Here is a 144,179-nt window from a genome sequence, read left to right on the forward strand (position 1 = left end):
CGTCCCTGTTCACTAATATGCCTCAACATTTTGGGTGATTTTATTAGGATAGGTTCCTAGAAGTGGAATTATCAAGTTAAGAGCTTAAACACATTACATATTTTAGATTTTTGCTATATTTTTCATTGCTTCCTAGAATATTTTCTTTAGTGAGTGAAAAAAATTATAAGCTACCTTAAATGAGTGAATTAGTAACATATTGTTTTGAGTTTGGTTTCAGTTGTTGGGATTTTAATTTATTGTGTTCAGTTTTCTAATGTTAATAGTACTAAAGTCAGTGGATTGTTCATAAAGTGATAATTTAAGTACACAAAAGCAATATGTTTAATTTTGTGTTATATTAATTATTACTTATAAATAACATTTCAAATTTATTGATATAACATTGATTGGAGTCAGTAGTATCTAGAGAGTAAACTGCAAAATTTAACCATTATCTGTCATGACCAGCTTGTTCTAGTGTATTTGCATCCTCCCTAGAAACCTAAATATTTTATTTACCAGATTACTTTATTACTTCATGGTCATTTTACTAACAGTAAACCTGAGTAAAATAATGAAACCAGGAAAGCACTAACATTGAATATCATCAAATGGATGTTCTCGATAAATTTCTAAGAATATAATGTTTACTTTCAGATAATAATTGTAAACAATAAAATGAATAGAAATTTTTTGCAACAATTGTTTAAAATTATTAATTTAATTCAAGACACTTATGGAGTGCCTATGATGCTCAGAAGGTGTTGCTGTATTAAAGGGAAAATTGCTCTCTTGTGTAAATTTTTCTTTATTACAATGAATAAGAATGTTCTCATTCTGAGAACATAGATTTTATATTGAAATAAACATCTGCCAATCTTTAACTCATTCTTGTCAGTAAGAAGAATAAATTATATAAAATTAAAGCATCAGCAGGGAGAACTTCTTTAATATTCAATATTAACTTTACATCTTTAATGTTTATTATGAATATTCCTCACCGCAACTTACCACCTCTTTGGGTGAAGGAAAATTCCATTTTCCATTGTTATAGATTGAGATTACAAAGTCAGCATTCTCATTTTTCTTTGACAGCAGAAGATGGGACTTCAGTCCTAGGTTGAGAAAAATATCTCTGTTCCCTAGCCTCAGTGTCACAAGAGACCAAAAGAAATGGTGATTTTCCAGGCCAGTATCCTCGCTGACTCTTATTAGTGTTTGTAATAAAACCTATTCTGCTTGGAGCTCAGCTGCTTTACAGTCTTACCAACCTAGGACCCAGTTGAGAGTTAAGAAGTAGATATAATTGTCATCTGCACAGCAGAAGTGGAGTAATGTCTTTGGATCTCATACTAAAACTCTTATCCCCATAGTGGAAGGGTGAGGAAAAGAGGTGATGAGCAAGGAGAGCAGAGAAACTGGCAGGCAACTTCCTTGGGGATTAGGTGTGATGGAGGGGTAGGTACTCACGATTTCAGTATTTTTCTGGTCCAATAATGTTAGCCAGGGTCACAACGACACACAGCTATGATATTGGCCTCCTCTGATTTTTGCCAGAGAGCTTGCTATTCTTTTTGACAGTGCCTGTGGGCATGGTGCTTTCCCACACTTTTCTCCAAATCAGGTGAGTTCCCTGAAGCAGCAGAAGTGCTGCCTTTCATGCCTTGCCCAGCCCAGGTAGAACAGCTGCACGGATGGAAGTGGAGGGTGATGGGGTATGGGGACGGCTCCAAGCTCAAATGCCGCTTCCACTGTTCTTACCCCGAGTTCAGTAGTTCTTGTTGAATGAAGCTTTCTTGTAAGCCTTTGGGCATTTTCCAGGGTCCTGAAAAGGGTTTTGACAATTCTGGCGGTTTTATCATTGTTTTGGGAGAGAAGAATTGCTGAGCTCCTCACTCCGCTGTTTTGGAAGTTCTGCCTTCTGGGTCCATTAATCAGAATGTTAGAAGTTATATTTTGAGTGAGGCCTGAGTAGAAAACCTTTACAGATCATGAGTGCCCTAAATTAGACTTTTTTTTTTCTTTTTTTGTGGCCAAAGATTTTAGAATTTTAGAGCTAGAGGGGGTCTTAATTCCAGTTTCTCTTTTTTCAGATTAATAATTGGAAATGTTAGTGCCTTGTGCAGTTATGACACAGATTGTTGGTGTCAGAATTGGGTTTGGAAATGGATCACTCACAAGGCAGTCATTGCTTCCCCTTTTCCTGTGCAGGGGCAGGTACTGACGTCCTTTCTCTGCAGACTCAACTCTTTGCCCCTGAGCTCATCCTGCCCAAATCAAAGAGTACATGAAGATTCTCAGCCCTGCTGTTGAGTGACGTCTTATATGAGTTGTGCTGCCTTGAACCACAAGCTCGGAGTTGGGGCCTAGCAATCTTTAAGCTCTCCAGGAGATTCTGATGCACATTTAATTTTGAGAACTGCTGGTATAGAGTAAAGGCCCACCATGTCTTTGAAGTTATCATTAGTTCTGCACACTAGAAATTCTGATAGCCAGTACACTGCTATTTTTCATCACAGTTAAGATAATTTTCATTGAAGACACATTGTTCTTTTATTTACTTGGAAAAAAAAAAACCCTCTACAATTTCAATTATGGAACAGCCCTTTCTTAGTATAATTGTATACATGTTGGAAGAACCTTTTGAAAGGTAATTTTAAAAATGTCATTACTTGGGGCGCCTGGGTGGCTCAGATGGTTAAGCGTCTGTCTTCAGCTCAAGTCATGATCCCAGGGTCCTGGGATCGAGTCCCGCATCGGGCTCCCTCCTCCTTGGGAGCCTGCTTCTCCCTCTGCCTCTCTCTCTCTCTCTCTCTCATGAATAAATAAATAAAATCTTAAAAAAATAAAGAAAATGTCATCACTTTATGCATACAAAAAAGGAAAACGTAAGTAAATTGATCAAAGCATTCCTTAAACTTCTTCTAGTTCAAAGACAGATTTGAATCTCTTCTTCATTCACTGTGCATGTTTTCCAGACAACATCATCCTCTGTGTCATGGAGAGTTGGTGTTGCAACATTTCTTAAAAGAGTGTTTCCATTATTATTATATATCTGAGTTTTTCTCTCAGCCCCTGGCATGGATTCTGCAAATTTTGATGTGTATGCACAGGCATATGATAACTATTCAGGACTGCCACCTGGCTGAGAGTGATTATAATGTGCATCACAATTTTAGATGTTTTCAAGTGTTAAAAAACCAAATGATATGGCTTAGAATCAAAGAAATATGGTGGTAATTATGGAGTAGTCTATATTATCTACTCATTTCCTCACTTCTATTCTAGTGATAAATCCCATAGGTTGTTCTTTATACAATTGTACAATTCATTCTTTTTATAATAATGTACCATCTTTAGTTTAGGGCTTGGCTATATTTAAGCTGGTATATATTTTTCTCCAGAAACTTCTTGCCTTAAAGAGTATTTTAAAATAGATTTTTAGTCTCATGAAATGTAGCTGACCCCATGGAATAATGAATATATTAGTCAGGGTTCCCTATAGAAATGAACCAATAATACACACGCGCGCGCGCACTCACACACATATGTGAAGAGAGGTAGGAAGGGATGAAAGTGGGGAGAGAGAGAGAAAGAGAGAGAATGAATGAGTATGAATTGGGTTATGTGATTGTGGAGGTTGACAGGTCCAAAATCTGCTGGGTAGGTTGTCAAGCTGGGGACCCAGGGAAGAGTTGATGTTGCAGCTCAAGTCCAAAGATAGTCTGAGGCTGAATTGCCTCTTTTCCTGGGGGACTTCAGTGTGCTTTCTCTTAAGGCCTTTAACTGATTGAATGAGGCCCACCCACACATTGAAGATGTACTGTGGAGAATGCAGCATATATACACTGCACAGAAACTTATATTAGAGTTGTTTAAGGAAGACATTCAGGTGAATGTTTAATCAATTAACAGCAGAGGCAATAATGTAGGTAGAGAAAATATTTAAAATTGCATACCAAGTATATATTGTTATTGTAACATTTATCTTCTTCATATTCTTAATGAAAGCACACCTGTTTTTGTCAATAGATTGATTGGGAAAATATAAATGAAGCTTTTTAAAAATATTCTGTTTGTATAAGGTCCAGCAATATAACAGTCACCAAAGCCAGTTCAGGATGGAAATAGATAATAATTCTGCAATACGTTGATTAAAGTTGTTCTAAAGAATGCACATTTTTTTCCTAGTCAGGCTTGTATATATGGATAATTTTGAATACAAGGTAAGATTTAAAAACAGTAAACCCAAATCCTATGAGGCACAACTGAAAATCAGCTTTGTTATTTAGTATAATATTTAGCTTATAACACTGAGACACATGTTACAGATATATGGTTACATACATAATTTTATAGATATTTTGGGTCAACTTTCATTCTTGAGTGTATTTATGTTGATATAGTTGTATATCATATATGTTTTGGATGAATTCTTTTGGGTAGTTTGAGATTTACTAAGTAACTTGGCTAAAAGAAAATGTATATAGTGAAGGCTGGGTGCATTTTTTTCCCTCACAAGAGCACTTAATAAAATGATTAGCATTAAAAAATGTTTATTGCCTTAATTAGAAATGTAATGAAATAATGAAGAGATAAGTAAACTTTTAAACAGATTCACAATATACCTTAATAGTACTTACTTACTCCATGTAAAAAGGAAAGGTAGAGGCCAAGAAAGAAAGGACAATTAGAAAATAAATTCATACTATTTGAGAGTATAGCATCTGTGGATATAATATTACTGCTCTCTGGTTAACTTCAGGCACTGCTTCTATTCTGTGTTCCATTATTGTTCATTAGAATAAAGGACAAAAATAGTTCTTACCTTTGCATTGCCATAAAAGGACTAGTTTTTCACATCAAAGATTATAGCGCCAGATAGACAGTGTTTTAAAATGCCTGGAATGACTTTTGGGAAATATTCTTATTTTAAAATAGGCTAAACTTATTGAAATATAGTTAAGTTTAATTAGTTTTCTTAATAGTGGGCCTGTTAGATAAAGGCTATTAGTATTTTATTTCTTTACAAAGATTGATCTTATAGATTCACTTTGCACCTAGAAACAAAATAGTTGTATTATTCTTTCCTTCCTTAAGATCTAACAGTTATACACATCTTGGTTTAGCTGATGGAGGCATGCAGAGCATTATATGAACTCAGCCTGTACATTTTCTTTTTTCTGTATGGATTTTCTAAACTTTGACGGCATGAATCTCAGACCATGGCGTAATTTTATTGGGATTTAATTTAATTTACAGGGATTTGAAAACTGTGTCAAATTTACCTGATTCTGGAAGTTAATACAATTGAAAATTTCTTATTTTAAGTTCAAAACCCCCTAACAAATAGTATCCCTCTGATATGGTAGCTCAGTAGTTTAGCTCCGATGTTTCAGGCTCTGTGTTTGAGATTGAAGAATATGTAATTTAAAAGACATTTTTTAAAGCTGCTGCCTGGGAGCCAGTTGTCTTATGGAGGAAACGTACAATGAAGCTTCCTTTTATTTCATTTGAGTTGTGGCATTTTATGGAAGGTCATTTTGTGGTAATTCTCTTTATTTAAAAAACAAAATTAAAAATGGAACCTAAGTTCATTATTATTTGTAGTGGTTAGGAACCTGGTTTAAGCAAAAAAGAAATTTTTTAGTTTGGGAATATGTTATCTATCTTTCTCTCTGCCTTCTTTATGTGACTTCATCCTTAGGTTCTGTGTAGGTGTGAGATGGGGACCAGCAATGCAGGTAGGTACCCTCTCAGATTCAAATCCAGCTCAAAAGAGAAGCTATATTCTTTAAGAATCTGAAAATGAGTTCTGGGCTTGACTCTAGCTGGTCTTAGTTGGATCCTGTGTTCGTCTCTGAACCAGTTCCATGGCCATGAAGATGGGATTCCACAGTTATTTTAGATCTAAGTCATTTGGCCGGTCTTGGAGCCAGGATAGGCATCAACACCATCTAAAGCACATGGATCAAGGGGGAATAGTGCTTTACCAGCAGATATCCAGATTACTGCTCACAGAAAATAGGTAAGTGTAGGCTGTGGCAAAAATGATATGTCCAAAGGCATTGTGCTTATGACTTTGCATTTAGGCTGGTATATCTACTTCAGAAACCAAAACAATAATTTCTATAGGAATAGCACATCCATTACAAGGTGCATTTGGATGTTAGTAACAGAAACTTAAAGTAATAATGAGTTAACAAGATGGAGGTTTATTTTCTCTGGATGTAGGCAGTCCAAGACTTATGTAGCATTTCCATGATAAAACCAATGTCTCTTACATTCCAGGTGGAAGGGGAAAAAAAAAAGCAAATGAATGAGTGTCCACCAATTGTCTCCCTTCCTGCTCAACAACTTCCACTTCTATCTCATTAACTAGGATTTGGTCACATGGCCATATACACTTGTAAGGAGGTCTGGGAAATGTGGTTATTCATGCTGGCACAAGGCCACCCTTAAAACCCAGTGTTTTGTTAGTACAGAAGAACTAGTGGTTGGCTATTAGGCACGTAGCTAGTGGTCTTTTGACATGTGTTAACTTATTAACTGATATGGATGACGTAGGAGGCTTATTTAACAGTGCAATGAATTTTATATATTTAAGATTTAAAACTCATTTTAGAAGTAGATAGACATCAAATAATAAATAACAAATAATAAAACTAATCATACCCTAAAATTGGTAATGAGGTGTGCACTGAATTGCTATCAAATAAGAAGGTCAAAGGAAGAATTAAAGATGGTTCTAATCCGGGCACCTGGTGCCTCAGTCAGCTGAGTGTTTGCCTTCTGCTCAGGTCATGATCACAGGGTCCTGGGACCAAGCCGAGCAGGGTCAGGCTCCCTGCTCTGCTGGGGGTCTTTGTCTCCCTTCCTCTCTGCCCTGCCACCCGCTCATTCTCTCTGTCTCTCTCTCTCAAATAAATAAAAAAATCTTTAAAAAAAAGATGATTCTAATTTATCTGTCTCTTGGATGGTTGGCTATAGTGATGTCCTCTGCCAAGATAAGGGACATAAGAGGAAGTGCCAGGTTTTCAGGGGAAGTTAAAGAGTTAAGTTCTGGACATTTAAAACTATAAATGTTGGTATCAGATGACATTCGGGTGATGTCATTTGTTCACCAGCTAAGCAGCTGCACATTTTGATATCTATTGTGCATTTTCTGGCAGAGAACAGATAACTGGATATTTTAGAAATTTTCCGCTTCTCCTAGTCCCTCTCTTTCACCTTGTGATCTAGGTTCCTGAACATGAGGGAGAGCTGGGTCCACAGGACCACACTTCCAACTCCATAGCTTAGAACAAGAAGAGTCTTGGTGTAGTGAAGCATAGGTTGGGTGTTTTGAGGATGTGAGGTTCAACTGTCTTAGATTTGGTACTGTTCTTTGCAGGGTAAGGGAATGAGAGGAGGCAAAAATGGATTCACAGAAGTGAGTGATATATGCAAAAATTAACTGATAACATCACATGTTATTCCTAAGGAGCAAGTGAGACTTTTTTTAAGCTACTGGAGAATTAGGTAGAACTGCAGTATTATATTCTAAAGGAAATGCACCCATAGAGGCTTTTGACCCTACTTAAGCATTTTATGAAATCACCTTGTCTTTTGTCACTTTATTAACTGAATTATAGATGTTACCTTTTTGAACTTTATTTAGTTCAACATTTACTGAATAAGATTTTTGCCCTTTTCATTATTCTAAGTACTGAAAATAAAACAACTATTAATATGGGAAAAATGCCTTCAAGGTATGCTGTATTATCATTACCTGTTTATCAGTTTCTGTTTTTTTTGTGTGTCATACTAGGCTAAATTTCAAAGATAAGACATTCTACAAAGCTTAGGGGACATTTTGTATGGATGCTGTAATTTAACGAAAAACATCAAACAAATAATAAGCAGGCTAAGGCAATTTGGAAAACAAGCAGTACATTAGTGGGAGCTACTGTTGCTCAAAATCAATATTAATTGTAACTAGAATGAATAAATAGTTCTTCTGTTTATTCTTATATAATGTCACACTTGGCCTCTTTCGGGTTTTTGGAAGTGGTTGATCAAATGGTTTTTTTTTTTTCAGGTCTAAAACACTACAGATCTAGATTTTGGGAATATACCCAGTCTGAGAAAGAGATACAAAAGTTTCTATGTTCAGGGAGTAAGTAGCTTCTCTGAAAACCTTTTTAATTTGTGCACACACTGAGTGGTGCCAATGTATTATTGTTAGGACTGTTGTTTGGGTGATGTCATTTGTTCACCAGTCAGGCAGCTGGGCATTTTGAAAATCTATTGTAATTTCTTGGCAGAGAGCACAGAAATGGGAGCAGTTAGCTTTGGAATGGACCTTTCTGTGTTTAATTAAAACTATTTTATATATAAAAGTAGAGGTTTTCCTTATCTACAGTCAATCACTAATTCTGTTGTGTTATTTTCTATTTTTTTCTATGCTTTTCTGCAAATATAAAACTGAAATCATCTTACCCCTCAAAATGACTCTTCTTTCTGCAGGCATTTTCTTGATGAATGACACCATCTTCTACCCAGTTCCTCTAAACCAGAAATCTGCAAGTCATCTGAGATTACTTTTCCTTTACTGATCACCACCTTCTGTTCCTATTCTGTAGTAGCAGTATTCTTTTGCCCTCTGTTGCTTCTATCTGTGATCAAGCTTGTACCATCTCTCTTCTGGACTTTCGTAACACCCTCTTAGGACCCTGTGTCCATTCTTGCCCCTCTCCCATCCAATGCCCATGATTACTGTCAGCGTAATCTATTAAAGAGAAAGTTGGATTGTGTTACTCCTCTTTAAGTCCTTCCATGACTCCACATTACTTGTGAGTCAGGATCAGACCTAAGTTTCCAACAGTGTGACTGACTTAGAACACAATTCTTCCAAGGAAACATATGATGGTTCAAACAAAAGAATATTGGCTATTTTATTTTTACCTATTATTTCAGAAGGCTAAACCATGATAAGGGTATATTCATTCTTTACAATAGGAATGACATCTTTGGTGCCCTTTCTCTGTAGAACAGGACTGGCTATTGCATCCTTCCTCTTCCTCTCAAGAGGTATCAGAATTGGTCTTTATCATCCCCATGTAGTTCTTTACACTTTTATTTCATATGTATTAATTCCTAAGTGATCTTTCTCTCTCTCTCAGTGTATACCATATGTTACTATTTTATGTAATTTTAAACTTTATATTAATAATATACTACTGTTTGTATTCCTCAACTTTTTTTCATCTGCATTTGTGTGATTCATCATGTAGTTCTAGTTCATTTATTTTTACTTGTGTATAGTTCTCTCACTGTATGTATGCACCAACAGTATATACAATGTTGTCCATCTGCAACCACTCTCCCCCCAACCCACCACTTCTCATTTCTGAAAAGGTCAAGTTACTATGTTCCTGGCTCATTGCTTCAGAGGAGACGGTATATTATTGATCTTTGTGGTTGCTGTTAATCGCCTCAGATGTTTAATGATTTTTGGTAAATTATCTTTAAAATCAATGTCTTGGTTGGTCAGCATTGGTAGCTGGTTTGGGCTCAAATAAGGAATGTAAACTGTTTTTTTTAGATTAACAAAACCTTACCTCACTTAGCAGGGCTGTCTCCAGTAGTAAATAAAATCCTTTGTAGCAAATATCTTCCTTTCTAACTGCTTAGAGTCCTGCTTGGCAAACGCTTTCTCTTGCACTTCTTGCTTGGCCAGGTGATTTCTAAGTCATCCATGTGGTTCTCCTTTAGAAGACCAATGGGGAGGGAATGGACTCCAGTAGTAGTGTCCTCCGCTTTCCTGGAGTTTGCCCATGCTACCAGCTGTTGGCCCTCTAGTCCAGTGGTTCTCAAACTTTAGCCTACATCAGAATCACCTAGAGGGCTTGTCAGTTGTTGGGCCTCATTTCCAGAATTTGATTAAAAAATTCTGGGGTTGAGCCCAAGAATATGCATTTCTAATAAGTTTGCAGGTGGTGCTGATACTGCTGTTCCTGGACCATATTTTGAGAATCACTGCTCTAGGCCAACATTTCCTAATCTGTATTTTGTTTTATTTTTTTGACTCCTAGGGCCCTTTAACATTAATGTGTAATTTCATATCACTTATATGAATTTTAAAATTGCTTCATAATTTTATAATTTTCACATGTTGTACAGAAAGACTTTAAGTTAAAAAAAAAATTACATCAGCCTGGTCTTAAACATTGTGGTCATCTAGAGCCTTGCTACTCAAAGTGTGAGCTGTGGACTAGCATACCTGGGGACTTGTTAGAAATGTAGACTCAGGCCCCACTGCAGAACTAATGAATCAGAGTCTGAGCTTCAACAATATTACCACATGATTGGCATGCACATTAAGTTTGAGAAGCCCCTGGTCTAGAGCTCACATTAAATCCAATCCTGATAATATCAAATAAGAAACATTTCAGATTTTAATGTTTAAACATTGGCACATGTTTCACTTACTTTCATTTTCTTACTTGTACTTAAGGAAAATCACTATCTCTTTGAAAATAAAAATAATATATAAAATTTGGTTTGGGAACCAAGTGCTGAAATTTAATGATGTGTTACAGCGCAACAATAGGCAAAATTGTATTCATGATCTGATGTCTGGAAATATTACCTTCTTTACACATAAAAAAATAACTGCCTCATTTTGATAATTTTCATGAAGTAATAGATTTCTGACCACAACTTGCAATAACCTCTCTCCAGTAAATACACTATATGTGTGGAGAGTGTTTTTTCCCCAAAGTAAAAGCTTAATTGTATATAATTTTTGCTATATTTATTATTTTTCAGTTATTTTGGAGCAATAGTAGAAACATCTTTCATCAAAAATTAGAGTTTAGAAATGCAGAGAGGATTATTCCGAGGCAGATTTGCAGAATTAACATTTAAAAATTTTCTTACACCTTGTGTTTCAATGTCATTGTTCATTATACCTCTTTTCTTTAGACAACTATCTATGTGGATAATAATAACAGGGCACATTTTAGGGTTGTGAAGATCAGAGTTTTATATGGAAAAACCTAGAAGAGTGCCTGGGCACATGGTATGTTTTATATTAAGTGACTGCATCAACCCCATCCTTCCCCTTTACTTACTTGTGTTCTTCCTTTTCCTCATCAGTGTTATTACAGTCCATAGCAGCTAAGGATAGAGAAATTTAATTATCCATTGTATAAAATCAAGGGGCAGACTGGGCTCAGTACCAGTCTCAGCACTTTTTTTTTTTTTCCTCCAGTCAGAGGAGAATACTATAAAGTGGAGCTATGGAGAACTAGAAAATAGTGTCCAGGGGTAGGTGGCAAGGTTCAAATAGGGAGTGATTAATTGGTTGGAGTCTGTGATGGGTAATAGTTGTTCATGTTACTTACTGGCTTTCATTCCTTTATGGGGGGGGCAGGGGCAAAGGGAGAGGGAGAGAGAGAATCTTAAGCAGGCTCTATGCCCAGAATGGAGCCTCACACGGGGCTCAATCTCACGACCCTGAATCATGACCTGAGCCAAAATCAAGAGTTGGATGCTTAACCAACTGAGCTACCCAGGCACCTCCTAGCTTTTATTCCTATTGGTCATATGGTAATGATTCTTGTTGGCAGGGGTCATGTGACTTATTTAGGTCATTGACTTGTGAGTAGAAATTTTGTGTGTCATTAGTTGCCTATACAAGATCCTCCAAAACTCTTTCCCTCTGGCGCAGTGACTGGTTTTAGGGTGATGGCTGCTCTAACAGCTTGGGTTCCTGTGGGACTGAAATGCAGAGCACCCCTGGTTGATATGTAGCATGAGTAAGAAATAGACCTTAGGTATTTTAAGCTCCTGAGATTTGGGGGATGTTTATTATTGCCGTGAAATGTAGCTTGTCCTAAAACAGATTCTTCTTGATGGATTTTGAGAACTGAAAAGTCATACAATAGGATAGCAAGTATGGAAGGGGGAAGGGAGATGCCAAAAACTCTGATGCTAGGAGACAAGAACTAAAGAGAGTCATCAGCAGTGTGTGAAAATTTAATATCAGTACTGGGGACACAAAGTGAAGGGAGGGGTTGGGATCTCTCTCTGCCCCTCCTCTTTCCCTGTCCATCAAAAGAGTGATACACTATAAAAAGTATCTAAAACTAGTTGTATACACTGTGAAACGTGTTTGTTCTCCTTGTCAGTGTGAAAATAGTAATTTAAAAATCAATGTAAAAAATAAATACCTAGGAACACCAGGATTTAGGAAAAAGAACCATATTGGAGGGCTTTAAGAGTGTTCGCTACCACAGAAATAATGTTTCCCCATTCCCTCCCCATCGCACATGTTCACATCCCCACCATGCTTTCATGCCCATATGTACACATACGCATCAGATTTTTATCAACTCCACTGTGACAACAGGTCATTACTCCCCTTGAAATATCACCTTCCCAATGAGGACTATCTGGATTCTGTATTTAAAATTGCAACCCTTCTCCTTCCTTTCCCCCCAACTCTTGATCTCCTAACCAGTTGTGCTCCCTTCCTCCATAGTACTTAGCATTTTCTATAGTTTACTTAATATGTTTGCTGTTATTGTCTGTCTCTGCTGCACTAGAATGCAAGCACCACAAAGAAAGAAAATTGTTGTCTCTTTCATTCACTGAGAATAGACAGTGATATATAAGAGTATTTGTTGAATTGTAGTATCTTCATGAAGGAAAAAACAGGAAAACAGTCTGAATATGGATAGCTGCCTTGGTGTTCTGAGAAGAGAGATTAAATCTGATGCAACTTTATGATCTCAACTACATTTTAAACCACAGCTTGTTTCTCTTGCTCTCATTCCCTAGCTTTTAAAATAGCTCCAGTCAAGCAGAATTAAGCTTCTTTGTGAAATTTTCAATGTCATATTTAAAGACTGAATTTAGAAGGTAGCATACAGAGTGGGAAATGTCATGGAATTTAGAGACAAGCCACTTCATTGTCACCTATTAGGTGTGACTTTGGGCAAGTTACTTAGCCATGAAGTCTACATTTTCCTATATGTAAAATTAGAATAAAACATACTGGGGCATTTATTGGGTGGGCTAAATACACACAAAGTTATGTGAAAATACTTAGTACGCAGTAGGTACTGGTTTATATCTATTTCTGTCTCCTTCCCTCTCCTTACCATAAAATAACTTTTATTAAATTTTTATTTAATGTTATTTAATGTATTTTCAACTTAACACTAATTTTGGTTTCCATTGGCCCTTGATGAAGATTATTTTAGTAATCTATGGTAAGCTAAACTTCCACCAATATGTATGAAGAACCCATTTTATATAGCATTCACTGGGGCATGGATTTTGGGGGATTGTTGGGAAGGTCTGAGTTTCTCTTGTGTAATTTACACGAAAGATGTTTTGTGTTCATCTTGTTGTTTCAAAGATACCACCAATGCTATCTTCATTGGTTGGCATTTTAGGCTGTAAGGCTGGGAAAAATCAATTTCTTCCTTTTTCGCATTAAGAAATTAAGTCATCTGTCTGGTAAGTGTCAGAGTAAAGGATAAGAATGTAAATTGACCTCTTGTCCAGTGTTCTTTCTACCATATTGTACTTTCATCTAAATAAAATACAAAGTTTAGGGTGTCGGGTGTCAGTCGGTTGAGTGTCCAGCTCTTGATTTCAGCTCAGGTCATGATCTCAGTGTCGTGACATCGAATGTGCGCTTTGTGCTCAGTGGGGAGTCTGCTTCTCCCTGTCCTTCCGCTACCCCACCCCAGCTCAGGCTTACGTGCATGCATGCTCTATCTCTCTCAAATAAATAAATCTTTAAGGAAAACAAATGAAATACAAAGTTTGATGGGTTTTGTTATTAATATGGTATTGTTGTAACAAACTTTTATCGCGTTTTTTACTTTTAAATAGGTAATACATGCACAAGATAGTAAAGGTTGTACATAAAAGTAAATCTCCATGAGCTCTGCCCCCAGCCACAACAGGCCTCCACTACTCAATGCATATATTCCACATATTCTTCTGTTATTTTACCCAAATGTAAACTTTTATGTACTTTGCTTTTTTCACTTAAAAATGTGAAAATAATGTTTGTAAATGATACGTATTTGCTTCTCATAGCTCCATGACCACCTCTGGTTACTCCCAGCTGACATCATGAACAAGTGCTTATTTAGCATTATGTCAGGCAATATTCTAAGCTCTGGGAGCAGAGGAGTGAACAAGATATAAGAAAACCACTTGTCTTCACAGAGTTTACCTTCCTAGTTTGTGGTTAGCGATATGATAGGGGTACAAATAATGGCCTCTGTGATAGACCCAAAGAGGGAGAAATGAATTTCTTCAAACATAATCAGAGGAAGTTTTAAGAGAAAAGTGGAAATTTTTCTGGATTTTAAGTGATGGATTGCAATTCAATGGGAAGAACTGGGAAGAAAGAGCACTCCAACACAAATGTATTGGAATTACAATTTTTTGGTTTTCATCTTATGTATCTATTGTTTTGCATGGTAGCACTTGAGCTTCTACATTTAAGGTTCCCATTTGCTTGACATTTTGAGAAATTGATTTTTTTTTTGGAAATGGCTTATTTGCCAAATAAAATTGCTTATTTGTCTTAGAAATCAATTTCTGCTCATCGTCTAATTCTTTTTTTTCCGAATTTGTTTACTTGAACTTCTATAGAAATGAGGATTTTAATGGATGATTTTTATCTAAATATTTGGACTTTTTTTATATAGGTTCCAAAGTTTTTGCTTTGTTTTACTTTTTTCTGATATGTGTATGTTATATTATTTGATTCAGTGTCACTATGTGCTTAGAGCAGAGGCTCTCAATCTTGGCTGCATGATACAGTCATGTATCATGAGAGAGAGCTTAAAACATGCTGATACTTGGGCCCCACCGGGGTTTAGGGTGTGGCCTGAGTACTAGGATTTTCAGAAGTTCCTCAAGTGATTCTACTTTGCAGCCAAGCTGAAGAAACCCTTGGCTAAAGTATTTCGGAGGTAACTGAAACATGCTGTGTGCTTCTGAAAAGTAGGTAACCATGGCTCATTTGAGTGGTGTGATCAGTCTGTCCTCTCATGTCTCTCACTAAGAATAGAGTGAAATGATTAGAATTGGGATGGTAGAAATTAAATAAGGCATATAAATGGATAGACTAAATTTAAGGCCTTTAAATTCCTGTGTGGTGGGGGAAGAGTTAACAGTTCTCATTTTGAGCTTTATACTAATCAGAGTAGTTTGGCTCATTAGTTAAGTCAGAAATTAACAATCTGCTTTTAGAGCCTGTAGCAATTACTAACTTATTGTCAGTATAGTTAGGCAGACATTGTCTCACACTCTTGTTGACTTTGTCACCTACTTTAAATGTAATACGTACTGTGTTACCATAAGAGGATCTTTGTTTACTCCAGTAACAAGATGTTGGACAAGGACTTGTAAACCCAAATAGGTACCTCCCTGAGGTATCAGAAAGCTTTCAGAAAGAAATCACACTGAACTTTAGACCACTCCTCTCTTTTATTCTGTAAAGTAATCCAGTCTATTTCCAGCTTGGAACTGGGAGCTGAGATCAGGCTAGGGATGTTTACTGTGATTTCTCTGTTTGGTTTGAAGTATTGTGATTTCCCACAATACGCCCATATCTTGCAGCTTGTACTGCAGATGGGTTGCCAATTTTTTTTTTTTAACATCTATATAGCATATTAGCAGAGTGTCTGAAAAGAGTGGGGCTTTGTGAATAGTATGAACAACTGGACAGAATGGGGTTCAAAGCCTAGGTTTTCTATTTTATAGACTGTTACCTTGGCTTATTTAACTTATTTAGCCTTAATTTCTACATCTGGAAAATTGCAGAAATGATATCTAAATTCCAGGTTTGTTAATGAGCTAAGATATTTTAGATTCTTAACAGTGCCTGCCCACAGTTGGTCTGTAATAAATAATAGTTTCCTATCTTTCAGATTGAATTATTCTAGATAATTATTCTACTAAAAATGGTACCTGAGAACAAACTAAGTTCTAAATTTTCTTTAATAATGAATCTTATTATTAATAATGACTATTGGATGTGATGTATATAAGAGTCATATTTTATGTAGCTGAATTTCTGATAAACCTAATAATCTTCTGGTAAAGGTATTGATACCATACCTTTGTTTATCATAATAGGTTTTATAATTTTTCATTGTGTTTAGATACATTTTACAAGAACTCAAAGATTCTTACATTGTGAATGGAGAAATTAGAAAACTGATAATATAGACTGGGAAGTATAGTATAGGCAGGGCATGAATACCTAGGTTCATACATACACAGTGAAAATACAGGTGTAATATAGGCCATGCTGCGGTGTAGCCAAATCAAATTAGTTCATTAAAAAATGTTTATAGCATTCCTCTGTGTGCCCAAATAAGCTCGTTGTAATAACAAAATTTTTTCATTTTTTAAGGCACAATTCAAATGTGGTCTGCTTTATGAGGTCGTCACCTTCCTCCCCGCCGACTGCTGCCCCCCTCCTTAATGAGAAATCCCTTTTCTCTGTATTCCTCTGGTATGTGATCTCTGTCCTGGCACCTACTTCACTGTTTCATAAGAAAAGTAATGCTGCACCTACGTGTCAGACATTGGGTTGAAGGTTGTGTGGAGTCCTAGTTAAGGGCACTGACTTTGACATCAGAGAGATGTTAATTTTAATTTGTCACTTGTTGTGTAAAGATTTGTCCTTTCTGAGATCAGTTTACTTAACAGTAAGACAAGGATAAAAGCTTCTACCTCATGGTTTTGTTGAAAGATTAAGTGGCTTAAGTGGCCCACTATAGTAAGTGTTCAATAGATGGTTATTGGTGTATGGCATGTTATTTGTTGTGTGTAAATATGATATATGACTGAAATAAAATCTCCTACACTGTGCACTTTTTAGGACAGGGAACTATCACTTGGCATTTTGCGTAAGGTTTAATAAGTTAGCAAATATTTGTTGATAGAATACATTAACTTTCACCTTCACTTGACTTTTAAAAAGAACAGAAATATTTCATAGAAGTTGTCTTCTAAATGAGTTTGTTTTAAAAATCCCTACAGGTACTTTCTCATCCTATAACTTCAGTGTCCTGAAATCTGAGGATTCCACCAAGATAATATGATAGGAACTTTCAGTGACTTGGAGCCATATCCTACTTAGACTAATGCAGTCCTTCCAGATTTCCTGAGAGCTTGGTACAACAGCACTCGCTGTAACAGGCACAGGCAATAATGCCATCTTTGCCTCAAGAAAGAGGTAAGCGGATTGACGTAGTCACATCATTATAGATCATCACTGAGAATTTTTTCTAAGAATCAAAGATCAGTTGAGGAGTCTTAAAGAACCAGAATTTATAGTTTTACTTTTTTTTTGTGGTGGGGGGGCATCTGTGTTCTCTGCTATGGAATTTTTGTTATTTTAGTGATATTTGATTGGTGTACATTTCTTTTAAAGTCATTCAGGGACCCTCTCCCCTGGATCTGAGTACAGAATTGCCTTATCAAAGCACAATGAAAAGGAAAGTCCGAAAGAAGAAAAAGAAGGGAACCATTACAGCAAATGTTGCCGGGACAAAGTTTGAAATTGGTGGGTCTCCTCAGAATCATGAGGTTTTCCTCACTGTTGGAAAGACTAAATTCAGGGAGATATCTTTTGTGTAATTGATTTTTAAATGCCTTCTATAAATTGTTCTTTTTTATGAGATATTTAACATGTTAATAAACAAAAACATCAATGTAAACTAAAAGCTTTAGCTACTAATGGGATGGTATTATATATATGTGCTTTTGGTTAATACTTATTTTTTAAATCAAGTATGAAGTAAACATTAAACAGATTAAAATGTTAGATGTAAAATTAAAAAAGTACAAAATTTGAGATTTTTATTAAACAATGACTGACTTCAGGAAGAGAGTAGAAACACATTTCTCTCTGTGTTTTAAAAAATTGTTTTGATGATGCTGTTGCTTTTTATTAATGAAATTCCAGTTTTTATGTATAAGTAGTATCTGTGGTATAGCGAATAGATAAGAAGAATAATTGTTTTAAATTAAGATGCACTTGCCCAGTATTGCAGAACTCTTAACAAATACCAGAAGTACTCAACTGATCTTCCTCTTAGCCATTTTGCTTTAAGAGAGTTAGGGAAAATCAGATGAACTTCAAGGATGTTAATTATTCTTACCCTTATTCATCTTTGAGAGTCTTATTTCCATTTACAGTAATTCACCAAAGTTCTTGAGCAATCAGTGGAATACTTCACTGGAATTGAGGTGCCCTGATACTCTGTTCCAGCAAGTGGTCCTCAGAGGCGGGGACTTGAACAAGTTAGCATGGGAGGGTGAGATGTGAAAGATTCAGGGTTTATTTGCAGCATGTTTTCTAGAAACAAGAGTAAGGTGACCATTGTTAAAGTGATTGATGGTTGGTGTTACCTTATCCTCTTACTTACTTTTAAGGTTCTGGTGGGGTTCATAAGGAACCTTGATCTATAGGAGAGTGTTTCAGTTCACTTCCCTCTCACTTTCCCAGGAAGTTTTCCCAGGGCTGAAGTTGCCTTAGCATTCTTTATACTGATTCCTACCTCCTTGCTGAACCTGCGCCGTGGTGTTTAACAGAATTCCTGGCTCAGTCCTTGGATCAGGGACTGTTGGGAGAATACAGAGCCAAGTACAGGGAAGAGAAAGAGAGAATTGGCCATGTGTCAAGGAGAAAGTGCTACCTTGCTTTTCCCTTATTTAAGCAAGTGATATGCAACAGCTTACTTCTTATAATTTAATTCCTGCTCTCTTGGCAGTTTGAATTACATAATGAAAATACACTTAAGCCATAGTCAGCACACCTGTGTTTTTGCCCTGGTGTTGCCTGTTTCTTGTAGAATACTTTGCTGTAGTTTTAATAGTAATATTTTTATAACCATTGACCAAACATTTCCGCAGGCAGTACCTCATTTAATCTTCCAAATAACCCTGTAAAATAGGCTGCATTACCCCCTTCCTCTCTTTTCCCTGCCTTTCCTCACTCTAATAGTGAGGTGAATTTGAAGTGGCATATAGCCATAAGAAAATAAACATGGAAAAATAAAGATAGTAAAATAAGATGAATCTTGTGGCTGACAAGAATCCAAAATACATACCATGAGACCCTCTATAGTTAGAGATGGACACGAATTTGACTCAGAGCTTCCTAGCAACCAAAGCAAACATTAAATCATAATGAGGTATAGGATGCACAGTGCCCAGAAGATAAAATTGTACTCGTTATTCAAAGGACATATGACTTCTGTATTCCTGAGTCTTGAGAGAAATTTCTCTAATAGTTTCTTATGAAGACATGTTGTGGAATAATGAAGTACATTCTCTCAGTAGTTTTATAATTATTACATTATGAAATTCCACATTATTTTTTATACATCCTTTATAGCAAAGTTGAAGAAACAAGTCCAGAGTTAGCAACTTATCCAAGTTCACACAGATGGCAAAAGTGGAACTTGAACCTGAATTCATTTGTTTTCAAATTCAGTTTTCTTTTTACTATATCATATTGCCCAAATAAAATGTGAATTGGAATTTAAAATGAGAAACACAAATGTTTCTTCTGTATCTAAAATTCAGAGAGTTGCATGGATTCCTATTTTTAAAACTCCTGAACAGCCTCTGAAAGCTCTGTGGGTCAAGGCAAAAGATCATAGGACAAATTGTGAGGAATGTATTTTTGATAATTTTTATTAAATGCCGACGAGAAAGATCAGAGAGGGGGGTATGTAAGTATGCAAAGGGAAACGTGAGGAAATGGTTCATATGGTTATCTCTATTTTACCAATGAGGCATTTGGTTTGGTAGAAATTCAGTATGGAGGCAAGTATTTCACCCCCTTTTTAAAAGAGAGCTCCTAAAATATCAGCATTTAAAGGCGTGGAGTTAGGCTTTAGCTGTCAACAACTTTCTATTTGGAACTGACGCATTAAACGGATTTCTTTTCTGTGCAGTGGAGGATGATATCCTTAAAAGATTCCAATTGATTTCTAAAATTTCAGTTCAAATAAAAATTTGATTAAATAGCTTACCTGAAAAAAGTGACATTTTAATACCCGGCATTGTATTTTCTTTGAAGTTCAACTTTGTCAGCCCTTCAAGCTTTGAATTTCATAATAAAAGAGATTTATATATGACTGACCTTACAGATTTGCTTTTGTGAATCTAAGGAAAGAATGGATCTTTTCCACTATTGTTATATAACCCGAATGTTCCCAGCCTCACTGGTTCATGCACACATTCATAACCACATTGTAGTCGCTCATTATACTCCCTCCCTCTGTAACTGCCACCGGTTCCCTTTCTCTCTTTAAGGTCTTCTCGGTTATTTCTGAGCAGCCCCAGACAACATCTCTCCTGAACTCAGGAACAGGTCTGTCTTGAGCTGCTATTCTGGCCTCATTATTTTTTTTCTGCTTATGAGTGAGGTAAAGCAGTCTTCCAGGCTGGGTGGCTATGGCCGTTGTCCTTCCTGTGAGCCCTTTCTAGGTGGCACGGCAGGTCCCGAGCCCTCAGATCACCAAAGCTGCATGGTGGTCTGGGGCAGACAAGAGAATAGCCCTTCCCCCAACTCTTGCTTTGTACATTGTCACCTGGACCTTCAGAACAGCCCCAAGTTTTCCCAAGCCTCTCACGGAAAATGGCAACTTCAGCTCAGCATTCCTCCCCAACCCCAGCATCACACACCTCCAATTACTGTTCTCTTCTTTTATGCCTGTGTTCTAGGAACCATTGCATAGAAAGTCCTTTCTTTCTCCTCAGCCAAAAAGCCATCAAGAGTCTCTAGGACTTGAGACTGACAAGTGTCTGCTCATCACTTTTATACTTGAGCCAAGTAAATTCAGACAGTTGAATCCCCTCTTACCATTTCTCCTCATATATAGGGTACACAGTAAAAGGAAAACATTTAAAAATAAAACATTGAAGTGCTGCTATATAGTTACACCTTTCTATTAAGACTCATATGATCTCACTGATCTGAGGAATTCTTAATCTCAGGAAACAAACTGAGGGTTGCTGGAGTGGTGGGGGGGTGGGAGGTGGGAGGGATGGGGTGGCTGGGTGATAGACATTGGGGAGGGTACATGCTACTGTGAGCGCTGTGAATTGTGTCAGACTGTTGAATCACAGACCTGTACCTCTGAAACAAATAATACATCATATGTTAAAAAAAAAAAAAAGAAGATAGGAAGGGAAAAATGAAGGGGGGAAATCGGAGGGGGAGACGAACCATGAGAGATTATGGACTCTGAGAAACAAACTGAGGGTTCTAGAGGGGAGGCGGGTGGGGGGATGGGTTAGCCTTGTGATGGGTATTAAAGAGGGCACGTTCTGCATGGAGCACTGGGTCTGATACGCAAACCATGAATCATGGAACACATCAAAAAATAATGGTGATTAACATAACGTAATAATAAAAACATAAAAAAATACTAATGATGTAATGTATGGTGATTAACATAACACAATAAAATAAAATAAATATTTTATAAAAAAAAGACTCAGAATTCTGTTGGAAACCAAAATTTATCCTAAATATTTTGCTTATCTTTATTCCAAACTTGAAATTCATTGGAAGACAAATGTTAGTATGTTAATCAGAGGGGAGCATATAAATAGTTTGTACTGAAAAACAAGCTTTCTTCCAAGCATAAATTTTTTCAATAGAATTAAAGGGTTAGGAGCAGATAGGAGGGCCAGTTTCCAGATCTCTATTGTGAATTCTGCTTCATTATTTCATTTCCTGAGTCAACATAGCTGACTTGGTTTTAACTGCTAAAAATAATTTGAACTGGGGAGGTGGAAAGTATAGGATAGGTCTAATGATCAGGAACTATTTTTCCCTTTTCCCTTTTAGCCCAAGGTCACAAAAAAAGCCATGAAGTACATTTTCCTGAGTAGAGGTGTTGTCTCAGCTGTGTGTATGTTTTCAATGTGCCATGAATAATCACTGAACTCTTTAGCAGTGTTGTGTACCTGCTAAATCTCAGAGGGTTGAATCCAAGGATTTTGAGTGCAACTTAAAAACAGTTCTCAGTTACTGTGAGTATAATTGGCCCTAGATAAATTGTTGTAACTAAAAATAAGGGTATGCTGTAACTAATGGATATTTTGCAAATGAAATACTGTGAGATAAAATTTAAATATATCAAAAATGTTTCCACAACGAATATATTTCAGTAGTATTTTAATTTTCATTTCACTTAATCATTTATTTGCAGTTCGTTTAGTAATAGATGAAATGGGATTTATGAAAACTCCAGATGAGGATGAAACAAGTAACCTTATATGGTGTGATTCTGCGGTTCAGCAGGAGAAGATTGCAGAGCTGCAAAATTACCAGGTGGGGATTAATCATGACCAATTATTGGTTTTAGGAGAGTTATATGAATTCCATTGTAATTTTACTTAGATAGGGTTCTTAATGCGTGGACATATTAAATTTCAGTTCTAACTTACCTAAATAGTGTGTTTTGTTGCTGTCCAGTTGTGCTTTGCATAAAAGCCTGAATTCCTTCCAATCTAACTTTTAACCTCTTTCCATCTTTAAGGAAGAATTAACAGGAGAAAACGCTTCCTACATGGGTGCTTTGCATTATGCTTAAAGACGAGTGACATGGAGTAGATTGCACAGAGAGATCAGGAAGTGGAAATACCTTGCAATGTCTGCTATGTGTAATCTGGCTTCATTTATTTTTAGAATGTCAAACAAACATATTAAAAAAGAGACGTCAAACTAAAAAGCCAAATACACAGAATTTTAGACAGTCGACATTTTGTATAGTTTGTCAGTGTAGAACGTAATACAAAATTGACTATAGGAAACAAACAAGGCCATTTTCGCCAGTATTTCTACAATGCTTATCTGTATGAATATAGTAAATATAGAATACTAGAAATAATTTGGACATTGAATCACCAGTTATTCAACACAGAAAATTGTAACTTTAATATCTGTGTAAACGCCATTTTTTAATTTCTTAAAAAATTTGCAATTTTATTCTTTGATTATTGTAGATTCTTTAATTCTATAAAGTCATTATAAGTCATTTAATTTTAAATGTTTTACATTAATAGTTTTTTTAAAACATTAAACTCAGAGGATGGATGTAACTCTATTATAGTATAAATGAATATATTCATTAAGTCCATGAGAATATTAATATTTACCTTTATATTTTCCAGAGGATCAACCATTTTCCAGGAATGGGGGAGATCTGTCGAAAGGATTTCTTAGCAAGAAATATGACCAAGTAATCTTCATTTTCTTATAATAGAGAAGACCTTCTCAAAGTTTGTTTTGAATATTATAGTGTATCCTTCACCAGGTTACATTGATTTGAAATGATATTTTGATGGAAGAGATAGAATTTTAGAGCTAGCAGGTCTTAGAAGTTTCCTGGTTCTTCCTTCATTTTTCAGAGGAGGTAACTTGAATCAGAGAAATGAGTATCTTGCACAAGTCAAACAAATAGTTAATAGCAGAGCTGGAGCAGAATCCTGGTCTCCAGAATCTCAGGCTTCTTTTTTACTGCAATTTAGCAATATAATACACTGTGTGTGTATGTGTAGTTCATATCCTGGTTATTGAGCATCTGTATGTTATTGAGCATCTAATGTGTGCCAGACACTATAGTAGGTGCATTTGTGCACTTACTTACACATAGACACGTGTGTCTGTCCCTACCCAGGGATATACATGTATATATATTTATCTCTGAGACCAGTATTTGGAGTAACAATCTGCTTTTATGGGAAAAACTGTTCACAGTTTCTCAAGTGTTATACCAAATGAACTGCAGAAATTTTATGCAATTTATATTTCTGTGGATTAGGTTTTTTTTTTTTAGTTTAAGGAAGTTGAGTGATAATTTGAGAAAGTTTTTAAAAAAGAAAACTCAAACAGAGAAAGGTTAGTAAACTTGGTATGCAACTGACTATTTATAGGCATCATGTGAAAGTTTATACACCCACTCACTCAACGAATATTTTTTGTGTGTCTACTATAGACTAGAGACTGCTAACAAGCAAACAAGACAAAGAAGGCCTGGTCCCTGACTAGAACTCAAATTTTAGTAAGGGAGAAAGAGTGATACATATAATACAGTTTGATGGTACCACATTAGGGGAGAGTCATTGTATGGCTGTGACAAGGATGATGACAGAGGTCGTTTCTAGGAGGGCCCAGATGGTTTTCTGGAGAATTCGAATGCAAAATGGATATCGAAAAGTGTATAGGAGTTCACCCTTTGAGAAGAAGGCAACGAGACTATAGGCAAAGACAACAGTGGGAGAAACTATATGGAGACTTAAACCAATATGATATGTTTGGGGAACTACTAAGCAGTTTCTGTGGTTTTATAGGGCGCCAGGAGGCTCAGTGTAAGATGATGCTGCAGATAAATGTGAAGGCCAGGCTGGGTACACCGTGTTACTATGTTTTATTCAATCATTTAATCATTGATTCTTTAATCTCTTTAACTATGCAGCAAATATTTCTGTTTATCCTGAGAGAAATGAGAACTTTTTTAATGGGTTTAAGCAGAGAAATGTTGTTTTTGATACTCTTGGTGGGCCTGTAGATAATGGATTCAAAGAAGGTAGAAAGGAAGGAGGAAGCCCTGAAGGAGGTGATTGTCAACATCTGATAAACCAAAGGAGAGGTAGTGGGAATGGGGTAGAGAAAATACATCTGGAAAATAGGGAAGAGATAGAATTGACAGGACTGGGAAGCTGCTGTGATGTGAGACTCAAAGGGGAGGCGGAGAGCAGTGTCCCAAGATCGTGTAGGTGGGGCAATTTAGTAACACAGGGTTATAGGAAGAACAGCCTTCAGAGGAAAGGGAATTCCCTCTGTAAAGTTTTGGACATGTGTTTCGTTGAAGTCATTTACTTTCATCTAACATATTTATTAAATATCTATTATATGCTGCGCAGTGCACTAGGCTTTGGGCACATAAGGTGATCAAAATCAGATTTTTGGCTTTTACAACTTTGGGTTGCAGCTGTGATAAGTGCAGTGAAGTAGAGGTACATAGTTGTAAATCAGTGCACAGTGAAGGACTTCTGGCTGAGGGAGGCATTGGAGAGTTTCCCTGAGGATGTGATGTGGAAGCCTAAATATGAATGCTGAGTAGGAGTTTATCGATGAAAATGGTAGAGAACAGCTTTCTGGGCAGGAAGAATAGTATGGTCTGAGGTCATAATGCTGGAAGACAGCAGGAATAGTCAGGATACTGAAACAAAGCCGGGTGTAGCTGGAGCAGAGACATTGATGGGCATGGGAGAGATTAGCTGAATGATGATGGTTGGGATCATAGTCCTTATCCTAAATTCCACGGGAGAGGAGGGGTGGGGGTGAAGCTGGTAAAATGGCCATATTTGCATTTTGAAAAGATCATTCTACCTGCTTTGTAGAGAACAGAAGTCGGTATGGCTGGGAGAGGCAAGAGGGTTAAATGTAGACCCATTAGTAGCTATTACAAATAGGCAATTTCTCATTTTTATAGAATCCTTGGAATTTTCCTTAAGGAAAAAGGAATCTTCTATTAGATGGAAAGTTATGACCTATTTATATAAAAACAGAATTAACTAAATTACGTGTTTAATATCATTTAGTAAATCCATGACAGTTATGAGCAGAAATTATTCCATATTTCCAAATTCCTAAGACTGCATGTCTGTTTTGAAGCTATACACTTTTACATCAAATGATTTGTGCTAGATTGCTAAATGGAATAAAGTATTTCTCTTGAATATATGCGTGCTTGGATTTTTTTCCAAATATATATGTGAAAGAATGGTATCATTCACAAATACTCTATGTGGTTAGTTTAAAATATATTATTTTAATTAAAACTTTAAATTGATCTAATTTCATATCATTGTTAAAAATATAATAAATACATTTAAAGGTATTGGACACAAAAACAAGGACATTAGCATTGTTACTGTGTTTCCTTTAGCTCTGTGTATATGTGTGTATGTGTGTTTTCCAAACCAGTCAATGTTATCCTATTTTGTATTGAGATTATTTAGCTTATTGGCTTATTCTGGATTTGACAGGTAGAGTTGGTAATTGCTTCCCTTCTCATGGGGTAGAGAAGAAATATAACTTTCTTATAGGTGGAAAGATAACTTTCTTACAGGGTTTTCTTGAAAGAGCACTTGAAATATGATATATTTGGTGGAAATATAACTTTCTTACAGGGTTTTCTTGAAAGAGCACTTGAAATATGATAACCATAGGAACCTACAGTTGTGGAGGCCAGGTGGCTTATATATTCCATACCCTAGTTTTAGAATTTAGGCCCTACCTCTGTGCATCCCATGTACTGTGGTCCCATTTTAGATTTTACCAATCTCATCTGGAGACAATATCTCCTTATCTATAAAAGACTTGCATACGTTTATTAAAAGGACCTTTTTTTGAAATAATCAGATTTTCTTTAATAGATAATATTTTAAAATATTTCTTCTAATTTCTTCATTTTTATTGGGAATCAATATGTACAAAATGGTTAATATTTGGGATTAATCAAAAGTAAACATTTTATGCCTAGTTTTATCCTTAAGTTATGTATCAAATAGGCAGCCTGATTAGTAGCAAACATAAAAATATCAGGACATACATTGTAGCCATAAAACCACACGTATAGGGATATGTAGCTCATGTTAAAACAAAACAAAACAAAATTTCTAGTATACTCAGAGGCTCACATCGTTTTCTCAGAAAAGTAGTTAAACTTCAAAAACAGTGTAGTAAAAGTTGATCAAAACTGCTCCTTATGGGTGCCTCAGAGGACTTAAAATTATAAAGAAGCAGCATGAATGGTACCTGGCAGTGAACAATTTCCTGCTACCCACCCTCTCATCCCAGAGGCAGAGTTAATGACTATTTCCATATGTTACCTTGCCATGTATGTCTTTATTGCACTTACTACATTGTATTTAATAGCCTATATGTAAATTCCTTAGGGTAGAGACCATATTAATTTATATTAATATCTCTAGTGCCTAGCATATAGTATATACTTGAATGATCTATCAGTATATTAATTAGTACATAGAACAGAGAATCTTGTCTGTATTTTTCACTGATATATCCCCTGTGTCCAGAATAATGCCTAGCACATAGGAGGTACTTTATAGACCTTTGTTGAATGAATCAGTAAATGAAGAACTGGTGGGAATTTAAATCCTTGTGATGTCAGTACCACAAAGAAAATTTGGAAAAGTTTGAATAGAAATTACTTTTCATATTATCTCTAATTTACAGAATGATCAAGTCCCGGCCTCTGGATTATACCTTTGTTCCTCGAACATGGATCTTTCCTGCTGAATATACGCAATTCCAGAACTACATGAAAGAATTGAAGAAAAAAAGAAAGCAGAAAACTTTTATAGTAAAACCAGCTAATGGTGCAATGGGTCATGGGTAGGTATTTTTCACCCAGAACATATAAAAGTTTTAAAAAAAATTGGGCAAAAAGAATAAATGTGAGCATTCACTCATGGTTGAATACGAAAAAAATAATAAAATGGGTCTCTATTGCTTTTTTGGAACTAAATATTTATTGAGCCATTTTACCCTGTCCCACAGGCTTCAGTTATTGAATTTAAAGATTAAATCAGTTGAAAGACTTTAGTAGGAGACAACAAAACAGAAAAAAAAAGATGTTTCCTAATTTTTTCTTAAATATAAAATTTGTATTTATAATAATTTTAGAGTAAGCTTGGAGGGTAAAATTAAGTTGATATGGTAGAGCTAAATTGACTTGGAGAAAAAAAATGGTAAGGTAGTTACTCTTTCAATAGCTAGAAATTTAAAGCAAGGTAAGTATATCCCCTTTGCTTTACATATAAGTTTTTTTTCTTTATGGAGCCATGGTGATTGAATTGAGAATGAGTAAAACACATTTTAAGCTAAAGTACCACAAACTAGTCTAGTGTTAGCTGAACATAGATTACACAACTTAGTATTCCTGTGTCCTTTTGCTTTCTAATGTTCATTTTCTGCAATGTACGTTTTCAGAGAAAATGTGGCTGAGGCTGCTTTTATTTTTTTATTTTTAAAGATTTTATTTATATATTTGTCAGAGAGAGAGAGAGAGAGGGCGTACAAGCAGGGGAAGTGGCAGGCAGATGGAGGAGCAGGTCCCTGCTGAGTAAGGGCCTGATGCGGGACTTGATCCCAGGACCCCAGGATCATGACCTGAGCCAAAGGCAGACACTTAACTGACTGAGCAACCCAGACGTCCCGAGACTGCTTTTAATAAAAACACGTATGTTATTTTAATCTTTTGATTTATCATTTTATCATTACATATTGTCCTTGTCTCATAACAATTTTTCTCTTAAAGTCTATTTTGTGTAATACTAGTTTACCACTCCAGTTCTCTTTTTGTTACTTTTGGCATGGAATATCTTTTCCATTTGTTCACTTTCAGGTTATTTGAATCTTTGAATCTAAAGTGAATCTCTTGTAGACAATGTGTGATTGGACCATGGTTTGTTTTTTTTTTTTCATTCTGCCAGTGCTTGTCTTAGTTGGAGAGTTAATCCATTTGTAATTATTGATAAGGAAAGACTTACTTCAGCCATTTTGCTATTTGTTTTCCATGTCTTAATATAGTTTTCATTCCTCAATTCCTCCTTTTCTACTCTCTTGTATTTAGATATTAGATATTTCTTGTATTTAGATATTAGATAAAATTAGATATTTTCTTATGTGCCAATTTTCTTTTACTATATATTTGAGTTTTTAAAAAATTTTATTAATTATTATTTTTTTCAGGAATAGAATTTATTGACTCGTCACTTACATACAACACCCAGTGCTCATCATAACAAGTGCCGTCCTTAATACCCATCATCCGTTTAGCTCATCCCCCACCCACCTCCCTCCATCAACCCTCAGTTTGTCCTCTATTGTTAAGAGTCTCTTATGGTTTGCCTCCCCCTCTCTTCTTCTCTCTTTCTTTTCTACTTCACACATGTTCATCTCTTTTGTTTCCTAAATTCCCATATGAGTGAAATCATAAGGTATTTGTCTTTCTCTGACTGACTTATTTCATTTAACGTAATACACTCTAGCTCTATTCACTTCCCTGCAAATGGCAAGATTTCATTCTTTTTGATGGCTGAGTAATTTTCCATCGCATATATATACACCACATCTTCTTTATCCATTCATCAGTCGGTGGACACTTGGGCTCTTTCCACAGTTTGCTATTGTTGATGATCCTGCTATAAAAAATCAGGGTGCATGTACCCCTTTGAATCTGTATAGGAGTTTTTTTTATTTTTAATGGTTTCCCTGGGATTATAATGAACACCTCAATTTATAATAATCTTGTTTAGATTAATATCAACTTAGTTTCAATAGTAAAACAAAAACAAAAACCTCACCTTGCTTCTATATAGCTCTGTCCCTCTTCATATTATTATTGTTACAAATTACATTTTCATACATTGTGTACCCATCAACATAGATTTATAATTATTGTTTAATGCAGTTGTATTTTAAATAATATAGGAAAAAAGCATAGTTACAAATCTAAACTACATTAATAGTGACTTTCATATTTATTTATGTAGTCACCTTTACCTGGTGTTTTTTATTTCTTTGTGTGGATTTGAGTTACTCTCTAGTGTCCTTTCATTTCAGTCAGAAGAATACTCTTTAGCATTTCTTATAGGCCAACTATACTAGCAACAAACTATCAGTTTTTAACTGGGAATATCTTAATTTCTCCTTCAGTTTTGAATACTTTTGCCAGATATACAATTATGGGCTAGCAGGTTTTGTTTTGTTTTTTTCCTCTGTCTTTCTGTCAACACTTTGAATATACCATCTCACTGCCTTTGGTCTCCATTGTTTCTGATGAGAAATCAGCTATTTATCTTATTGAGGATCCATAGGGTGTGATAGTAGCTTTCAAGATTGTCTTGGCTCTTGACAGTTTTAGCATATTATGTCAGTGTGGATCTCTTTGAATTTATCCTACTTGGAGTTCATTGAGTTCTTTGGATATATAGTTAATGTTTTTCATCAAATTGGAAAGTTTTCAGCCATTAATTCTTCAAATATTCTTTCTGTCCCTTTCTCTCTCTCCTCTCCTTTTGAGATTCCCATTATGTGTATGTTGGTATTCTTAATGGTGTCCCACAGGACTCTTAAGCTCTGTTCATTTTTCTTCATTCTTTTTTCTTTCTGTTCCTCAGACTAGTCATTCTCAATTGACCTACCTTCAAGTTCATTAATTTTTTTTCTGACTTCTTAAATCTTCTGTTTAGCCTCTCTAATGAATTTTTTGTTGCAGTTATTGTATTTTTAACTCCAGAATTTCAGTTTGGGTCCCTCCACTCTTCTTAAAAACAACAACAACAACAACAATAACAAAAACTTCTATCTCTATTGATGTTCTCTATTTGGGGAGACATCATTTTCATGGTTTCCTTCAGTTCTCTCCATATGGTTTCCTCTAACTCTTTGAACAGATTTAAAACAGTTGATCTAAATAATTGATTGTGTAGTAAGCCCAATGTCTGTCTTTCAATTAATTGGTAAGTTTCCTGTGTATGTGTCATACTTTCTTTTTTCTTTGCATGACTCATAATTTTTTGTTGAAAGCCAGACATTTTGAATGTTATAATGTAGCAACTCTGGAAATCAGATTCTCCCCCTCTACAAGGTTTTTTTGTTGCTGCTTGCTATGGTTGCTCTTTATTTGTTTAGTGATCTTTCTGAAATAATTTTGTGAAGTCTGTATTTTTTGTTGCGTGTGGCACTCAAGTTCCTGTTCTGTTGGGTCAGTGCTCAGCTAGTAAGTGGACAGAGATTTGCAACCAACAAAACAAAACAAAATAAAACAAGAAAACCTCCCTCAAACCCAAACTCCCAGTCCTTGCAGAAGGGGTGTATGTGTGGGTTGGAACGTGCCTTGAACACTCAACTAGGCAGTTTATTTTTTTATTTAATTTAATTTTACTATGTTATGTTAGTCACCATACAATACATCATTAGTTTTTGATATTGTGTTCCATGATTCATTGTTTTCGTATAACACCCAGTGCTCCATGCAATACATGCCCTCCTTAATACCCATCACCAGTCTAACCCATCCCCTCACCCCCCTCCCTTCTAAAACCTTCAGTTTGTTTCTCGGAGTCCATAGTCTTTCATGGTTCATCTCCCCCTCTGATTTCGCCCCCTTCATTTTTCCCTTCCTTCTCCTAATGTCCTCCATGATATTCCTTATGTTCCACAAATAAGTGAAACCATATGATAATTGACTTTCTCTGCTTGACTTTTTTCGGTTAGCATAATCTCCTCCAGTCGCTACGGGCAGTTTAAGACTCTGCCCTACTCTTCATTTCCTGCTTGTGCAGAACCTGATGGTTAGTCAGAGGTAAGAGCTTAGGTAGGGCCTTTCAAGTCTTTCCTGAGCATGCACTTAGCCTTGGGCATGCACATGGCATTCTAGATTTCCAGAAATATGTCTGATTTTTCAAAGCTTTTATTTCCCAAAGATTCTCATACTTCAGTTTTTCTTCCCAATATTTTTGGTTAGTATATTGTTTTCCCCAACCTTTATTGGTTGTCATAGGCAGTGGGAACTAATGCATTCGCTTTAAATGTTTTCAACAAGCCCCTTCCCCCTGCCCCCCCCCCCCCCCCCCGCCCAAGTAGTTGCCTCAACACTAGCAGAGTTCCTAATTAGGCAAGATAAGAGCAGTCCTTGAGTTCCTTCAGGGAGCCACCAGACAGGTAAAACAACAACAATAACAACAACAAAACTACCACAAGAATAAGGTCTATTCTGCTCCCTCCAGAACCAGGACCTGTACTGGGAACATGGGCTGTTGTCCAAGGCCATTGATAAGTTGAGGTTGGGGGATGGGACCAGAGTAAGTTAAAATGCCACAAAGCTCTTTTACATAGATTAGACTTTTTTTTTTTTTTTTGATTAAGTGTTCTCTGGTTGTTACAAGCTTTTGGTTAGTTTCTAGGTTTCCAAAAAAGTTGATTCTCGCAATTTTTTGGCTGTTTATTGCATTTGTGGAGGGACAGACTTTGGAGTTCCCTACTACACCATTTTCCTGTTGAGTATTATGTGTAACTTTGTAAACATCTTGACCCCATTTCAGATTAGTCATTTAATTCTTTTTTTTTAAAGGAAGTTACCTTTTTTTTAAAAGATTTTATTTATTTATTTGATAGAGAGAGACACAGTGAGAGAGGGAACACTAGCAGAAGGAGTGGGAGAGGGAGAAGCAGGCTTCCCGCTGAGCAGGGAGCCTGATGTGGGCCTCGATCCCAGGACTCTGGGACCATGACCTGAGCCGAAGGCAGACGCTTAACGACTGAGCCACCCAGGTGCCCTAATTCTTTTTTTTTTAACTTAGGATTTCCTTGATAAGAAATGGTGACAAACTTCCATCTCAGGATCATTTGATTGTTCAAGAATACATCGAAAAGCCTTTCCTAATGGAAGGTTACAAGTTTGATTTACGAATTTATATTCTGGTGACATCGTGTGATCCACTGAAAATATTTCTCTACCATGATGGACTTGTGCGAATGGGAACAGAGAAATACATTCCACCTAATGAGTCTAATTTGGTAAGTGATACCAGACAGAATCTATGGTTTTATTCATTTGTTCAGCTTGTACTTTTTAGAGCATGCATTGTGTGTAAAGATTATATGAATCACAGTACCTCTTTATCAGGTTTTTATAGTCAGGAATTGTGTACAAGACTGCTTCTAATTTATAGACAGATTTGTGAAAATTAGAAAAAAAAAAGGTGTCTCCTCCAGCAGGCTAATTAGGAGAAGGCACTCCCTTTGGGTGCTGTGAGCACAAGGATGGCTTTCAAAGCACGTGTGTATGTAGTGGCCTTGCATAGAAATGACATGTACACATGTGTATACAGTGGCCCTATATAGAAATGGATTTCAAAGCACATGTGTATATTCTTTGGCCCTGGATGGAAATGATTTATTTAGAAATGTAAATAAAAATAATATCTCATTGAGAAGTACAGAGTGTCATAGAGTTGAGTGTAGGGATAGTTTATGTTTAGCTTCTCATGGAGGAGGTGGTATTTGAGCAAGCTTTATATGACAGGTATGGTTTAACATGTAGGATGTGGGAGAAAGTATTTGAAACAGAGAAAGTGAGAGTTATCAGAAAGTAGAGTTATTAATTTGTTACTTTGCACAAAAGAAAAGATGGTAAGTTTACATTGACCAAATGTAAAGTAGAGACATAAATTGGTAGTTTCAGTGTGTATTTTAAAATCTATTAAATGGAGCTTTCTGTAGATATTTTTCCATTAAGATTTCCTTTATGCAGCCATAACTCATTGCTGAAAGTCATAACTGCAGTTTATGGTTTATGAAGGTCAAACTGTAATTTATTATCATAATTTATCATGAGAGTCACAAACTTTATTATCCATACTTAAAAGTTTAGTTAACCTCTACCCTATTTTTGGACCTACTAATTATAGTAAAAATTATAATTAATTATTATTTCCCATTTTGTCAAAAGCCTGGTTATTGTTCTCCTCCAGTGTTATGCACACAATTATCTGCACTAAAAGCGGTCATATTTTAAAAATTACATAATGACTGTTCATAAATGTTACTATGTTCAATTAATGAAAAATATTGTAAACCTGACAAAGGAAGAAAAAGGGAACTGTAAAAGTTTTCACTGGAAAGGAAGATAAAGGAAAGAATCATCTCTTTGAAGGTCATAAGGTGTGAATATATCCAATCACCAAGTAATATTTGAACTCTACTGCATTCTATGCATTGTGCTGGTTTTGGAAAAACAGTGACCAAGACAGCTACAGTGTTTGACCTCTCAAAAGCAACAGTCTAGTGGGGAGGCAGAAAATAAAATAAGCAATTATAATACCTGATGGTAAGTGTAATGGTCTAAGACACTGAGAGTGCTATGGCAGTGCATAGCAAGGGCATCTAACCCAGCTGGAGATAAAGTTTAGAGAGGGAGTTTGTAAAGTGAAATATGAATAATGGAGGGTTAGCCAGGTTGGGGGCAGGGCGGGGTGGGGTGGAAATCTATAGAGAAAAATGGCCCAGAGTTACCGTGTGTCTGGAGAAAGCACTCATAAAATTAATATGGCTAAATACAGACCATGAAGGGGTGGGTATTCAGAGATAAGGATGAAAAGCCTAGAGGACAGATGCTTCAGGGCTTTTTAGGCCATGTCTAGGATTTTGGAATTTAACCTAAGAAGAAGGGAAGCATTGAAAGATTTTAAAGAAGGAATGAGATTTTTGTCTTAAAAAAGTCACCTGGTCTGTATGTGGGGAATGTGAGAGATGGCTGTAGTTGTAGATGAATGGGAAAAGTGAGGGTAAGGGAGAAGCTGTTTTCTAGTCTAACCACATGTGAGAGGAAAGATGGCCTTATCTAAAGTAGTAGCAATAGGACTATACTAAGAATAAGAACATAGATTTAAGATATATTTATGGTAACGTGGATAACATTGATATACTGACAGGTTGGATTTATAGAACGAGGGAAAAGGAGAGAGAAATTGAGGATAAAACTCAAGAATTTTGGCATTGGCCAGTTGGGTGGATGATGTATTATTCACCGTGATAGGAAATATAGGGGCTGTTAAAGGTCTTGCAGGAAGCTGGTGTGTTTGGTTTGACATACCTGTGCAGCCTCCAAATGGATCTATGCTATAAGCATTTGGATGTATAGCATAGGTCTGGAGTTCAGATGAGAGAACCAAGCTACAGACCTAATTTGAGACTTGTCAGCTCTTAGATTATAATTAAAATAATTGGTGTGGATAAGAATGGGTTATAATACATTATAAGGCAGATAGTCATGTTTTGAGAGAAAAGAGGGAAGACATAGGAAAGGATAAGACTTGTAAGCTCATTTAAGTGATTTATTTTAATATCTTAAATTATATGTATGTGATATTTGCTTAAATATACTGGATTAAGAAATCATAAGGGAAGTTTGGGAGTCAGGCAACGTAACCTCTAGGTCTCACTTTGCCAAGTGCTTTTGAATCACGTAATCTTGTGTCTTTGGTTCACATGTACAAAGAATGATCTTCTATATAAGTGTCAGTGTTCCTTACATATCTCTAAAATTTAAAAGTTCACCTTTTTCAACTCCACGATCAAATTCCTAGATTAAGATATGAAAGAGTAAAAAAAATATATATATATATATATACATATATATGTATATAAAATTTTATCTGAAGTGAGATCACAGTTATGTAAAAGGTAAGCTTAAGAAAAAAAGGCTGGAAAAAAAAATCAAAATGCTCTCACTGGTTGGTTTTGGATGGCATACTATTGCATATTTGTTTCTTTCTTCCTATTTCCAATTTTTAAAATAGTGAGCATGTATTTTGTGAAAAGCTGGTATTGGTAAGCTACATATAAGAAGATCATAAGACAGAGAATTTCAGGCATTGAGATATAATAGCCATTTATTTTTTGCTACCAGTGTAGCAGCTGACCAGTTCTTGAAAAGTTTTATATAACCCAATTCATTGTATTGAGCTTATATGCTAAAAAATAGGGTGGAGAATAGTTATATACTTTTCATTCCTTGAAGGTTGCTGTTTGGTTTATAGCTGTCTTCACTGCTTATGGCCAATGTCCAGCTGGCAATGAACTGCTTAGAAGGGGGTTTTGTTGAGGTAGATGTGAAACTGGAATTTCCAGTCCTACTTGCAAAGATACTGTTTTAAGAAAAATGAACAGTTCCATTTTTTACTCACTTTTTCACTAGGATAGCTAGGGTTTTTATTACTGCTATTATTATTTATTTTTAGAAATTCTTGCCAAATGGAGAGCTCCTCAATAAATTATTTTCCAACTCTTTTTAAATTGAAAAATTTATATTTTGGAAACTAGGAAATGCTATAGTTTGATTAATTTCCTTTTTCTTCAGATCAAGCACTTAGAATTAGACAAGCATAAGATTTATGCTCTTTCTTTTAAATATCACTTAATTTAAAGCTTTTTCTAAGTTTCATTAGGGTAGGGACTCTATCTTGTTTATCTATGTATCCACAGTGCCCAGTACCAGTTCTGCAGATAGTAAGTAGGTGCGCCTTAAATATTGTTTAATGAATGAAAAAATAAATTCTTAATTAGTGATGGGCACATGGGTTTGTAAACAACATGTAACTCAAATGATCACTTCTGCACATTTACTTCAAAGATTTTATACTGTAGACCTAAGTAACTGCAGTGAAAATAAAATATGATACAGATGTACTTGGTTATTAACAAACATCAATAGTAATCATGTACATGAAGTACATGTTCATTGGGATGCAACATTGCTCTCTAATTTCTGGGAATAGGATCTGAGGGTAGGATATATAGGTTTGATGAATGTTTATGCTAGATTGGTAAGGAATCATTAGCTGTATATTAGTTGACAATTACGAGAGGATTAAAATTTTGGATTCTGTTTCAAGTTATTTGAGGATAACAGTATCAACAAATGTAAAAGTGTAAAGAGACTAAGGCATAACAGCTCCAATAAGGAGTACTGTAAATTTCCTGTTAATCATTTAGACTCTGTACAGCATGTGTGGTGCTTCTGTCTGCCGATTCGAACTGCGCTCTGTCTTGTGAATGACTTCAAGTGGCCTCCCAGTCCCTATCAGAGGCAGAGGTTGTGTTTGGTAGTCCTGCCTTTTGATTTATGCTACTTACTTGAGATACCATTTTTTACTTTTCTTTGAAAAAACATAGAATGCTCTCTCAGAAAATTCTCTTCCCAAAACAAATTTGGGTGAGAACTGTCGCTAAAAACATTAAAAACAAATTAACAAAAACAAGCAGTGTTTTTCTTGCTTAGCAGTGTGTAATTTCACAGTTTCATGCAATTATTTTAATGCTTTCTATAGTAGATATATTTTGAATAATATATAAAGTAACTTTGTAGATGACTACATTTGTAATCCTTTTATTGGAAATGTGCCATTCCATTTAATTTGAAAATTATCTAAATCATGATGAAATTGTCGATCTGTATATTTTAAACTTTAAAATTATCTTTCATCTTTGGTTGCTTTATGATCTGTGAAACCTCATCGTTCTAGAGTCTCATAGATGATAACTTTCGTTCTTACTTGTTACAGACCCAGTTATACATGCATCTAACTAACTACTCTGTGAACAAGCACAATGAGCGTTTTGAAAGGGATGAGACTGAAAACAAAGGGAGCAAACGTTCCATCAAGTGGTTTACAGAATTCCTACAAGCAAATCAACATGATGTTGCTAAGTTTTGGAGTGATATTTCAGTAAGATTATACCATTTTCACAATTATAACTGTCTTTCCTCAGATTAATTTAAAGGATCATCAGCATTTTAAATAAAGAGCAGATTACATTAGATTGAGCAAATAAACTATTTTCATGAAGGAACTGGGAACTGTGACAGACCTTGATAGCAGTATTTTTACTGCTAGGGATGGGAGAGAGGGAGTTCTAGGTGCAAACAAAAGCATAAGTAAAGGCATAGATGTATGAAAATAGTGATAAGTGGCCCAGGTTGGCACATATGGTATTTTTGAGAATTTTTGGGGGACTTATGGCTGAAAAGATATGTGGAGGCAAAATTTTAGGTCTGAAAATCAAGGCTTAGCTTGATAGGCAGTAAGGATTCAGTCCTTCCAGATTTTAAAGGAGGAAAGTAATAAGGCCAAAGACTATGAATTTAAAAGATAAATCGGAAAGTGGGTATAGTACAGACCAAGACTAGGTAGAGGAAGGCACCTAGAGGTAGTTTAAGTGAAAAGAATGGCCTGAAATGAACCACAGTAGAAGAGGTGACAGTGAGGTCAGCATTGAAGTTAACTGAATGTCCAAAATCAGGGAGAAGTATTCAGACATTCCTCTGCAGTTTTAAGGAGGAATTATAGGGAGAATTGGGTTTGGCTTTATCTGAAATAGAGTAGAAAGGAATTTATTTTGAGAAGATCTAGAGTCTGGTTTTATAGGTGAGGGTAAAGAGTTCTATTCATTCATTTCATTCAGTCATTCAGTAAACATTTAATGAACCCATAATATATGCTTGTTTCTGGATGATAATCTGAAGATTTTTATAAGATACAGCTCCAATCCTCAAAAAACTTAGAGTTTGGTAGGTAAGACCCACACAGAAGTTGTTAATAAAATGTAAGTTAGCACATACAACAACAGAGCCATGCCCTGGATTCTGTGGGAATGTAGAGGAAGACCACATATAGTAGCTTTCTATGGGTGGAGATTGGAGGAGGGCTTTCTGGAGGCATTGACACCTGAACTAAATTGTTAAAAGGTCATGAGGCTATGATAATGAGTTCTACTAGAGATTTATTGAACTTAAAATGTTTTCTCAGGTAGAAAGATCAAGCAGGCAGTTAAAAGTATATGTTTGGGGTGTGATTGATGATTAAAGCCATGTCAGTGGATGGCATGGCAAATGATAAGGGTAAAGAGAGAAAAGGAAGCAGATCTGAGAAGCTAACCTCAGTGAAACCGACCCTTTATTAATCTTAGCAGAAGTATCACAATGGTATTCAAAGTTAGAAGAGGATTTAATATGATAAGACTATGCAATATGATTTATCTTTCCTTTCGGGACAAATACTATTTAATTTAAATAAATCTACCTTGGAAAATGGACATGAAAGTTCATAGTTGAATTTGATTCTCTTGAGAAAATCAGAAAAATCAGCATCATTATATTTATCCTTTTGTTGTTTTGTTGGTTGGTATTTTTTACACATTATTTTCTATATCACAGAATGTAAATCCAGAGACCCTTGGGTGTTACACAAGTAAAAAGGAGTGAAATTGTCTGGATAGATGTAAATAGGGTGTGCTGGGAACTGTGGTAGTTTGAAAAGCATAAGACATTTGAAGAGGTGGACACTACTCAGCACCAGTCTTTTGGTGCCCCATGGTATTTTGGGTCCAGTATGGCTCATTCTTCTAATTTGTCAGTGGAAGCTCTAAGTCTCTTGATTTATAAATATTGGCAACACATTCAAAACTTTTTAGAAATTCAGGGGCTCCAGCAAAAATGTTTGTCAACTGGACTTTGTAAGAGGCCCACCAACTTGTTAACTTTCTAATCTATCTTCCTGATAGCCTAAATACATCCAAACAAGAACTTTGATTACAATAATGCTGTGTTTATTTATCTACTTATTTATTCTACCAATGCCAATTTTACAGAAATTCAAAAAAATATTTTAATAATGATAGTTTATTATCATAGCAGGTTAGATGCATTGAAGGGGTGAAAATTTGTTATTTTGGGGCAATAGCTCATTGATGGAAGATCATTCATGATGATACCTGGGTGATTTAATGAATGGATCATTTGATGAGTAGCTCAGTGAGAACAAGAAAGTTTTCAATGCCCTGTGATATTCCTTTTTCTTTACCAAATTTTTCACTTCCATCTGGTTTTTCACTTATTCAGAGAAGTCGTGGAAAGGTGGAACTTCTTGGACTGCCTTGGTGAAGAATGTGTAGAGAGACTCAATTAGAGAGAAAAATTGGCTTTAAGTGGTCCTTTCCCTATATAATTAAATTAGGAGAAGGCATAGAAGTAAGACTAATGTTAATAAGAAGGTCTGGAAATGAACCTTTCTGTTAGAGTCAAAAATATAATTCTCATATGTAACTTTAATATGGGCAAGTGTGCACCTATTAAGCTCTGAAACATTTATGATCCCTTCTATAAATGGGTAAATTTTGCATCATTCTTGCCTACGTAAGTTAAAATGTATAATAACAATCTACAAATAAGTAAACAATGAGTTAATATTTAATAAGTTATTAACTTTTCCAAGCACATATTTTATAATTATATTTATCTTTATTAAGAATTGCATATAAAGATATCTGTTTAAGATGAGTTAATGAAATAATGTATTATAAAAACAGGAGGAGGTACAGAAGGTGGTCAATCAGTAAATTTTTATCTTAATGTCATAGTTTGCAAATTTCATGAATTTAACTTAGGACTTCTTTCCTAATGACTTTTTTTGGAGGAGTAATTTCTCTAAAAAGTGACTGTCTCTTTATGAAAACTAACATACAGTAGTATGCCCTATATAGCACAGAGATGCATACTTTTGTGGAGGTCAAGAATAAATAAGAAATTAATAGAAAATCAAGACACAGAGATTACAACCTTTGTAATCACTCATAAAATCATCCTTACTGAATGTTTTTTTTAAATTTTATTTATTTATTTGACAGAGAGAGAGAGACATAGTGAGAGAGAGAACACAAGCAGGGGGAGTGGGAAAGGGAGAAGCAGGCTTCCCGCTGAGCAGGGAGCCCAATGTTGAGCTCCATCCCAGGACCCTGGGATCATGACCTGAGCCGAAGACAGACGCTTAATGACTGAGCCACCCAGGCGCCCCTGAATGCTTTTTATATACTTACATATATGTTCAAATCTACAAATCATATTTCAAAGCAATGACACTAGGTTGGAAATTCTCAAAAGCATTAGTGGAATTAGATTCGTGTTTGGTTATAGCACTCCTGATTTTCACGTATACCTGCAGTCTTGCCTTTGCATTCCTTACAGACGTGTGTTTTATGTAGAAAAAACACAGATTCGTAATTCAGGGTTTATTAATATTCACTCTGCCCATCCTGCCTGAGTTGTTTCATGCAAACACTTACTAGCCAAGGTTTTAACCTTTTTTCTCCTATTCTCCTGTGGCTTCACTGATATATCCAAAGACTCATATGAAGTGGTTTTTTGGCTTTTATCTTTATATCCTTTAGTGTTACTGTCAATTTTTTATTTTGATTAAGATTTTGTGGAACAACCTCTCATGGCATCTCTGATACTTACCCCAAATATGATCTGGGTTAGGATTCTGGGTAACAGCAAGGTTAATTTCTGTCTCTCATTTTTTTCTCCCATATTGTGAATATTGCTCCCACCAGGTAGTGGAATGTTTGTTTCTGATCTGACATAGGAGCTGGGGTTCTGGAGGAACGATAGAATGACTATAACAATAGTAGTAGTTAACACTTATTGAAGGTTTACTCTGTTCTAGGCACTATGCTGAGAGTTTCACATTGGAGTCTCATTTTGTCCTTATATCAGTCTTTTGCAGTAGGTGTTACTGTTTCCCCTTTACCTTTGGGGAAAGTGAGACTCACGAAGTTTAAGCAAGGTAACTGAGGTTATATATCTGGCAAGTAGCAAAACCAGGAATAAACTCAGAAAGCCTGATGGTAGAGCCAGCTTCTTAACTGCCATGCTATATTGCCTATACTGGTAGAGAGGGACTTAAAAAGACAATATAGTCTAAGCAAAAAAAACCTTGCAAGACAGCTTTTCCACAATCCGTAACTTGTTCTTCGACTTTAGTAAACCAACTTTTTGTTTTATGAGCGTTAGTAACTCACTCTAGTAGTATTGTGTGTCCTCACAGAAAGCGTTGACAGCTATTTATGTAATCGGCAGGACTCGTCTCAGGTAAACCTTATGAAAAGCCAAATCACCACCACACGAAGAAGCCCACCTGTCCTAGATTCCAGCTTTCGTCTAAGTGGAAGTTCTATGCTGTTTGTGAAATAGTTCCCTCTCCTTGGAATTTTTCTTCCCTGTCACTCCTAAACCCTTCTGTATGGTTTCTGAGAAGGCTAGCATATGACCTTATGATGGATAGAAGCCACATTTATCAACTTTTATTTTACTTATTCACAGATATTTTTGAGCGTCTCCTAAATGGCAGGCGCTAGTGTAGGCACGAGGACACGGCCCTCACAAAAGGGAAAGATGAGCCGATTCTACGTTGTACGAAGTGCTCAGTAGGGGGTGGTGGCAGCTACACTTGACTGCAGTGTCAGGAAAGGCCTCTCTGAATATCAAGGCCGGGCACAGGAGTATTGGGAAGAGTGTTCCAGAAGGAGGGAACAGTTACCGCCAGGGGCCCTAAGCCGGCAAGCATGGCCGGAGTGTAATGAGCAGGGCAGGAGTGGCGTGCAGTGGAATCAGAGTAGTGGCCGGGCCCGCATGCCGTAGAGCTTTGGGAACTTGGCCAGCATGCTGTTTGTAAGTACAGGCCTTATTTCCATATATGTAAACTTGTTTTGTAAGGCATCTTCACTTTTTTTTTTTTTTTTTTAAATCACTGTATGTGCAGGAGTTGGTTGTAAAGACTTTGATTGTAGCAGAGCCTCATGTCCTGCATGCGTATCGAATGTGCAGACCTGGTCAACCTCCAGGAAGTGAAAGTGTCTGTTTCGAAGTCCTGGGATTTGATATCTTGTTGGACAGAAAACTAAAGCCATGGCTTCTGGAGGTAAGGCATTTCTTTTAAGAAGAAAGAGAAGTTACTACTGTTCTTGTGCATGAAAACAAATGTTTTTTAAAGTGTACTTGGCACAGTTGGCTCATTAACTGAGCAGAAAGAGGCCTGAATGAAGCATGTGGGAGGAAGAGAACAAAAAATTCAGAGAATAGAACAGTTCCAGGAATGGACCAATATATGTTTGATATTACTTTCCCCAAACTAATGTCGGGTGACTTTCTAGGCCAGGAATTTCAAATATATGCATGCATCTGCTTTTATTGATGTGTTATCTACTTCCTCCACTATTTTCCCAGCCTCAAGGCCTCTACCACTTCATGACTTCTGGATGTTGTCTTTCCTCTGTGTGGGTGCCTGGGCTTCAGGACCACAGCCTCCTTGTCTTCACTGGGTTCCCATTCAGACTCTCCAAGGAGAGGCTCCGATTGGTTCACTAATCACTAATCAGTATTCAGGACCTCATACCCCAGCTGGCATGGATTCTCCCTGAAGGCCATATAATACGCCTGGGGCTCCCCTCATGTCCAGCCTGTTAACTGTGTGCCTTTGGGTGTGCTGCCAGTCCCTGGTATGGTCAGAGTCATCATTATTTTTCTGTCATTATAACAGATCACTTAATATTAGGAAAAGATGAAATGATATAAGGGAAAAATAGAAATAGTCTCTGTTTAAGATTTTTGTACCTTTCCTTCCAGTCATGTTTGTTTTACATCCAGAAGAAAACTTAGATGTCATGTGGTCCTATACTACCCCATTCAGCAATTCCCTCTCAGACCCCTGATCTGGAGTCATAGAGCGCATGGGCACAGAACACTGTGTTTAGGAAACTTTATCAGGAAAATAGCACATACCTAAACACCATTGTTTACTAGATTAATTACATTTTGGAACATATTGCTATAGAAGGTACAATCAACAAGTACCTTTCATTTTAAGTTGATCGTCTCTTTTTTTGTTAATGATTTTGAAGTTGGAAGTTCCATCTGTAACTTGAAAAAGCAAATTGAATGAGGATAGATAATCAAGACATTCAAAGTATATTTTCAGGAAAGAATACTTTTCCAATTTGAGGGCTAATGGTGTGTGTGTGTGTGTGTGTGTGTGTGTGTGTGTGTGTGTGTGTGTGTTCATTCTCCTATGTGCCAGGAATGTATATTATATTTCCAATCAAATATAGATGTCAGATGTTCAAATTTTGCTCTTGCCTGGGTCCTAGAAATAAGATAAATGTGAGGAATTTTGCTTATCTTTTTGCTTCCTTCATTACATGTATATGAAAGCATTTGACTCTGCATCTTACTAGGGCCTGACATTTTCTTCCTTAGGTTTCCTACTTTGTCTGCAATTATCCTTTCCTATTCTTAACTGTATTTTTTTTCCTACTCCTGCTGCTTGTCTTTTATCTTTGATGGGGTTGGGAAGAAGTGAAGGCACATGCCTGAGGTGGAACTGAAAGTAGAGCAGGGAATAAGGACTATAGATAATTACCTGTTTTTAAGAGCATTTGTCTAATGAGCTTTGTATGATCTTGGTAAATCAGAATTGACTGGTTGAATTCTGTATTTTCTTAAAGGCTCAAAACACCATTGTTTGCATTAATGTTTCTTCATAGTTTATTCTCTTCTTCATCATGTCCAGATCAATAACCATTAAAAACCTCGACAATAATCAACAGCTAAATAACATTATTTGCATTAACATATTTTCATTTTCAATTCATTTCTCCATCATTTCCAGATCAGTCAGAACCATTCTAAAAACTTTAGAGTAACCAACAGCTATGGGTAATGAACATTTATTATATTAAAACAATTAAAAGAATCTTATTTAGATCTTGCTTCTTTGTGTTTTCTCCCAGCTGCAATTGTAGTGGTTCTAACATATGTTGGTTAAAAACCTTTTGGCACCATCAAGTGGAATAAGATAGAAGGTGCATCTGAGAATATGATAACTTTTAGTTAACTGGAATAATTGCAGGTACTGATTCATAGTGGCAAAATTGCAGAAATTTTCAAGCACAGAAACCTTTTTCGTGAAAAATATGGAAATTGGGTAGGATATGAATTTGCTGCTAATAATTTAATTACCCTTGGATTAATTTCAACAAGTCATTGTATCAGGGGATGGAGATCCAAGAAGACAGAATACTTACCGTGGTTGAGTGCGGACTCAGATATGTGTCTTATGGTAATAGTTAAAAGTATAAGTAGGGAACAGGGTTACCAGCACAAGCAATAGAGTGATTAATCTCTCTGTGTACATGTGTGTATTTGACAGTTAAAAAAATCTTTGCAGAGGAGGGAACACCTGAGCAGAGTGTTTAAGCCTGTGGAAGGTGTGGTGGGGACTGGGGGTTTGGAAAGATGGGGTTTAGGTGGGGAGAAGTTACTGGGCCAAGGGAACAGCACTAATTTGGGAGCCTAGAATCTATTATGGATACTTTGATATGTGCATGAAATGATTGTGCTTGTTTTGATAGTAAAATTATGATTTGGTTGGTTAATAAATGGTATTTATTAATTTAATTTGCTTTCTAGTAGTTTTCATTTTTGCATGCATTTACAAGCTACTGAACTTTAAGACTCTAACATTTGCTGAGCTTTGTTTGTTCTAGAATTGGGGTAGGAAATGAGAACCAAAGAAGCCATCAACATCACAGAGTATATATTTTTTTAAAGAGTTATTTATTTCTGAGAGAGAGGCAGTGGGGAGGGGCAAAGGAGGAAGGGAAGAGAGAGTACAACCTGAGCCAAAGCCAAGAGTTGAACACTTAACCAATTGTGCCACCCAGGTGTCCCAGAGTAGAATTTTGACTGAATGGAACCTGAATTTTCAGAGTCTCTTCTGTCTTTATCATAAAACTTTTGAAAAATCCAAAATGTGAATTGAAAAAAAATTTTTTCTACCTTTTCACTTATTAGTTTATCTTGTGTGGGTACATTTCTCCATAGACCCAATTTCTTTTTTATGGTAGTAGAGGGAATACTCTGACATAGGTAAGAGAGGGTCTGAGGTTACTTCCATCCTAGAGGACGGATATGTCTGGTAGAATTCCAGATGGCAATTTTGGAATGGAACACCTAAGGAACTCTATAAAGATAGATAACATTTCAGTGAACCACTTAGTCATTGGTTCCTAAATGTCTGATTCATTTTATAATCCTGTCCCATGTAGCAGAACAATTGTTAATTGTATTACAAATTGCAGAGATTTGAATCAGTATGGAATGGTTAAAATTTTTTAATATAAAATATATTACTGTACCCTTTCTTCGCACTTGTAAGAGGACATACTTAGAGTTTTGAAGTAGCAGATTAATAAACTCCCTTTCTTCAAATTTGCCCGGAATAAATGGATGTTCTTGCAGTTACCAAATTGTTCCCTTCCCCTTGAGACCACATCACATAGGCAGAAATATGTCTATCACCTTCTAAATCAGAGATCAGCAAAAGCATAATATACTTTGGCATATCTCTATAAATGGAGTACCATGCATCAAAATGATGACATGAAAGATTTTCATGATATATCGTTAAAAGAAAAACTTGGATTATAGAATAATATTGTTAGTATAGGTATGTATTTGGAAGACAAAATAAATATTATAAATATGTATGCATAGCAAATATCATTTATCAAATGATTAGCAATACACCATTTATCAAATGGATAACAGTATACTGGGTAATGGGAATACCGGTGATCTTTTTGTTGTCTGTTTAGCTTCTATGTACATACTTCTACTTATTTATATTTCTTAAAGCTGCCAGGTGTGAAATGCATACTGTCAGTTATTTTGTCTCTTGTGGAACGGGATTGTATAAGACAACCCTCTTCTATGACAGTGGCATCATATTTTTTTGAGATAAGCTGTGAGGTTAGGTGGTGGTCATGAAGCTAAGCTGTAGTTTTGAACTCATCAGTGTTCTAGCCAACTGAATTAATTAACTTTCTTAAACACTTGCTGTTCCAGTTACATTTTCATGGCAACAAAGACAAAAACAAAAACTCCAGCTCTTGAGGTGGTCGTAGATTGTGTAATGGATTTCAGGGCATATACAGTTACTGTTACTTTAATTTTTCCTCTTAATGAAATCCTGAAAATGATGTTGGAAAGAAGAATACCCACAAATGGCTCCTTTATTCCCCTGAGTCCTAATGCAATTAGAGAAACTCATAGAGGTTAGTCTGCAGCTACCTTTAACGGTATCTTCTGAGTTATATAGTCAGTGTCTTTGGAAATGAAAATTGATGATTTATTGTTTGATCCAGGTAGAAAGAAAATAATTTATTTTTTAGGCAGCAATAGATGAATCCATCCAGAAGATCTGAAGCAGTGAAAAGAGGGTATAGTTTCTATATGCCAAATAAATGCATTTAATTATTACTGTATTGGTAACATGCATATTATTTTTGTTACATCATTCTTGTTATGGTTAATACTGGTCTTCTAACCTTTTTGTCAGGATGAGTCACTTTTAACTTCCCTAAACTTCAAACCTAGAGTGTGCAGGGTGTTGGGTTAGAGAGGGTGCAGAGGAGGGAGAGGGCACAAAGGCTTACCAGAGATCCTGAGCTAAGGCAGCAGGGAGAAGGGGGCAGTGACAGCAGTCAGTTCCTTGCAACTCCTTGACTTAGGGTGGTGGGGAAGGGAGGTGTGGCAGTGGTAACTGGGCCATCTATCATGTAGAGCTTTGAGATTTATTGTAGAGTTTCTCTCTTGGTTGGGGATCTTGCATTAGTTTAACAAATATGTATTGAATGTTTATTAACCTACCGATATTTAGCTATTCTCATTGTTTTCTTTGTAAATTTCAGATTAATCGTGCTCCAAGCTTTGGAACTGATCAGAAAATAGACTATGATGTAAAAAGGGGAGTGCTGCTAAATGCACTAAAGCTACTAAACATCAGGTAAAGTATTTCCTCCCTCATTTAGAAGGTTTTCACCACCTTTGGCATAGAACAATCACTTGTACATGAGATTGGCTTATAATTTTTTCATATTTTATATTTTGAATTTCTTGATTCCATTCTTCAAATTCTTTTAGTGTTTTCTTTTTAAATATCTTTTCCTCTCTACAAACTGCTTTTCCTTCTCTCCATATCATGCTCTGAATCTACAGTAAATAGTTAAGAGTGTTGGTATAATTATTCAATATAGAGTGTAAGGTTGAATTGGAGAATACTTGAGGAAAATCTCTAGATTATCTTCCTCACCTTACAAGAAGAAACTAAAGCAGATGTTCATTCAGGAAGTTAAAAAAAGCAACAACCCTCAAACACATGGATTTCCTACCTTTCTGTTCAGAGGTCTTCCCAGTGTCATGCTGCCTGGGTAAACAGAAAAAAGAGGTAGTTGTTAAGGCAGGGTTAACAGGGCAGGGTAGTTGTTAAGGCAGAGTTAAAAAAGGAATTTTTTTTTTTTTAAGGCTGGATAATATTCCATTGTATGTATATACCACATTTTCTTTATCATTCATCTGTTGATGAACATTTAGTTTTCTTCTATGGCTTGGCTATTGTGAATAATGCTGTAATGAGCATGGGAGTGCAGATATATCTTTGCATCCTGATTTCAACTCCTTTGAATATATACTCGGAAAGGGGATTGCTGCATCAACAGAATATTATTAGGCTGGTTACAGTGTACGTGATCATGGATCTCAAATATTTGAAATGCTGTTTTGTAGGGAAGCTTTTGGCTCATTATGAAAGAAATTTGTTAGAAGTTTAATTGAACTGCTTAATGAAGTAGTGAGTCATCTACCATTGTTAAATGTTCAAACAGTGTTTAGGGTGTTGGATTAAAGGACCTCTGAGGTCATTTAAGCCCAGGGATTTTATGATTTCAATTGATTCTAATCATCATTTAAAGAACTCTAAAAGAGTTGGAGGATGCTTCCAAGCAATTTATTTATTTTAAATGGTTCCACGCATTTAGCAGTTGCCTGCTTGAGAAGTAGCTTTATATGGAAAGCATTATTAAAAAAAGAGATCGATACATGAATTTGTTTTTTTCCTATTTTTTTGATAGATAAATTTGTTAAGAAATTTTCATATGGCCCCTTCTTTTGCTTGATCAGAGAACGATTTGCCTCAATTTAACTGACATTTCAATTATCCTAAAAGAAATGAATAGAAGAGATATAGAAAGTGAAATTTTTGTTTATTTAGCTTACACAAGTGCATAAGATATTTTAGATTATTCAAACAGTATACCTATACATTTTTTTTGCATTTACTGTTATTATGTAAATAGGCCTTATGTTTTTTCATGTCTTTGCCAGCCAATTCAGGATAAAATCTATGGGTGTTTTTGTCTTCTTAAAAGTTCAAATAGTGAGAAATTTCTAGTCTTAAAAATAAAGGAAAGTTGGAATTCATTTTCCTTATTTTTCTTAGTGTTGTTCCAGTAAGAGAATTTAATACAATTCTTAACATTTTAAACTTATGCTAATGAAGTTTACATTATAGATGTGGCTTTTCTCTCCATCAAGATGGAGTGCTCCATGGGCATATATGTGTTAGACTTGTCTTTCAAGTCTGCACAATTATTGATACAATGTTTTACTTATAGTATGGCTCCATATATACCCCAAAGTTCATTTTGTAGGCATATACTTTTAATCTCAAGAAAATCCAAAAGAGTGTAGATTGCTCAGAGTATTCCATCACAACCCCTGGGAATAAGGAACCTCCAGTTTACTATATGGAGACCCATATTTGATGGATGATTAGATGAATTTGATGTATGTGAATATATATATACATATATATATAAAACATTGATTCATATCCCCACTGTGTCTCCTCTTCTGCTAATTCTCCTCACGGGGATAAGATCAGGGCTTATTTGAATTCCTGTGTTTTATATTTCAGGACCAGTGATAAAAGGAGAAACTTGGCCAAACAAAAAGCTGAAGCTCAAAGGAGGCTTTATGGTCAAAATTCAATAAAAAGGCTCTTACCAGGTTCCTCAGACTGGGAACAGCAGAGACATCAGTTAGAGAGGCGGAAAGAAGAGTTGGTATGAAAATTTTAACAATATACCTACAATTTGAATTGCATAATTCATTGGTCAGATTTTATTTGTAAAATTTCTTCATTTCTAGAAAGAGAGACTTGCTCAATTACGAAAGCAGATTTTAAAAGAAGAACATGAAAATCGGCATATGGGGAATTATAGGTAACTGTGCTTCCATTTTCTTATAGATTGAAGAAGTGTCAAAACAACTATTCTACATTTTTAACCTTTTAGACTTATTTTGAGCACTGTTTATTTCATTCCTGCTAGCCAGCTTCATGGGTGGTTGTATGAGATCTTTTAAATCTGAAACTATTCCTGTGACCTTATTTACTTTTAATGTAGTATTTTGAGAAAGTCAGGCTTTAGGTCTCCTAGTTTTCTTTCTGTCAGTTCAGAGTGGTTGCTCTACTTTGTTTAAACTCAGATATATCAGGAACCAGGCAGATAATGAAAATGTTTGAAGGAGGCAGATATGAGGCAATACAGAGGGGTGTGGACTGTGTTGAACTAGAACCCCTCCACAGAATCCTTTGACAGGATAAAAGAGGACACCCCCTCTAAATTCCTTGTGTTCTTGGAAAGACTGCTCCTCTTCCTAAGCTTGACGTTAACTTAACAGAATTAGGAGGATTGAGGGCCACAGAGCTTCTCACACCCCTGGTAAAACATTCTTTTCTGCCTTAACATCATCAACAGCAACTCTGAGAACACATTCTTCTCATTCTACCTCTACCCTCTTCTCTTCTTTGGAGAGGCATATTCCACCACCCCAAAAGAGAATATCAAGATGAACGCCTGTATTCTTGTATATGTCAGTAACCACACCATAATTGCACACTTCCAGCTTATCCCTCATCACCTGCTCTCTCCCATGAAGATATTTCTTCAATATGCCCGATTGCAATTCTCCAACCGCCGCTCCACAACCAAACCCTTATACTATGATTTATGGAGCCTCATTGTTTAATGCCCATTCTCTAGATAAACTTTAATTTGTGTAGGTAACTGATGAAAATTTGCGTGAATTTCTTATAACTGCATTCATCTTTATTTCTAGCACCTAGTAAAGTAACTGGCCAGTTACTTTAGGACCATACTCCTTGAGTAGACCATACTTCTTGAGTAGATGGTCAAGGAGTATCTATGTAATTGAACTTAACTCTTGCACTGCAATAGCTTCTTTTAAACTAGTTGGTTTATCTGATTTATTGTAGACGAATTTATCCTCCTGAAGATAAAACTCTGCTTGAAAAGTACGAAAATTTGTTGGCTGTTGCCTTTCAGACCTTCCTTTCAGGGAGAGCAGCTTCATTCCAGCGAGAGCTGAATAATCCTTTGAAAAGGATGAAGGTAAAGGAATGAATGTTTATAAAGAGAAAAATGAATGAAGCCAAATGATATGTCTTTAAAAACAACCCACCTTAGTCCCACATACAAAAACATTTGTTTTAAGATGCACTTTCCTTCTATTTTAACAGTTGGTAGCATTTCATAACCAACCGTGATTTCATAAATAAGATGTCTAACAGGACAAATTATTCTGTAGAGAATGTTGTTATTATGTTGTAATATCAATCTATCATCATAACATGTCTTTTTACAGAGGTGTGTATATGTAACTCGAATAAAAAAAATCCATTGAATTAACCTAGTGTTTTGCAATGCTCTCATAATTTGGATTGTAACTAATATTATACAGTATTTTTCCCCTGATATCCTGCATAGACCTGTCATATGAGAAATAATTAAAACACACACACACACACACACACACACACACAGTAAGCTCTTTATCGAAATGTCTACCAGTTGTCTTTTGTAGCATAATAAACCATTTACTTGCTCATATTCTGTAATCTTGGCTGAGCTCAGCTGAGTAGTTCTTCAGCTTGGCCTGCTTGGAGTGAATCATAGTTACATTTATCTGGAAGCTCAACTGGGGCTGGAAATCCAGGAAGTCTTCACTCACATGTCTGGTGTCTCAGTTAAGATAGCTGGAATGTCTGGGGAGCTGGCTCAATGTCTCTTTCTCTTTACATGATTTTTTTTTTAAAGATTTTATTTATTTATTTGAGAGAAAGAATGAGATAGAGAGCATGAGAGGGGAGAGGGTCAGAGGGAGAAGCAGACTCCCCGCTGAGCAGGGAGCCCGATGTGGGACTTGATCCCGGGACTCCAGGATCATGACCTGAGCCTAAGGCAGTCGTCCAACCAACTGAGCCACCCAGGTGCCCTCTTTACATGATTTCTTAGCAAGGTAGCCAGATCTCATAACATGGTAGCTTGGAGTTTCAGAAGGAAGCATTGCAAGAGGACAAACCCAGTGTGCAAGTGCTAATCAAGCCTGTGCTTGCACTGTGCTTCCTAAAGTCCCATTGGACAAGTAAGTTTATGTGGACTCATTAAATTGTACTTTATATTACTGGACATTTCACTACAGTGATAACCTCTCATTTCTTGTATACACTGTTATATTGAGTGATTCAAAAATGATAAATTTCATTATAGATAGATTTTGCTATGGTCTCATTTCACTTAAATTCTGCAACAAGATATAGAGCCACTTTTGAACTGGCTACACCTAAGAGACAGAAGCAGAAGGAATAATGTATACCTCAATGTTCTTTTCCCCCAAAAGTCTTTCTTTTGACATACACAAACGTTTCCACCAGTAGAGTTATATTCTGTGGACCTTTCGTTTTTCTTGATCAAGACAGTAGGAGACCTTTGTTCATTTTCCATCACCTGTTCTGTACTGTTATTTGTCTCTCCAGTGGATACCACATCAGTTTCATCTTCTCCCCTAATCGTACTTTTTCTGCTAGAAAACCTAGGCATTTTGGAGCCAGATAGACCTACATTCAAATTCCAGGTCCCCCATGTGTTAATTATGTAACCTTAGACTAAACTATTTGATCAACAGTTTGCTCATTACTAATACAATAGTATTAAAACTCTACTTGACAAGTTGGTGGTTAAAATAAAATTGAGGGGCGCCTGGGTGGCTCAGTCGTTAAACGTCTGCCTTTGGCTCAGGTCACGATCCCAGGGTCCTGGGATCCAGCCCTGCATTGGTCTCCCTGCTCCATGGGGAGCCTGCTTCTCCCTCTCCCACTCCCCCTGCTTGTGTTCCCTCTCTCGCTGTGTCTCCCTCTGTCAAATAAACAAATAAAATCTTTAAAAAAATAAAAATAAAATTGAGGTTAATTAAAATAGTCTACTTAAAGTACTTGTCACATAATAGGCTTCGAATCTTAATTCCCTTCTTCCTTATCTTCTTCAAAATCTAGTTTAAATGTCACAACTTTGCCTGCCCTGGTCCATTGGTTTGTGAGCCTCTTCTTATACAAATAACACACTATCTTCAGTACTGTTGTTTTTGGCCTTTTTAGGTCCTTTATGCTTCAATACACATTTTAGAATTGACTTGATTTTAAATTTTGATTAATTTTTGTATTACAAAGTAGCTGCTGGATTTTAATTGGGACTGTGAGGAATCTATATTAACAGTAATATTAACAGTACTGAGGAATTAACAGTTCTGAGTTTTCTGATCCATAAATATGGCATATCTCTCCATCTACTTGAGTCTTTAATTACTCTGCTGTGTTTATAGCTTTTGGTGTATAGTTTTTGCACATCTGTAATTAAATTTATTGCTAAGTATTGGATGTTTTTGCTACTATTGCCAGTAATACAGTTTTAAAAATTTTTCATTTTTAAATTTGTTTTCAGGATGTAAACATCTGATTTTTTTGTATATTGCCCTTGTATCTAGCAATTTTTACATATTATATTTTTATTAACTACCATTCTAAATTAATTTCTGGTTTTTATTTGGTTATTTAGAAGTTTTTTGCTTAATTTCCATACATTAAAACTTTCTTGCTTTATTTTTGTTAAAAATTTCTAGTTTAGAAAACATTCTGATTTTAATATTGTAAAATGAATTGATGCTTGCTTTAACTCAATAGAGTACTTATTTTGTGAATGTTCCAAGTGTTTGTGAAAATAATGTGCTACTACTACAGGTGTTGGTTATAGAGTTTTATACATGTCATAAGTAAATTTGGCTATTAGTGTTGTTCAAATATTCTATATCCTTTCTGATTTTTTTGGCCAACTAGTTCTAGCAATTACTGAGAGAGACTGTTAAAAACTTCCAACTGTGATTGTGGATTTAGTTCTGTCGATTTTTGTTTCATATACTTTGAAGTTATGAAGGTGTCTTTCTAATGAATTCATCCTTTCTATTTTATCATTATGAAATATTTACCTTTCCCTTCAATAATATCCCGTGTCATAAGTTTACTTTTTGCGACTAATGTAGCCAACTAGTTTCTTTCTTATGGCTACTGTTTCAATGACATATCTTGACATTTATCAACTCATCTGTGTTCTTATATTTAAAATATCTCTGGTAAATACCATTGTAGTTGGGTGATATTTGTTTTAAAATTCAGTCTGACACTATCTGTCTCTTAATCATTTCACACATTTACTGGTATAGGTGGGTTTATGTCTTCCCTTTTGCTCTTTGTTCTCTATTCCATTTGTTCATTATTTTTTCATTGCTCCCTTTATTCTTTTGGAAAAACAAATTATTTTTTGTTATACTATTTTATCTTCTCTTTTGGTTTTTAGTTATATTGCAGCATAATATTTTTTAAAAGAAATTACAATATACATCCTTAAATGATAATAACCTTGAATTAAGGATCCTTGAATTAAGGATCATAAGTTTAGTTTCATTTAGTCCCTCCCTCTGACTTTGTGTTGTTAACATATATTTTACTTTTACTTATGTTAAAAACCTCAGAATACATTGTTAGTATTGTCTAAGCAATCAGTGGTCTTTAATAGTTTTCTAACTAACCTTTCCTATTTACTCACATATATACCCTTTCTTGTGTTCTTCATTTTGTCATACAGATTTATGCTTCTAACAAGGGTTATCTTTCTTCAGTTTGAAGAAACTTTCTTTAGTACTTCATATTCCTTGTAGCATAAATGTTTTGATTAATTTTCAGTCTCTCTTGTTTTTTGGTCAGAAATTCTTTCATTTTGTCTTTTTTAAGTGGAGTTTAACTGGGTATAGAATTCTATCTTGGCAGGCTTTTTTTTTTTTTTTTTTTCCTTTCAGCACTTTTGTAGATATCACTTATTTTTCTTCTGGTTCTTATTGTTCCTATTCAGAATTCAACCATCATTATTTTTGTTTTCCTTCTAAATGTAATATGTCTTTTTCCCTGGCTGCTTTTTTTTCCCCTAGCATTTTGACTTTGATGTGTTTATGTGTGACTTTCTTTGTATTAATCCTGCTTGTAATTTTCTCAGTTTCTTGAAGCTCTGGCTTAATTTAGTATTTCATTGGTTTTGGAAAATTCTCCTCCATTATTTCTTCAGATATTGCTGCTGCATTATTTTGGTTTTGTCTCTTTATGGGACTCTAACTACACGTATATTAGGTCATTGGACAGCATCCTGTGTTTCCTTGATACTCTGTTCTATTTTTCCTTTCTTTATCCTTTCTTTGTGCTTCAGTTTGGATAATTTCCACTGACATATCTTTGCTCTGCCCAGTCTGTCATAATATCTTCTTAATTTTTTATTATATTTTTCAACTCAAGAATGTCCATTTTTTTTAAGACTTTATTTATTTATTTGACAGAGAGAGACAGCAAGAGAGGGAACACAAGCAGGGGGAGTGGGAGAGGGAGAAGCAGACTTCCTGCTGAGCAAGGAGCCCGATGCAGGGCTCGATCCCAGGACCCTGGGATCATGACCTCAGCCGAAAGCAGACGCCTAACCGACTGAGCCACCCAGGTGCCCCTATCCATTTGGTTTTTTAAAATCTCATTTCTCTTTTGAAATTCTGCATCTTTCATTCCTTTTTTTCATTTTTCATCAGTTTCCTTTAATACGTATGTTAGTAGTTATTTTAAAATCCTTGTTTGTTAATTTTAACATCTGGATCATAAGGACCTGCTCTTTAAAATATTTTTTTCCTTTTTATCATGGGTCACATTTTCTTATTTTGGATATCCTACAATTTTTATTTGACAGTTTCTATAAAAGAATTATTAAAATTGAACTGATATTATTTTCTCCAAAAAAAGGTATATCTTTCTTCTTTCAGGGTGCTAAGGTAAGGGGCTAATCACTTTCAGCCAAAGAAAAGTTGAACAAAAGCAAAAATCAAGAAGTGGAACTACATCAAACTTAAAAGCTTCTGCACAGCAAAAGAAATAATCAACAACATGAAAAGGCAACCTGCAGAACAGGAGAACATTTTTGCAAACCATATATATGATAAGGGGTTAATATCCAAAATATTTAAAGAACTCATGCAACTGTATACCAACGATAACATAAAAGAATCTAAAAAATGGGCAGAGGAGCTAAACGGACATTTTTTTCCAAAGAAGACCTCCAAATGTCCAACTGGTACATGGGAAAATGCTCAGCATCACTAATCGTCAGGGAAATACAAATCAAAACCACAATGAAGTGCCATCTCACACCTGTTAGAGTGGCTATCATCAAGAAGACAAGAGATAGCAAGTGTTGGTGAGGATGTGGAGAAAAGGGAACCCTTGTATACTGTTAGTTTGGGAATATAAGTTGACTCAGCCACTATAGAAAGCAATATGGAGGTTTCTCAAAAAGTTAAAAATAGATCTAACATATGATCCAGCAATTCCACTTCTGGGTTATACCCAAAGGAAATGAAAACAGGATATCAAAGCGATAAATTCACTCCCATGTTTATTGCAGCATTATTCACAGTAGCCAAGATTTGGAAACAATGTAAGCGCCTGTCAATGGATGAATGGATAAAGATGATGTGGTATATATGTACAATGGAGTATTTTCAGCCATGAGGAAGAAGGAAGTCCTGCCATTGTGACAACATTGATGGACCTTGAGAACATTAGGCTAATTGAGATAAGTCAGACAGAAAAAGACAAATACTATAGGATTTCACTTTTATGTGGAATCCAGAAAAGCCAAACTCATTAAAATAGTGAAATGGTGGTTACCAGGGTTCAGGTGTGGGGGGATAGGAGATTGTTTAAGGATACATTCTTGCAACTAGTAGTAAATAAGTCTTAGAGATAAAATGTACAGTATAGTGTATATAGACAACATTGCCTTCTAATCACCAAACTTGCTAAGAGAACGGATATTTATTATTCCAGTCACAGAAATGATAATTATGCGATGTATTGGAGAAGCTAACTATTACTACACTGACAATCATATTAAATATATAAATGTGTCTTTGCACAATGTTATATGTCAAATTTATTTCTATTAAAAAAGAAAGAAGAAAGAAAAAAAGAAAGAAAAAAGAAAGAAAAAGAAAGAAAGAAAAAAGAAAAAGAAAGAAAGAAAGAAAAAAAAAGAAAAAGAAAAAGAAAGAAAGAAAAAAAAGAAAGAAAGAAAAGTTGAACTGGGTCCAGTATGGGCTGTGGTAGTTTTAGTGTACTGTCTTGTTTCAAGTGTCCAAAGGATGAAATTTATTCAGTGTTTATTACAGACCTCATTTTCTATTGGTATCTAAAAACTGTAAGACTACAAAGGAGTATTACTAGCTTTCACATTCCTCTCTGTCTTCCTACTCCTCTACATGCTCACTAAAATTGCTGTCAAAGAGACCCAGCAGGTGAAGAGAACAAGCTCTGTGGGGCGGTTCTAGATGTAACACTAGCCTACATGACCATGGAAAACTCTATTAGATTCTCTTTATCCCAGCCTATTATAGACGTGGTCTCTGCCCATCTGTGTGCAGACTTGACAAATGATTCCAAAGTAGAAAATGGCTACTCATATCTGCTTACCTAGAACTTTTCCCCCTCTGGTATTTAGTTTATTTTACATTACTTTTTATCTACAGTTTTCTGATGTCTTAAAAAAAATGATTATTTAGTTTATCTTTTTCTAGCTCCTATAATGAAAGTATTATCTATTATGATCTTTCTCCTCAGCAGAAACAGAACTCTTTGAGTTTCTTTTTAACTATCTTGTGTTGCTGTCACAGGAATTCATTGTAGAATTATTATTTAATCAAAACATTATAGCAAAAGTATTTTGGTATTTTAATAGCTAAGCTTTGTTGGATTGGGATGGAGAGTAACTTATTTTACCAATTTCCATTGCACAGTAAGATTTCTAGTTTCTTCAAAAATCTTTTTATAAGAGACTGAAATATGTCATAAATATATAAATGGAGATGCGGTATTTTTATAGGTTGAATAAATAACTCAAGGAAGCTATTGATTATACCTCTTTCAGAGTAGCTATTATACTCTATTTGCTCTGGTTTGCTCAAAATCTATTTCAGTATATGTTTTTATAACTTTCCCCTTGACATCACGGTGACTCTAGAAGAGCAAGTATTATGCCCATAGAATGAAAATCTTTCATAAAGTTCTAAAGATACTCTTGCACAATAGTTAAAATTTTGAAAGAGTTACCTTAAATTGTACCATTTACCAAATACTAACATTAGATTGTTCCAAATGAAACTATTAGGCCAATCATCAATTTTCTTCTGAAGTCATAATATTATTTTGCACTAATTAATATAGCAATGATTGATGAAATTGTGCTCTGGAAAACTAGAGTGAACTTTTGGAAATTTTAAAATGTTCAATAGGCTAATTTATTGAAGTATTGTACTCTAAGATTTTAATAGTGTACTAGAACATAAGGATACATTTGTTTATGATATTAATGCATAATAGATTTCAGCTATGTATTGTTTAAAATGCCAGATTTTAGTGAAGGTTTCTTCAAGAGATTTTTCCATAACTCTTTATTTTTCATTTGATCTGAGCAATCTTCATTAAATAGTTCCAGGACTCCTTATTGCACACTAATTTATGGAGATTAATGATCTTGGAAAAATTCTAGAGTCCATTAGTGATCACAGTTTTAATATTTTTTTTTAAGGAAGAAGATATTTTGGATCTTCTGGAACAATGTGAAATTGACGATGAAAAATTGATGGGCAAAACTGCCAAGCCTCGAGGACCAAAGGTGCTGTTCCTGTACATTCTTTACTATCAAAGTAGATGCTACTAAGTACAGTTGATTTTACCTTTTCTTACTGTAAGAATGACTGATGCCACTTTCAAGGAACTGTATGGACTATGTGTCCAGTGCAGATAGAATTAGGAGATACACTCAGGAGAAGTTTTATTATGTTAGTTTCTCTCATTTTTAATTTTTTTTAAAAGGTTTTATTTATTTATTTGACAGAGAGCGAGAGCTAGCACAAGTAGGCAGAGTGGCAGGCAGAGGGAGAGGGAGAAGCAGGCTCCCTGCTGAGCAGAGGCAGAGAGCCCGATCTGGGGCTCAGTCTCAGGACCCTGGGATCATGACTTGAGCCAAAGGCAGATGTTTAACTGACCGAGCCCACCCAGGCACTCCAAGTTTTCCTCATTTTTTAATTCTTTCCCTAATGCTCGTGAAAACCCTATGAGTTAGGACTAAGAGGGACTTAAAACTAGTACCCTTATTCTATACTCAGTATTACATTTTTCTCATATTTCTAGACATACAATTATCAGAGATGTGTAGCATTACAGTTAGGCAAATCATGACTCTGGAAATCCTTATGGGGGGGCCACTTATTGTTGACCCAGTAACATTGAAATTGTGTTAGTTAAAATAGGTATGGTTTCTAGGAATAAACAGAAAGCTCTCATGCAAGCAAAAATGTGCAGGTGTTTGCTTTACCTTCACCCTCTCTTTAGTGATGATCTACATGTTCCTTTTTTTATATGTTAAAGGCTTTGGTAGTACAGTAGGAAAATGGTGAATTTGCAAAATCTTGGCTATTTTAAAAAAAAATTATCCATTCATTGCTTGATTACAGATCGCCTTCTAATCCAGCTGAACCATTGCTGCCTTTGTGAAATCTTCCCTCACTCCCCTAGTTAGACTTAGCTCTTCCTTCTTCTGCTTATTCTGCTGTGCTACAAATAACACTTTAAGAGCATTCGTGACAATTGTGTGCATGTTTGCTTTAGAATGAACTTGTAAGTACTTTGAGGGTAGGAAGCATATTGTCATCTCTAGCACCTTGCACAGTGTTTAGTACTTAGCAGGTTATCAAAAGCCATTAGTTAAATTTGTTGAATGTGTCCACAAGGACCTCATTTGCTAGTGGAAGAACAGATAGGTGAACCAAAGTCCAGGGTATATTGTGGCAAGTGCTGTAATAAAGGGAGTGGAAAGTGCTACAACAACATAGAGAAAAAAGGGATTGGTAGACTGTGGATGGCCACAAAAGGAAGTGACATTGGAATTGGGTCTTAAAAAAAAAATGACTAGTGCTCTAAATATTTAGGAGCCGGGGAAGGATATTCAGGGTAGAGGGAATACTTAAGGCAAGCACATGGAGGTGTGACATTGCATAGAGTATTGGAGAAACAAGAAAGAATTTGGTATCACTCATATGGAAGGTTCCTGGGAGTAAAATAGTACAAGATGAACCTGGCGAAAGATATGTATCTGGTGGAGATCAGAGACCTTGGATGTCAGGCACCGTTCTTCTGAAATATGTGCTTTATACTGAAGAATTGTGGACAGTGCAGTTAATGCCTCTAATATATTTTAGAGTATCTGTAAAAGTGAATAGGTTCTAAGCTTTGTGTATTAATTATTGCAATTTGGCAAACCAGTTGTGAGACAACTTAGGGGCACAATATTTATGGCAGAATGGCAAATGCAAAGGCCCTGAAACAGCTGTCTATCATACTTTGCTTCATTAAATAAGGCTTATCATCCAAATAAAAATATAAGCTCCTGGAAGGCAGAATTCACATTGTATATTTTTTTCAACCCTTCTTATTCTAGGCAAGAGTAGAAACTATCTGTATTTGTTGAAATGAAATGAATTGACTAGTTTCTGTAGGTATTAATGCTGGTAATATTTCAAAATTGTTGAAAGCTGTATAATCAGTCTGAAGTAAAAGCATTTTTATAACTTTTAACTTAATTTGCACTAATTAATATAGAAATGATTGATGAAGTTGTGCTCTGGAAAACTAGAGTGAACTTTTGGAAATTTTAAAATGTTCAATAGGCTAATTTATTGAAGTATTGTACTCTAAGATTTTAATAGTGTACTAGAACATAAGGATACATTTGTTTATGATATTAATGCATAATAGATTTCAGCTATGTATTGTTTAAATTGCCAGATTTTAGTGAAGGTTTCTTCACTTTCACACTGAGGATCTGGGGTGAGCCAAACTTCAAAGCAGCCTTTCATTTTTAGAGGGATGATATCATATGGTAAACATTAATTTCCAGTGTATTTATGGTAGAAGAATAATTGAAGATAGTGACGACTAAATGAAGCTTGTACTAGGAGAAATAATAACTTTTCACTTATTTGAGAAACTAAGAAATATTAATTAGCTATATAAATAATAAATACCACATAAAGTATTATCTATTAGCATTGTTCTTTTTTTTCAGCTAGGTGGTAGGGACATACTAATCTTTATGCTATTTACATATTTATTATGTATGGCCCAGTTCATAATAAAATTGGACATAAAATTAGTAGTATGGCTTGTGTCCTAACTCAATGCCAATTTACAAATTCCATTTTGTAGTTAAGGTACTGTTTGAAGTTCACACTGCTATCACTTCTTATTAATTATTGCTTGAACAGTTTGTTGGTCAAAAAGTCCCAAATGCGTATATGACACAAAGGTTCAGCTATCTGTTTCCCTTAGTGATTCTTTATAGGATCAAATAACTCATTATGTAGTCAAGTTCTTTAAGAACCCCTGAAGCTGTTTGCCTACGTGTAAGAGGACACTACTAGCAAGCCTGGTTGTGCCACTGTTTCTTTGGGGTCTGCGAGACTTCTGAAGAAACATGCCTCCTCTAGAATTCATATTCCCCAAGACTATCAAACTCTTCCATGATTGTGTACTAGTCAGTGTTTTTATGCATATCTCTTTGAACAGTGTTAGGGCTCAGTAAATATTAGACTATCAAAAGGAAAACATACTTTGAAATACAAGTTGGTACCGTAGTGCATTAAATTTCTTTTCCTGCTTTCTTTGGTTATTTTTCACCCTTTGCAAAGGCGGTGACTTTAAGAGGATCATGGTTTGGCTTACTGTGTCTTCCAGGCACTTCATGAAATGCTGTTTCTCTCTTTATCTTTCATCCTACACCGATACATGAGAAGATATACCTTATTTCTGTGAAATGCCATGGTAACCAAGGGTTTCATGATGGTGTATGCTAGCATCAAAGCACTTTTGTTTAACAGAGAACAAGGATCTAGTGTATAGCTACAGGAGCCTTTTCCAGCAGGAGTAAGAGGCGTATGGTTTGTATAATAAATAGTCTCTTAAAATGACTACGTTATAAAAATGTCTTGTTCTTGGTTGTGCACATTCTTTCTGAAGTGAAGCTGGCCTACTTCCCTTATCTTTTATTCCCTGGGCTGGCATCCTTGGAAACACATTGATTGGGAGGTTTGGAGACAAGTAATTCTAATGGAAATATTGGAACATAACAGCAGGGCATTTTGAATCATTACAGATTTACCCTTCTACATGGCACCTAGCCTCCAAAAATTCTTGCCATGCTGACTTTTACATGATACCACTTATTTTATGTAGCATGGGCAATGAAGAGCAGCGTTCCTCCATTATGGCCAGACCTATATGTCAGATTTAGAAATCCTATGAGAAGAGGCACGTGCTGTTCAGAACCAATTTGGAAAGTAGACAATTAACTAAAAATTTTTATTTGGAAAAATATCCACAGCAAATTAGACATGCGAGGAATACCTTGCTTTGGGTTACACATTATCGGAGTGGATAGGCTCATAGGCTGTGTTTAATGATGTGGCCTTACTATACTTACAGTAATTCATCTTATTTTATTTACAGTGGGTTTTTTTTTAAGATTTTATTTATTTATTTATTTATTTGAGAGAGAGAGAGAGAACAAGCAGGGGGATGGACAGAGGGAGAAGCAGGCTCTCTGCTGAGCAGGGAGCCCGATGCGAGGCTCGATCCCAGGACCCTGGGATCACAACCCAAGTGGAAGGCAGCCGCTTAACCGACTGAGCCACCAGGCGCTCCTTTACTGGCCGTGGTTTAACTGGCTGCTGCTTTCTTACTCTTTCTGCCTTTCTTCTCCCCGCCCCCACCCTTCTCTCTTCTTCTCTCTCTCACAAGCTACACACACACACACACACACACACACACACACACAGTGACTGCACATCAGTGATACAACAAAAGTACACCTCTGCGTTTTGATGAGTAATGAGTAATCTCTCTGTATGGAATGAAGAAAAGCTGATTACGTCTCTGATTTTTATATTTTCATTTTCATCTCAAATACTTTATTTTGTTATTCTTTGTGGGTACTCTGGTCATTTCCTCAAATCACGCAGAAACAGCATTTTCCTCATCACGACTGAGCTCTGTAGCATTGAAGAAGGACCATTTGGCCGAAGCAGAACCATCAGTGGCTAGCACGGCAGGCCAAAGGCAGCCTGGTAGCAGTCATGCTTTGGGGGGTTTTCAGGCTTTGGTGAAAAGCAGCAAGCATAAGCGGGAAATTAAGGATAGTAACTCCTCATGCTAATAATTTATTAGGAGCGTTGTGAATTCTGACAGGAGAACCCATTTCCCTCTCGTTTAGCCTCTATCCTCCATGCCTGAGAGCTCTGAGGTAATGAAAAGACCGAAATACTACAGCAGTGACAGCAGTTACGACAGCAGCCGCAGCGCTTCAGAACCCGAGGATGAGAACGAAGAGTACCAAAATAAGAACAGAGAAAAGCAAGTTACATATAACCTTAAACAGTCCAACAACTACAAATTAATTCAACAATCCAGTAAGTTAATTTCTTCTAATTTCGTTGTTATGTGAAGAATTATGGAATGGAAATTACTGAACTCAATAAAAAACCTTGGGCCACAAGAACCCTTGCCGTGTGTGAGGGGAGCTGGACTCCATCCCACTTCCTTCCCTCACCTGACCTGGGCACACTGCACAATCCCTTCCAGGGGCTGCACATGGAAAACAAACAGGCTGAATGAAGGATCTCTGCGAGTCCTTTCTTCTCTATTTCATAGTTTTTGTGATGTCCTGGATTGTTGCATGGATTTTGTGAAATGGGCCTCATGGCTGCTGATCTGCGGGCTGCATTCTCTCTTAAGACAGTTATGTTCCCTCATTCCTTCTCCCCCCGCTTTCCCTCCCTTTTGGTCACCAGTTTTATTTTATATGCTCACCTCTTCTTAAAAAATGTGTGTATCTCTCCAGGCATTTGACTTGAACCTCTCTGTGAGCTGCGCAATTGTGAAATAGTTGAAGTTTTGTTCCCTCCTGTTTTCATCAGGGCTAAGCGCTTAAGTGAGGACTTTTGGGATACCTACAGCAAGTATTCCGGACAGTAACCAGCCAGCTGCTCTGTTGGCTTCCCTTCTGCCTTCTTCTTTTCTCTTTCTTCCTTTCTTTTCACATTTTCTCTCTCCTCCATTCTGTCACTCATTCCTTCTTTGATTTCACATGTGTCCACGATTCTTTCATCCCCCGAAGTCCAGTGTGGTACTGCTGTTTTCTCAGGCTCATTTGGATCCCTCTTTCCCCATGCTGCCTCCAAGGCAAGGCTTTTCTTAACCCCTCTCCTGTCTCTGCCTCGTCCTCCATTGTCCCAGGGCTCCACGAGAGGGACCAGTTCAGTCACGCAATAAACACAACTGTGATCCTTCGTTGATCTCCAGCACTGGTTTACTTAATACATTAGTTCTCTGGTAATGAGAGTGCTTCAAACCTGGCATTCCATACTTATGGCAAAATGCCACAAGGAATGCAGCACAAACAGATGAAGACTTTTAATTATCTCTTCCCAAATTATCATGAAGACTTTTAATATTCTTTCTTTTCCTTTTCCTTTACTTTCTTTTACTGAATTGTTTTATAAAGATACATGCTAATGTTCCTGTCTTTGAGAGTTCATGTGTTTGGAGGGGAAATAATGTATTATATTGCATTTCATTTATTTATTTACTCATTTAAGATGTCTATTGTGAGCACCTGTTCTAGAGTTTGCAAGCTATTTTATCAATTACTTCCTTTGTTCCTTAAAGATGCCTTAAGTACTTTCAGCATGTCTCTGAAAGTATGGCTCAGTTTCTCTTTTGGAAGCTGACATTGTCTTGTCCAGATCTCATCGGTTGTTTAACCCCTTGTGTAAGGTGTGCATCCCTAAGAGCACAAGCCAACAGAGGATGAGGGTAGGGTTGCGAAAATGTTGCCAAGATTTCTATAGCTCTGACATTGTTCTTTGTTCTCAGACCAAAAATAAATTGAGATCAGAAAAATAGTGCACTAAAAATGTTTTTAAGTGTGAATTCACATTTTAAAGCTAACTTAGCTCAGTTATATAGCTTCTTCCTTATTAGTTATATTTTATTTTTATAGTCATTAGGAATTACCACAAAGGTTTCCATTTGTTTTATATTCTCTCTTTAATATTACACTGAGGAATACCATAGCCATAAACCCTCCTTGAGCTTTCTCTCCAAAGTGATGCTAATGATGGGACAAAATCCAGATTATGTGTAACATTTTCTGGTGTAGAGAGCTAACTTAGGAAACTTACACTTGTTATAGTTTCAAAGATATATTTTGGGTTGATATAAGGTGTTCATATATAAAACTATATGAAATATTTTTCTCGCATAACTTGTATATGCAGATTACAACCATTTTTTGCTCGTCTGCCTAAATATTATTGGCGTATCTAGTGACTTAATTATTCTGTCTGAATTTCCAGTGTATGCAGGGGAAAAATGGGAATCTGTCGTGATTCAAGAGAAAGGATATTTTCCTTCTGCACCTGTGATCAGGTTATACATGTCCAAACTATCACCTTAAGCCCTTAAAGAGAGCAGAACCAAGGTGTAGGTAGTAGCACATGCTTTTGTGTTTTCCTAGTAGCATATTGACTAGTGATATGTTCCTCACACAGCTCTTTTCTAGAAGTATAGTCCTTTAAAAAAATTGGATGTGACTTTTAGGTTCAGGAGAAAGTTGATAATTGGAACAAGTGGAAGGTTTTTTTTTTAAACATCTTTTATAGCTTTAATGAGTATATTTTTTATACTCACCAGAACCAAATGGTATTAGGCTTATCATCGACTCAAAATATCCTATAGAAATACATCCCTAAATATAAAGGCAATGTCCATTGCCTTTATAAAGGTTTAAATTTTTTTCAACAGCTAATGAAGAGAAATATTTGGGCATTCAACCTGCCTTCATGTGAGTTTTATTAATTTATTTAATTAATGAAGATTGATGTATTCCCCAAGCAGAGAGAGAATATAGAACAGAGGGTATTTACAAAATGAACTGAAAAGGATATAACTGTTGAAGATATTGAGTGATATTCCTATGCCAGGAATCAAAATTTACCTGGAACAGTTGGTTCTCTTTTTTAAATGGTCTCACTATTCATTGGGGAAGATATTCTTTGGTTTTCCCTAGTTTGTTCTGATAACAACCCTCTAGACCTAGACATTTTTTTCTTGACTTAAATCTTCTACTATGGGAATTTAAATCTAGGTTTTTTTTTTTTTCATTCTTGTCTCCTGTGAATAAGAAGACTACCTGTCTACTACTACTCTTGTAATAGCAATTATATATTTAAACTCCATTAGGATAATCTTTATGTCTTTCTTCTGTTTTACTGTTTTTTTTTTCCTTACGTGCCCTAAATTCTATAACATCCATTTATTCTGGCCACTCTCTAGACTCCTTTCCATCCCTCCCTATGAATCTTGCTATAAAATATTCTATTTTTAACCTATACATGGATTCTAATCAATGATCAGTCTAATGCAAAGATAGTAGGTGGCATCATGCTTTAGAAAGAAAGGGAGGATACTGACATTATATAGGTCAGGACTTAAACCTGAGCTTGGCCATTTTCTCGTCATGTGATCTTGAGAAAGTTCTTCTTCTGAGCCTCCAGACAATGCAGATTCCTACTTCAGAGGGTTTCTGTGAGGATTAAGATGAAAGTGTAGCACCTAGCAAGGTGCCTGGCTTATAGAAGGTGCTCTGTAAATGTTAGTTTTCCTTTCTTCTGGTTCCTTTATGTCATGTTTCAAGAACAGAACTGTTTAAAAAATTGTTCTCATGGTAACCATCCTTAATACATGATAGGGGTTCTGCACCAAATTTACTGTTTAAGCTGAAGAATTAACTTCAAACTCATATTCTTGTGATGATGTCTGCGCTTTCACATTTATTGCTGTTTTGCTACCATGTGGTCTAATTGTTAGTTTAAATCTGATGCAGTAGGAAACTTACTAACTCTGCTACTGTACTGTCCCTCCTCTCCATTATCATAGGCTCCATTAGGCGCTCAGTCAGTTGCCCTCGGTCCATCTCTTCTCAGTCACCTTCCAGCGCGGACAGCCGCCCCTTTTCTGCGCAACAAGTGATACCAGCATCCCGGCCAACTTCAGGGTCCCGGTCACATTCTTTAAACCGTGCCTCCTCCTACATGAGGCATCTGCCTCACACTAATGATGCCAGCTCTCCTAACTCTCAGATGGTAAGTCACTGATCTTGCTCCTCTGAGATTACAGGAAGCACTATCCTCAGGATTTAGACGGCAAGGGATTGGCTGGGAGGATGGGAGGAGGACAGATTGCACCCCAGGTCCTTTCTGTAACTCAGCTCATGGTCTTCTGGAATTTGGATGATTCATCTATCTTAACCTGTAACTTAAAAAGCAGACCCCACTATATCATAGAACTTGAGGATGGACACAGAATAGCATTTTATTTTCCATTTGCTGATGGTGTAGGATAATTTTGTTGAATTTTATCTGAGTAGGTATATAATCTTGCAGTGTATTGTGCAGTACAGCTGTAAATTTGGGGGAATTTGTTGGACGGTAAATTTTCCTTAATGGGACTCCTGATTAATAGATTAAAAAAACAAACCATTGATAAATTAGCTTTAGAGCACTGAAGTATTAACATTGTTGATAATGTTTTCTTTATATTTAAATTAACATATATCATTCTCTCCTTAGCATGAATCCCAGAGATTCGTGTTGAAGAAGTCAGCGAGTTTATTTTGCAACCAGGCTTACTTGTAGATGCTCAAATAGATATCTCCTTGTACCCTCACATAGGCCAGGGATTTATTTAATTTGTTTATTTAATGTGAATGATGTTCCCAAATAGAAGAGTTTAGAAAATATAAATGAATGAATTTCACTTGGTAACAATCAATAATTATTTTTTCTAATCAAGAATTGCCTAGGGTATATGTAACAAATGAACTGACCAGGAAGTCTTTTTTTAAACACTTATATTTTTATTTTAGTATTTTGAGCTAAATAAACTATAACTGTGTGGAAGTGAAAGACACTCTTGGGAAATCATATCCAGTTAACCCTAAGAGTAAATGTAAAAGAAATTATTTTCTTTTTCATTGTTTTTTTTTTAATTAAAAGTACATCATTTTTACCTAGAAATATCTTTCAGATTATAGTGGCACAATGAAATAAGACCCCCTCCAAATATCTGTATTCTTTCAAATTTAAGAGTGAGTCTTTGCGGCAACTGAGAACAAAGGAACAAGAAGACGATCTAACGAGTCAGACCTTATTTGTCCTCAAGGACATGAAGATCCGGTTTCCAGGAAAATCAGATGCAGAATCATTACTTCTGATAGAAGATGTGAGTATTTGATGTATACAAAATTTCAAGGAGCTCGCAACTTTTTATTCTTCTTAAAATATTAAAATTTATTTCCTGATGGCATTATTCTCAAAGACATGGTAAACTTAACTGATGTTCTTTTCAACCTTCAACTTCAAGAAAATACAGGGGTTATATTAATTATTATGATTCATGAGCAGTGAGATCACGTAATCAGTAATGCAAAGTATCTTTTAGTGTATAGTCTTATTTTAATGATGCAATTGCTTCAAGTGAGAATAATTACTGTTCTTAATAATGAAAGAAATCTCAAAGTTAAACCTCCTTCTGTAAAGATTTAGAAGGATCTAACATGGTTTGAGTTGCAATGAAAAAAAAATAGGGCCCTGGGTATGAAATGTCAAGAATATTTGAATGTGATACCTTGAATGGTTTTTGTCAAATTGTGAAATGGCTTATGTTGGGGGTGTTTTTCTTCTTATAAACACATTTGCACCACCCAGTGGAACATTCTAAAATGACACAGTCCTGAAAATTCACATTAAAGTCAATGACTTACTCCTATTTTAGAAAGAAGTTCCAAGTTATTCAGATATTTCTGGTGAAAGAGCATTCCTTCAGAGATTGATTTTATTTAAACATCTGTTTCAAATTGACATTCCTAGGTAATCCCTCAGTAACAGAAGATTGTTTTCTGGTTTCCCTGTTTTGTTTAGTTTTGTTTGGGGTTTTGGTTTTGGTTTTTAGTTGTGGGTTTTTTTTGGTTTGTTTTGGTTTGTTTTTGTTGTTGCTGTTGTTGTTCCAGAGGAGAAGGCACCATCTAGTGGCCAGTTGTAGGATAAGAACCAGAATGATGCACTTGGCATGTTTCACATTTTATCATTACTTTAGACCTGTCTGAAGCAACGGTCCTTCTGAAACGAAACAAACAAACCAAAAAGTCCTACAACAAATAATAACAAAAATTTAACTTTCTTAATTTAAAAAATTAATAGTGGCAATTTCTATTTTGTAATGACATAGTTATGAGCAAAATCCCCAAATATTTTACATTATTTTGTTATATGAATATTTTAAAAAGTGAAAATGGTATCTTACTTACAAACGAGCTGATATTTGTTACATCAAGGAGAAAGGAGGAAAAATTAACATTAGTTGTAAAGCATTATGTAGATGTGTTTTTATTTACATGTTATTTTATTCAATCAAGTTATTTTCTAGGTAAAGACAAAAATTTGTACCATTTTACGTATATTTCTTAGAGATATTGGTTATATACCAACCTTTTGAATCAGGTAGGAGAAAAATTAGATAATCAGAAAGTAGAACTAATATTTGTGGCTGATGTGATTGTTTTATAAAGAATCGGCTTATATAATTAGTAAAATATAATGGATAATTATATAAGACATTAGGTTGTTTACTATATGCAGCAAATATTTTAATTTGTTTGCTACAGTATATATTACTGGAATATATATTTGGAAATTTTGCAGATTTGTAACAATAAAAACCCAATAAAAACAAAACAAAGGCATAATAGAACCCTGATTACATATAGGCTATCTTCTAATGTATTGTTCAATATTCTGTTATTATATAGGGTGATGTGGTAAATATAGCCCTTGGAATTAAAATGGAAAATCTGTGTTTTGGGCTACTTCCCAAATCCTAGGTACCCGAAGACATTTGACTTCCATTTATTAGAGACTGTGTGCTTTTTATATCAAGAAGAGAAAACTTTGGATTCTGATGGCTTCTTTACTTTAACTTAGAAATCTTTGCACATGTCTTTATGAAAGTAGACATTCTTTATTGCAAGTGGTATTACAGTGCTTCTGTTTCACAAATTAATAAAATTGGTTTCAACCCATTCATTTGCTCTTTGTTACTTTTGAGGAAAATTTTAGATTAAATTTCTTAATGTTTCTCCCCCCAAACAGATCATTGATAACTGGAAGTATCATAAAACAAAAGTGGCTTCATATTGGCTCATAAAATTGGACTCTGTAAAACAACGGAAAGTGAGTAATGCCAACAAATAGGTTTGCCCTTTGGGGTTATGTATTAAGATCATTAAGCCATATTCATAATCAAACTATGTTCATGTTTATTTGTTTACTCGTTTCTTTACCAAATATTTATTACACAGCTACTATGTTTCAGGTACTATTCTAGGTTCTGAGATTAAAAAAATGAATTTAAGAAAAGCCCCATCGTCTCATAGAGCTTATATTTTAGTTACAGTGTTTGATAATAAACAATATGTACTAGAATGTAGGGTAGTTTTAAGTACCAGGAAGAAAAATAAATGAGGGTGAAAAATAGGGAGATGGTAACCTTAGAGCAGAGACTTAAAGGGAATAGTGCTGTGCAGATCCCTGCAAGTACGATGTATCAGGAGGTGGGGAGAGCGGTTACCGAGGCCCTGAGTCACAAGTCAGCTTGATGCGTGCACAAGGCAAAGAAAGCATTTCATTCCCTCATGTATGGGATAGTTGGCCTTTGGCGTTGAAGAATGAAGTGGTGAACACTGAAGTGGGGTACATGGGCAGGGGTCAGATCACAGCTTCAGAGGCTGTATAAACACCATGGGTTTTATTCCAAGTGATGGGAAGTTGCTGGAAAATTTTGAGCAGAAGAGTTATGTGGTCTGGTTTACAATTTAAAGGATCACGAGAGCTTAGAGAATAGAACTGGGGGAGAGGGAATGTAGCAGAATAGAAGTAGAGAGCAACTAGGAGGTTTTTAGAGTGATGGAGGCAAGAGCTAATGGTTGCTTAGCTAGGGTGGTAAATGAATGGGCAGAGACTGGGGAGAAGCAGGGGTTTCCAGCCATTATTACTCTTGTTTCCTTTTACTTTGATTTTGGTTTTGGACTTGTTAAGGCTGATATATTGATTAGACATCCAATTGAAGGTATTGAGTATGTAGTTGTATATATGAGTTTTTCAGTTCAGAGCTAAGGTTGTGTATGGAGATAGAAAATTTAAGAGTCAACCAGGATATTTAAACTGGTGGGACTGGATGATTACCTCGGGAGTGAGTGTGGTCAGAAAAGAGAAGAGCTTCAGGAACTGAGACCTGCGTCACTTCTACATGTAGAAACCAGAGATGGGTGTGTGTGTGTGTGTGTGTGTGTGTGTGTGTGTGTGTGTGTGTGTGTTGGGGGAAGGCAGTTAATTTAAGAGGACTGAGAAGGAGCAGCCAGTGAGGCATGAAAAACCATGAGAACTGGGTGTCTCTGAAACCAAATTAGGAAATTATTTTAAGGACAGAGTGATCAGTGGAGTCGGTTGTGGCTGCTAGGAGCTGTATGATGAGCAGGAAGACTTGACTGCTGTTTTTGGCAATGTGGAAGTTAGTAGTTACCAATCATAACAATTCTGGGGAATGGTAGGGAGTAAAACTTGAGTGGAGTTAGTTCCAAAGGATGAAAGGCCCAGAGAAAAAAAGCCCAGCCAGCACAGGCACTTTTTCAAGGAGTTTTGCTGTAGAGGAAAGGGAAAATACGGTAGCTGAGAGCGATGTGGGTTAATGACAAGGTTTTGTTTGTTTTGTTTTGTTTTTAAGATGAAGATATTTGCAGTTGTTTGTGTGCTGATGAAAATGATCTAGAAGACAGGATTGGCACAGGAAAGAGAGGTGATAGAAAATCCTTGTGTAAGTAAGCTGGGACGGTTTGTCCTAACCAGGAGCATTTGTTCTAGCAGGAGGGAAGGCAGGGTCTGGCATCGTGGAGGGAAGGTGTAAAGGTCTTCTTCTGATGGGGAGGGGCTTTTAGGGATTGAAGGAGACGGTAAAATGTATGTGATAGTCATCTTGGACAGGAGAGGGGGGTGGCCAGCAGCCTGAGCAGCCCATCAAGTGCATTGCAACATCATTTTGGAGGAGGTATATTATTTTAGTAGCTTTAATGAAGTTGTATTCCTTCAGGAATGCAAGCTATCATTTCCTCTTCTAAGATTTATTGCTAATAAGCTGAAAGTTGACACTGATCAAATGATGACTTTTAAAGTATATACTTTTATCTGAGTGAAGTAAACTCACAATTTCGCATTAACACATTCAACAAATAATTACTTGGTGCTCTGCCACGTGCCAAACACCAGGCTGCCATCGAGGAGGGTATAGCAAAGCTGGGACAGAGGTAGACTGAAAACATACTATAAGTCCTGAATACATGTTTGCCAAGTCACTGACTGTGGCCTTGATTGATTAAAATAAGGACTTCTTATTAGAATTGGAACCCTAAATTTCCTCAAGTCCATGTACTTTTTGTAATCTAGAAGGTGGAAGACTGTAGGTAAGTTGCTAATTAAAATAAAATAGTCCAGAAACAGATTAAAGTGTTTATAAGACATTAATACATGATAAATGTGACATTTTAAAGCAGTGGAGAAAAAGATAATTTTCCTCCTAAATGATACTAAAGCAATTGGCTACCTATTTGTAAGAAAATTAAGTTGGAGTTTTATCTCTCGCTATATGCAAAAATAAATTACAGGTGGATTATAGCTTTATATGTAAAAAAAGAAAATATTAAAAGTTTAAAAGGAAAGGATATGTTTGTAATCTTAGAATGGGGGAAACCACTTCTTAAGAAAGACCTCAAACCCAGAAGACTTAAAAGAAAATATTGACAGATTTGATTACATGAAAACTTTAAAACAAATTAAAAAGCAACAGCTGTGAAGAGAATGGGGGAAGGGGTATTGAGGAAGATAGATATTTGCCACACATAAAACACAAAGTAACACCAATAAACCAAAACCTCCTACAAATCAACCAGCAAAAGACAAACTATCCTATAAATATTAATAAATAAAATGGCAAAGTACATAAAAGGGCCATGAAAAGACAATTTATGGATCTTCAAATAGCCAATTAACATGTAAATAGATCCTGGCCTCACTAGTGATGAAAGAAAAGCAAGTAAAAACCGTCATATTGGCAAAAATTAATAAGAGATAATATCAGTGATGGAAATAGTATGGATAAAAGAGCCTTTGCTATACTGTTAGAGGGAGAATACATTGGTACAACTCTTTAGAACAGTGATTTGCAGTATCTATTAACATGACAAATGTTCATAACCTTATGACTCAGCAAAATTACTTTCAGCATTCTATCCTACAGAACAACTGTCTGAGTATATGATAGATTGACATACATGAGCATTCACTGCAGTGGTATTTGTGAAAGCAAAACATCTGAAGCAGCCTAAATGCCTTATCAATAGATTGATGATTAAATAAATTATAGTGCATCCACATTATTCAGTTGCATTAAATTGAATACTATGCTGGAATCATAGATCTTAACCTGAGAGATAGCACAGGATTATGACTTGTAACATATGAAACAAGCATACATTAGTAAAATTAGCCAAACTTCACTAATCATGAGTGAAGGATACAATCAGTAAGCCATCACCAGGAGGCCATGAGCACATCAGCTCTCAGGTGTCCCTTTTCAAATGTCCAGAGGCATTCTGGGTTCAGAGTGATAAGTGCCAACTATGTGTGGATCACCTTAGTACAGCGGGAGCCTTCCAGATTTGGGTGGCCTTCATTTTCCTTCTCCATTAGTCACCCATGAAGTCTTTGTCACTAACTTCCATTCTCTAGCCAGCTGAAATAAAAAGATTGATTGGCTATGAATGTGGTCTGATAGAACTCTCTACAAAGATGGCCATATTCTTTATTTGTGATGTCCAATACAGTGGTCACTAGACACATGTGGCCACTGAGTGAGCATTTGAAATGTGGCTATTGTGACTGAGGAACTAAACTTTTAATTTTCATTAATTTAAATTTAAAAAGCCAAATATGTCTAGTGGCTACTGTAGTTGACAGTGTGGAGCTAGGCAGACCAGGGGTGGCCTTCTAAATATGTTCTTAGGTAAGAACTTTCTCATTTATCTTCTCGCTGGAAAACTTCATTAGAGGGTTTGCAAGAATGTCCAGTAAGGTCATCATTGCCATGGGCATTGAAGGCATCGAAGAAGCAATGCCTCTGTCAACTTTATCCCTTCTATATGCCAGCCAAAAAGGAGATCAAGATAGTAAATTAAACAAACATGTCATGTCGTACAATAATATGTGTTGTCCTATTTTAAATGACTTATGTGTATATACTATTTTATTAAAATACTATTTTATTAAATAGTACTTATTAAAATACTATTAAAAAATTAAAAATGACTTATGTGTATGTACTATTCAAAAAAAATTTTTTTTTAATTTTTGCAAATTAGGTACCAAGTTGTTAAGATGTTGTTTTTCTATAGGGTAGGTAGACTTACTGAGCCAGGGAAATGAAAGTGGTGACATTTGGTGTCATTTTTCTTTTTGTTTTTGTATATTTCTCTATATTTCTTTCATGTTAAAATAATCTTTTTAAAAATGGCAGAATGACAGGGAGACACAGGCGTTCCTGTGAAGCCTGTCTGGACTCCCCGCCCCTCCAATCAGATGTTAACTTTCCTTATTCTAAATCCTCATGGTATTTTGTACTTATTTGTACTTATGATCTGCCTTGAGAGGTTTTTGTACTAATTTTTTTCCACTTCTCTAAAACCAGGGGCTTGTCTTACTTTGTAGTCACCTGTAAGAGGATTTCTATAAACATTTATTAAGTTGATTCAATTCTAGACTCTTTTATGAACTCTTGTCAATGGCAGGCCAGCTTCTTTCTGCTTCCATTTTTCTTCACTAGTGATGTATGTTTATTTGAACAGCAACAACAAATTAAGACACTGTCATTCTAGTTTTTTACATGCGGTTTGAGAAGGTCTGATGAACACTGTATGGGATGATCAGATGATGTGTGTGCATAGTTATATTTGTGAATTGGAAGAAACTGTTTCATGTTTTAGGCTTGTTATGCTTCAATTTGGTTTATAAATTTTGAGTAAAATTAAACAATTGCTTATAAATTTACTTGCAAGTACTTTTGCCAGTATCTATTTCTCCTCTACTGATTTACTCTAAGAATATTTGGAGTGAGTTATGTTTGTGTAATCCTTTCCTCCACATCTCCATGTTTATCCTACACTGTTACGTTATAGGAATAGAAGCACCAGTGTGAAGGGGCATGGTGTTTAGTACAACTTATATACCTAGTTACCTTTTCTTTTAGCCCTTTTGTTGCTTCTTCCATTTTGGCATAAACCAAAAGTACTATATATCCTCTGTCTTTGTAAAAATTAGTAGTAAGACATCCCATCTTCGACACAAAGCTTGTTAAGTTCCCATAGTTTAGACTACCCACGCAATTAAGTAAAACTTCTACATAGGTAATTTAATAGACAGTTTGGTTTTTGGCAGAAATATCTGTAGCTTGAATTTTGACTCTCTAAGCAGTAAGGGCTGATCTTAACTAGAGCAAGTTTATCCTGCCAAGTTGCGGACTTTCCCCGAGGCCCTAAAAGCTGACTAAGGGATGGTAGGCTGGGCTACGATGAGAAAGGGAAAGCCCAGAATTTACACACTTGCAACTTATTTGTGGCGATTTTCTTGCTGTGGTTATGATCACTGCATTTCCTTTTCTTCCCTCAACCATTTTGTTCTTTAAGACCATCTTCCAAAACAGACTCTAATTTCTCAGATATATGGTAGAAGGTGGGACGCTCCTAGGAAAAGGAACAGAAGGCAGCTTTCAGCAGCATTCATTGTGCGATGGCATTCCTCCCCTTTTAAGCAAAGGTCAGTGAAGAGCTCTCACCCATGAGTAATTATCTGAATAATAAGGAAATTAATTTCTGGAAAACTTTCCCGTTATGTAAAATTAACACTGCCAAGTTTATAGGTTCTTTCACCCATGCTCACAAAAAGAAGCATAACAAATACACACATCATGAATGCAAATCATCAGGCCAGCCAGTAGTAGAGGTCTTGAGCTCTGACATAAACAAAGAGTTTTTAATTGGGAGTTTTTTTGTTTGTTTTTTTTTTTTACATTTTGTTCGTTTAATCAGTAGCACTAGAATGAATTAAGTGAAATACTTAAAATTTAGCCCAGATAGGATAAGTATAGAGATATATTGTGAAAATAATCATTGAGACAAAGTTAAATATGTTTGTCTGATTTCTATGTGTGTATATATATTATGTCATAATATATATAAATATTTTTTTCTCTACCTCTTCCCAGTCTTGTTTATTTCAGATAAAATCAGAGGTAAAGTGGGATCAGAGAATGACTGACTGAAATATTTTTTCTTGCAACATGAGAGCCAATATAATAATGAGTTGAAAAGTGCATTGAAAAAACTTTTTAAAAGCTATATATATGTTTATATGTTAATATTAAATAGTGCAAAGAGGTACTAGACTTGTAGTCACATGGATTTGAGTTCACTACTGCCTCTGCCCTTTACTTGGGGCAGGTAACTTCTCAGAACTTCTTTGAGATTTGTAACATTAAGTATTGGAGTGTTCTTGTGAAGAAGTGAGACATCATATGGGAGGGTACTCTTGCCCTGGAAGGTACGAAATGCAGGATTTCTTTCCTACTAAGGCTAGGTAAAGCTGAATTTATAAATTAGGCACAGTAAGAGATTAACAACAATAACTGATAATGAAATAGAACAATTATAACAATATGTGGTAATAAAAGTTATGAAAATATGGGTCTCTCTCAAAATATCATCTTGTACTGTACTCACCCTTCTTCTTCGTGTGATGATGTGAGATGATTAAATGCCCACGTGATGAGATGATTAAATGCCCACGTGATGAGATGAAGTGAAGCGAAGGATGCAGCATTAGGAGGTGACTGTTGATCTGACAATAGGTCAGGAGGATCATTTACTTCTGGACAGTGGTTGACCTTGGGTAACTGAAACCGTAGAAAGTGAATCCGCAGAGAAGGGGAGGATACTGTACTAAGAATTCTTCATATGTAGAATTATTTTATGTAGAATATGTAGAAATGAGGTGTAAAAAATTGTTTGTTGGGTTGTAATATATTAACCATTTATTTGACTATCGCTGTGCTATTGCTTATTATAAAGCCAAAACAGCATCCAAGAAAACAGAAAGAAACCTAGAATGTGGGTCAGCTGTGGAATGTAGAATTAGATATTATAAAAAGTTACCTATTTAGAAGGCCAAAGACCTAACTAATTTACTAATTAGTTAGTCTAATCTAGATGTGGATTAGTCAGATCTATCCTTCTTTTGGCTGGGATGATAGTAATCATTGGAAGGCTGTGTCAGTTCAGTCTCCTGGTGAGCAGACGTAAAATAGAATTAGAAGTGAAAGAGATTTATAAAAGAAAATACCCAAGAAAGATAAAAGAGAGAGGGAGAGTTCAAGTGGATAGGAAGAGCCTTCAGACTGCAATTTGGGTCTGACAGTGGTGAAGGGAGGGCAGGAGGGTTGGGGAGGAAGGTCAGACTAGTGAAGTTCTGAGAGAGCCGCCTCGTAGGGCTGATGGGGCACCAGATCAAAGGTTGCCTGTTAGAGGGATCATGCTAGGTGGAAAGAAGCCCTCTCTGGTCTCCCATCCATGCTCAATCCTTTGGTTGGGAGCAGAGGAGAGTGTAAGCTTGAATGTTGCAGTGGATCCTGAATGAGGAGGCTGTCAGTTAGTTAACTGCACTCTTGAAAGCAGAGTGAGTCAAATGGCATGCCACAAAGGCTGTATGTGATACAATTTAACTTGACAAACATTTATTGGTTGCCATTTTGTGCAAGAACTATGCTAAGCACATTGGAGATTTTGGGAGTTGTTCATTCATTCATTTAGTTATTTGCTCATTCTAACTTGCATTCAACAATATTAATTGGAGGACTACCATGTCTCAAGCACTATTCTAGGTGCGGAATGCCTAAAACTCTCATTGAAATCTCTTAATTCCATTTATAGACCATTGTTGAAATATGTATCTCCCTTTTTCTGTTCCAGGATCAAAGCATGTGCTGGTTGCTCATTAAAATGTTATAAAACTCTAAGATTAGAACCCACACACACAAACTCTTTCACATGCCCTATTTCAAATTTTCCTTAATGGATGTAAACTTTAAAGGTCAAGGATGAGGGAATTAAATACTGAAAAGAATCCTCACCAGGTGAAAATGGAAACAGCTAATCTTATTTAATATCATGTTGTGGTAACTCTACACTTGCATAATTTAGCTTTCTGCCAAGAATGCAGCCGCTTTATATAATTTATAAGGAATAGATGTGAAGTATGAAAACACTGCAGTGTTGGTGGACTGTGAAGAATGCCGAATTTGCTGAGAAGTTTATTCTCTGATGTGATATCTAGGCATAAACTAAGATTGGAGGATGAAGAGAAATACATAGTGATATTAATCTTCTACTATATTTGCATTTATTTGGGGGTTCTAAGAGATCTTTGTTGATCAAGTGTTTCTTCTCTAAATAGCCATTTCTTTTTAATACCTCCTGTAGTTGCTTCTGCATGCATTTTGATGTTATTATTTTCCATCTCTTTTTCATTTGGGCTGACGTAGATGTGTACAGAGTGTTCATTCTGCATCAGCAAAAACGCCTGTACCCTGTAGCCATGGCTGCTGCACACATCATTAGTACATGCAGTGATTTCAATGTTATTTCTAAACCTCCCTCACCTCATGCCATTATTTTAATTTAGAACCAACTGTTCAGCCATATGGAGCAGTTTGTCATTCAACATCTGTATGTTCTTGCAAAATATGAATTTGTGTACTTTATGCCTTTAAATGTGCTCTATTTCATATAGAAAAGACAAATCTTTTCATTTTATTCATGTTTTCATTGACTGAATCTCCCATTTATTTTTTTCCCTTGGAGAGCTTAATGTTGGATCAGGATGCTTTTAAAAGTCGCAATGTCAGGAAATGGATACCTGTGTTCTATAACTTAGCCTCACTTGAGTCCGCAGATAAACACAAAGGGCACCTTGCTCACCATTTGTTTTTGTGTTTCACAAATTAGTCATCTTCCATCCATTTTGTTCTAACCCCAAAGCACCCAGATACCCAAAATAGCATTACAAATGAACGAGCATTAATTCACCTCTTTCCAGTCTGATTTCTTGCCTGTCTGCTCTCTGCCTTACTAAAATTATTCAGTGGATGTTTTGCTAAAGGTGCAGTCAGTGTCCCCCCATCTGTATAGCCTTTTAAGCAGATTAGACCCTTTGCCCTGGCCCTGATGGAGGGGGTGCCTGGTGACCCCACCCATTTTCCCAAGTATTACTTGACTAGAGGCGAATCTGAATCTAAGAAGTGACAATTTGATTCTTTTCTAGGGTTTGCTGTTGACACCTGGATAGATCAAATGAATTGTGAGGCAGTGTTGGGTAGTGCTTAGGAGCAGAGAGGTCTACACAGCTGTCCATTTACCAGCTGTGTAATCTTGGCAAAGTTACTTATCTGCTCCATACCTGAGCTTTCTCATCCATAAAATGAGACCCAAAAATGTCCTCAAAACCAAAAAATTTTCATAACCACTAGGCAGCACAACCTAACTTACCTGAATTCATTTGGTGACAATGACCTGACAGGAAGTTATGTGTTATTTTTGTCTTGTCTCTTGGTTTTCATATTCACATATTTTCTTGCAGAAATAGTAATGTGTATGATTATGGAATCTAGCCTCAAGATCTTTTGAAAGGGAACTGTGGACCAATTTGTATCTACCTTGTGTTTTTGTTCTGAGGATTACATGAATTGCTATATGTAAAAGTGTTTAGAACAGTCCCTGGTCCATAGTGAGGTCCGTAGTAAGCCCTCAGTAAATGTTAGCTCTGATTTTTACCTTGGATGCATAGTTTTCACTTTGCTGCAAGGAACAGTTTCACTAAAATAAACACCTGCTGAGCCTTGGGGACATGATAAGTTTTTTACCAAGATGGGCATAATACCTCTCTTTATGTGGATAACAGTCTAATATTAAATAGGAAATTAAAATAAAGCAAGCTAATTATTAATAGGGAGGAACGGGGGCTGAAGGGATCATGGGTCAGTGGCAGGGAAAGGTCTCCCTGTATAGGTTCGCCAGGTGAATAGATAAGGGAAGACACTCCCAAGCAGAGGAAGGAGTGTATGTGAATGCTCAGAGGGGAAACGAGGGAGTCAGGTTCTAGTACCCTTGGTTTGCATGCCCTCATGCCCTCCAAACTATAGGTCTCTCTAACCCATTCCTTTCCCCAGGACCAGGGAGCTTGCCTCCTTTAAAATTGAAGGCAAAGAGAAGCAAAGGAGAATGTATGTTCCCCATGAGCTGCTCAGGAAGAGAAGGGGCAGGTTCCTGGGTTGCCTAGACCATGCTAGTCTCACAATTCTGGAAGATCACTCAGGCAGAGATGCTTGTGTTCCAAGAGTCCTAGAATATTTTATTATCTCTCCATGTTGGAGGAAACATCAGGAGTAGAGCAGAAGCTTCTCCACCCCTAACTCCCTGGCTGCTTTCAGAAGTTGCTTTTGTCATGTGTGGGTGGGCTAGAATATTACATCAACATGGTTTTAAAATTCCCTCTAAACTAAGAATAAAACATGTACAGAATAGTGGCCAAGAGAGTCTCCACTAAGTAAAGTACCTGGTATAGTGCTTAGTATAGAGCAGGCAGGCAATAACACATTAGTTGCCCTTCTCTTTGGTTCTTATGCATCATATACATTTTACCATAAAATGTATTCAAAAGAAACTAATAGATTAAACTAATAGATTAAATGAAAATTGTGAAAAATAAAAGGTATGCATTCAGGCCCAAGAGGCATATCAGTATTATTGTGAATAATTCATATTAAAGTTTAAAAAAAAATCCTTCTTACTGTTGAAGAATTTATCTGTAGTAACAAGCTCTTCCAGGACAATTTTTTTCCCAAGCAGCTTTATTGCAGATTGCATTCTCTCTCCTTCTCTGCCCCCTCATCTGACATGCCCCTGACCTGCTGTGGGGGTTACAGTACTGTTCCCACTTCATGGTGAAGGAAGCGGGAACAGGAAGGGAAGGCCTGAGGCTGCTCACACCATTTCTCATGAGAAGCTGGAGTTGACATTCTTCTCTAAATAAAATGATATTTTGAAAATTATTTACTGAACTGATTTTAAACGGATGTTTATTCTACATTTGCCTTATCAGAAATAACTAGTATCACTTTTTAAAATATGGCTGTTAAATAGAGACAAATTAAATTCTTCTTTTATCTGCTTCCAATTCTCTATACATTTGTCCCAATTGAGAGAAATCTGTCTTCCTTCAGCCTTTATATTTGCAAGCTTCTTTCTCTCCTCATCACTCACTCACATATTTATAGGCAGTTCCTTCAATTAGGTACATAAAATAAAAAGCAAAAACCTCGGTAGAGCATACAACTGTCAGGGTTGTGAGTTCGAGCCCCATGTTGGATGTAGAGATTACTTAAAAAAAAAAAAAAGGTAAAAATCTACTTTGGTGAACTGAAATTTGAATAACTATATTTGTTGGTGCTTACTTTTTTTAAGAGTTTTCATTGGAAATACCTGCATTGCATAAATATTAAATACATGTGAATTGGACAAAGCCACTTTTTGTGTTTACAATTTTTTTAGAACCTCTAGGATTTCAGTTGTTCAGAATTAGATTAATCATAGTCCTTATTTCATGATAATCTCTCATTATTGGTAAGTCTTTGGCCTGCTTTTATTTAGTGTTTTTAAAGTTAATTTTACCATTTGTGACCCCAACATCCAAAACAAAAGTTATGTTCCTGGCAATGACCTATTATTATCTAACCAAATGACTCTCCTCCATCTCCCTGGACCTCCTCCCAATGTCTCAGGTAGCCATTTTCTTAAATTCAGGATTCACTAGTTCCTTTTGTTCTTTATAAATTCTTATTATGTCTATGCTTCTTCCCCATTTGTATTTTAAATTTAGTTGTTTTTACTTCTATTAAAAAGGTTTCATACTATATATAATCTCAGGTTTGCATTTTTAAGAAATTTACTATTATATTACTAGGATGCTCTGTGTTTTGTGCATTGTTGTATTTCATTCATTTTGATTACTATATAATAGTTCAAGGGAATGAGTGTACCAGTTTATTTGTTCACTCTCCCACTGAAGGACAATTAGGTCGTTCCCAGGTGTTTGCAATTGGGAACAGCTGTTAGAACATTCTTGTACATGAGTCTTGTTTTTAACCCCTGAGTTTCTCTTAGGAATAAAATTGCTGGGTTATAGGGTATACGAATTTTTAACTTTAGGAGATAATGCCAAGCTATTTTTGAGTGACTACACCAATTGGTACTCCCACCAATAATGTCTAAGAGACCCTGCATAACCCTAGCTCTCCAGCATTTAGTATTGTCAGACTTTTAATTTTTGTCAGTTAAATGGGCATGAAGTGATATCTTATTATAGTTTTAATATTTATGTCTTATATATATTGGGCAAATTTATTTTCTCTTTTGTGAAATTCCAGATCATGTATTTTTGTCCATTTTTTTCCCTAAGTCATTAGTGTTTGTGTTAGCAATTTATTAGGCAATTATTATGTATTTCTGATATTAATCTTTTGTTGTAGGTATATGTTTTAAATATATTTTCCCAGCTTGTAACTTGATCTTTTATTTTTCTTAAGGTATCTTTTGATGTCCAGAAGTTCTTAATTTTAATATAATCAATCTATTAATATTTTATGGTCCATACTTTTTTATGACTTAATCTTTTTCTAACCTAAGGACTAAAAGATATTCACCAATACTTTTCACTAAGATATTTAATGGCTTATTTTTTAAGCTTAAGGCCCCAATCCCTCTAGAGTTGATTTTTGTTAATTGAGTGAGTGAGGATTTAACTTTACTTTCTTAATAAAACTTACTATTTTTCAGTCCCCATTTATTGATTTAATTTAGATTTAACTTAAATTTAAATTTTAAACTTAATCTTTTCTTACTCCAATGGTCTGACTTGCCACCTATGTCATACACTAGAGTGTCATAAATGCATGGACCTATTTCTGAGATTTTTACTCTGTGCTGTTATTGAGCGAATGAGTGTGTGTAGGTGTGTGTATGTATTTATCTTTGAATTATATATATTCATCTTTGAATTTTAGACACACACTTAAACACTTAGATCTTGAAATAACTTTGGTTTTTCCACTAGGTTTTGGACATAGTAAAAACAAGTATTCGTACAATTCTTCCACGTATCTGGAAGGTACCTGATGTCGAGGAAGTAAGTTTATATCGGATTTTCAACCGGGTTTTTAATCGCCTACTCTGGAGTCATGGCCAAGGACTGTGGAACTGTTTCTGTGATTCAGGGTAAGTTCTAAATTACCTCTTATTACTGTTACTTTCAACATTTTACTATTTAGTTATATAGGAAGCCCAATAAAAATGGTTGAATTTCTATAATGATCTGTTAAATTATGGATTTTTTTTTTTTTTTACTATATACAGTTTTTTTGGATTTGGCTATAATTTATAGCAGTTAAGCTGATTTAGATGAGATAATGAATATGAACCCAACACCTAACTAATTTGAATTCAGTGGAAAGAAGGTAGTTTTTAATTTAGTTTTATTTAAATTCAATTAATTAACATATAGTGTATTATTCGTTTCAGAGGTAGAGTTCAGTGATTCATCAGTTTCACGTAACACACGGTGCTCGTTACATCAAGTGCCCTCCTTAATGCCCATCACCCAGTTACCCTATCCTCCCACCCCGCTCCACTCCAGCAACCCTCAGTTTCTTTCCTATAGTTAAGAATCTCTTATGGTTTGTCTCCCTCTCCGATTTCATCTTATTTTATTTTTCCCTCCCTTCCCCTATGATCCTCTGTTTTGTTTCTTAAATTCCACATATGAGTGAAATCATATAATTGTCTTTCTCTGATTGACTTATTTCACTTAGCATAATACCCTCTAGTTCCATCCACGTCATTGCAAATGGCAAAATTTAATTTTTTTATGGCTGTGTAATATTCCATCCATTGGATGTCTTTGCAGAAATGTCTGTTCATATCTTTTGCCCATTTCTTGATTGGATTATTTGTTCTGTGGGTGTTGAGTTTGATAAGTTCTTTATAGATTTTGGATACTAGCCCTTTATCTGATATGTCATTTGCGAATATCTTCTTCCATTCTGTCACTTGTCTTTTGGTTTTGTTGACTGTTTCCTTTGCTGTGCAAAAGCTTTTTATCTTGATGAAATCCCAATAGTTCATTTTTGCCCTTTCTTCTCTTGCCTTTGTGATGTTTCTAGGAAGAATTTGCTGTGGCTGAGGTCAGAGAGGTTGCTGCCTGTGTTCTCCTCTAGGATTTTGATGGGTTCCTGTCTCACATTTAGGTCTTTCATCCATTTTGAGTCTATTTGTGTGTGTGGTGTAAGGCAATGGTCTAGTTTCATTCTTCTGCATGTGGCTGTCCAATTTTCCCAACACCATTTGTTGAAGAGACTGTCTTTTTTCCATTGGACATTCTTTCCTGCTTTGTCGAAGATTAGTTGACCATAGAGTTGAGGGTCCATTTCTGGGCTGTCTATTCTGTTCCATTGATCTATGTTGAAGAGACTGTCTTTCTTCCATTGGATATTCTTTCCTGTTTGTCAAAGATTAGTTGACCATAGAGGGTCATTTCTGTGTTCTCTATTCTGTTCCACTGATCTATGTGTCTGTTTTTGTGCCAGTACCATACTGTCTTGATGATTACAGCTTTGTAATAGAGCTTGAAGTCCAGAATTGTGATGCCACAGCTTTGGTTTTTCTTTTTCAACATTCCTTTGGCTATTTGGGGTCTTTTCAAGTTCCATACAAATTTTAGGATTATTTGTTTCAGCTCTGTGAAAAATGTTGATGGTATTTTGATATGCATTGCATTGAATGTATAGATTGCTCTGGGTAGCATAGACATTTTCACAATATTTGTTCTTCCATTCCATGAGCATGGACCATTTTTCCATTTCTTTGTGTCTTCCTCAATTTCTTTCATAAGTGTTCTTTAGCTTTCAGAGTACTGATCGTTTACGTCTTTGGTTAGGTTTATTCTTAGGTATCTTATGGTGTTTGGTGCAATTGTAAATGGGATCATTTCCTTAATTTCTCTTTCTTCTGCTTCATTGTTAGTGTATAGGAATGCAACTGATTTCTATGCATTGATTTTATATCCTGTGACTTTGCTGAATTCCTGTATGAGTTCTATCAATTTTGGGGTTGGAGTCTTTTGGGTTTTCCACATAGAGCATCATGTTGTCTGTGAAGAGTAAGAGTTTGACTTCTTTGCTAATTTGGATGCCTTTGATATTCTTTTTGTTGTCTGATTGTTGAGGCTAGGACTTCTAGTACTATGTTGAACAACAGTGGTGAAAGTGGACATTCCTTTTGTGTTCCTGACCCTAGGGGAATAGTTCTCTGTTTTTCCCATTAAGAATGATATTTGCTGTGGGCTTTTCGTATATGGCTTTTATGATATTGATGTATGTTCCCTCTGTCCCTACACTGTGGAGAGTTTTAATCAAGAAAGGATGCTGTATTTTGTCAGATACTTTTTCTGCATCTTTTGAGAGGATCATATGGTTCTTGTCCTTTCTTTTATTAATGTAGTATATCACATTGATTGATTTGTGGATGTTGAACCACCCTTGCAGCCCAGGAATAAATCCCACTTGGTCGTGGTGAATAATCCTTTTAAAGTACTGTTGGATCCTACTGGCTAGTATCTTGGTGAGAATTTTGGCATCCATGTTCATCAGGGATTTTGGTCTGTAATTCTCCTTTTTGGTGGGGTCTTTGTCTGGTTTTGGGATCAAAGTAATCCTGGCCACATAGAATGAGTTTGGAAGTTTTCCTTCCATTTCTGTTTTTTGAAACAGCTTCAGAAGAATAGGTATTAATTCTTTAAATGTTTGGTAGAATTCCCCTGGGAAGCCATCTGCCCTGGACTCTTATTTGGTGGGGGATTTTTGATTACTGCTTCAGTTTCTTTGGTGGTTATGGGTTTGTTCAGTTTTTCTATTTCTTCCTGGTTCAGTTCTGGTAGTTTATATGTTTCTAGGAATGCATCCATTTCTTCCAGATTGCCTAATTTGTTCGCATATAGACGATCATAATATATTTGTATAATTGTTTGTATTTCTTTGGTGCTGGTTGTGATCTCTCCTTTTTCATTTGTGATTTTATTAATTTGGGTCCTTTCTCTTTTCTTTTTGATAAGTCTGGCTAGGGTTTTATTGATCTTATTAATTCTTTCAAAGAACCAGCTCAGTTTCGCTGATCTGTTCTACTGTTCTTTTGGTTTCTGTTTCATTGATTTCTGCTCTAATCTTTATTATTTCTCTTCTCCTGCTGGGTTTAGCCTTTATTTGCTGTTCTTTTTTCCAACTCCATTGGGTGTAATTTTACCTTGTGTATTTGAGATTTTTCTTGTTTCTTGAGAAAGGCCTGTAGTGCTATATACTTCCTTCCTGGGACTTCCTTTGCTGCATCCCAAAGGTTCTGAACTTTTGTGTTTTCATTTTCATTTGCTTCCATGAATTTTTAAAATTTTTCTTAATTTCCTGGTTGACCCATCTATTCTTTAGTAGGATGCTCTACTCGAGAATTGTATTACATCACAAATCAGGTCTCAACTGGTACCAAAAGACTGGGATTATTCCCTGCATATTCTCAGACCATGATGCTTTAAAACTTGAACTCAATCACAAGAGAAATTTTGGAAGAAATGCAAATACATGGAGGTTAAAGAGCATAAAGAGTAAGTGGGTCAACCAGGAAATTAAAGAAAAATTTAAGAAGTGCTCTACTCGAGAAGAATGTGTATTCTGTTGCTTTAGGATGGAATGTTCTGAATATATCTGTGAAGTCTGTCTGGTTCAGTGTGTCATTCAAAGCCCTTGTTTCCTTGTTGATCTTCTGCTTAGATGATCTGTCCATTGCTGTGAGTGGGGTGTTAAAGTCCCTTACTATTATTGTATTATTATCAATGTGTTTCTTTAATTTTGTTTTTAGTTGGTTTATATAATTGGCTGCTCCAAGTTAGGGGCATAAATATTTACAATTGTTAGATCTTCTTGTTGGATAGACCCTTTAATTATGATATAGTGTCCTTCATTTCTTACTACAGTCTTTGGTTTAAAATCTAATTTGTCTGATATAAGGATTACTACCCCAGCTTTCTTTTGATGTCCATTAGCATGGTAAATGGTTCTCCACCCCCTCACTTTTGATCTGGGGGTGTCTTTGGGTCCAAAATGACTCTCTTGTAGACAGCATATCAATGGATCTTGTTGTTGTTTTTTTTTTTTTATCCAATCTGATATCCTGTGTCTTTCAGTTGGAGCTTTCAGTCCATTTCCATTCAGAGGAATTATTGAAAGATATAAATTTGGTGCCATTGTATTACCTGTAAAGTTACTGTTTCTGTAGGTTGTCTCTGTTCCTTTCTGGTCTTTGTTAGTTTTGGGCTCTCTTTGATCAAAGGATCCCCTTTAATATTTCTTGCAGGGCTGGTTTAGTGATCACAAATTCTTTATTTTCTGTTTGTCCTGGAAGCTCTTTATCTCTCCTTCCATTCTGAATGACAACCTTGCTGGATAAAGTATTCTTGGCTAAATATTTTTCTCATTTAGCGCCTTGAATATATTATACCCATCCTTTCTGGCCTGCCAAGTCTCTGTGGACAGGTCTGCTGCCAGCCTTATGTTTCTACCCTTGCAGGTTAAGGACCTTTTGTCTCGAGCTGGTTTCAGGATTTTCTCTTTATCTCTGAAATTTTCAAGCTTCACTATTATATATTGGGGTATTGACCTATTTTTATTGATTTTAATGGGGGTTCTCTGTGCCTCCTGGACTTGAATGCTTGTTTCCTTCCCCAGATTAGGGAAATTCTCAGCTATACTTTGTTCAAATAAACCTGCCCCCCTTTCCTCATCTTCTGGCACCCTTATTATTCGAATATTATTGTGCTTTATGGTATCACTGATTTCTCAAAGTCTCCCCTCATGATCCAGTAGTTATTTTTCTCTCTTTTTTACTTTCCATCATTTTGTCTTCTAAATCACTGACCCTCTCTTTTGCTTCATTTACCCAGCAGTTAGAGCCTCCATTTTTTTACTGCATGTCAGTAATAGCATTTTTAATTTTGGCCCGATTAGATTTTAGTTCTTTTATTTCTGCAGTAAGAGATTCTCTAGTGTCTTTCATGCTTTTTTCAAGGCCAGCCAGTATCTTTATAATCGTTTTGAATTCTAGTTCCAACATCTTACTTATATCTGTATTGATTAAATCTATTGCACAGTACTACCTCTGGCTCTTTCTTTTGCTGTGAATTTCTCCTTCTAGTCATTTTGTCCAGAAAAGAAAGGAGGAAAGAAAGAGAAAGAAAAAAAGAAAAAAGAAAAAACCCCCAGCAAAAACAGCAATAATAATATCAACAACAACAGCAATACCAACAACATGTGCAGGGAGTGGTTCTGGTGTATGCTGTGTACACTCTGCTGTTGTGTTTTGCCTGTTCTTTCCCACTGGTCCTTCCTCCACATAGTTCCTCCTTGCTTGTAGTGGGGAGTGTTTGTTCCTTTAAGTAGGTATGCTTTGATTTGTTTGTGAAGTTAAGCTGGAAGCTGATGTTGTTCAGCTTTCTTTAATCAGTAGACTTGGTAGATGGAGGGGTTTGTGTTGGTCTTCTGAGGGAGAGGCCTGCTGTGCTGGTTCACAAGCTGACTTGCTCTCCTAAAGATACGCCTGCCAGGTCAGAGGGGAGGGGTTTAGTGTAGGGGACTCCAGCCTCCACTAGAGGCGCTGTGTTTCTCTCTGGAATCTGTGCTGGTGGGTGCAAGGAGGGAGGGATGGTGCAAGAAGTAGAATATGGCATCACCTCACCCTTTTGTCTCTGGGGAGCAGAACTCCCAACAGCTCCTGCTCAGCTGGCCCTTTTACAAAATGTCCTGTGACCGGGCCCTTGTCAGTTCCCTGCCCTAATCTGTCTGTGCCTGGGTCGTTGGCACGCCCAGAGCCACAGATCTCCTGTATTTTCTCTCTGGCCAGAGGCCGGGATTCAAAACTCCAAGTTTTAAAGGGCCTAGTAATGTGCGCGCCTGCTCAGTGGGGAGGCTCTGGGTGTGTCAAGCACCGACCCGTTCCTTAAAAGCCGTCACACAGTAGGCAGTCAGAGGCTAGAGTTTATTGTAATGCTCAGTGAAAAGCTGGATACAGGTTATCAGCCATCCGCACTCGACTCAGTCCCCTACTCTCCCTTCTCCCAGAAAAGCCATTGCAGAGGCTTGAATCTATTGTGGCCGACAGCAAAAAGCAGAGGTCATGTTACCCATAATCTGCTCCAGTCTGCACTTCGCTCTGTCACTCCTAGCAAAGGAGTTGATTGGCGCCACACAGAGGTTTAAGCCTATTGTGGTTCACACCAAAAAGTTAAGAGGTTGGCGCCACACAGAGGTTTAAGCCTATTGTGGTTCACACCAAAAAGTTAAGAGGTTTTCTGCCCTATGTGTGCCCCTCTGACGCTGCTGCTGAGCTCCACTCAAAGGCATCCCAGCTGGTCTCTGTCTCTGGAAAGGACAAATATGCTCCTCCAAATGCCCTCCAGGAAGTGGAGCAGTCCCTCCCCGAGCAACCCAGGGACCCACCCATCACCGTTTATTGTGAGGTTACAAACCGCTGCAATCTTTCCAACTTTCTCCCTCTTCCTGACTTTGCTCCTCCGACGGGGCTTCCTCCTCTTCCAGCTGGCTGCTTCCCATTCCCCCAATCCAGGGCTCTGAAACTTGCCTCTGCCAAATTCTCTGCCTTCAACTCTGCAGGTTGTTTCTGTACTCCTCTGATCCTAGTTGCTCAAAATACTTAAAGGTTGATCTAGTTGTATTCAAAGGACAAGGCAAGTTCAGGGTCCCCCTACTATTCCGCCATCTTGGAACTCCCCCCCCCCCGCCCCCGCCAGTGCCAAGGAAGTCTTAATGAAAAATCTCCATAACAAATCAGTATCCTTAAGGTTCTTCTGCTCTTGCCTTCATGTAACAGACTTCCAAAACATGGCTACACTTCTGCTCTTCTCCAAAATTTCAATCCTGCCAAAGCTGTTGTGACTCATTGTCACTTTAGCCTTAAGATATTTAAAACCAAACATTCAGCACCTCCCTTTCACTCAGAAATAGCTTCCTTTCTGGCCTTCCTTTAATCCCATTGTTAGCCTCCCAGTCATGCAGGTTTGGTATCTCAGGGTCATCTGTATCTTTCTTCTTCCCAGTCTGTATTCAGTGGTTTGCTAAATCCTGTTAGTTTTTCTGTCACATTCCCACTGTGGCTACTTTAGATTCTTTTTCATTGTTCTTAGCAATTACCCAGTACTTTCTACTGTGTTAAATACTTCTGGAGAGACAAAGTTGATTTTGACACAGATCCTGCCCGCAAAACTCTTAAATATGATAATAACTAAAGCTATACTACTTACTATGTGCCAGGCATTGAGTATGTATATTGAGTGATTTAATCCTCATAACAACACTTTGAAGCAAGTTCTATGTTTTATCTCCATTTTGTAGGCGAGGAAACTGAGGCATAGATAGGCACTAACAACCTAGTGCAACTGGGATTTGGACTCAGGGAGCCTGGCCCCAGAGTTTGTGGTGTGAACCAATAAGTTCTAATGCTTCTAGTAGATAAAATTATATATATATATATATATATACATATAGATAGATAGATAGATAGATTATATAAAAGAGACCTAGATAAAGTACTACAGGATTTCAGATAGGAGGAACCTTTTGGTAGAAGGGCTAGGTAAAATTAATAGATTTCTAGACATTTTTGTCTCCAGTTTTTTGTTTCCCATATCTGTCCTACTGTCAGGGTCATTTCCTAAAATCTATCGTGATTTCCCTCATTTATCATTAAAGTCCAGACTTCTTAGCTAGAGACACAACACTCTCTAACATGCTGGTTCTTTCTTACTTCTCTAATCTCTCTTAATACTCCAAATGATCTCCAAATGTCCTCCATTTAAATATTCTAGTCCTCTAGTACCAATTTATTCATACCATTTTCAGACTTATTCTCATCTCTACTATCATGTTCCTCAGTAGCCATTTACTTTTCTTTCTTTCTTTCTTTCTTTTAAGGATTTTATTTATTTATTTATTTATTTGACAGAGAGTATAAGCAGGAGGAGCAGCAGAGGAAGAGGGAGAAGCAGGCTCCCTGCTGAGCAAGGAGCCCGACGTGGGGCTCGATCCCAGGACCCCGGGATCATGACCTGAGCCAAAGGCAGATGCTTAACTGACTGAGCCACCCAGGCGTCCCCTCAGTAGCCATTTAAAAACAGGAAGAATTTATAAGGTGCTCTGGGTTGTAGTAAAATCTGAGAGTAATCTTGACTATAAATTATTTTCTACAGAGACTTAAGTGGAACATTTGAACTATGTTCCGTGGCCCATTAGTTGATGGTTCTCTGTAGAAGTTCTCTCAATCTAGACTCATAATTGGAATTTTGTTTCTGTTTGTTGGTCCATAGGTTGTGATATGAAAATGTTGGGGTTCAGAGTCAACGGCCAAGAAAGAATACTTGAGATGTCTTCGATGTATAAAGATGGTTTTATTAAAGCACGGGGACACGGCCCATGGGCAGAAAGGCTGCCCTGGTACCGTGAGGAGCAGTTAATTATATACTATGGAGCTGGGGGAAAATCCAAGGGGATTTTCATATGCTAAAGAAGACTCATAGGATCCTGGAGACCTAGCTATTGTCAAGCTAAGGTTGTTTTTCCCTCTAGCAAAGCATTAATGTTAAGACAGTTGGGAGTTCCTGGAGGAAGGTCATACTCTGCTTGCCTCAAGTATTTGTCAATGGGCTGCAGGTTATAAGGACATTTAATTTTATCTACATTTCCTTCTGCCTTTGTTCTCCACATCAGTTAGAATACTAGCTATTCTTCAGCAGGGAAAACAGATAGTCTGCTACTGAAATCGGTGCTGGTAGTTTTGAGTGCATGAGGTAATCTCCAACTCCAGACCCTAAAGATGCCCATAAAGTGGTTCTTCTTTGCCTCTGGGACTCCTCTTCCGTGAACTATTTTGGTAATATATTCTAATTGATTCAGAATCTTTTTCTCTTGTTCTTTGAACAATACTCCCCTTAAATTTCTCTGGTGGTATCTATTACTACTAGTATTGATAATGAGAGTTAATAGCATTTGACTTACTAAATGCCTGATACTACTTTACATATTAAATATTCTTATAATTTCCACTTTAATATTTTGAGTAAATTATTATTGTTATTATTCTCATTGTACAGATGAGGAAATCAAAGCATAGAGAGAACATAATTTGCCCAAGTTCTTATAGTAACTAGGTGACCTGGGATTTAAACCCAGGTTGTCTGACTCAAGAGCCCAAGCTCTTAACTGTATGCTTTATTGACTCCCCTCAAAGCAGCATTCCCAGTGGTTGACAGGCTTGCTTGATTTAAGTCCCATAGCCTTAGCCAAATCCCCAGCCCCCTTGCACCTGGGCAAACAGAGCAGGAGTAGCTTTGAGTCCAATTTGACCTCCACTCTCCATCCATTTCTTTAAAACCTTGGTGGTCTTAGAAGAGTTTAACACTGGATTTTATTTTGTAGCCTTACAAATGGGTTTCTTAGGCTTCCTCAATTTAATTAAGTCAGAGTGTTGTGTGTGTTTGATTCCCAGTTTGGACCCAGAATAGGTCTATTAATCCTTTGAATCATGTCTAGTCAATGAATACTCCTTTAACCTTTGGTCTAACAGCCTAGTAGTCAAGGTAAAAGTCTACTCTTAACTCACTTCTAAAGGAATGATTTTAATAAAAGGCACAACTGTCTTTCACAGTTAGGTGTAAAATCTTGGAAAAATATAATCCAAATAACTCTGGGCCACCTTGATTCTTGCCTCTGCCTGTCAAGACCCCAATAACAAAACAAAATTAATAAACCACTCCTTGTCCACATCCAGAAACATCAAAGAATATTGTAGATCTTTGTGGTATGTTTCCCTAGAGTTGGCCCAGGGGTTTTTAACCAATATATCAAATAGAACACACCCTTATCCCTCTTTCTTGCTCTTTCAGGCTGCTGAAGCCCATGCTCAGTGACCCTTGTTATCACATGGAAACTTTTCTTGTTATCACATGATGCTCTACATTCTGAATGTGTTCTCTGCAGGAGACAGCTCTTGGAATTTTCATGAATAAAATTATCCGCCATGTTTTACTGGGATATAGGAAGCTTAGGTGTTATGGGATTCAAACTCAGTCCTGAGAGCTCAGGAAATGTGGCTGAAGGACGTTAACATTTCAGCTGAGACTTGTAGGAAGAGGAAGAATAGTTTTCCAGGTAAAACAAAGAGGAGGAGGCAGGAGGTAAATGGGAGAAGAAATATATTATTTGGAAAAGTCCTGTCTCCACTCAAAACTATGATATGTGAACCCCAAAGAAGAGAATCTGTTTGGACCCTTTAGCCAAAGGCATTTTCCAGTGGAAGTTTGTCATGGAAAAGCTTTTTTTTAGAATCTTTGGGCAAGAAGAAATGGTAAGGAATATTCTAAGCAGTCCACTTCTAAACTTACTATCCTACTTAAAATTGTATGCATCATACAGAGTAAAAATGACCTGAATCTTACTGTTCCCATATCACTTTCAATTGAATGTTATTGTTAGTACTTTCCAGCTCATTGTTCCTGTGTATCCAGTTGGTATAGTCCAGTTTTTGTTGGTTTTGTTTTGCTTTGTTTTGTTTTTACTTTCCTTTCTCCTTTCTGCTACTTAACTTTGGTCCACTCAGTCATCCGTTCAGACTTCTACCAGAGAAGGAGAAAGAAATGAATCAGTTTTACTTTTTTAGATGACTACTTTATTAAATGTTTCGATGAGAAAGTTGGTGAAAAATATTGGATTGCTAGATAATGCAAGGCTTTTTGAGTTTCTGGATTTCATTAATAACAACTCCCCTTTGTTGCCACAGGTATTTAGTATTCTGTATCTTATTGTTATATTACTAAAAAGTGTCATTTAAAGTTGTTTCCTGTTAAACATCTCTGAGGATTAGGGAGTACCAAACAGAACTTCTTAACCACTTAATTTTTCTTTTTGAATTCTGTTTTTTTGAATTTAGATTCAGAAAGAAGGCAGATAAGACCTTGAGTTCTTTGATAAAGGCACTGGTATTGTAAATTATTTCTAGATCCTTTCACCTTCTTAAAAATTTTTGTGTTAGTATTGAAAATTGAGATACTGTAGTGTTACAGAGGCATTGCACATTTAGTTAGTTATGCCAGGTGGTGTGTAGGAGGTGAGGGACATAGTTCTAATACACTCAGTTTGAAGGATGGGTTTCCTTTGTGCAGAAAAAGTTAACCGGGTACCAAATGAAGCAAGTCCTGTTCATTTTCTTTTTTTCTTTATGAGGAGTTCTGGTGTGCTGACACTTAAATATGAATTAATAGAGTAGAATGTGGTCTTTGGCTAGAGGTGATGAACATACACACCAAAAATTGGTAAAGGACTTTGGTCCATATATTTATTTTAAATATTTAAGGAAGAATGAGAGAATGAGAAGCCAAAGCTGGTCAGATTATAACTTACCTAGTATTCAGAATGTTATATCAAATTAGAGTGTGATAGAAGCTCTTTTATCTTTCTTCCATTTTATTTGTTTTTTTCTTACCTCTCTCCTCCAAATCAGAAAAAAAAAATGACCATGATGTGTGTAACTTGATAGTGGATCTTATCAAATGGCTCCAAAGGATCAAAATAAAAATACATCCAAATTGAGAGGAGAGGATGTAGCAATGTTCAGAATTTCAGTGGAGAGGAAAGTGCTAACCAGACAGTCATAACACAGGATGTTTTCCTGTATGTATTTGTATTTATATGAAATTTTTATTTCTCTGGACCTAAACATGTAGGGCTTTGAAATTAGGAAATACTAATTATAAACACATGCCCTAATTAATTTGTATTCTCCAGTATTTTTCTTGATCAAATTAAGTTGGTTATACATACACACATGTATAGGTATATATGGATATATGCAAACACATATGTATTATAGCCAGTTTTTCTTATATTTAGTATTAAAATTTATTTTTAGAGTTAATTTAATTAGCATATTACTGTTTCTTGAATGAAAATAACTTTTTAAAAGTAATAAAAATATTATATTATTATATTTAGTCCCGAACATCTCAGAATATGGAAGAAAATTTATTCCTTTCAGTCTACTCATTTGAATCTTATTCCTTTTAAGAAAACCTCTCATTCACAGATGACATGCTCTCTGTTTAGGACCACGTTTCTCCTGAAAAAATAAACAGTAGCCTTTCTATTAAAAAATACCTTTCTGAGTTTCTAAAACATTTTTAAAAATTCCAAAGATATCAAATATCCACAGAAGATTGAAAATGGAGTCTTTGAATTTCCCATTGGGAAGTACATCTTGTCAGAAAAATATTTTCCTTAATATTTTTTTCTTTCTGAAAATCTACTCTTTTCTTTTCTAAGGGTTAAGTGAATCGGTTTATGTAAAATGAGACTTGAACCATTACCATGTCTCAAAGGAAACTTTCCCCTTGAGACTTGAAAAGTTTAATTTATAAGGAAATAAGTCTCTGTCTCTGTCTCTGTCTCTCTCTTTCTGGTGGTGGGGGGTGGTGAGGTGTTTCCTGATTTGGATTGTTATGGTAAATTTAGGAATTGTAAGTACATTTATATGTATTTGTTTACCTGTGCGCATGCACACACACACACACACACACAAACACACACGAAGTTTACCAAGAAAGTGTGTACTACTTTGTGCTTTGGTATAAGCTGAGGGCACTTAAGGAGGCAGGATACTACCTTTGTGATTATAATCAGGCAGTACTCACTGAGATAACATGACTTCTAGAATATAGAACCTGTGCTCTAGGAATATCATGGACATAATTACATCTCTTAAGTGTTTTGAGAGGAGTGGTCATAATCAAGGGATTCACTTAAATTCTCCTAATACAGAGAGGCCACAAATTAAATTGAAGCAAATTTTAAATTCTTTTGTGGGATCATTATTAATGTAAAGGTAAAGGAAGCTTTCTAGGAAACCTAAAGTTTTAGAATATCTAACTTTTGAGACATAAGCTCAGTATTTCACATACACTTTAATATAGAGTAACTCAATTTTTTAGGAGGTGTTGGGAAACCATCCTGATAGCTATCCACGGTTGGGATCAGTAAAGTCTTTAAAGACAAATAGTATATGAATTCTGTGTTGTGTTTTTTAACATAAAGATTAATTTTCGAATATATATTTGTTTTATACCTTCAACCATCTGCAGTCACTTCAAATGTCTGAGGCCATTTCTACTTTTCCTTATTGGTTTGTTGCTAGGTAAGTGATAACGCTGGTTGTCATTTTTAACAGCCACATGAGGTCATGTCTGTTTCCATGCCAACAGATCCTCTTGGGAGAGTATTTTCAGTAAAAGCCCGGAGGTGATGACTCCTTTGCAGCTCCAGTGTTGCCAGCGCTTGGTTGAACTTTGTAAACAGTGCCTGCTAGTGGTTTACAAATACGCAACTGACTCAAGAGGATCACTCTCAGGCATTGGTACTGATTGGGGTAATTCCAGGTACTTGTTTACATTTCTACACCCTGTGAGTTTTATATAAAGTAATGCCACGGTGCAGTTTGAAATTGAAAGTCTCTTTTTATTTTTATATAGTTAGAGAAAAAGCTAAAGACCGAAAATTCATACATGCTGTTATCTACAAAAGACTTTTAATTTGCACCATCTTTACCTTTAAAGGACCAAACAAGGACAGCAACCACAAACCTGAAGGTGACAGAAATAACTTACTTGGAAATGAGATTATTTGGCTTATATAATTTTGCTTTCAAATGCCGAGTAAAAGCATCCAAAAATGGTCATAAACTTGACTTTTGTCACCAATAGGGAGATTTCAAATTTATCCTTCAGCCTAATAAGTTGAGAAGATGCCTTTAGTTTAATCTTTACTCCCTTCATCATGACACGCATCTATGGGAGGTGAATTTTGTTAAGTTCCATTTAAAAATTGAATTTTAATAAATACTGTCCAGTAAAAATAGGTAGTTTTCCAAATCATGAAAAAGAATATTGTTTTTAAGCTGCAAAAATATGCAGATTGAAAAAATAGTACATTTTAGCATTTCTCTGTACAATCATAGTGCCCAATAGAATTAAAGAGGAACACGTGACTTTATTTTTAGTATGTATAAGTTACAGTACTCCTCCGGATAGAAGAGAATAAATCTTGACTTTGAAAAACTAAGTGATAGTCAAATGATGATAGTATTCAACTAACCCTGAATAGGCAATGAGGAGAAAAAACCCACCATAGCTGGGATTGTCTTTTGAAACACCTAGAAATTGATCTGTTTATTAAAGAGATCATAGGAAGTATATAATAAAGCTAACTTTTTGCAAAACTGATCTGCAACAGCAGAATGGCTTGGAGTATATTTCACAGAAAGTGTTGAAAGATGTATTTTTTTTTTAAAGATTTTATTTATTTATTTGACAGAGACACAGCGAGAGAGGGAACACAAGCAGGGGAGAGGGAGAGGGAGAAGCAGGCTTCCTGTGGAGCAGGGAGCCCGATGCAGGGCTCGATCCCAGGACCCTGGGACCATGACCTGAGCCAAAGGCAGACGCTTAACGACTGAGCCACCCAGGCACCCGAAAGATGTATTTTTAATCTTTGTTTGTTTTGGATTCTGACATTATATTATTGTCGAACCTTTAACATATTTTAACTACTCTCCCCCTGCAAATAGAAGCTGAGTGATCACAACAATGATAGAGGTAAAGCTAGCCATTAATATTTGAAATATGTAAATATCAAATTCAATCAAATATCAATATTCTACAGTTTAATGGTTTGACTGAAGCAAATTATTGAAATAAAACTTACATTACTTTCATTAATATTTTCGTATGATTTAAAAGAATGATGGTCATCATTAAGACATTACAGCATATAAATGAGGTGGTTTCACTTTAAGGAGTGATATACTCTGGGAGCATGATCAGGAAAATCTTAAGTTTCAGTCTAGGAAGGATGGTTTCAAACTCTTCAATGTTACTCTTGCGATTATAGATTTTGTAACACATTTTCTATTGAAGGCTCTTGTAATTTTTGTAGGTGGGCAAAACAGACTGAGGTCACTCTGGAGGAAGAAGTTACACCTTACAATTGTGTGAGGCCTTTTTATTTTCTTCCTTTTCTGGTGGTCAGAAGAGATATTCCTACTCTGGAATCTTGAGTTCTGGACTTCTGATAAATGCTCAGTATAACCCCAGTATGATGATTATAAGCATTCTGGGGGGAGAGGGGTTAGTAAAACACACCCTTTATTCCTGCCCAAGTTCAGAACCATTTGAGAGAGAAATGTAGGACTCAGACAGATGATCATCAGGATGTAGCTTCATTACTGAGTAAAGCCACACTGAGGGACAATGGTGTAGATCTGAGCCAAGTGAGTTCTCTAAAATTGAATTCTAGAATTAAATGTACTGATCCAATCATGGGCAGAGCTAGATCAAACCAAATCTTCCACTAACACTACCCCATAAAGTCTAGTTCTGTTAGTGTTGGCTAGTGAACTAGTAAGAATGCATCCTTTCTGCAGATAGGCTGATCCAATAAGAGAAAGGGACTGAGCCAAGCGTACCTGGTTCCTTCTTTTAAACCTGAAAATCAGATAACTCACTTCTGGTAAAAGGCCAGAAATTTGGTGGAAATTCTTCTACTTGGAAACACAAGGAGGAGAGAGAAATAAATATCTAGCTATTAAAACCCAAGTCAATGTCACATTAATTTAAAAACATGCGAAAACTGGCCATATTTTCTTTCCCTTATCAATTAGGAACCTATAGCTTTTTACTTTATATGTAGAATTCACTTAATTTGATATTTATTAATAGATAGATAAATTTCATTTATGAAGTGTACCTAATAAAGTATAAATTAATATTTATAAATTAATATATATGCCTAATATAAATAATATATGAGGTATACCTAAATATTTTATGAGGAGATATATATTTAGGTAATTTATCTGTAAAATTAAAAGAGAAGAAAATAGAGATAACATCAGTGAAGTTTATGGACCATATTTACCTTGACCAAAGATCTGCATGATCTTTCTAAAGAGACTTTAAGGTATACATGCCACCCATGCCATGGAACAGAGTAACCTTGAATCTTGAAGTCTTAGAAAAATAATAACTTAATAGGCATACCAAGTGGAAAGCCATTTCTCAGAGGTAGACTCATAACTAAGCAAGTAAAACTGATAAATAAACCCAGATATATATATGATATATATATATGAAACTAGAGTTCTTGGGACCAGCTCCATACTTTAACTATACTTATTTGGGAAGCTTTGGGATCTCCAAATACTTTGTATCATCAACATCTCTGTGTTTCTGTATTTCATGTACTGAACTTCCATATAAGCTCATTTCACAAGGGGTTTCATGGTTAAAAACATTTTTAAAAACCACTGGGTTCAAACTTCTGCCTTTGGTAATAGAGCACTGGGTTTTTGGACAAATCCTCCCTTTTTTAAAAATTTTTTTACTTATTGTTTATTTTTAAATATTTTATTTTTATTTTATTTTATTATTATTATTATGGCTTTTATTTTTAAATAATCTCTATACCCAATGTGGGGCTCGAACTCACAATGTGGAGATCAGGAGTCCACCACTCCACTGACTGAGCCAGACAGGCGCCCCTCAGATGGTGGGGAAAAGCCACAGGCCCTCTGGTGGGATCCCCTTCTTCCTACACGGACTGGAACCCAATTTTGGATGTTTGTGCCAGTGGCCAAGAAGTTCCTCCTGCTCATTCACAGGAGGCTCCCCATCTCACTTTCACATTTCCTTAACCTCCATCCAGGTTCCTGGTAGGAGATGAAGGGAGAAAGCTGTGCTTTTACTCAGAGAGCTGGAGCCCTGGAGGCAGGAAACCTGTGTTCTTTCATTCATTCATTCAACAAACTTGTATTGAACTCCTGTGGGCACTGGAAATACAGCTTGGAACTAGACAGACAGATGCAGTTTCTGCCCTCATGGAGTATGGTTTATAGTGTGTGTCTGCCCTCGGCTTCAGAGTGAGCCTCCTCAGAGGCGGGGGAAGGAATTCAGCCAGGAAGGTGGGCGTCCGTCCCTCATGACTTGAACCTGTGGGTTTCAGGCGAAGGGACCGTTTCCCCCCCCTCCCAGGGATAGAAGGTAACTAGTGGATGTGCGGGCGAGCAGGTGGGCCAGGGTGTGCGCCAGAGGGGCGGTCTTTCGGGGTCCTCCCTAGATCTGGACAAATCCTCCCTTTAATGACAACTAGAAAATCTAGACAAAATATCAAAACCTTGCTTGAAGACATTAGAGTGTTAATCAGGTACTTAGTGAGAGCTTGTTAAACTGAGTAATACTTGTTTTTTAAAATTTTTATTGTTATGTTAATCACCATACATTACATCATTAGTTTTGGATGTAGTGTTCCATGATTCACTGTTTGTGCATAACACCCAGTGCTCCACGCAGAATGTGCCCTCTTTAATACCCATCACCAGGCTAACCCATCCCCCCACCCCTCCCCTCTAGAACCCTGTTTGTTTTTCAGAGTCCATCGTCTCTCATGGTTCGTCTCCCCCTCCGATTTCCCCCCCTTCATTCTTCCCTTCCTGCTATCTTCTTTTTTTTTTTTCTTAACATATATTGCATTATTTGTTTCAGAGGTACAGATCTGTGATTCAACCGTCTTGCACAATTCACAGCATAAACTGAGTAATACTTTTGATAGACTCATGGGCCTAAGGGAAAAAGTAGGAGTTCAAGGCCTGCCAAAGATGGGGATGTTGGTGAATATCCTAGATTCCTAGGAGTAACAGTGTTCCCAGTGTTTTGCAAGGCTAAAGTTAACAGAATTACAAGGAAAAAGTAGGCAAATCTACAACCATAGATGGAGATTTTGATATATATATATGTATATGTATTGTGATACATATATAGCACACCAAGCACACCAGGAACTTTTATAAAAGTCTATCATATAGTATAATAATAAAACATATTTCAACCAATGTCAGAAGACTTAAATCATACAGAGGTTTTTTTTTTTCTGACCCCATGCCATTAGGCTAGAAAACAAAAGCAAAAATTATAATTGGAATATCCATACTTTGGAAGGATAAAAAAATATACTTTTAATTACCTCATGAATCAAAGAAATCATAATGGACACAAGAAAATATTTTGAACTGGATGATAACACAAATATTACAAACAAAAAATTGTAGTATGTAGACAAATCATTATTATAGGCATATTTGTAGACTTACATGAACATATTAGGCAAGAGGAAAGGCAAAAATTAAATGACATCAGCAACCATTTTGAAAAGTGACAAAATGACATTAAAACAAACCCAAAGAATATAGAGAAAGGAAATAAAAATGACAGCAGAAATTAATAATATAATAAACAGAATAAAGAAGATCAACATGGCCAACAATGTGTTTTTGAAAATACTAATAAAATTGATAAACAACTGGTGAGACTGATCAAGAATATGAGAGGAAATAGTTTACATCAAGAACAAAGATAGGGTTAGCCTGGTGATGGGTATTAAGGAGGGTATGTACTGCATGGAGCACTGGGTGTTATATGAAAACAATGAAGCATGGATCACTACATCAAAAACTAATGATGTATTGTATGGTGACTAACATAACATGATAAAATAAATTTTAAAAAAAGAACAAAGATAGAGACATCACTACAAACCTACAAATATTGAAAATTTTATAAGAAAATATGAACAATTTCATGCTGATAAATTTGGTAATTTAGATTAAGTTAACAAATCCCTGGAAAAACACATTACCAAAAATGACAAAATTTCTTGTTAGAAAGTCCTATATAGAAAATACTAAATAGTCTTAGCTATTGAAGAAATTGAATCAGTAATTAAAAACCCTCTCACAAAGATAATTCCAGATTCACAGGTCTTCACTATTCAATTCTGTTAAACCCATCCAGAGAACAGAAAAGGAGGGGACATCCTCCACCTTGTTTAATGAAGCTCCCATACCTTTGATACTAAAACCAACCAAGATATGTCAAAGGATAGTGAAAGTTCATTGTTACTCCTGAACATAGATGCAGAAGTCTTAAATAAAATACCAGCAAAATAAACCCGGAACTTTAAATTGGATAATGTATTGTGACCAACTTCTGTTTACTGCATCAATTTAAAGGGTGCAATAACATTAAAAAGTGACCAATGTGATTTTAATAGAATAAAAGATCATTTCAAAAGATACAGATAAATCACTTGATAGAATTCAGTATATATTCATGTTTTTAAAAAATGTTTAGCAAGCTAGAAACAAAAGGGAAATTCCTTAATCTAATAAAGAATAACTACCCAAAACCTATAACAAACATACCTAATGATGAAATGTTGAAGGCTTTCCTTCTGAGATGAGGAGCAAGACAAGATTGCCTGTTATTACTACTTCTATTTAACATTGTAGTAGTGGTCCTCGTTGGTTCAATAAGGCAAGTAAAAGAAATAAAAGGCACTAAACTGAAACTAATGGATATGATGGTGTTCGTAGAAATCTAAATAAATCTACAGATAAATTATTAAGTAAATTTAACAAGTTTAATGAAATCAAAGTCAAGATAAGAAAATCAATTATATTTTTCCTATATCAACGGCAAACAGCAAGAATATGAAATTTTAGATATATCATTTTCAGTTGCATCAAAGAATAGTTAATACTTAGTAATAAATGTAACAAAAATGTGCAAGACTTTTATGTAGCAAAATGTAACATCTTTGGATCAATATCATCAAATGTCAGCTCTTAAATAGTTCTGAACATCTCTAAATGCAATGTAACCATAGTATAAATCTCAACAAATATTTGGGGGGAGGCACAGTCTTTGACCAAAGCTTGTTCTAACATTTATACAGAAAAACAAAGGGCCAAGAATAGATAAGACACGTTTGAAATAGAAAAATAAAATGGCAGGACTTATTAACTGTAGTGCACTAGGACTTAGAATAAGTTAAGACAGTGTAATATTGTCAAAAGGATAGACCAATGAAACCATTCAGAAAAGTCCTAAGTAGACCCAGGCGTATATAGAGACTTGATTTATGAGAAAAGGAGGTACATTTGATTTATGACAAATGGGAGAAAGAAATTTGTTTTAAAAAATGATGCTGAGACACCTGGGTTTCTAAATAATAATGAAAAATAAAGAAACTTGATTTTACCCACACCATATGCAAAAATCATCTCCAATGATTTGACTACACAGATGTGAAAGGCAAAACTAAATATTACAGAAGATAATGCAGGAGAATATTTTCATGACTTTGAGGTATGCAAAGATTATAAAAAATAGGGCCAAAAAGTGCAGATCATAAATGATGAATTTTACTATATTAAAGTTAAGAATATCTATTCCATAGAAGATCCTGTTAAGAGGGTGAAAAAGCAAGTCGGTGAATGGAAGGCGGCATTTGCAACCCATTTATAACCTATATAAGATTCTTAGGTCAAAGAAGAACTCCCACAAAAGTCTAAGAAAAAAAATGAGCACTCTATAAAAAAATGGGAAAGATACTGGGAAGAAGGGAGGGTGCTGAAATACAGGGCTCTGGGGTGCTAGGAATATTGTTATTTAACCCGGGCAGCAGTTATACAAGTAATCACTTTATAATATTCATGAAGCTGGACATTTATGTTTTATGCAATTTCAAATGCGTACTATACTTTACAATTGAGTTAAATACATGGTACCATTATGGCCCCAGGCTGTGATAGCTTGAAACATCTCTCTCAGAACAAGTATGGTCTTGCCTTGTGAGGCTGATGTTCATAACACGTAAATAATATTTCACCCTTGTGCACTATTTCATTCGCTTTATACTCTGTGAACTAGGCATGGAAGAAACTACTGGACTCTTTCCACAGATGAGAAAACTGAAAACTGAGGCCCGAAGAGGTGAAATGACTTCTCCAAATCCACATTGCTAGCTATGGCAGAGGTGGGCCTTGAAACTAGAGCTTCCCGCAACCCCTAGCCCAAATCAAAGTTAAAACAATGGAATGATCCACACTCACTAGGATGGCTATTATCCCCCAAATGCAAAATAATGTGTCGGTGAGAATATTGAGAAGTTGGAATCCTCGTGCACTGCACTCACTATCTCAGAATGTGAAATGATGTGGCTGCTATGGAAAAGTTTGCTAGTTCCTCAAAAAGTTAAATATAGAATTGCCGTATGACCCAGCAATTTCACTCCTGGGTATATACCCAAAAGAATTGAAAACAAGGACTCAAACTGATGCTTGTACAACAATGTTTATAGCAACATTACTCACAATAGCCGAAAGGTGGAAACTGTCCACCAACAGATGAATGGATAAATGCAATGTGATACAGACATACAATGCAATAGTATTCAGTCTATATAAAAGAATAAAATTCTGACACATGCTACAACATGGATGAACCTTGAAAGCAGGCTAATTAAATAAGCCAGACACAAAAGGACAAATATGGTATATGATTCCACTATATATGAGGTATCTAGAGAAGACAAATTCATAGAGACAGAAAGTAGAATAGAGCTTACCAGGGAATGGGGAGGAGGAAATGGGGATTTAGTGTTCGATGGGCAAGGAGTTTCTGTTTGGGATGAAAAAGATTACACAGCATTGTGAATGTACTTAATGCACTGAACTGTACACTTAAAAATGATAAAACTAGTAAGTTTCATGCTATATATATTATACCACAGTAGAAAAAAATTTAAAACACACGATAAATATTATGATGAACTTTATTTACCTTTGTTCCCAAACCAGGAAGCTGAGTTTATTTTGGGGGTATCAGGGGTCCTCATCTTACTCCAGGAAAATCTCAGAAGGTGGGTGTAGCTTGCGTTTTCAAGGCTAATTCCCTACTGGTCTTGAAATGTTCATGTTCTAGAGATCCTCCATGGTCAGTAATAAGTTGGTACATGACGGACCAATTCTACATCAAGTAGGAATTGGATAAATGCATGTTTTATGTCTATGTGATGGATATGTGAGGTATACACCTAGCCTCTGTGATGAGGAGTGAGGGTACATGTGCGAAGCAAATAGGGTAGTCTGAGGTATTTCTCAGCTATTAGTTACAAGTTAGCTATTTTTGTACATCAAAAGTAAGCTAGAATAAAGGTAAAGCTGTAAACTTTTCGCATTTTTTGGTGCTTTAATGCAAACTCTTTAGATAGATAGATAGATAGATAGATAGTCTATAAATGTACTTCCCAGAGATATTCTTCTTGCTAAAAACAATCAAATTGTATTATTTAATTTCATTGCAAAGAACATTTCAAAAATAATCTTTCATGTTCAGCTAGTAAGGGATCTCCCAAGAGATATTAATGGAGATATTAAGGCAAATAATCCATTGTGTTTCCTTTAATGCTTTAAAATATCCCACAGCACTTGCTTTAGGGAAACAAAGTGTTTCTTCCAATGTAATTTCATATGCTTTTTTTAGTTTATACTGAACTTTTTTTCTTACAGAAGTTTCATTTTAGCTTTTTCTGCTTCTTTTAAAAAGTTTAGGTTTGTGGATGTATAATCTTTTTCTACTTTCTAGGTTATTTTATACTTTGTAGTTTTGAAAAAATGAGTATAATCATTGTATTCATTAGTTTTGAAACTGAGATTCATACAGAGAAATGACAATATAGTATAGCTGCTAGGAGCACTGATTCTGGAGTTGGCACACATGGGTTTGAGTCCGAGCTCTGACATTTACTAGCTATGTAACTGTGGGCAAGACATTTGACCCCTGTATGCTTCAGTGTGTTCATCGATAAAAAACATACAATAATACCTACTGTATAGAATTGTTATGAGAAGTAAATGAGTTAATATTTGTAAAGCAGTTAGAATAGTGCTGAGCACATAGAAAACACTTAAGTATTACGTAGTGTTAAATAAAATAATACAGGTTAGCTGTAACCCTGGATTTTGTGCTTTTATTTTTCCTCTGTGGACTGGAGATCTTTAACTCAAAAGGATAGGTGAATGTTATAGTACTGTCAGCAGTAACCGTTGCTTGGAAATTCTTCAAAAGGAAGTTGGTAGAAATTATTGTTTACTCTGATAATTATCAGTATAGTCAGAATGCATTTTCAATAGAAGGTAGAATAACTCTCAACTAATAAAAAGTAGTGGATTTTGATCAAACACCTTATTTTCTTTTGTACCTTTGCCTTAGGTAGGAAGGGAGCCTTTTCATGACAGAAGATAGCAGATTAATCATCATGACTCCACTAGCTCTTGACATAATAATTAATCCATATAAATTACCCAAGTGATATTAAGAAAATAATTTAAATAATCTGTGATGTGAGAAATCAATTGTTTCATTACTCATCACCCATTGTGCAATTTTGATTTAATTTGGTTTGTTGTGTATTATTTTACTGCTCTATTAACTTAATGATTTGAGCAATTATTTATAGTTTGTGATACTAGGTAATAGATTTAGAAGATATTATTAGATAATTCATGATAAAATGATGTTTATGGATGTTATGGAGAATTCTTCCATTTTAATCTGAATGTCGTATGTAGCTTGATCATAATGAATTCATATTCTTCTACAAAATTCATATAACACAACTAAAAATGTAACTTTCCATTGGCATGGAGGTATAGTAGTATCAACATTATTTAATGTAGGATAGGTAGCTGATGGTACTCTTAGCCCTCAGTTTTGTTGTGTAGCTATGGAAATATGACAGTTGCTGGAAGATTCTAATGTAAAGTGAAAGAAATAAATGAGTTGATGCTCTGCCATTGTTTGTTTTTTCAAAAATTTCAAATCTCCTTCTATTGCTATTTCTGGTTTTGGAAATTCCTCATAGATGTCTTTGTCCTGATTTAATAGCATGTCCTTGTCATTACCAAGATTTATACTTTTAATAATAATGTTTATTTGCTTTTGCTCATGTGGATTTCCTTGTGGATTTCCATTTTTCTCTAGATATATAGATTGGAGTGGCCTAATGCTAATCAAAGTTTTTCCAGAGAGAAACAAATTATACAGGTGCACATTCTTATTTATAGTTACTTATTCTCAAATCTCTGAAAACTAAAAAGAAAGGAAGAGTAACTTTTTATTGGCAAATCTGACCTGACCTGAATTGACATGAAGTTATTTGTTGTTTTCATCTGTTTATTGTGAGTATTCATATGTTTCACTACAGAAATATTAATGGTTTGATTTCAGGATGCTGCACCAAGGCCTCAATGGAGATATTATGTTATATATAGTATATACACTCTATCATTCTAAAATCTGGAAAATTCATGTATTCTGAAATACATTTGGCTGTAAGGATTGCATGTAACCTGTAATCATGATTGTTTTTGGTGTTGTTATCATAAGAACCAGGTGGTCTAGGAATATAAATTTTACAATTATGAATTTTAGTCTTTAACTTTTTCTCTTAGATTACCTATAATCATAATACATTGATGAAATATTATTAAATTATAATTAATGGTTCCAACATCCTTGAAACAAACAATTATTGGTGATGTGGCTAGCCAAATTCTCATATCACATGTTTTTAAGAAATATTTGACTGGTTTCACATATTATTTATAGAGATTAATGATGAATTTCAAATTAACATGAGCTATGGAAATAGTTTCCTAGCATGTGAGTATAATGGCTCTTTATGGGATGTCTTGGGATACTAAGATCATATGTTGCATCTATATTCAGCTCTTTAGGTGAGGCTTTTATGGCCATCTTCCACCATCCCACCTCAGTCTGGAAGAGAACTTTTTTTTTTTTAATGTAGAATGCATTGTTGTTATAGTATTGTTTCTCATGTAGCATATATAAATTAACCACAGAACACTTTAGTGAGAGATGTTAATATTAACTTGTTTGTAAAGTATAATTTTTTAACTGTCATTTGTAGGTATTTATTACCAGGAAGTACACAATTCTTCATGAGAACACCAAACTACACCTTGAAATACAGTTCACCTGGAATGACTCGCTCCAATGTTTTGTTTACATCCCGATATGGCCATTTGTGAAACAGAAAGGAAGATTGCCATGGATTATGCATAATAGCAATTCATTTTTTTCCCTCCAATGTAAACATGCAAAGAAAGTGACCATTAAGTGCTGTTTTATGTATATATGACATATATGTGTGAAAATATATACATGTGCACTCAAATAACATATATATTTATTACCATATATGAAAGAAGAGTTAGCAGAAAACTGGATATAAGACTTAACCTTTCTGGAAATGTAATAAACCATTAAATTGTTTACACAAATATGTGAACGTCTAGAATTTGCTAGGTTTATAATTAATACCTTCCTACTAGAAATGTTATTTTTGCTGCAGAGTATATAAAACAAAATTGATCTTGAATATCCCATTTCAGTGTTAAATTATTTTCTAGATAATACTACTTTTGACTTGAAAAAGCATTAATAGTATAATACCTTATTAATTCTCTTATATATAGTAGCCATTTAAAATGAAAAACAAAGCTAGAAGCCTGGTGTTGCTTGATGATAGGATTAAATATAAAACGGGTTTATCATTACTGTAGCACACTTCAGAGTACTATAAAAATCTCAACCTGATTTTCCCAATGTTTTTATTCCTCTATGTGGAAATTTAGCTACTTGTGATAATGTACATTTTCAGTAAGGCTTTAGTAAGATCATATAGTGATCCAAAATGGAAGACAATCCAGTGGGTTACAAGTAAACAAAACGTAAACTAGCTTTTATTTTCTACTTTTCACTGGGAGTCACATAAAGGAACAGAAAATGATGTTAATAACAAAATCTTTCCATCTGATTTTTGTATCTCATACCATTCACTTTTATTTGGAAAGTATATCTCCAGTGGGTGCGTATGGTCAAATACAATTTCTTCTGTTCTTCAGAAGTAGAACAGTTGACATTTCAAACTCATTTTGGTGTTATAGGATAATGTGTCATACTTATTTTAGAAGTCTCTTAATGTTGAGACCAACTTACATGGTAAAATCTAATACAGTTTCACATTGCAGCATAGAAAATAATCTAATTATTGCAAATAGAAGATTCTGATTACTAGATATTATTAGTCATGGATGTACCCTTGAGAATTTTCTAAAATCAAAACAGGATGAAGTTTTCTTTGTGTCTGAAGTTATTATGCATACATTTCATAGCAATTTACTTCCTTTTCTTGCTTATAGTTTCAAAAACAATGAGTGAGCTTTCAGTTTTCCATAAAAATATAAACAGCACTATCACTGACATGGAAATCCTTAGAAATTACAATACTCATCTTTTAGAAGTTTCTTTAAACTTCTCCCAACAATCTTACTTTTTCACAGATGCTAATTATTGGAAAAATTTAGGAATGTTTTACCTTTTACTGTCCTAGAAACTACTTCCAGTAAATCAAGAAATGGCCCCAAAGCAGGAGAACGGAGAGAAGCAAACTGTCCTAGTTTAATTTGCAAAAAGGGTAATTGGCAACCTAAAGTTGTAAGTTAGATATATTTTGCTTTTAAAGCCATATTCTGAGGCTGTGACAGGCTAAGATAGGTTTTTCCTTAAATTATCACTACTTGATTCTTTATGACTACCTAACATCTATATTCCAATAGATACATTTCCTTGCTAAATGCATCCCAAAGAAGAATTTGTTATTGTCTTTGGGGAAAAAGAGGATAAGATCAGGATAAAAGGAATTACAGTGTAACTCTGAATGTTTGTGACTCCATTTTGTGAATTCTTAAATATATTACAGATTTCTTAGAATAAATAATGCAAAAATTGGGATATTGCAAAATCACTGTAAGAGTAATAAACAAGTAGGTCTTTTCATGAAGTATTTTTAATGTTTCTTTTAAATTCATGATTTGTCCATGAATGAGACATAATTTCAAGGGTCTGGTATATGATTTCTATCCAGTTTGTTGGTCACTCACTTGCATTAATTTAAATCAAAATGGTTAGTATGCTAGAGTAGGTGCTTTGGGACTTCTGTCTTTATTGATAGAAGAGTGAAATTTGTATTTAAAACAAAAAAGAAGAATGTTCAACATGGGGATGAACCCTCTCCCCCCAGAAAACACACACACACACACACACACACACACACACACACACACAATTTAAGAACCTTTGAAAAATAAGTTAAAATGTGTGAAACTACCTAACTAATTAATGAACAAATTTCATTTATCTAGCTACTTAGATCTGGCTTTTTTTGAGCACTAGAGTTTTCTTGCTGACATTTGCATATTTATACTGATCTAGTTTGATGTGATTAAATCGTGAATAAAAGCCATGTGCTCATTATTTATATATACTACCTGGTATGCTGTGGACTATGGTTGCTATAAGTGCTTATTCCCTAATGAGAAACTAAGAAGAGAAGATTCAGTAGTAAACCATGAAAGTCTCTAGAGGCCATAGCAATGTTTTAGAGGTATAAAATATTCCTTAGTTTTTATTATAAATTTTTTATTGATAAGGTGGAAACATATCAACATAAGTGATAGTACGGGTCTGATTCTCTCTTCTAGGGGAGAAACTAACTTTATTTGAAAAACTTCAGAAGTTATTCGATGTTACCAGGAGTTTTTAATAGGGAATTTGGTTTACTTAAGATGAAAGTGTATTTTCATTCTGTTGTAAAAAAAATATCCCTACTCATTCTGTAAATCTAAGATTAGAATGCTTTCCAGAACTGTATATGATTGCAATGATTTCCAGAATTATATAAAAAAGCAACCTTTATTTTAAATCTCATCTATGAACATGGTATGAGATGGCAGATTTGTTTTCACTTTAATTATCCAGCATTGTAATTAGTTACCATTTGCTTTATGTAATCTGTTGAAGGAACTATTGTGATTCATATTATGTTTATTTTTACTAGCAACAAATTTTAGTTTACTAGCATTTCACTTACCTTGCATGTATAAAAACGAAGTTATAACAGGATCAAATATGGAAATAACCTCTGCCAGACGCAAAGATTTATACAGATTTTTTTCATATGTCTAACTTAGGTCTAAATACACAAAAATTGCCTACTAATTCCTCCTCCCCAAAACTAAAATGAACCAAACTCAGACAAACAAACAAAAAAACACAACTTTCTTTTCATGTAATATTTACTAGCAACTAGTTGATAGAAGCTTCTAGACATTAAGGACTTCATTCTAATTCTCTTTTTAATTTGGAAAGCATATGATTATAGAATTTTGTTATCTAACTTGAAATTTCACATGTTAATATAAATTCATCCAAATGCTTTCATCTTTAGCATGTCAAAGCCATTCTACATAAAAATTCTTTTTAAATCTGAATATACACATATTTGACCTTTTCAAATGTACCAAAAAATTGATAGTTGCATAAACTCTATTATTTCTAGGTTTCTGCAAAGCACTGATTCATTCTTAAATGTGTTCTCTTTAAAACATAATATCAAATACCTCTAGATGAGTGACAGAAAATTCCTTCCTTTTCTGTTCTGTGATGATAATTTACATTTTGAGTCTTAGTTTACCTGGTTCTAAGGGTTAAGCAATAAAAAGTGTAACCTCAGTTAGTTGTGTTGCTGTGATCTAATGATTTTTGAAAATTGGCTTTTCTCTTTAAATTGAGAAACTTATGTTTTCAAGTTCTGAATTAGTTACCTAAATATTTTGGGTTAATATTATTTACAAATAAATAAAAAATTTGGAAATACACGCATGATCAAAATTTTATTCCTTACACAGCTTTTTCTCTCTTCCTTTTTTCCTTCCTTCACCTCCTCTTCTTCTTCTTCACTTTAACCCTTTGAAGTTTTGACCTTTGATGGACAAAGTCCAGAAAGGATCAATCCTGCCTTTTAGATACTGGTTTTCCTTGCATTTTATGGTGGTATATTTTTACCTCAGAAACAATAAAACTTAGATAAAATGTGTTATTAGATCAAGTTCAGTTTGTCTGCGGGGACTTTTAAGAACCAAGTTTCTATGCCTAAAAAAACATATGTCTAGACTATTTGAACCACGATACATGGCTACAAATAACAGTCTTGCAACCCAAAAGTGGTATATTAAAACTTACTGCAGTCTTTGAGATTGCTGCCCTTTTTGGTGATTTTTTGCCTTGTCATAAGTGGGTATATGGTATATTGAAGAAAAACTATTCAGGGAACATATTTTGCATTAACTGGGCTGTATTATCTAAGAAGGGCTACATAAAACTTTTATTTTATCCCCACCACTAACTTGAAAACTATTGGTACAGTCATTGCTCAATAGACTAATATTTTTTAAGTTAATACGAAGACTTGCAAAAGTAATCAGATAATGCTGATATTTTTCTTTCAAAGGTTAACAATGGCAGTTCTTGGTCCTGAGCTGGTTGGTTCATATAATTACCACTGTCCGTGCTACAATATCGACTATTAATAGATCTGTTGATTCCGGGTTTCAAGATTAGCTTGAAAGCAATACATTTGCTACCATGAATCATGACTCAAATTATCCCCATGTGTTTACTTACCTGTATATGAATGCAAATGTTGTTACAGAAAATATGCTTGAAATGTCAACACAGTGTGCGGTTAATATTGCATTGTCATGCTTCAGCATGTGATATCTGTATGGTGAAGTTATTTCAATTACTATAATAAAAAATGTTTAACATAAGAAAGCAACAACATGTCATCAAATGGTTATTTCTGTCTTACACATACACAGACATACACACACACACACACACACACACACACACACTTTTTAGTAGTAGAGGAGACTGGATCTAATTAAGCTTTCAGGTGATGAAATATGTTTTCACAGTAATTTTCTTCTGCTGTACAGACAGCAATAGCACTATGGGGATAATATTTACTGCTATTAAAGTCAGGACGAGTAAACAAAATTGGTGTCAATTTTTCTCCTAGTTAGCTGAAAGGCAGACCCTTTTAAAATTTAGGAATGACACTTTTATATCTCTCTAGTATTGATTATAACAACAGTATTACTAGTCTGAATAGAATTATGTCAGCATCTTAGTTATGACTTTTATTTTTCATAGGAATTTATAGTTTATCATCGTTAAAACATCATACTAAGCCTCAGTAAGAAGCATATCTTAGTCTCATTGCTGTTTACACCATTGTTCTTTAAGATGTTTATATAGAAAGAAGTGAGAATATTCTTCCTTTAAAGAAAGGAAGTACTTTGGTTAAAAATCTTGTTATGCGGTAGTAACATTAATGCCATGTATGACTTAGTTTTGGAATTGACAACCACATGGTATAAATACTGACTTTTCAAAATATATTTTTTTAAATTTGTCGTTATTTTTATAAGGTTAAAATATTCTATAAATACTTTACAAGTTAACTTTTTGAGTTTTTTTTTTTCAGTGACAGATAAGGATGAGGCCAATGTGGGTAGTTTGCTATTTCCCTATTTTATATAATAATTTATAAGATATATAGAGATAGATATAGATATATTTACATATGTATATATTTCATTCAATTAAATGACTGGAAATCTTTTTACATTATAAAATAAATCATCCTGAAATAATTTCAAGTGTAGAAAACTTCATATAGTGCCTTAAATCAAAATTAACACAGCTTTTTTGCAGAGAGGAAGATAACCGATCTTTAAATTAATTTGGGAAGAGTGATCTCTTAATGATTGTTCATGTATGTATAGAACATGGTGACAACAATGCTTAGCCCCATGATCAGCTAGATTTGTAAAACATTAGGTATAAAAATTGGGATGTGTTTCTCTTCTTTCAGGACCTCTCTTAGTCTTTAGTATCTTAAGATCTGGAGAGAGTCTTCAGCAAGAGACTAGAACGTACATTAGTTTCTAAACTAATTCCACTATGGTAACTTTAATTGAAATGCATCTCCCAGGACTAGTCTGTTGACCAAGCTTTGGAAAACAACACACTAAACCAATTCATTTATTAATAAAGTAATCAAGGTATTTATTTAATCATTTATCAAATATGCATTGGTGGTACAATTATGAATACGGACAAATATAGTGAAGGAATTTACTTGCACTTGTCAGTTGAGAATTTGGCCATTTCTAGAGGAATATTTGAACCAGGGTTTCTAGAGGGCTGGTTTGAGCCAGGAATAATAATCCTAGATAAATTGCCTTAATGGTAAAAATGAGCTATATTAGATATTTGCAACATAATGGTGATATGCAAAGTGGTGTAAAATGCTTTAGAATGTGGTCAGAATGAGGTCCAAGCTCTTATGAAAAGATATTAATGATTTATTGGGTCTAACATGATGAAAGTTTGTCTTTAATGAGAATCTATTGTCACCCATCAGTATATCTAGAAGCACCATTTGAAAATATCTTCTTATACAAACAAAAAGTCCTGTTGGTTTACAACAAATTTCCTTCAAAGCTAGAATTTATTAAAAGTTTGTTGTATTATTTATGAGAGACAAAATTTATCAAAACAATTTTTTTCTCATGTCTAGGTTTTCCATAAGCAATATGTTAGGCACTTTGGAGGCCTTAAGAAGTTTGATTTCACTCAGTTCTGTTTTGTCCCATGTGAAATATTGCCCAATTAATCTCCCTCTTAAAAAATGTAGTACATTCAGTATATCTAGAGTTATATACTGAATGGTACTCTAATGGTCTAAACTGAACTATTCTATATAGTTATCAAAAATGTTGAAATTTTGACTTAGAAAGTAGTGTCTTGATTATTGTACAGAAATGACACCATTTTGATATCTTTATAACAAGCCAGCCTTCAATATTTGATATAGTAATAAAAACATACAGTAAGAAAAAGCAAATTCCAAATCTTGTCCTAAGAACAGGTGTAAGCAGACATAAACCCTTTAAGTACTAAATTGACACTGTTGTGACAAAAACTTGCAAAGGTAATTCACAACTATATAAATTTAGCCAAGTTATGTTCTAGTATAGATAGGCTACTGCTAGGGTTATAATAAATAACTTTAAAAAGGTCAAGGAACATAATAAAATTCATTTTTAAGCCTGCAGTATTCTGTTAGCAGTAAAAATACATCAGCATGTTTGTAATATATCTGACTTAGGGAAAAATATATGACATAGTGTATATGAAAAATCTAGAGTGTGTAAACCTTAATACAAGCATTCAGCATATTACTTCATTTTCATTAAAATGATGAAATTGTGAATTCAGAAAATCACTTAGTCCTTAGGCTAAAAATAGGTAGATCATCAAAACCTAATATCATTTTAGCTCAAATTGGTATTTATTCAGTAAATGTTCTACATCATAATGTGAGAAGTACAAAGGAAAACTCAAATTTGGGGAAGAAACTGAAGGGATTTTCAAAATAAGCAACTTTAGGTAATTCCACTATGTTTTTGATTCTTCCCAAACTGAAGCAATAGACTTGTCATAAAACATTTAGTACAAATAACAAATAAGTAGATTCCTCAGAAATTAGCTTGATTTTGTATTTTAGCCTCAGGTTTCTCAGCCAAAGATTACTTATAATTTGATTTTGAATTCATTTCATTACCTATTTGGCTCACAGTCCTAGTGTCCTATTTCTTTGGGCAGCAGGTAAATGGTTACAACTTCTCTAAAGTTCTGTGGCTGCTCAGAATCTCTTGAGATCATATGTCCTGGAAAACCATGAGAAGCCCACTTCTAGACCTGAAATATTCTACTATTGATCTCACTTCTCCCTGTACATGCTAGAAATTTCCACAGTAGTTTCCAGATCTGACCTAGGTAATTAATTATTAAATGGGGATTACAGATTTCTACAAGACTCCATAGCATCATAACACCTTGCCAAGTAATCCCAAGACTTGGGGGAAATGAAATGAAGCTCCTCACAGAGAATGGAGTTTCTATTATTTTCCTTAGTCTATTATTTTTAATCTACTTTATTATTTACCTCTCTTATGTAATAGAAAATACAGTGGAATAAGAAGCAGATGATGAGTTCCAGCCCTCCTTCTGCTGTGAACTACATGGGTAGGAGAGTCTTCATTTCCTAAAAATAAAGGCAACTTTGTCTACAAGACAGTTTTGTTGTGAGGAAAATAGGAAGCACTAGTTTCTGTAGCAAAGTATTGTAATTTCCTCATTGTATATAAAAAATGTCTCACCAATGACCCGAAGACTCTACTTTGTGATTCTAAATCTGGTGGGGTATCACTGGGCTTCAGGTTCTGCAAGAATGGGACTAAGGAAACTTGTTACCAGATGGTAATCATCTTCATTCATTCAATAAAAACCTTTTGTGGACCCAGTAAATTCACTCTCAAAATCACAAAGTAAGTTATTTACGCAGCCAAGAATTTTAGACAAAAAAAAACCAAACCCCCTAGATTTTGTTATTCCCAAAAAAGTAAGATGCTAATGAAAAGAGTGACCTCTGATGCCAGATGACCTGGGTTTCAGTGACTCTGGGCCTCAGTTTCTTCATGGTTGAGTAGGGGTTTCTTCACAGTGTTGAAGGGAATTAATTGCGACAGTCCATGTAGATTTGTGAGCCTAGCACAGGCCTCCCAATAAATATTTGTTGTTATTTTTATTTCCACATAACTTTCTCTACTGTCTCCAGAGAAACACAATTCTGTTAACGTATTTTAGGATTAAGGGCTCCTAAAGCCAATCTGGTATTTTGGACCATGCTCCAGGTTTTCCCATCACACATTTTCTAGCCTTGCTCACCACCTTGTTCTTCCTCTTATAGCATGTCAGTTTTGAACAAGGGGACAATGTGGTTGTTCAATTCCCAGTAAGTTCCTCTAACCATTGGATCTCTGAGTAAACACTGAATTGAAGGGTGAATTCAACAATCTGTAAAGAATAGTCGTATTCTTAGGAAATGGTAGGTATAAACATTATAGAATTACCACACACATGCCTCTTCTGAAACAAGAAGGTGTGGAGAAAAATCATAATAAATGAAAGATGTTTATTGACTGCTCCTGGTTTTGTTCAACAGGACATGATGAGTGTTAGTACCACGAACAACAATAGGCCTCCTACCTGCCAAACACTGCTGAACTGAGCTCTAGGATATGAAGAGCTCACATTCTGAGTGGGGAGATACATAATCACTCACTACTAGATAATCCTAATGCAATGGAGATATGAAGGGTCTGTGGGAGTATAGCAGAAATTATGAGTTATGCTGTATGGGAGAGCTGGGGCCAGTGTCACAAGAGAGCATTTCAGCTGGGTCTTAATATGAGAGCAGGATTTCAACATATGGGATTAAAAAGGGGGGGGGGTGCCAAACTCGGGATGTCAGAGACGAGAGGGCCTGACTCACTCAGGGAACAGAGAAACTCAGCTTGCCTAAACATGGGTTGGGGTGTTGATGGAAGGAGAGAGGTAGATTAGGGCCAGATCACAAAACCCTTAGATAACACTCTTAACAGTTTGGATTTTACCCTTTACACAGTGGAATCAATGATCATTTTTTTTTTATATATATCAAGTAATGAGGAGTTGGGGTCTGCATGTTATGGTGTTGCCTGTGTTGGTCTTGTGGAGAGAGAGGAGGACGGGTGTTGGGGGCAGGGAAGTAGGGCACCGTGCCTGGAGTGCAGGCGGGTTCGGACAAGGGCCTGAGCTGGTGGGATGGTCATGATCCAGATTTAAGAGACATTTCTGAGGAATAATCCTTAAGACTTTTTGATCTATTTTGTATGAGGAACGAAGAAGAGCAATCAAGGAATTGTCTAAACATGTTTTCATTATTGTGAAAAAAATTTACTTAGTGTAAAAAATGATTCTCTTCAGAAAGGACTCCTGGAATTTTTACAGTTTTATCTTTAATCCAAATGATGAGAGGTATGTAGTATACTAGCTAAGAGACAGGATTCAGGAGATGAAGTGTAGCATTTGAATCTCAGCCCCATTGCTTCCTACCGGTCTGCTCTTGGGTAAGGTCCTTTATACCTTGTTTCTCATTTTCCTTATCTGTAAAATGGGGATAATAGTGATAGTAGCCATAGGGTGGTTATGAGGATTGATTTGTGCATTTCTGAAGACATCAATGAGATGAAGTCTTTCTGTCATTTTTTTATGATAAACCACTTTCAAAATAACTGTACCAGACAGAAGTCAGGTTTTATTTTATTAAATAAATACCTTACTGATTTGGTGCAGTTTTTTAAAAAGTTATATTACATGGTTTCATAATAGATCTCGATAATGTATTTAAAACTGATTCTCATATATATCTTCAATGTAATGACTTGGAACATTGAAAATTGCACTCCCATTGATTGTTCTTTGCAGTGTGATAGCTCTTTCTTTCTATGTTACTGATACGATGATCTTCTTGTCCTTCTGTCAATAACATTAGGAACAATCTTACATCACTAGATATATTTCCATTCCGAGGTTGTAATGATAAAGAGACAAGTCTTGCTGCTTTAACGATTGTATCTTCTCTAACATCTTCTCATCTAAAATACACTTTCGTTATTGGTTTTCATCGTGAAGAAATACATGGAAAGATTAATTTAAATGGCACTATTTTTGCCCTCGATGTCTGGTACTGTTTATCAATTGCTCAGCTGTGCTGTCACTGTTAGTGACATTGTTGGAGCCATTTAACTGAACTATCGCTCAATTAGTCTCTTTCCATTATTTATATGTAATCATTAATTAATATTATATTCTTTTCAATAAAATAATAACCTTGAGGTATAACACCTTCAAGTGGGTTCAGGGGGCAGACAGAACCGGCACAATAATCAGTCAAAACCTTCCCTTGATCATCCTCCCCACGCAGTGAGCTGGATGTCATACAGATGCGGGCTGCAAGGCCACGCATGAGGAGCTCGTTTCAGTGCCTTTGACATATGTGAGCTGCCTAAGACTCTGATACTTCAGAAGTTCTGTTTTCTTGATGCCCTGCTCTGAGGTTTAAACAGACTAACAGTGGTTCCTTGAGTTTATTTCTCTAAATGTACAAGTAAGCCTTCCAAGGAAAAGGAAGACTGAAAAGTCTGAGTCTTGCTTCCCAAAGGTGAGTGTAACCCAGGGAGCACCCAAAGGGCTTGGCTTATGGAACATCATTTTCAAGTCTTTGTCAAACAAACTTTGGCTTGCATCTTTTATGCCTTCATTTATGCCACTGAACATCCACTTTATTCAGTCTCATATTAAAAATACAAAAGCATACAAAACACTCTCTCACTTTGGTTGAGGGTGGCATTTTGATAAGTTAAAAATTTCCCATAGGTTACCCAGCTCTGTTTGACCGTTGTAGAGACCTGTTTAAAACTATGATTGGAGTTTTTCTCTGAAAAGACTCTTGATTTGGAGGAAAGGATATGATGAAATAGTCATTGTAAATAGTTTCTATTCTGACAAAGTGCTATATATCATTGAATTTCTAAGTGGATTAAAGAGGGGGAAAGATGCCCTTTCGTTTCAAGATACTACACTAAATTTGGTAGTATCTTCACTTATACATTGGTTAACACGTGATGACTTCTGAGAGGTCCCTTTATCCACTATTCACATTCATTGCAATTAGGAAAATTTGCTAATTTGATATCAATTGTCATTGATCAAAGGCAAAGGTTTTTTTGGGCATGCTCTTTCACATTTTAGCATTTCTAGTGGTATGCTGGTAAATGTTTAACTGTGAGACACCCCCCCCCAAACACACACACATGCACACACACACACTCTCTCACAAACACACACACTCAAACAAAACTCCAATTTATAGTGTTTGCCAATTTCTGTCATGTAAACACTCCCATCATGGCAGATTTCAACTATCAACACTATGTCACTACCCATGCAATTGGGAAGTTACGAGCACAGTCAGCTCTCGCAAGGTGGTACCAGTTGGCTCCAGTAAACCACTGGTTCTGATTCTAAAATTGGTCATCACCCAAGTGTTGTTTTTTTTTAAATATTTGAAACTTCTGCCACGTGTTTTATTGCAAGCACGTTAAATCAGTAGAGCACTTAAAAGACTGCAATTATTTTTACCTTCTTCCAGTGAATCAGGTTTCCATGCTCACATAGCATTTCTCACATAGTTAGTACCCTCCTGTTCATTCTTTTTGGTACTTTGCTTATTACAAAACGAAATTTCCTGGGAGTCCGTAAATGAAAATGTTTGAGTGTGTGCTCTAACTGGCTTTTAATTCATGTCAATTTAGAAACTTAGAATTATTTAAAGTAGTTCTAGCTGTTCTAGGGTTAGCAATTAGCACTTTAATTTGTGCAAATGGCACTGAAAATGCTATATCAAAACAGACTGTTTCCCTTGATAAGAAAACCTTAAAAAAAAAGTTTAAAAAAAAATCAGTGGCAATCAATTTGAACAGTACTACTTTTTCACCAAGAGAGAGCAACATAAGCACACTTTACAAAAATACATTTCCATGGTCATTTTACACTGTGAGTGGCATCGTCCCCGTGCTTTGTTTAGGAAACTATTACTTAACCTGCCTCTGAACTTGGTGGACAAGGTGCAATGATTAGTTAGGAAAATGGCAGCTGACAATGCATTCTGTAAAGATCATAATTTTATTTTCAGGTGTTTTTTATGCACAGTGTGTTTCTTCCTTATGATTTCACTTATCATCCATGTGTATGAGTTGCTGAATATTGGCATTGTTTTTACTGTCAGAAATGGTTTTCAACAGGATCTATTTTCTCCAACTGGTATAATGAAGTTAAGTAAAACTGCAAGAGTTTTAAACGTATGAGTGATGGATTTTTAATTTTCATATTGTTTTAACATAATCAAGGCTCATAATATCTAACTTTAAGAAAACTGGTATGTCTGGAAATTGTCGTTTGGAAGACTTCAGTACTATAAAATGTACTCGCTGCCCTGAATATAAACAACTGACATTTGACCATAAAACAGAAGTGTGAAGATTTCACCAATAAAGTATGTACTTTCAAAGAATTAATTATGATTAACTTTAAAATTTTTGCTGGATTTGTGGCTTAAAATCTTACCTTAAGTATTTTAGGGACACTATTTCCTCTCAAGGTTTTCATACTTCAGTAAAACATGGTGTCTTTGGGTTGCAGTAACTAAATATTAAACTTCTATTGCTTCCATATAACAGCAGGAGTACCTGCAAAACATATCAGTTTAAACTCGATAAGGTCAAATCTTAAAAATGCCAGTGACAAATGATTTATTATACTTATTAAATTCATGTTTTATGGATCTTTAGATACTCGTCAACCTCTGGGGGGCCATTTACCAGGGTGAGGGCAGAAAAAGAAAAAAAAAAAACAAGGTCATGTCTACAAATAAATGTATTAATTCTGTGCTTTTAGGAAAGTTGTTTTCATGTGATTTTAAATTCAGGAAAATTTTTAAAAATTAAAATACATCTAAGGCATTTATTTTTTAAAGGTTTGTTCTTAGAAGTCTTTATAGGAAGAAGCTTGTGGATTTAAAAACTTCTGTGTAAATATTTGCATGGTTTCTGTAGCTTGCTCTCAGGAATATTGACAGGCATAAGTTAGGAATGTTAATGCCACAAGGAGGCGTTGCCCTATGTCTCTGTACCCTTGAAGTCTGGTACTGCTCTTGTCCTTTCATACTTAGTTTTTAAAAAACAGTAATTATATCTAAGACCCTGGGTCTAATTCCATACTTGACATGGTTACCTCAGAATATAATGAATTTTATGTATTCAGTGAGTCACCTACTTTTTCTAAAGCATTCCTAGATCGGAGATATATATGGATATATACACACCTATATACATCTATATATAGATATTATATATTAAATAGCTGCAAAATAACTATATAACTTTAAAAGTCACAATTTTATAATTATAATTTAAGAATCACTCTACACATTTAAAAATATTTTACTTCAGAGTCCCTTTACACAGAAAGCCCCCCTAAAGAATTTAAACTATAAATTAGATGAATGAGATCTTGACTTACAGACTTAAGAAAACCTCAGTCAATCAAGTAAGCAATCAAACAGGCATATACTAAGCGCATCCTATGTTTCAGGCACTCTTGTAAGAACTAGATATCCAGTGGTAAAATATCTCTGCCAGTGAAAGAACATTCCACTCAAAGGGCCTGGAATGGAAGAGGATAGTGTGTTGGAGGAACAGGGAAAGGCCAGTGGCAGGCCTGTAATGTGTCAGGGAGGACAGTACAGATCGAGGAGGGAGAGGAAGGGGCTATTCTAGGCCGTGGTATGGACTCTGATTTTAAGTTCAGTGGGAAGCCACTGGAAGTTTTAGGCAGAGGGGTGATGTGCTGCTATGCCTTTCAAGAAAGGTGATTCTCACTCTTGCGTGGAAAACAGATTGTAGCGTGGCAAGAATGACTAAAAGAAGGTCAGTTGGAAGGTTACTAACATTGTTGAGGTAAGGGGTGACGGTCGTTTCAATTAGGGTGGGAGAGCGGAGGTGAAGAAAACTGGAGCGATTTGGAATGTATTTGGGACGAGGAGCAGATGGAACCTGCTCGTGTTGGGAGTCAGTAAAGGGAAAGAATCAGGATGTTTTTATACTTTTTTGACTTGAACACCTGAGTGTATGATGGTGCCGTTTATTGATGTGGGGAGGGATATGTCTGTGAGGGCTAGGGAATATGGAATTCAGTTCGGGACATGTTCAATGTGATAATTCAAGTGGAGGTGTTGAGAAGATGGTTGTATATAAAAACAGCTACTATTATCCTCTCTGTTTTCAGATGAGAGAAGTGAGGCTTAGGGAGGTTAAGCAGCTAGCCCAAGGTCACCAGTTTAGTTCAGTCAGTGGAGCTGGGATCCGAATCCAGGAAGCCTGGCTCCAAAGTCTACACTTTTGGCCGCTCCTCTGTCATTTTGGCACACAAGGGTGGAGATACTTACAACAGTGGTATAGGAATGAGCTCACTTTGGAAGAGAGGTTAGATGGGGAGTTGAAAGACACATAGCCATGCCTGTGTACTCTTCTGTTAGAGGTGGTGAAGGAGAGAAGGGAGACTGAAAACGAGCAGCCATTGGGGTCCAAGGAAAACCAGGGATATGATGGGTCATAGGAGCCAAGAGGAAAGATCAGTTCAAAGAGATGAAAGCTCCACAGATGTGGAGTAAGGCAAGGAGAGAGGTGTGTTGGTCAACGTGGGGCTGTTTCTGACCGTTAGAACAGTCTCAGCGGAGCAATGGGGAAGGAAGCCTGCTGAAATTAGGTGGAACATACTGCGGGAAACACAAGCACGGACACAGCATTGAGAAGGCGTCCCCTACTGTTATCTATGGGTACCGTGGACAGTGAATTGCCTTCTGTTCTGAGGCAACAGTAGGGTGAGCACGGACTCGCGTCAGATAAATCTGAGCATTCATTCTCAATCCGATGCTATTATTCCGCCATCTTAAGCCTTTTACATAACCTCTCTGAGCCTCTTTTTTATTTGTAACATTTGTTTCATGCAATTCTTGGGAGAAGTGGTTGTTTCCCTCCTTGCTTTTCCTTTTGTAAAATGCTTTTCCCTTTACCTGAAATCTGTTGAAATCTCTACCTGCCCCTAACATCCTCATTAGGAACCGCCCTGGTCCTTTATGTTAAGGCTGATAGGTCTTCCTAAAATTGCATTAAAACTTTTTTTGTGATGATTCATATCCTTTTCCTATTAAATTGTGTGCTAATTAATTAAAGCAAGGTTCCTCTCTGTGTGTTTTGTATCTCGAAACACCTATCAGATTGTGTGGCGCAGAGTATGTATTCCAGAAATCTCGACCCAATTGCATTCCTTCAGTCCCGCTGTGGGAGTTGAGCGGGAAGCCTGCACGGACCAGGGTGGGGAATAGGAGAGCACCGGCAATGTTTGAGCTCAAGGAGGCTCGAGGTGGCCTTGCGAGCGGTGCCATCATCCACTTGCACTTTAAACTCCAAATGCAGACAGGTAACACGACCCAGAGGGAAGGCAGCTGTCAGAACAAAGGGTGGAAGATCCCCGCAGAGAGCACTCAGAGCTGTGTGCGGCCTCAGAGAAACGGGCAGCTGCAGCAATCCGAAGCTGGGAGTTCACAAGCAGATTGGAGGCGAAATTTCCAGGAGAGACCAGCTATGATACAGTCACTCAGTACTCTGAGCTAAGGCTAAGGCTAAGGCTTAATAATGGAGGGTCCCAAAACAAGAATGAATGACGTGAACAATTTGATTTTAGAATGTTGGAGTTTCAGAAACTAGGGGGCAATTAACATACTTGTAAAACTTGATTTCCTTTTGTAACCAGGGAGTTAATTATATAGGGATGTGAAGCAAAGTAAAACGGTGATTGAACTGGGTTTGTTAATATGTTATTCTCTGGGTATTACAGAATTTTTATTTTTCTTCATAATCCATCCATTTCCTGATTTCTTTTTATTTCTTTTTATTATCTTATTGCTCTCAAATTAAATTGCTTTATCCTGGCTCACCTACTAGGAAGATAAAAGAAATCGGGTCAAGCCTAATGAAACCCATAGACTAGGACTTTTGCTATCAGACAGTAAGTAGAAATGAGAAAGGAATGTAATCATCCCTCTATTATTTATGGGTTTTTATTATTATCATTGTATTTCATAGGGACCTGTTTTGGGATAAAATCTAAACATATAGATATATTCATACACACACACATATATACAGAAACATATAAAAACCTCGAATCTGTCAGCTAGGAAGATAGGGAATGTGTTTTTCTGTCAAACTCTACTGACGTGTAGAGGGAGAAAATCATACAAGGGCTACATAAGTAATAAAAAATCAAAGTGTAAAAATTAAAATTTAAGATCAGGGAAACACAAAAATCTAACAAATCTAACAAATAAAATGCACCTTCATTTAACTCATCCAGGAAAACAAAATCAATACGAGGAAGTTTGAGGTGGAGGGAGGCAGAGAACCAATACAAGAAGTATACTTCAGACATTCATATGGAGAGCCACAAAGGGAGGGAGGGAGAATCAGATTTCCCCTCAAACATAGCGACGTAAGTATGAATGCAAAGTTTCACATGCACACTTCATTTATCTAGATAAGTTGAATAGAAAAAAGTAGAGAATGCCATATAAATACACCAAATAAAAGAGATTATGAATTTCCTAAAGGCAAGGGTTGTTTCCCATTTATCTTTGTGTTCTTAGCTTCTAGCACACCAAAGTAGGTTCTTGGTAAGTGCTTGTTAAAATGTTGAAAAAACAGAAAACAATTTTATGGAGTACCATCTCGTCTTATAACCTACAAAGTACCTCGCAACTACAGTCATGAATAGACTGTGTAAACTGTAGTCACTCCCCCAAGGACTGGAAGAAATTAACTGAATGTTGAAGGTTTTCCACCTATGCTTCAGGCTGTTGATGTGGAAAGTGATGGAAGGTAGGAGTTGTGACTTGGAATTGCTGAGGTCAGCAGTGATAGGTTCTGAAATGGCCAATACAAATTCATGTCAAAAGACCTTCTGGGAAATTTCTCTAAGGCTGAATGGCATACATACTTGTGATTATCTAGAGAAATGTGGAATGATGCAATGTCAGTGTTTTATAGGACCTGGTAAATTTTAGGTATTTAATTTGGAAAATGGAGTATTACCAAATTCAGTACATAGTGTCTCTAAATACCTATGTTGATTTGACTTTGGAATTCCTCACAAACTTACCACTTCTACATATTCTCCTTCTCCTTAGTTTTCTTTTCATAAGGCAAGAAACCTATCTGATGTAGCTTATAGCTTCGAGAAAAGAATGAAGTATTCTTGTTATACTGTTCTTGATATATAAGACAAGGGAGAAATTGGTTTGAAGCCTCGCTCCCCAGGAAAGCCCATATTCCTGCATGTTCAGGTGGTGAAAGGGGTTATGATAGCTGATGTGAATAACTTGTAGTACTAGGATGGAAACTTACCTTGCCGTATTCTGCTTTTTCCAAATTTACAGGTTTCATTTTTGTTGTTATTATGCTTTTCTTCTAGGTAAGCCATGGTTTATTGTTTTAGGGTGTGTTTAGACCTTATCCTAAGAGAAACAACATATAACCGTAGTATTTTGGCATGGGGGGATGGTGCTAGGGGTATTGGGTGAAAGTAATCCCGCAGTACTATCCATGTGTAGCAGCCGGGGGCTGAGGGCCTCTCCTTCTACTGGAATACTATCACTTGAAGATTTTGGAGCACTGTGTTGGAAATTTGAAGTGTCCTGAGCTACTGAAGGGCCAGTGGGAGGGTGTGGATTATCTCCAAAGGATGATTCAGTACAGAGCTGTACATATAGGCATGATCACCAGGTGATAAATACACTACCATGCAGAGTAAGTTCCCGGATGGTAATGAAAGAACAGCTCATGGAATTTCTCAGTGTAAGTGATGTGCAGTGGTCCATTGGATGCTCTTAGAACAGACATAAGACAATGAGAAGCTTCTCTATGCCTCTCTGGTGCTGGTAAAATATGGCTTTTGACCTGGCCAAGGCTGGGCAGTTTCTGGGGGCACTGTGTTTCTCCTCCTGGCTCAGGCCCCCATCCTGGGCCTCACTGGCCCTCTCCCACCCGTCACGTTCTCCTCTTCCAGCCCTCTGAATCCTTATCTCCTCTGCAGTGCCATAACCCAGCTCTTTTTTGGTCTTTCTAATGACTGTTTATGGCATAAACTTTACGTCCTGAGCTTCTTCAATGCTTTTCCTTCTTATTCTTTGCCCAATTCCCCAAACCATGCTTTTGAGTTAAAATTTTTTTTTTTTTTGCAAAATAGCGTTTCTTGTAAGGAAAAGCTTGCAAGAACCTAACCTTCACACTTTTGTCTCTGCTATCAGAGACAAAAGTCTACCTTAAAATTTAAAAACTACCTTAAAATTTAAAAACTGAGCATCAGAAGGGGAGACGAACCCTGAGAGACCATGGACTCTGAGAAACAAACTGAGGGTTCTAGAGGGGAGGGGGGTGGGGGGATGGGTATTAAAGAGGGCACGTACTGAATGGAACACTGGGAAACGCAAACCATGAAACATGGAATGCTACATCAAAAACTAATGATGTAATGTATGGTGACTAACATAACATGATAAAATAAAATTTAAAAAAATAAAAAAATAAAAACTGAGCATTGACTGTTTCTTTTCTTTCTCTTTTCATTCATTTCTCTTTTCATTCCGGTTATAACAAGGCTGATCTCCCAGAGACAAAGAAGGCTATTCATTATTGAGTGATGAAATCCTGATGAATTTTGTGGGGCTTATGGAGCCACTTGTGCAGGGAGAGGGGGCAGCATCAAGGCAAGCCTCTGCTCCCATCCTCCGGTGTCACGCAAATACATATTTTCCGTAGAGCAAGTGCTCAGAGTCACCAGGCTGCAGCTGCTTTGAGGGGGCTCTCGTGTGTGTGTGTGTGTGTGTGTGTGTGTGTGTGTGTGTGTGTGTGTGGTAAGAGTTAGGTGGAAGGGCCCACATCAGTGCATGAGGGACTTGTAGTACCCACAAAGGGATGCTGCAAAAAAGATAATATGAACACACAGATGGTATATAAGTAAGAATAGTCACACCGAACTACAATCAGCACCACCGGAAAATGTTTTGTTCCTTTCTCTACATACTCCTTGCTTTGCTCAGACTCTAGCAGAGCCAGAAGTTGGCGCTGGAGGAGACAAAGGTGAGGAAGGAGACTGTGCCCAGCTTCTCTTCAACAGGAGCCTGGTGTCACATTGGGCCTGAGCTTGTGTTGGGGGAAGGGAGAAGCTTTGAATGAGATGTGAGATTAAAGTCTTAAATTTAACAGAGCCTTCTACTACCTCGAAGTGAGTCATAATTACTGACATGAGACTGATTTTTGTTGTTGTTACTGAAAATGGCTGGAAAGCTATTGGAGCTGCCCGAAATGTCATTAAGGTACGGGAAAGGGGAATCTGACATGTTGAAAGGCAGTGGTAGGAGGAAAATACAGCTGCTTCCTGTTTGTACTCATTACGTTCAGCCCTTTTCAATAAACTGGTTACACATCTATTGATTCTTATGTAGTCCTACAGTGACTAATAGCAACCCACACTGCATCTCAATAGCATGAGAGCTAAAAGACGGAGAATCGGAGAATCATAGGCAGAGCATGGAAAGGTTCTGATTGCCCAGCCTCGGGAGAGGGATGAATGAGCTGATCCGTGTGGCTCTGCGTCTGTGCCTGGAACCCAGAACTCTCTCCTCTTCCTGAAGCCCCCGGCTGAATTTGTCAACGTACTCTTTTCAACCTCTTTCTCATCCTATGTTTTCTGATTTCTGTTGACAAGATCATCATCACCATCACCTGAGCTTGACTTTGCCTTTGACACGTCACTTAGCTTTACCACTCATGTTTAACAGGCAATGAACCTACCCACTAGCCCTCCCTTATCTGTGGTTTTTGCTTTTCCTGGTTTCAGTTACCCGCCATCCTGAAGCAGATGATCCTCTTTCTGAAGGGTCATCTGAAGGTCAGTAGTAGCTTAACGCTACATCACAATGCCTACGGCATTCACCTCGCTTCTCACTTCCTCACGTAGGCATTTTATCATCTCACATCATCACAAGAATGGTGAGGACCATATCATATAACATTTTGAGAGAGAGAGACCACATTCACATCATTTTTATTACCATATATTGTTATCAGGGCTCTATTTTAGTATTTGGCATTGCTGCTAGTCTCTTACTGTGCATAATTTATAAATTTAACTTTATCATAGCCATGCATACGTAGGAGAAAATGCAGGATATATATTGGTAATTCTGTGGTTTCAGGCATTTACTGGGGGGTCTTGGACTGTATCCCCCATGGATAAGGGAGGACTGCTATAAATCTATCTCAGCAACAGCCCTCAAAACACCCCTCTGCAAAATGGTTCTCCCCAAACCATTTATTAATTTATTCACAAATGTTAGAGGGCTTGATGGAAGTGATAAAGCTGACAGCTGGACAAGACATGCTTCTTGTCTTTTGGGCCCTCGTGGTTTAGAGAGCAATGGGCTGGACACTGCTCTGATGCAGTGGGATGCATGTGCTAATGGAGATATGGTCAAGGCGCTAGGAATTTTGGTGAAGGGAAAAGCTAACTGCTTAACAGAATGGAGACAACTTGTTAAGGGGACGTTTGAACTGGCCCTTTAAAGATAAAATCCAGGGAAGTGAAAAGCAAGGGGAGGGGGAGGAATATCAGCCAGCAAGAAGCCACCAAGCAGAGGGAGACCATGTGCAAAGGCAGGAAGACAACGAAAACTGCAAGTAGTTCTTACATCTACCTGGTGGTAGGGAGTGGGGTGCGAGATGACAGGAAATGGGACTAAAGAGAGACATTTTAACATGATTTTAACATAGACACTTTAGATGATTTCTTTAGAATAAATTCCAGGAGCAAAAGGCTAAATGTCATTAGAATTTTTGCTGGAAAGGAAGGGGAGCACAGAGCATTCCAACAGAGGCTGAATGGGCTTTCTGGAACGTTGGGAGTGTGTGTGCTGTGTGTGCACATTGTGCTGGAAGCAGATAAAGGAAGGGTAGGCTGGGCCAACTTTCGACTAACCTAGTATGCCATGTCCTTGTTTGTAATAGGCAATGAGGAGCCGTACGTGGTTTTGAAGTGGATTGGTGAGAAGCCTACATCCACTTTAGAAGCATGATTCTAGCAATAATGAGAGTGAGGCAGCAGGCTCTTGCACTCCTCCAGGTGATAGGTAACGAAGGCCTGTGGGAGTGAGTATGAATTGAGGAGACGGTTGAATGGGAGACAATTGAAAGCAGCCAAGGCTCCACTAGCCCCTGGCTGCGTTTCCAAATGTGACTTATGGATACTTATAGCCACACAGATTCAAACACTGTACACCAGACCGCCTCGGTCGGAATCTTCTTGATGATTAACCAAACCTGTGAACCATAGCACTAACTGGTCTGACTTTGCCTTCTCTCCTATTTTCTTTCACATGTAGCTGTGATCCCGCCTAACCATTTAGGCTGTAGTGGTAACTATGACCTACTCCCAACTACCATTCGTGCCCCCCTACAAGTATCTTCTTTGTCCCTTCCCTCTGCCACCACCTTGTCCTGGAATGATCTGTTTCCTCCCTTCCTGATGGCCCAGTTCCTACACATCCTTGGAGGACCACCTCAACTGAAATGTCTCACGTAAAGCTTTCCTGCATCTCTCCTCCTACCTCACAGGACCCTGCCCTGCCTCCCCCAGCGAAGGAGATGGTAATCCTGTCCAGCGCTGGGCTTTTCCTCAGACTCCAGAATAATCTACCTATCACTTACTTACCATCACCTTCTATCTTGTATATATGGTTATATATGGATAGATCTTATCTCTTCTATCAGGCTGTAGATGCCTAAGGAAAGGAATTGTGTCTGGCATATAGTAGGTCCTCAGTAGGTAATAAGTAAGTGAGTATCAGTAATCTTTATCAACTCATGATTAGAGAATGGTATGAGGTTTTTTTTTCCCTTCTTAATGGGGGAAGATGCAGGAAATTTAAAAGATACAAAGCATGGTCTTTTAATTAAGTCTTCAAGTTCGATCAGTATATTTGTACAATTTTGCACAATTGAGGAATGTATCTTCTGACATTAAGGTCTAAATATATCAGTGCTGTTAGTTCCTTTATTTTAAGTGGGGATTAATTCTCTTTCGGAGGAAAACTATAATCCTTTCATGTTACAATTCACAAAATTGAGTCCCATAATTCTGTTCTAAATGGGAGGGAAAACCCCAGAAAAATAAATGTTATCAGGTAACCGCATCCATGTTATTGTGACATGTTAGAGCTCTCCAGGGAGCCCATAGTAGATAGCTCTGCTGTTTTCCAGCAGGCATCTTTATTTTTCCCCCTGTATACTAAGTTGCTTGCTTAGGGTTTACTAGAATGCTAAATTATCTCTAGCAAATTATAAGCAACATGGATGAATGGACATGTAGTATTTCATTTTTGCCTCATTATGCTTTATATTTGGGATCTCCAGTTTTGTAAATGATAGCTACGATATATCACTCCATCTTTACACGCGCTCATGCTTGAACGCATCCTGCTTCTCCTCCCGTATGGAACAGTGTCAATCATGATGTACAACTGTTGTTAAGATACAACTGGAGTCTACAGAATATAACCCAAAAGTATTTGCTATGGAATAATGTATAAGATTGCAGGAAAACACAAGAGAATTAACCTTGGCTTTAAAAAAAGCAAGCAAACAAACGAAATTCCAAAAACCTTTGGTGTATTTTTAGGTAGAAGGCTATATAGTAAGTATTCTCTTTTCTCCGGGTTCCAAGTTCCCCTCATAGCTCCTGCTACTCCCTGGGGAACTGAGGTGTTTGCCATCATCTTCCTGTACCTCAGTTTCTTCATTTGTAAATAAGACTTAGAGTTGACAGCATTTTGTAAGGAACAACAAATAAAAATGCCTTGAAAGAGCTTTGCGAGTCTACAGTACTCTGTAAATGCTTAATGATAATAATATACAGTAGGGCATCTTCCCTTGAAAACAGCAGGAGTGTTTCCTTACATAATGACCTGACAGATGGGTTATGGTATCTAATCCCCTTAAACCCCCAAAGCTCTTTGATAGTGGATGTTGTAAAAGGCCAGATTAGAGCACATGCTGCTCTTTTATTGAGCCCTTTCTTTCAGTATCTATGCCATATTCAATTGCTTCCTTCTCTAAGTACTGTTATGTGTTAACCTACTACCTGCAGGAACAATTAGGAGCAAAAATAGAGACTAAAGGACGGTGCACTCCAGTAGGAAAAATTAGTTAATGCTTGTTGTCCCCAATATTAAAAATCCACTTTGGCCTTTACATGTGGCTTTTATTGAAGGTTCCTGCCCTCCTAATTCCTGACTATTAATCTCAAGCTGTGGGTATTTGTTGATGTTGAGCGCAGGCTTTGTGTGTGTGTGTGTGTGTGTGTGTGTGTGTGTGTGTGTGTGTGTGTGTGTGAGAGAGAGAGAGAGAGAGAGAGAGAGAGAGAGGGAGGGAGAGAGTGAGAATGGAGTGTTGATATTAATTCTAAACCAGTGAGGCTTGCAGAAATCACAGGCTGTTAAGGATATGTGCGGCATTTATGGAAGAGTTGGAGCTTGTAATCTGTTCAGAATGAGAAAAGCATGATTTGCATTTGTTCTCCTGTAACCTTAATTCAGCTCTTGAACCTGAATTGGACCAAGAAGTTTTTTTATATTCCCCCTTTTTGCTGTGCTTATCTTTTGAGAATAGCTATTGAAGTTATCAGTTTTAAAACCTTTGTCACCATCCATTAACCCAAATTCATCCTCCTTCATTAGTTAACAAAGTTTGCTTTCTTTGCACGCTGGAAGAAAGATACGTTGTTGTGAAATCTCACCCATGGTGTGTAATCTGTGTCATCACAGAAGAGAAAAAGGAACAGCAACAGGAGTTGGTTTGTTTGACAACTGAATATAACAGCAAAAAACATTTTAAGTGCACCATCTTTTAATTTGGGATGTTTAAAGAAACCAGGATGGTTGTTCAAAGCCCCTTCTGAAAAACCCCTCTACTCGTACACTGGGTCCTCCCCCATTTTGCCTTCTCAGAAACATCACTTCTACATTTGTGCCCTCTTCCCCGTCATCTTCATACACTCCCTTTTCCAAATCATGGTGCAGAAATTCTGGAATATCACCCAACTTTATAAAAAACAACCTTATCTTTGGGCACCTGGGTGGCTCAGTTGGTTAGGCGACTGCCTTCGGCTCAGGTCATGATCCTGGAGTCCCGGGATCGAGTCCCGCATCGGGCTTTCCTGCTTGGCGGGGAGTCTGCTTCTCCCTCTGACCCTCTTCCCTCTTGTGCTTTCTATCTCTCATTTTCTCTCTCTCTCTGAAATAAATAAATAAAATCTTTAAAAAAAATAAACAACCTTATCTTTTTTTTTAACAATTTTATATATTTACTTGAGAAAGAGAAAAAAGTATGCACAAGTGGGGGGAGAGGCAGCGGGAGAGACTAGCAGACTCCCCACTGAGAGAGGAGCCCAACACCGGGTTCAATCCCAAGACCCCAAGATCATGACCTGAGCTGAAGTCAGACGCTTAACCGACTGAACCACCCAGGCATCCCCCCAAAAACTTATCTTGATTCCACATTTCCTTCATGTGCCATTTTTCTGAATCTCTTTAGAGCAGAACTTCCCCAAAGGGTTCTCCCTACTTGCCATCTGCACTGTCTCTTTTCCTATTCTCTCTCTCTCATTCGCTATCCCTGCTTCTCTCTCCTAGAAAAGCCTTGTCTCTCATTGAGATGAATCTGAATGTTCCCCATCCCCATAGGCAGTGTTTTGATTTTTCATGCCTAGATTTGTTCTGCCTGTTTCTAAATTTTGTATAAATGGAATAATAAAGTATGTGTTTAGTTTTTTTGCCCAACATAATGTTTTTGAGATTCATCCAGTTGTTGCTTGTATCAATAACCCATTCTTCTCGTTATTGCTCAACAGTATGGCTATGCTGTGGTTGTATTATTTTGTTTGTACTCTATCCTTTTGTTGATGGATATTTGTGTTGTTTCCATTTTTTGGCAATTATGAATAAGGCACCTATGAATATTTCTTGTAAAAATATTTTTGTTGGCATATGTTTTTATTTGCCTTGGGCAAATATCTAGGAGAGGAACTGTTAAATAATTGGGTAGGATATTTGTTTAACTGTAGAAGAAACTGCTAATTTTGATAGTGGTTGTAGTATTTTTATACTCCTGCCAGAAGTGTATGAGAGTTCCACTTGCTGCACATTCTCACGAACATTATGTTGTTGTCAGTATTTTAATGTTGGCCAGTCTAGTGTGTGTGAAGTGGTAGGACATTTTGGTTTAAATTTGTGCTTCCCTGATGAACACCTTTCATGTGCTTATTGGCCATTTGCATATCTCTTTTTGTAAATTGTTCAAAGCTTTTGCCCACTTTTTAAAAATGGGGCTCTTTTTCTTTTTATTATTGATTATAGTAGCTTCTTTTATATTCTGTTTACAAGTTTTTTGTTAGGTGTTTGTATTGTAGTAATTTCTTGCAGTCCATTGCCTGTCTTTGTATTTGCTTACATGGTATATATTTTTAAGAACAAGTCTTTAATATTGATGCTGCTTACTTTATCAACATTTTCTATACGGCCAGTGTTCCTTTTTGTGTCCAATTTAAGAAACCTTTGCATACTGCGAGGTGATGATGTTCTTTTATATTTTCTTCTCCAAGTTTTATGGATTTAGCTTTTATAGTTAGGTCTACAATCTATCAGAAATTTGTGTACTGAGTGAAACAGAGGACTGAAGTTTATTTATTTTTCCCTAGGTGTATCCTATTGTTTCAGTACCATTTGTTGAGAAGATTTTGTTTCTCCCCATTGAATCATCTTTGTACTTTAGTCAAAAATCTCTTGATCACATATATATCTTCACAAATCTTTTTCATAGATTTTTTGGGTCTATCTTTACACTAATACCACATACATATCACCTAATTACTGTAACTTTATAATGAAATCTTAAAATCCAGCTTTATTTTGCCTTCTTTTTTGATATTGTTTGCTGTTTTAATTCCCTTTATATTAAAATAGAAATTTGAGGATATGTATGTCAATTTTAATAAAATTCTTTGGGGGTTTTGAGTAGGATTACATTGAATCTATACATCAATTTAAGTAAACATCTTAACATTAGTGAGTCTTTTTCATCCATTTGTTGAGGATTTCTTTAATATTTAATATTTCTCAGAATAATTTGAATTTCTAATATACATGTCTCACTTGGTTTTTGTTAAATGTACTGCTAAGCATTATAAATTTCAGTGCTTTTTTAAATGAAAAACTCATACTTTCCAATCTTTTGCTAAAAACTCTTACTTTCCAGGGTGCCTGGGTGGCTCAGATGGTTAAATGTCTGCCTTCAGCTTGGGTCATGATCCCAGGGTCCTGGGATCGAGTCCTGCATCAGGCTTCCTGGTTCTTGGGGAGCCTGCTTCTCCCTCTGCCTTTCTCTTTCTCACTCTCTCTCTCTTTGTCTCTCATGAATAAATAAATGAAATCTTAAAAAAAACCCTCTTACTTTCCAATTTTTTACTACCAGGATACAGACATATAATTGCCTTTATTATCTTGTATCCTAATTTTATAGGGTATACTCTTCATCCTTCACATTTCTGCCTGGGATGAGAGCCCTTGAGAGTATTTCCTTTCTTACATAATATGGCTCCTCAATTTCTTGCATTTAATTCATTTGTGGTTCTTTCTATCCTCAGTATTTTAGTTGGTTTTATAATACTGTGATTTTATAGTTCCGCTGATCTACCTTGTTTTGGTTGGTAGAGTGAGAATGATGGTCTCTTGCAACTTTCTATGTCTAACCTAGGAGTAGAATGGCCCTACTATAGTTTTCAGTTCTGTAGGATCTGGAGTGATAGCTCCTCTTACTGATTTGTTTTTCTGTCTTGATTTCTTGTTCAGTCCACTAGAACTTTATTAATTATTTTAGTTTTTCAAACAACCATCTTTTAATTTTGTTAACTTTCTCTGTTTTTTGTCTTCTATTTTACTGATTTCTGCTCTGATATTTATTATTTCCTTCCCTCTACTTGCTTTGGTTTTCATTTGCACTTTCTTTTCCAGCTTCATAAGGTAGAAGTTTAGATCACTATTTTTACACATTTTTTTCTTTCTAATATATGTATTTGAACCTATAAATTTCCCTATAGGCACTGCTTTAGTTGCATTATACAAATTTTGATATGTTGTATTTTTGTTGCCATTCAATGACATAGTTAATTAAAATCTATTTTAATTGAACTAAAACTTATTTATTTTTGGCTCATGAGTTATTTAGGAATATTTTGGCATTTTGTAGATCTCTTTCTGTTTTTGATTTCTGATTTACTTCTATTGTGTTCAGATAACATATTCTATAAAATTTTAGTATGCAGTTATTAACTTTTGTTTTTAAATGTCAATTAGGTCAGCTTTGTTATTCAAATCTTCATTATCCTGACAGGTATTTTTGTTTAGTTATTCCATCAATTCCTAAGAGAGGGATGCTAAAAGAACCAACTATGATCATGAATTTGTCTATTTATCCTTCTAGTTTGGTTAATTTTTTTTCATGTATTTTGAACTTCATTCAGATTGTTATATGTGCGTTGAAGGACAAGATCAGTAGAGGGAAAAAGCAACCAATAGGATGGGAGAAAATATTTGCAATTCATATATCTGATAAGGGATTAACATCCAGAATATATAAGGAACACCTACGGCTCATAAGAAAAAACAAACAACCCAACTGAAAAATGGACAAAAGAATTGAATAAAAACGTCTCTCCAAAGAAGACACAGATGGTCAATAAGCACATGAAAAGATGCTCAACACCCCTTACCTTTAGAGAAATGTAAATCAAAACCACAATGAGATACTACTTCATACCCATTAAGGACAGTAGTTACAAAAGAGAGGAAGGAAGGGAGGAAGGGAGGAAGGAAGGGAAAATAAGTGTTGATGAGGAGAAATTGGAACCCCTGTGCATAGCTGGTAGAAATGTAAAGTGGTATAGCCACTGTGGAAAAGAGTATGGCTATTTCTCAAAGAATTAAATATAGAATTACTACATGATCCAGCATTTCCAATTCTGGGTATATACCTAAAAGAATTGACATTAGGTAATCGAACAGATATTTGTACACCTACATTCATAGCAGTGTTATTTATAATAGCCAAAAAGTGGAAGCAACCCAAATGTCTATTGACAGATTAATAGATAAACAAAATGTGGTGTATACATACAATGGTATGGTATTCAGCTTTAAAAAGAAATGAGATTTTGATGCATGCTACAAAATGAATGAAATCTGAAGATATTTTCCTAAGTGAAATAAGTGAGACACCAAAGGAAAAATATTGAATGATTCCACTTATACAAGGTATCTAGAGCAGTCAACATCATAGGGATGGAAAGTAAAATGGTGGTTACTGGAGGAGCGGGGTGGTGGCAGGGGGGAAATTAGAAGTTATTGTTTAATGTGTATAAATTTTTAATTTGGGGAGATGAAATAGTTCTGGAGATGAATGATGGTCCTGGTCCTGGTTGTATAACAATGTGAATGTACTTAATGCCACTGAACTGTATACATTGAAGTGGTTAAATAGTAAATTTTATGTTATATACATTTTATCACAATAAAAAATGATTGTTATGTCTTTCTGATGAATATACCCTTTTAATATTATAAAATGTCCTTCTTTATTTACTGATAGTGCTTATCTTAAAGTCTCTTTTCTGACATTATTATATCTATACTAGGTTTCTTATGGTTAGTGATGATATATTTTTTGCCATCCTGTTACTTTCAATCTTATTGAATCATTATATTTAAAGATTGTTATACACAGCTGTTTCTTACAGATAGCATATAGTTGAATCTTGCTTTTAAACCAGACTGACAATTCTGATTTTTAATTGGTTTAGACCATATGTATTTAATGTAATTATTGATATGGTTGGATTACATCTTCCATCTTGCTATTTGTTTTCTATTTGTTCCATCTGTTTACTTTTATTTTAATTTTTTCCCTGTATTCCTTTCCTATTTTTCAGTATTCCATTTTATTTTACTCACCTCCCCACTTTCTCACTCTCCTTCATCCACTGCAATGAGCAAACCAAATAGTCTCACCTCAAGGCTTTATTTTATTTTATCTGCCTATTAAATTCTACCCCCAGAAATCCTTACAACTCATTCCCTCACTTCCATGCTGCTCAAATGTGACCCTGAGAGGCCTTCCTTCATCACCCTTATTTGTTCTCTTTCTTACATGACCTTATTTTTCATTGTAGCCCTTTCACCACCTGATGTTATATTTATACTTGTTTGCTGATTTTTTTCTCCTCAGACTAGAATGTAGGCTCCAAAGAACAGACCTTTGTCCTTGTTTTGTTCATAAATGTATCATCAGCTTAGAAGAGGACTGGCAAATAGAAGGCCCCCAGAAATATTTTTTGGAATAAGTGAATTAAAAGGACATGGATAAATTATTGAAATAAGGATATTTAATCACAATTAAAAGAAAATGGACTCAACCTATACTAATAATATCAACCAGATTAAAACACAAAATTTATTTAATTGTTAAGGACTGATGGCATAATATTGAAAGAAAAGAAAAAAAATACTCCACAACCCCTTAATTGTTTTTGCTTGTTGTTTTTGAAGGAAACTAATCTTGAAACTAAATATGACACAACTGAAATTATACAGGGAAAACAAAGCCAAGGAGACAAAGAAATTTTAAGAAAACCAAGATATTCTACATGATGTTGAGTCTCCTAGCACAGAAGGTTGTACTCTAAATGTCGTTACTCCCATGATGATGGAACATGTTAGGAACCCAGAGATTTGGTGAATGGGAGTTAAGGAAACTAAGGAGAATACATAAAAACTTCAGTGCCTCTGTGACCCAATTGGTTAAGCATCTGCCTTCTGCTCAGGTCATGATCTCAGCATCCTGGGATGGAGCCCAGCATCAGGTTCCTGCTCAGAGGGGAGTCTGCTTCTTCTTCTCCCTCTGCCACTCTTCCTGCTCATTCTCTCTCTTTCACTTTCTCTCTCTCTCAAATAAATAAAATCTTTTAAAAAAATACATAAGAGGGCGCCTGGGTGGCTCAGATGGTTGAGTGTCTGCCTTTGGCTCAGGTCATTGTCCCAGGGTCCTGGGATCGAGTCCCGCATCAGGCTCCCTGTTCCTTGGGAGCCTGCTTCTCCCTCTGTCTCTCTCTCTCTCTCTCTGTCTTTCATGAATAAATAAATAAAATCTTAAAAAAAATACATAAGAACTTACAAAAGAGCTACTCCTTTTTTTATTATTAAGTTTTTTGTGTTAATTCCAGTGTAGTTAACATACAGTGTTATATTAGTTTGAGGTGTATAATATAGTGATTCAACAATTCTATATATTACTCAATGCTCATCATCATAAATGTACACTTTAATCCCCATCACCTATTTCATCCATCCCAACTCCCCTCTGGTAACTATCAGTTTGTTCTCATAGTTAAGAGTCTGTTTCTTGGTTTGTCTCTCTCTCTTTTTGCTTTGCTCGTTTGTTTCTTAAATTCCACATAGGAGTGAAATCATATGGTATTGGTCTTTCTTTGACTGACATATTTCATTTAGCTTTATAGTATCTAGCTCCATCCAAGTTGTTGCAAATGGCAAGATTTCATTATTTTTTTGTGGCTGAATAATACCCCATTGTACACATATACCATTCTCGTTTCCATTCATCTATGGATGGACACTTGGGCTGCTTCCATAATTTGGTGTTGTAAATAATTCTGCAATAAACTTAAGGGTGCATATTTCTCTTTGAATTAGTGTTTTTGTATTTTTTTGGTAAATACCCAGTAGTACAGTTACTGGATCATAGGGTAGTTCTATTTTTAACTTTTTGAAGAACCAAGTCACTTTGGAGGACAAAATGACTAGTATGGATGTAGATATTGACAAGCTGAAGGAATAAGCAGAATCTAAGAAGACAAGTTTTTAAAGGTGTTAACTGTAAGGTCATGCATGTGGGTCTAAATAAAAGGTCAACAAACTACAATGACGCAAATTAGGGAAAGAGGGAGGGAACTAGCTTGGCAACAACTTCTGTTAAAAAAATGATTTGGAGATCTTAGTCAATGGACCATGTGTGATATGACCACCTATAAACTAATGTGATCTCTGCTTGCAAAAATGGGTACATTGTCTGAATGGATCAAAGATCTAAAACTAATAAAATAACTCAAGGAGCATCAGAGAAAGACAACCTGGAAGATAAAGGGACTTAAATCTTGGCGTGATGGGAAAGGTTAGGAAAGCTGGAGATCACAGGCCTCGAGATAGTTTGAAAGTGGAGAAGGACATATAGGACAAAGTAGTTGCCTTCACATATCTAAAAACTGTTGGGGAGAAGAGGGAAGAATCATTATTCATTTTGCTTCAAGAATTAAAATTTGTACCAATGAATATAAATCTACAGTTCAGTACATTTTGAGGCAATAGAAGCAAGAACTTTCTAATAGTCAGAATAGTCTGAAGGTGGAATGGGATGTATCAGAGTGACCTAGAGAGGTTGCATAAATATAGATTCCCAAGCCCACCTGAGAATTCTTTCCAGGACTGGGAGTCTAGGAGTTGTATTGTTTTCAAACTTCTTTGATAATTTTGATATAAAACCAAGTGTGGAAACCACCAGGCCAAACAATCTTTTTCAGATATGATATGTAATAGTATACCAATAATTGATAGGGAGGTCAAGGGAGTTAGACTGGATTATCTATAAAGCCTCTTCATTCCTAAACTCATAAAGTGGCATTTGTCTTTGTGAATTCACTTTGGCTTAGGCCCTGGCCCTTACCCTTGCAGTCTTAAGAACTTAAATTGGTCTTTGTCTCACATGTCCTGAGTCATGTTAGAAAAACTCAGGACAAAATTAAAAGTTGGTCAAAAAATGAGTAGAAAATCCACAGACTTGGAGAAAATATTTGCAGAAGACCCATCTGATAAAGGACTGTTATCCAAAATATATAAAGATCTCTTGAAACTCAACAAATAGAAAGCAAGCAACTGGATTAAAAAATGGGCCAAAGACTGTAACAGAAACCTCACCAAAGAAGATATTCAAATTGTTAATAAGTATATGAAAAGATGCTTCACATCTTATGTCATTAAGAAATGCAAATTAAAATGAGATACCACTACACACCTATTAAAATGGCATAAATCTGGAGCACTGATAACACTAAATGCTAGAGAGGATGTAGAGCAACAAGGACTCTCATTCATTGCTAATGAGAATACAAAATGCAACAGCCATTTTAGAACAGTTTGGGGTTAATTACAAAACTAAACATACTATATGATCCAGGAATTGCTTTCCTGGTATTCACCCAAAGGACTTGAAAACTTATGTCCACACAAAAACCTGTCCACACAGATGTTTAAATAAACTGTGGTATATCCAGATAATGGGATACTATTCAGGGATAAAAAGAAATGAGATATCAAGCCATGGAAAGTCATGGAGGAAACTTAAATGCATATTACCAAGTGAGCCCTGGGTGTTATATGTAAGGGATGAATCACTAAATTCTACACCCGAAACTAATATTACACTATGTGTTAACTAACTGGAATTTAAATGAAAACAAACAAAAAAAGTCAATCTGAAAGACTATATACTGTATGATTCCAACTATGTGACTTTCTGGAAAAGACAAAACCCTGGAGACAGTAAAAATATCAGTGGTTTCCAGGCTTGGGGTGGGGAAAGGGATGAATTATGTGGAGCACAGAGGATTTTTAGGGCAGTGAAACTACTCTGTGTGATACTGTAATGGTGGATACATGTCATTATACATCTGTTCAAACTTACAGGATGTAGAACACCAAGAGTGAACCCTAATATAAACTATGAAGTCTGGGTGATTATGATGTGTCAGTGTAGTAGGTTCATCAGTTGTAACAAATGCATCACTTTAATGAGTGATGCTGATAATGCAGGAGGCTATGCATATGTGGGGGTAGGAGGTATATGGGAAATCTCTGTATATTCCTCTCATTTTTTTTGTGAACATAAAACCTCTCTAAAAACACCCCGGTGCCGGGGTGTCTGGGTGGCTCAATCGGTTAAGCATCTGACTCTTGATTTCAGCTCAGGTCATGATCTCAGGGTTGTGGGATAGAGCCCCGAGCCAGGATCCATGCTGAACAGCAAGTCTGCTTGAGATTCTCTCCCTCTGCCCTTCCCCCTGCTCGTGCTCTCTCTCTCTCTCTCTCCTCCTCCCTCTCTAAAAAATAAACAGGTAAATAAAATCTTAAAAAAAAACCCGTCTCTAAAAATCTGAAAAAAAAATTAAAAGTTGGCTACCCTATACAAAGTTACCAAGTCTCTGTGTCATTATTTAGTGATATTTCTAGATGCAATGTTAAAATTCACCAGTATTGTTGATATGCTGTATTGGACATGATAAAATGATTGAATATAATTGCAGTTTCTTTAGGGTCAAGCTGAGTCAGATTAATTTTTTTTCTCTTGCAGAAGTATTTGCCTGGGAAGCCAGATATGCTAGATGTAGTCTCACTAATGATTTTTCCCCACTACCTAATTGTCCTGTAATTGGCCTGTTGTTTATTAGAGGATGTACAGTATAAGATAGTCTTGGATTGAGAATATTTACATAAAAACTATCATACATATCGAATCCGGGCTCTCCTCACATGACTAGAGAATAAATTCTCAACTGTACCAAAACAATTAGTTAGAATATGAAGAATCAATTTACAAATGATTACTCCCTTGCATATAGAGGATCTAGCTGTAAGTTTAGGCTAATGTCCAAATAACATCTACTTGAGATGCTATGTTTTTAGTAACAAGTATTCAGGCACATAAACCCATGGATCCTGATTTAATCGGATAAGAGAGTCACAATTAAGAGGACAAAGTATGAGATACTAGTGACAGTACGACAAAAAAGAAGTCAAATGGTAAAGTTCAGTTCAAGACAGAACTGAGAGTCTTGTCTTCACCCCTTATTTATTCGTTGTGTGATCTTGGGGAAGCTGCTTAATCTTTGAGTTCCACTTTCATTGTCCATAGAACAGAAATAAAAAATAATATTGCTGTCATATTTTGTATCAACAGAATGACAGTGACATTACCTTAAGAAAAATTTGAGACTGCTCCTTTGAGTAGCAGCATTTCTGCTGCCTCATTTGACGTCTCTCTACTGAGGTGTCTACTTGATGTAACAGGATGTCAAACTGAACTGTTTCTGTGCCTCAAATATGCAGCTAAATCCCCTAAAAGGAGAACAGTAGGCCTCCCATTCTAAATGCAGCCTCCCCGAATCTTGCAGAACCTACTTAAAAAATGGTCAAACTAGCTCTTTTATCATCCTCTCTGTTTTATAAAGAAGTCAAGAAGAATAATCAAAGAATTTGTCCTCTTAGTGGGTATTACATTCTTGGAGCATCTACCTCCTCCACCCACCAAATAAAGTGAGGGGGAGATTTAAGAGAACCTCTTAAATTCGTAAGGGGGACTTTAATAAAAAAAAAAAGGAGACTGGCTTCTTTTCTACAGGTGGACACCTGCATATAAAATGGATTTGCTGATTTGAATAAAGGGTAAAGGAGCTGGTGAGAGATGGGAATGAAATATTGTCAGGAAGAGAGGGAATGGAAATATTGCCCACAGTCATACTACTGTTTATCTTGGTAGAGATCTATGAGTTTCTTTTGGACCTTTAGGACTCCGTAGGAGCTAGTTGGCCTTGTACCATCTGGCCAGGGTGCCGACCAAGTGCCAGACGAAGGGGCACCAGCAGCAAGGAGGTGCAGATGAAGAAAGGCGAATGGAAGAAATCATGTCAGGGTGTATCTCTTCTATAAGAAGTATGCAACAGGACTGAGCCTCTTAGGGTTCAGATTGCTCAGTATACCATTTATACTTGCTTTCTATGGGATTCTTATCTGCACCCCAACAGGATCACAATAATGGTGGAAAACAATAATCTCTGGCTTAGCCCCCACTGGTGAAATCCCTGGAACCCTACTTCCTCCAAATCCTTCCTATCAATGAAAGAAGTGTCCTGTGGTCTCTTACCAAGTCTTTTGATACAGCTGACACCTACATGTCTCACCTTGTTATTTCTGCCCTGATGCTCAGCAATGGCTGTGAGGCTCCCAGGGATTTATGGTATTCTCTTCTGCTATTTTCAAGTAGCTTAGTTCCAGTTGTTGTTTGGTCCTGCTCCAGTGGTCTCCACATGGAAGGGGGAAAACACTCTTCTCTCTCTTGCTTTATTCATTTCTCATCTCTGACAGCTTGCCTCTTCCATGTGATTCAATAT

The 144,179-nt window shown here is 36.1% G+C and overlaps 1 protein-coding gene across 1 annotated transcript; it reads left to right on the forward strand.

Moving 5' to 3' along the window:
* The first annotated feature begins 17,122 nt into the window (after positions 1-17,122).
* On the forward strand, positions 17,123-108,471 carry TTLL7 (tubulin tyrosine ligase like 7). The gene is made up of 20 exons (XM_028102540.2): positions 17,123-17,248; positions 17,447-17,578; positions 22,248-22,369; positions 23,212-23,279; positions 27,305-27,463; positions 32,437-32,653; positions 37,201-37,365; positions 42,235-42,393; positions 47,222-47,316; positions 49,285-49,432; positions 49,518-49,591; positions 50,647-50,782; positions 58,391-58,477; positions 63,131-63,326; positions 66,856-67,061; positions 68,065-68,199; positions 70,125-70,205; positions 83,295-83,455; positions 96,597-96,770; positions 108,217-108,471. The coding sequence occupies exons 1-20, from the start codon at positions 17,224-17,226 to the stop codon at positions 108,335-108,337; spliced, it is 2,661 nt and encodes an 886-aa protein (XP_027958341.1). The 5' UTR covers positions 17,123-17,223; the 3' UTR covers positions 108,338-108,471.
* Positions 108,472-144,179: the final 35,708 nt, after the last annotated feature.

The sequence above is a fragment of the Eumetopias jubatus genome, unplaced genomic scaffold (assembly GCF_037043125.1).
Source record: "Eumetopias jubatus isolate StellerSeaLion01/CBP00866 unplaced genomic scaffold, mEumJub1_p1.0 scaffold_4, whole genome shotgun sequence".
In the NCBI taxonomy this organism is placed as follows: Eukaryota; Metazoa; Chordata; class Mammalia; order Carnivora; family Otariidae; genus Eumetopias; species Eumetopias jubatus.

Bases quoted from the DNA above. Each gene is read 5' to 3' on its own strand.
- TTLL7 (XM_028102540.2), top strand. From the start codon at position 17,224: ATGCCATCTTTGCCTCAAGAAAGAG. The intron at 17,579-22,247 runs GTGGGTCTCCTC...ATTTATTTGCAG, and splicing joins CGGGACAAAGTTTGAAATTG to TTCGTTTAGTAATAGATGAA. The intron at 50,783-58,390 runs GTAAAGGAATGA...TTTTTTTTTAAG, and splicing joins ATCCTTTGAAAAGGATGAAG to GAAGAAGATATTTTGGATCT.